At 33.8% G+C, this 124001-nt stretch overlaps 22 protein-coding genes across 24 annotated transcripts; 11 read left to right on the forward strand and 11 right to left on the reverse strand.

Annotated features, from left to right (window-relative positions):
• Positions 1-1029: 1029 nt before the first annotated feature.
• LOC106132637 (uncharacterized) lies at positions 1030-3566 on the forward strand. The gene is made up of 2 exons (XM_013332093.2): positions 1030-1110; positions 2919-3566. Exons 1-2 carry the CDS (start codon positions 1078-1080, stop codon positions 3117-3119), a joined length of 234 nt encoding a protein of 77 aa, XP_013187547.1. The 5' UTR covers positions 1030-1077; the 3' UTR covers positions 3120-3566.
• Positions 3567-3861: 295 nt separating this feature from the next.
• Positions 3862-4772, reverse strand: LOC106132632 (uncharacterized). The gene is made up of 2 exons (XM_013332087.2): positions 4501-4772; positions 3862-4414 (listed from the first exon to the last, which is right to left on the reverse strand). Exons 1-2 carry the CDS (start codon positions 4540-4542, stop codon positions 4049-4051), a joined length of 408 nt encoding a protein of 135 aa, XP_013187541.2. The 5' UTR covers positions 4543-4772; the 3' UTR covers positions 3862-4048.
• Positions 4773-12834: 8062 nt separating this feature from the next.
• LOC106132551 (uncharacterized) lies at positions 12835-21533 on the forward strand. Its single transcript, XM_060949742.1, has 5 exons — positions 12835-12987; positions 14124-14323; positions 15151-15335; positions 19722-19899; positions 21309-21533. The coding sequence occupies exons 2-5, from the start codon at positions 14128-14130 to the stop codon at positions 21491-21493; spliced, it is 744 nt and encodes a 247-aa protein (XP_060805725.1). The 5' UTR covers positions 12835-12987; positions 14124-14127; the 3' UTR covers positions 21494-21533.
• Positions 21534-23321: 1788 nt separating this feature from the next.
• On the forward strand, positions 23322-26076 carry LOC106132564 (ejaculatory bulb-specific protein 3). Its single transcript, XM_013332007.2, has 3 exons — positions 23322-23437; positions 23915-24104; positions 25472-26076. The coding sequence occupies exons 2-3, from the start codon at positions 23924-23926 to the stop codon at positions 25654-25656; spliced, it is 366 nt and encodes a 121-aa protein (XP_013187461.1). The 5' UTR covers positions 23322-23437; positions 23915-23923; the 3' UTR covers positions 25657-26076.
• Positions 26077-27126: 1050 nt separating this feature from the next.
• Positions 27127-28813, reverse strand: LOC106132624 (ejaculatory bulb-specific protein 3). Its single transcript, XM_013332080.2, has 3 exons — positions 28506-28813; positions 27726-27915; positions 27127-27423 (listed from the first exon to the last, which is right to left on the reverse strand). The coding sequence occupies exons 2-3, from the start codon at positions 27904-27906 to the stop codon at positions 27236-27238; spliced, it is 369 nt and encodes a 122-aa protein (XP_013187534.1). The 5' UTR covers positions 27907-27915; positions 28506-28813; the 3' UTR covers positions 27127-27235.
• Positions 28814-29133: 320 nt separating this feature from the next.
• LOC106132615 (ejaculatory bulb-specific protein 3) lies at positions 29134-30771 on the reverse strand. The gene is made up of 3 exons (XM_013332068.2): positions 30627-30771; positions 29900-30086; positions 29134-29351 (listed from the first exon to the last, which is right to left on the reverse strand). Exons 2-3 carry the CDS (start codon positions 30075-30077, stop codon positions 29170-29172), a joined length of 360 nt encoding a protein of 119 aa, XP_013187522.2. The 5' UTR covers positions 30078-30086; positions 30627-30771; the 3' UTR covers positions 29134-29169.
• Positions 30772-33152: 2381 nt separating this feature from the next.
• LOC106132635 (allergen Tha p 1) lies at positions 33153-33855 on the forward strand. The gene is made up of 2 exons (XM_013332091.2): positions 33153-33324; positions 33606-33855. Exons 1-2 carry the CDS (start codon positions 33165-33167, stop codon positions 33767-33769), a joined length of 324 nt encoding a protein of 107 aa, XP_013187545.2. The 5' UTR covers positions 33153-33164; the 3' UTR covers positions 33770-33855.
• A 2289-nt stretch (positions 33856-36144) lies between these two features.
• On the forward strand, positions 36145-38101 carry LOC106132620 (ejaculatory bulb-specific protein 3). Its single transcript, XM_013332073.2, has 3 exons — positions 36145-36255; positions 37104-37309; positions 37557-38101. The coding sequence occupies exons 2-3, from the start codon at positions 37123-37125 to the stop codon at positions 37736-37738; spliced, it is 369 nt and encodes a 122-aa protein (XP_013187527.1). The 5' UTR covers positions 36145-36255; positions 37104-37122; the 3' UTR covers positions 37739-38101.
• Positions 38102-38562: 461 nt separating this feature from the next.
• On the forward strand, positions 38563-42133 carry LOC106132616 (allergen Tha p 1). The gene is made up of 2 exons (XM_013332069.2): positions 38563-38746; positions 41952-42133. Exons 1-2 carry the CDS (start codon positions 38563-38565, stop codon positions 42131-42133), a joined length of 366 nt encoding a protein of 121 aa, XP_013187523.2.
• Positions 42134-42262: 129 nt separating this feature from the next.
• Positions 42263-43841, reverse strand: LOC106132550 (uncharacterized; the record flags this gene model as incomplete). Its single annotated transcript, XM_013331996.2, is given in 2 exon segments — positions 42263-42298; positions 42300-43841. Coding segments are annotated over 2 exon segments (1578 nt in total), but the record flags the coding sequence as incomplete, so codon positions are not given.
• Positions 43842-44789: 948 nt separating this feature from the next.
• On the forward strand, positions 44790-45755 carry LOC106132598 (ejaculatory bulb-specific protein 3-like). The gene is made up of 2 exons (XM_013332048.2): positions 44790-45087; positions 45411-45755. The coding sequence occupies exons 1-2, from the start codon at positions 44907-44909 to the stop codon at positions 45593-45595; spliced, it is 366 nt and encodes a 121-aa protein (XP_013187502.1). The 5' UTR covers positions 44790-44906; the 3' UTR covers positions 45596-45755.
• A 320-nt stretch (positions 45756-46075) lies between these two features.
• LOC106132610 (allergen Tha p 1) lies at positions 46076-49440 on the reverse strand. Its single transcript, XM_013332063.2, has 2 exons — positions 49319-49440; positions 46076-46581 (listed from the first exon to the last, which is right to left on the reverse strand). The coding sequence occupies exon 2, from the start codon at positions 46572-46574 to the stop codon at positions 46191-46193; it is 384 nt and encodes a 127-aa protein (XP_013187517.1). The 5' UTR covers positions 46575-46581; positions 49319-49440; the 3' UTR covers positions 46076-46190.
• A 9635-nt stretch (positions 49441-59075) lies between these two features.
• Positions 59076-65450, forward strand: LOC106132549 (allergen Tha p 1). Its single transcript, XM_013331995.2, has 3 exons — positions 59076-59150; positions 60463-60649; positions 65116-65450. The coding sequence occupies exons 1-3, from the start codon at positions 59148-59150 to the stop codon at positions 65316-65318; spliced, it is 393 nt and encodes a 130-aa protein (XP_013187449.2). The 5' UTR covers positions 59076-59147; the 3' UTR covers positions 65319-65450.
• A 3334-nt stretch (positions 65451-68784) lies between these two features.
• Positions 68785-70327, forward strand: LOC132901779 (allergen Tha p 1-like). The gene is made up of 3 exons (XM_060949677.1): positions 68785-68879; positions 69122-69303; positions 69759-70327. Exons 2-3 carry the CDS (start codon positions 69123-69125, stop codon positions 69986-69988), a joined length of 411 nt encoding a protein of 136 aa, XP_060805660.1. The 5' UTR covers positions 68785-68879; position 69122; the 3' UTR covers positions 69989-70327.
• Positions 70328-71926: 1599 nt separating this feature from the next.
• LOC106132612 (allergen Tha p 1) lies at positions 71927-73681 on the reverse strand. The gene is made up of 3 exons (XM_013332064.2): positions 73474-73681; positions 72905-73098; positions 71927-72371 (listed from the first exon to the last, which is right to left on the reverse strand). Exons 2-3 carry the CDS (start codon positions 73095-73097, stop codon positions 72181-72183), a joined length of 384 nt encoding a protein of 127 aa, XP_013187518.2. The 5' UTR covers position 73098; positions 73474-73681; the 3' UTR covers positions 71927-72180.
• A 1037-nt stretch (positions 73682-74718) lies between these two features.
• LOC106132608 (ejaculatory bulb-specific protein 3) lies at positions 74719-77180 on the reverse strand. Of its 2 annotated transcripts, none has more exons than XM_013332059.2 (3): positions 77105-77180; positions 76181-76376; positions 74719-75021 (listed from the first exon to the last, which is right to left on the reverse strand). In XM_013332059.2, the coding sequence occupies exons 2-3, from the start codon at positions 76371-76373 to the stop codon at positions 74816-74818; spliced, it is 399 nt and encodes a 132-aa protein (XP_013187513.1). In that variant the 5' UTR covers positions 76374-76376; positions 77105-77180; the 3' UTR covers positions 74719-74815. The 2 variants fall into 2 exon arrangements, with proteins under 2 accessions (XP_013187513.1, XP_013187514.2); XM_013332060.2 differs by lacking the exon at positions 77105-77180 and adding an exon at positions 76756-76809.
• A 1282-nt stretch (positions 77181-78462) lies between these two features.
• LOC106132609 (allergen Tha p 1) lies at positions 78463-80910 on the reverse strand. 2 transcript variants are annotated; one of them, XM_013332061.2, is made up of 3 exons: positions 80771-80910; positions 80184-80377; positions 78463-78869 (listed from the first exon to the last, which is right to left on the reverse strand). In XM_013332061.2, the coding sequence occupies exons 2-3, from the start codon at positions 80374-80376 to the stop codon at positions 78679-78681; spliced, it is 384 nt and encodes a 127-aa protein (XP_013187515.2). In that variant the 5' UTR covers position 80377; positions 80771-80910; the 3' UTR covers positions 78463-78678. The 2 variants fall into 2 exon arrangements, with proteins under 2 accessions (XP_013187515.2, XP_013187516.2); XM_013332062.2 differs by lacking the exon at positions 80771-80910 and adding an exon at positions 80506-80683.
• Positions 80911-83578: 2668 nt separating this feature from the next.
• Positions 83579-86217, forward strand: LOC106132607 (ejaculatory bulb-specific protein 3). Its single transcript, XM_013332058.2, has 5 exons — positions 83579-83611; positions 83995-84146; positions 84553-84772; positions 85464-85590; positions 86039-86217. Exons 3-5 carry the CDS (start codon positions 84577-84579, stop codon positions 86160-86162), a joined length of 447 nt encoding a protein of 148 aa, XP_013187512.2. The 5' UTR covers positions 83579-83611; positions 83995-84146; positions 84553-84576; the 3' UTR covers positions 86163-86217.
• A 10-nt stretch (positions 86218-86227) lies between these two features.
• LOC106132606 (uncharacterized) lies at positions 86228-88387 on the reverse strand. Its single transcript, XM_013332057.2, has 3 exons — positions 87842-88387; positions 87435-87561; positions 86228-86854 (listed from the first exon to the last, which is right to left on the reverse strand). The coding sequence occupies exons 1-3, from the start codon at positions 88128-88130 to the stop codon at positions 86698-86700; spliced, it is 573 nt and encodes a 190-aa protein (XP_013187511.2). The 5' UTR covers positions 88131-88387; the 3' UTR covers positions 86228-86697.
• A 1975-nt stretch (positions 88388-90362) lies between these two features.
• Positions 90363-94524, reverse strand: LOC106132605 (glutamyl-tRNA(Gln) amidotransferase subunit B, mitochondrial). Its single transcript, XM_013332056.2, has 6 exons — positions 94118-94524; positions 92797-93456; positions 92514-92690; positions 92076-92228; positions 91654-91826; positions 90363-91053 (listed from the first exon to the last, which is right to left on the reverse strand). The coding sequence occupies exons 2-6, from the start codon at positions 93202-93204 to the stop codon at positions 90396-90398; spliced, it is 1569 nt and encodes a 522-aa protein (XP_013187510.2). The 5' UTR covers positions 93205-93456; positions 94118-94524; the 3' UTR covers positions 90363-90395.
• A 15428-nt stretch (positions 94525-109952) lies between these two features.
• On the forward strand, positions 109953-111775 carry LOC106132722 (uncharacterized). Its single transcript, XM_013332234.2, has 3 exons — positions 109953-110369; positions 110950-111254; positions 111652-111775. The coding sequence occupies exons 1-3, from the start codon at positions 110367-110369 to the stop codon at positions 111713-111715; spliced, it is 372 nt and encodes a 123-aa protein (XP_013187688.2). The 5' UTR covers positions 109953-110366; the 3' UTR covers positions 111716-111775.
• Positions 111776-112209: 434 nt separating this feature from the next.
• On the reverse strand, positions 112210-116135 carry LOC106132547 (uncharacterized). Its single transcript, XM_060949743.1, has 2 exons — positions 115839-116135; positions 112210-113676 (listed from the first exon to the last, which is right to left on the reverse strand). The coding sequence occupies exons 1-2, from the start codon at positions 116133-116135 to the stop codon at positions 112210-112212; spliced, it is 1764 nt and encodes a 587-aa protein (XP_060805726.1).
• Between the last annotated feature and the right edge of the window lie 7866 nt (positions 116136-124001).

A 124001-nucleotide genomic window follows, 5' to 3' on the forward strand; every position in this document is an offset into this window, starting at 1 on the left:
GTTGTAAAGTGGTTCAGCTTATATTGTTCCTAGATTTTCCTTACAAAGTTGGATTGATTTGGAGCGGTTTTATTCTGGTATGTTGTGAATCACATAGCTAATGTCTTAAAAAACAATATCAGTTGAGAAAATTCTTTAAAGCGAAATTGACAAGATTAGATCGAACTAGAAGTTGTGACGACAAATTTCACAGTAACTGATTTTACCAACAGTCCTAATTCTATGTTCACAATATATTTACTGTAAAATCATGGTGGCAATATTTATTTCTGATTTGTCATACCTACCTAGGAGTTACTGCAGAGATTAGGTATGGCTACAGCCCGTATCATGCGTAGCGAATCAATAAAATAGTGTTGGCACAAGTTGAAAATATCAGCTATCAATCGGTTATAAGTTTAAACTAAAACTAAATTAATCTTATTAAGTTAGCCTTACAGTTGTTTTAGTTTTAATTTAATAGTTAGGATTAAAAGGAGATTAAACTGAATTAAATTATTATCTCTTATAATTTATCTATTTAATCTCAGTTTTTTCTAAAGATTCGAATGGTACAGAATGGCTTGTGGCATTAAGTCTACCTATTGTACATTATTTTAGGTCGATAAAATTTGTATAAATAAATATTTCATTAACATAATGCTTCTGTCATGAAGATACGAAAAAATTCGGGTGTCTTTTATCATTCAGATTTCTAGGTATGGGAAGATCATAAATACGGTACTTAGAACTTACGATATATACATTTTTCAATGTACGGACAAAGCTTTCAGTTCAATTCGAAAGGAAGTTGATACATCATACACAATATTTTTATCGTCAAAAAATCATTGTTCAATTGGTTGTTTTGGACGTCATTTGTTGATCTGTGAGTACAGCCCTCGAACTACAAAGTCTTTTGTCCTGCATTATTTTGTCTGCTCGCCTGATTACTATGACACACGTGCGTGTCAAAGCGAATTTAAAGTTCCTGTTGATCCTTTGTGTCCAGTACGAGTCCAGGCTTCGTTGAGATAACATATATTATTCTTTAAAGTAGTTACCTGGTACTGTAATTTTCGATTAAGAAGAGAAGCAATGGAGTTCAGAGTGACGATTTTTGTTTGCGCCGTAAGTACTCGTACCAATGTAACAATTCTTTCATCGAATAAATTAAGTGCTTAGACCCTACGACTAATCATTCAGATTTAGTCAGCCCTTATTTAAGAATAACATAGTATTATACCCTTTATCGTAGGGAGAGCTTCCTTGACGGCACGGCCACGTAAAATCATAGCATCATGTGGTATTTAAATCAGGTCTACCTGAAAAAGAAAATTTCGTATGAATGAATGTATGAACAATTTTCTGTCGTAATTGTGTTATATATGTATTATATACGATATCCACACTTGCGTTCGTCATATCGTGTTTGTAACATCACTTCGATTTGCTTCTCGTTTGAATTTTAAAGGACGGGGACAAAAAATCTTATTTTGTGTATTATGAGGATTTTTTTATTTATAAGGGGATAAACATGGAATAAACAAAAAAACAAAGTAAAAAGCTATACTTCTTGCAGCACGTGATTATCTTTGTTGTGATTCAGTTACTGATGCAGGATTCATACATATAAAAAGACAAACGCAATAAATTAAAAGAATTTTGTGTAAATTTATTCCCTAACATTCAAATTACAACGTCTCATTATTTCAATTCTATCATTGAGCCAAACAGCAGAATGTGGCCTAACAGTATTTTCAAGACTGTTGGCCCTGTTTACCCCGCAAGGGATATAAACGTGATTATATGTATAAATGTAAGGACTTAGGATATGCCCTCTTTCACTGTGGGTGGTAATAAGCAGTAAAAATTAAGAAAAAAGTTAACGCTGACTTCACACAAAACTTTATCCTAACCAATAACATACGGCAAAGTTGATTTATGGCAAGTTGTAGTTTCTAATAAAGGAACAATGACATACTCACATACATGGGTACACATAAACACGTCTATATCTCTTGCGGGCAAAACAGAGCCAACAATAACAAAACAATATTATTTAAATTACATATATACATTCATAAAATCACGTCGTTTTCTAGGAGGGGTAGGCAGAGACTCCATCTTTCCACTTGCCACGATCTCTGCATACTTCTTTCGCTTCATCCACATTCATAACTCTCTTCATGCAAGCTCATCGGTTTCTGGTACTTTTGCCAGTATGTCCTTAATTTCACCAAGATACGTTCGTCTAGGCCTTACCACTCCGACCTTTCCCTCCACACACTCCTTTTATATTTGTTTAGTCAACCTGCTTTCATTTATTCTCTCATCATGACCAAACCATCGTTATATACCCATTTTAAACATATTTAAATAAATAAAATTTAAATAAAATGTGGATATATCCATGTAATTTTTTGTTAATGAAGATTATCACTTGCACTTTCTATCTATCATCTTTATTTCTTCACTTTGCATTTATTATCTATAAAACAAAGTTATTGACTTACAATTATTATTAAGTACTTATAATGTATTTTCTTCGCTACCAGATCAAAATATTTTCTGAATAATTATTTGACAAAATATTTATCTTGAGACGTGTTTTGTTGAAAAATATATAACGAAAATGAAGCAAAAAGTCAATAGCAAAAGTAATGTAACATGACATTTGTTATTTCATTTTGAATTTCCTTTTCATGGCATTAAATTACTTTAAAACACATTTTTCAATAAAAGGGTTTAAAGTGATTAATCATGTATTATTTGGGCTTAGAGTTTCAAAAGATTTTCAGCTTATGATATTTTAGCATTTCAATTAACGAAATTTGATGATACATTATTCAAAATTAAATCTACAAATATACCTATTAATTGTGTTATTAATTTCCTTTAAAGCTTTTATTTTATTGTAAAAAAAAGGAATTTTGCAGTTCCTCGCCGTAGTTTCCGCTCTCCCTGATGACAGAAACTTGCGGGAAAAGCGTGACGTCATGGAGTCCATCAAGAACGCATGGGGAGAGATGGTGAGGACTCTCAGCGACGCAGGAGACGCCGTCGTCCACGTGTTCAAGCCCACGGAGAAGAGTGTCATCGACAAAATGGCTGACGGGGTCAAGGGCCTTACGCAATAGTCCGGTTATAACCACTTACCATAAATAGTCGCCAACTGGTTATACAGCTATCTCATTCCTTAAAGCATGTATTGATAAGGAGGCCAATAATTTAATAGTATTATGAACAGATTTTTTATAATGCTGAATCAGTGCGTTTAGTGTGGGTTGCATCATATTACTAAAACCATTTAAAATGTTATATGCCATGTCCACCGATACTGTATATTCTCTCACGTAACGAATAACTAAGGCTATGGTGCAATTCACACTTATTTTTGCAAAACTCGAATCGTAACAATTATGTAATTATTGTTGTTCATAATCGCCTAAATGCACAAAGCAATACCTACCTAACTAAGGTTTTTCTATATTACTTAGATATAGAGATATAGCTATTAATTAATTCTGAGCTCGGGTCGTTAGTTTGTAATTTTGCTAGAAAGTTAAACTGACAGCAATTTTATAATTGAATACACTATTTAATTCGCCAAGTAAACGGCAAAACAATCGTGTGGTCGTTTCATGACACAGCTTTTTATCTGGGGGATTAAATATTATGTCTTTAAATTAAATAATTTTAAGAAATATCATAAATATATAAGTAATTTATGTAAGTGTAAAATAAAATATGTTAACAATTATTCATTGGAAATACAGGGGAAACGGTATCTAGTAATAATATTTATACAATAAAATTTAAAATCAAAATTATTTTTTATTAATATCACAATAATATTATAACATAGTTAGTCTTATAAAATAAACATCTTTTCATACATTATTAAAAGGCTCTATTAATAATACAAAAAATATGAAAAAGTTTAATGTATAAAAAGCAAAAAACAATTAGTTCAACAATATCCAACGGGTTATTTGACATGGATTTACACGAAATATCGTGTAACAGTGTTAGTCAGTGGGTTAAAAAATGTGTAAGTATAGCAAAATTACACTTCACTGTGGTACGGCGTACTGCCATCCACTTCGTAGATATCTCCTTTATTATGTACCTCAACACTGTCGTTTAAGATCTCTATTAGGTTATCTGTTCCGACCATGCGAGGAGCGGGACTCTCGGGGTAGTCCGGCCGTTTCTCGTAATCCTCATCTTTGTGTCTGTGCCGTGACGGTAGTATGAATATACCAGCTCGTATACCTGATTTCTCCTCTTTAACTTCTTCCTTGCCTACCGTCGCCTCAGACGGAGTACATTTTGTCCGTTGCAAGTCATTTATGTCGTATTGGTAAAATTCTGACTTGTGACGTTCTCTGACGAACATACAATACGCAATCCATGCAATTACTAATGCTGCCTGCAATATCAACGTAAACAATCACAATTATTGACAACAAATTTTATATATTGCATTATTTCATTTCTGAATAAAATGTCACTTACCAAAACGACTGCACAGATGAAACCAGCGATATCAGCTGCCATTTTATGGTTGTTTTTTATTAGTTGAAAAGTATGAGACGTGCACGCAAACGAGGTTAGATTGGAACACCGCCGGCGATCGGGCCACTCGTCGCATTCAATTAGTGTCGGTTGTAACTCTTTTAGTTCGTGATGTCATCGAGACTGGAGTTCCTTCAATGAGCAGGAATGAGCCTACGACATATTTGTTGTAGATATGATTACAGCGAGACCCCGGTGTATGTGTACGAGACCATCCTTGAAACTACGTTTCACATTACGTATTTTCTTTTGCATCGAACTGCACAATGGCTCTATTGTTTGTCGAAGTACTTACATTCGTATCGTATTTTAATACGTTGGAATAAGTATAACTTAAGTTTTATCTGATAGCCACTGTAAATATGACGTACTAGCTGTGCCCGCGACTTCGTCCGCGTGGAATAGTTGTTTTGGACGTCATTGAAGCCCTCAAGGATGAATAATTTTCCCCGTTTTTTTTTTCACATTTTCCATTATTTCTTCGCTCCTAATAGTTGCAGCGTGATGATAAATAGCGTAAAGCCTTCCTCGAAAAATGGTCTATTGAACAGAATTTTTTTTTTTTCAATTCGAACCAGTAGTTCCTGAGATTAGCGCGTTCAAACAAACAAACTCTTCAGCTTTATTATATTAGTACAGATATAAAGGCTAAGATTAGGATTTTATAGGTATATAGACCGTTTATCCGTGTTTTTGTTACATTACATCTCTTGGTGAAAAGGAGGTTAACAATAATTTTTGGTCTTAAAAGGTACTTATATGTTTATATACTAAAACGCTGTTATTTCGAAATTGCAAATAGACATTTGTATTTTATTTTTATGGTCACGTTTTATAAACAAAACGGTTATATACACAGGTAAGACTTCAGTTTAGAACGACATACAAAGTTGTTTGTAGTCCACAAGTAGACTTCAATTACCCTTGCCTTGACCTCAAATTGTTTGCCGAAAGAGGTCATAATCGCACTTTACCGACCGGATATAGCGCAGTTAAGAGATGCCCGTCCAATAGTTGAGTCGGATTGGCCTACTTAACGGTCAGAGGACCCCTCGGTATGTTTAGTGGGTCTAAAGATTATGAACATTCCTATTGAACCTGTAGAACTTTATGTTATAATTTTAAATTTAGAAATGTATTACAGCTTAATACCTTGTGGAGTACATATAAAAATATGCTTATAATAAGATTCAAGACAGTCGGCGGTGGCTTACTTGCGTATTTAGTAAAGCACGGCACAGGGTTCAAATCCTACCTCAGGTTTTTTATGAGTTATGTTAGATATGTACATTATTTGTTTGAGTGCTGCTCTGCTCTTATGGTGATGGAAAACATCGTGAGGATACCTGCATATTCAGGGAACTGGATGTGTAACCGTGATCCAATAATGCGTTAGGTTTCATTTCAAAGGTTGTGGAAAACTGAATGGTTTAATAAAATGTCAGCTCATGACCAAAAAGAAGACCGGTTTACTACAAGATATTTCTTTTGAAATAAGCAGCACTCTTGTACAACAAGAATAAGATAAAAACGTGCCTCCATAAGAATATACGATAAGAATATACGCTGAACAGCGGATGATTATAAACTTATCAGGCGTGGGGCTATTTAGTTAACACGAGCTCATTTTATTATATACAATTAACATATTAACATCATTATTATTTACGGGATAGTATGATTTATGTATTTAGTATCTAGGGGTAATAGCTAATGAAAATCATATCATTACATACAATGGAATATTGTTCACATCACATTTGCGGATGAAAATTTGGCTGAGGTAGGTACTCGTAGGTAGGTATTTCCGAAGATCATCCTCTATATATAAGCTTAAATTTACACTTAAATTCCTCATTAGTGTGAAAGTACCTATAGATTGAATACAACGTTCCTAGTAATTTGCAGAGGGGTGATAGAAATAAATAAAAAAAATATTTTAAGAAATAAATGTTGAAATTCATGGTTTAGATAGGTTTTATATTTTATATCGATATCTTATTTACAAGTCATTTTCTAAACTATTTATTTGGCTCCTCCCCGGTGCGATGCTGAGTCTGAAAAATAAAGTTTGGAATTTTAAAATAATTTTATCTGACGAGTATGAAGGAATAGTTATAAATGTGGATGAAGCGAAATGATGAGCCAAGAGTATTAAAAAGACTGATTGGCCACGTTCAGCTGTTGGCGTAATGGTAGAATTAAGATTTAAATAGGGACAGGTTGCTAGCCCATCGCCTAAAAAAAGAATCTTAAATTTATAAGTCTATCCCTTAGTTACCTTTTACGACATCCATGGGAAAGAGATGGAGTAGTCCTATTCTTTTTCTATTGGTGCCTGGAACCACACGGCATCAATATATCAACACACGGTCGAAAAGTAAATTTAAAGTAAGAAAAATTCAAAGAAAATATTACCTTGGCTATGATTGACGACTTGCACTGAAAAATAAGAATAAAATAATTAGAAAACTATGTTATTTATTTTTTTTAATTTATAATAACAATAATAAAAACCTATTAGGACGTATAGGACCTATTTTCATAAGAAAAAAAATATGGTAAAGGCCACCGAAAACTTTATATACATTACTTATATGGTTTTTGTCGTAGGTATTACTCACCTCCATCAACCACTTGAACTGTAAAGTAAACAAAAAGAACATTTATTGTTAAATACAGAAAAAATTTTTAAAAAAAAACTGAATATGCAATTCTAAGTACTTGTATTTGTAGGTATTATTTTATATTTTGATACTCCTCGACTTGAGGGTTACACCATACATGCGGGCCTAAGCCAAGCATGTAAGGGGAGACGGGTCATTAAATGCTGTAGGTGGATGTCAGTGTTGAAGAACTTAAGAATTTCCGGGTTATACGACATGTGTTAAGAATAACGGCTTTTTGGATGAGAGTAAGTATGTGGGCCGGTATATCTAAAGTGTTTAGGCTATTGATAAGTGATTTGGGGATTATTCCGGTAAAAGATAATACTATGGGGACTACGAGTATAAACACAGTTTGGACTTTCCATTGTGTCTTTATCTCTATTGTAATGAATGGTTTTGTCAGTGATAATAGTGCGATCTCAATATTATTATAATTAATATTTTAGAATTTAATATAAAAGAAGGTAATAAGAAACAGATTCATAAATACCTTGATCTGTGGGGCCATGAGCAACGTTCACTGAAAACAAAAGGGCGAGTCAATAAATGTTTATAATTATTTATGATATTATAAATAACATGTGTTATAATATTATAAAACAAATTAAACAAAAATTTCCACACAATTTTCCTTAAAATGGTAAAGTGTGTTTTATCAGCAAAAGGATTTGATATTAAGCTTAGTCTTTTGTGTATAAAAAATGTGTGTTTACGTTTAATATTGCAACTAATTAACAAATACCTGGATCAACCTGCCCGTCGACAACGTTAACTGAAAACAAAGAAAAAAAAATTAACACATGATCCTATACCTAATCTTTTTAGTTTCCGATACTGAATACGAACCAAATAACGATCTATATGAAATTATAAAGAAGACTACATCAAGAGCTGTGAACTACTAAACTGATTTTGACAGACAGCCTTGGCGTGGGTTCAAGCCATCATTCTCTCTCTCGTCTGCGACTCTAGTCTGACCTCCGCCATCTTGCAGGGAAATCTACTTATTTTGGATCATGGTTACACAAACATTGTGCAGGTTTCCTTACGATGATACCCTCACCGTAAATGGTTTGCGTTCTTTTGGTAAAGAATTTAGAATAAAAAATAAATATTATTAAACATTGAAAATTAATTAAAGTAATTAATAAGTTACCTGGATCTGGCTGCCCATCCACGACATTTACTGTAAAATCATTAAAAATCATTGTTGTAGATATTGTATTAAGTACTTTTTGCGTAAGGAATATGGACAATGAAATGATTTTAATGATAACGAATAGATCAAGATACATACAACCAATTATACCTATAATTTGTTACAAGAAGCAGAATGTTATAGCCGTCCCCAATGTGAAGGCTCAAATACGTCCCAATTGGGATAATAAAATATTAAATAATAGGAAAATATTAAAATTCTTCTTCTTCTAAAACTTTCTTCTAAGTATAACAAATACTTTTCTGAAAACCACATTAAAATTAGTTCAGCGAAACGCGAGATAATCGCGGCCAAACGCGCGTACTTTCATACTAACATACATACAGGGCAAACAGAGAACTACATAGTTCTTTCAAGGAGGTCAAAAACGTACTGTGACGAAGATTCTCTTTTTATAAGTATAATCGCCAAAAAATTCTTGGTAAAACGATAAAGTTAAGATAAACATAATTTAAATATACGACAAATAAAATCGTTTATAAGATAAGGAAAATGTGAATCAAAGTTGTTCATATTTAATTAAGAAAATATAACTATAGATAATAAAAAAATCGTTTGAAGTCGAAAAGAGTAAACGTATTATGTAATAAACAATGAGGCGTAAAAGAGAGGCGAAGTAAAAAATTACAATACTCAGTTATTCTTTCTTTGGCACATGTCCCGTGGGCTATGGTAGAGGTTCTTTGTTGAACCTAAAAACGCCACTAAGTAGGCTAGTGTGAATCTTATTATTCAAATAATGATCGCAAACAATAAATATTTTTCCGAGAACATACTATGGTAGATTCTACCGAAGTAGACTTATAATGGTTTAATCAGGAAGTTGATTTATTTAGCGGACCAAATAGTAAACAATGTGAGTCGTGCAATTAAATTGTGACGTACATATGTATATTACCAGACTTATTACGAACCATTTTATTTTCGTACACTTCACTATGATTCATGATACGAAAAAATTTAACAAAAAGCTCCTTACTCTATATTAAAGTTACGTAAGTCGTGACTAAAGAAATCAAAGCTGGCATTTTGTAGTACCTACAGAGTTGTGTGAAACACCTATTGCTCTTTGGATCTCATATATGCAAATCATATGATACATAACTCATTTGTCCTTTGATGAACATTTAAATGAATTTGGATGACCCGTTTAAAGTTTTAAAACATTTATTTTTTTGCCAATAAAGCCGCTGGTATTTCATCTAGGCATTTTACTCTTTTCAGATATATCTAGCTCTTTCGATTAATTCGTTCGTATACATTTTGTCTATTATAAAAGTGCTATTTGCATTGAAATAAAATAAACCTTGAAAGTATGGCGAGGGTTTCAGTACCTTCATTAAACAGTAACTTCAGGTACATAATTAGCACAGAATTTCGTACATTAATGTTAATATTATTTTAACAAAGTACTTATTGTTTTAAAATAATCATAAAAATGACGCATATGAACAAAACAAACAATGGTATAATTAGGTATATTTTATTAGGAAAATTTAAATAATTGCTTTTAACATTACCTTGAGGCTTGGCCGCGCTGATTGTAAACAGGGCCACTAAAGCCAAAATGATCTGAAATAATTTTTATTCATATAAGCAATCTGCAGTTTACAAACTTATTTATAAAGGCTTTTTTATATTTAACATATGTTTTTTATTTATAATATAAAAATACTGACGTACTAAACTATTGAAATAATAGAAAATTTTAAAGCCAATCAAAACAGGTCTTGATTAACTTTAAATAAAAGTAATGAAAGAAAATAATTTAATATAATGAAGTCTTATATTTTTTAAGAAAGGATAACATTAGATTAGACTTAGTAATAAATATTACTACATTCTATAATAAAAAATTAGGCTGCAATTATTGATTGATACTCATGATGCTCACCATTAATTTGCTCATTATTGCGTAATGAAATATCTCACTTGCTTAACAATTAAACACTGAATGGCAAAATACAGATGAAGATTTATATACCCAGTTAATATTGACTCAGTACTCATAAACTGATGGATAACCTCTGACCATGTGGTGGCTTAATCTTAGAGAATGATTTTGAAACTCAAATAATAGTAAAGTTTAGTAGTTATAATAGTAAGGTAGATTTGTATTTGTTAAATAAAAATGTTCTATATACTATTTGTATATATACTATAATCTACGTAATATTCTGTGGAAAACTGAACAAGTACAGTGATATCAGAGTAAGGCCATGTTTGAGATTAAAATTATATGACTTACATAAATAATGTCCGTAGTGTCCATAGTTTAATTTCTTGCTATCATCCTTTCATAGACGTGCTATTTTAAACAACAAACATTTCACATTTCAGCTGTAATTTACATTAATTTTAATCAGAGTTTAAAATATGTATTAACTGATTGATGATTAATTGAACGAGCCAGGTATATATATTTTTATTTCTTAGATACCAGAAATCTACAAAGTGATTCAATCCAGAAGTCGTGAAATATTTAATATAAAATAGCATTAATAGCAGAAAAGGCAAAAGAATGATTGGAAATGGTGATGGATTAAGGTAGTTTAGTCGGACACGCACCAAACACTCAGTACATTTATATTATGTATAGGTACGATTGTTTACAAAATGAATAAGAGGAATTATTTTGAGGATCGCTTAAAATCGTACTTGAGGCCGAGCCAATCAAAAAAAATCGTATATTTTTTTATGTCCTGTGTTAGACAGGCATAAGATCGTAAATCTTTCCATGATATCGATTACTGGGTTCCCCAGTTTCTTAGCCAAAAGCTTAGATTGCATTCTCAGCTTGCTCTTTGTAATATGCTAATTAAACGGCAAGGACGCAAAACTAAACTAGGTTTAATGATAAGCCAAACTAAAATTGTCATTTTAAAAAATGTACAAGAAAATATTTTAAAATGTTAAGGGTATGCTGCTAGCAGACTCATTTCCCTCTTAGTTACTGATTTTGTAGATGTATATCAAGAAGCAGCTACATTATTGCTGCGCAACTGCGCTTGGAGGCTGCGCTCTTCAATCGGAGGTTGAGTTGTGGAGACCTCCAGAGATGTGTTTGGTGCTAGTCCGCTTTGGAGAGAGGTCTAGTTAATTTTTCATGTGGTTCCCGGCAGTTGATTAGAATAGGATCACTCCATCAATTTTTCGTAGATGTCGTAAAAAGGCGACTAACAAAAAGAAGCATCATTCATCAGTGCAGCTTTTTTAATCATCTAATATGGGCTAGTTTCTCCTGAAAAGCCTTGAAACCTGACCTTCTCATCCAGGATTATGATCAAAAGGCTCACTCCCGGTTCCTCTTCAGACGGTTAGGATGTAACCGGGATTAATGCTGGGAAGAAGATGAAGGACTAGTAAAAAATACCACTTTTTACCTAGCCTAACGTGCAGTAAACATTGATTTTAAAACTGCAAAGAGCAAAGAGGATACAATTACTACGTACTCGGGAGCACGAAACTTTTTATTTTTCGTCTTTCGAGTCGTAATTATTTCTTGATTTTTTTTATAAATAATATCTGAACGGTCATATCACATCACCTGTAGGTATAAGAACTTACTTTGCCTTGTTGTATCCTTGTCATATCAAACCAGATCCATGTCAGATACCAGATGATCACGTTCAAGGATTGTGCATAAAGCTGTCTATCAAATTACACAGGCGTTATTGATTTTATGCAGATTGCATAAACTTATCCATGGACTTTGCTTGTTAAGCAAGGTTTTGTTAGTCTAAGGTTGAATTCATCATTGCATGTTTATGAAAAAAATCTGTTTCATAAATGCAACGTTAAAAACATATTTTTGTTGGCTTACATTTTAAATGGATGGTTAAATTTATCTGAAGAACATCTTACAGGAAAAAGTTCTTTATGTTATTTTAGTCTAGAGTTTTAGTATATTTCTTGTCTCTTAGTCATAGGAGTTTATATATATATATATTTCGTTAACTTGTATGTTTCTTTTGCCTTCTTCTTAGGCGTCCATGCGTGAGTTGGCCTGTTCAAACCAATTCATAACCTGCCTTTTGCCAGATTTCTTCTGTTTCTTACTAAATTTCGCTTGCTTTTGGGTAGTATCACTACCCTCGATGGAGGCACATTTGATAATTTTTTAACTGCCGCATGAAGTCAATTGCCCATACGGCAGATCGATACTATTCCAGTTTGAACCTCGATCCAAACATCGCAGCGGGTTTTCGTTGATTTATAGTCATAATGTACCTAGACGTAAAATCCAAAAGCAAAGTTCGCTATCATACGCATATTTAAAAAAACGGGCGTTCACAGGCTGCGCCCAAAGCATCAAAGTTCAAAAGTTTCCATGCGAGTAAAAAAAGGCTTTGAGAGCCGAAACTGACGTCAGCATTCACGGACCGCCGCCGCTGCGCCTGCGGTCATCTGTTGATGGGTATCGTGGTCTAACGTAGCTATATTTACACACGAATGTTTTCCTGCTTTAAATCTGTATATAAGAATCGCAGGTGAGATAATTAGCACAGTACAAACGCCAGACGGGAACCGACTTACAACGTAAGTGAGTTTAAAATTTTGTTTAATATGGTTTATTTAGAAACTTCGGTTGTAATTTAAATAAAAAATTGAAGCACTCATTTACAAAAATATTAAATAAATATACGATTAATAAACAAAACAAAATTTGCTATTTTAGGACAAATATTTGCCTCGCGGTGTGATTTATCCAGTCATGAAAACTTATTTGTTTTAGAAATAAATTTATAATTACATTTATTTAATCATTCCATGTGTTCCCGAAGAAAACCAAATAATATAACTTGACAAACGGATAACAAAATTAATATAAAAGTGTAGCGCAACTTTTTGAGTAGCAAGCGTGAGTTATCTTAAAACCTAAAACAGTATTGAAATTAACATTTTGAATTAACCGGCTTTTTGTTTAACGTATTTGACCATGAACATATTTGTGTATATTGTTTTTTAGACATGTTTTTGCTCTAGAATAAAGATCTCGATGGGTCGTTGTTGACTTACATTCAAGTGCTTATATCATATATGTACTTACAGTGTCAATAACTGAATGGTATAAAAACATTTTGTCGAAGTCTATATAATCTTACTAACTTTAGTTGAGACACGTGTAAATTTACAAAATAATTAAAACATATTGATTTAAAATTGTCAGTAAGTTTTCAGAGCTTTAAAATACTAACCCCACGATAAAGATATATTTTCTATATTTTATAACAAAGCATACTTAAATAAATAAACATTCAATACTCAGATTATTAAGGCATACCTTTTTTATCTGGATACCACCACGGGTCGGAGTCGGCATATGTTTTTTTTTAAAGATTTCACTGGCAGAGCAAATGCAGTTTAAAAACCCCTCGAGATCTAATCTAGTTATAGAAGAAATCATAATAATATTAAAAAAATCAAGCTAATTTTAATCAAAGATAAGTTGTGTCTCCTAACGTTATACATTTTTATTTATTTCTACTAATTGATTAAGTCAAACTTTTCCTAACTTCTTTTTCATAATGCTCATTTTAAACCGGTCCTACATAAAAATCTGAGGTCATGTTAGAACATAATATTTGTCGGAGAAAAATAATATTATAAAACTTAACTTAGTCTTTTATGTTCAAGTCCCATTTATTTTTATTGTTTTACTTTTTTTTTTTCAGTAAAATGCACTGCATTGTAGTACTTTGCGCTTTGGTGGTGGCCGTGGTGGCCCGGCCTGAAGAGGAGCTGGCCTTCTACAATCCTCAGTACGACAGCTTCAATGCCCAGGAGGTAGCCGACAATATCCGACTCCTCAAGAACTATGGCAAGTGCTTCCTGGACCAGGGACCTTGCACCGCTGAAGGAACCGATTTTAAAAGTAAGTTTATTTTTTCCTTTAGAAATTAATTCGCTTTATGAAAGTAAGGTTCCTTCATACAATGAGGATAAAAATTTGAATTAAATCTTATGTCGAAATACCCTTTGAAAATATATGAAGAAGATACTCCATTCTGCTCGTAGTCTTTTATATGTTTTGACTGCAAGTATCGTTTGAACATGTTTCACTTTTAACTTCTAGACATAAGAACCTACTTCACCGAATAGTACTATTTAATGAGCTTTATCAAGTGGTTCCCGGCTCTTAGAAATAGCGCCTTGTCTTTCCCAAGGGTTCATCACAAACTATCTATCAAATCTAATGAACATAACCCACCTATCGGTTACCTACTCATTCAATAGATTAAGGATTCAGATACATTTCCGATTGTTCAGGAAATGTATTGTATATGTACGTTTTATGTCCATTATAAATTATTTTACACATATGTCGTAAAGAAGGTTTCGGTTTATCACTTTTAAATTGATGGTCATTTACATTACTAGTTGATAACTATTAACGAAGATGTGATAAATGAATTGTCTTAGGTCGCTCGGACGTAGGCCGAAATAAGTAGAACAGCCTTCCCTTATTACGTCTATATCCCTTGTGGGGAAAACAGAGCCAACAGTCTTGAAAAGCTGTATGGCTTTCTAATGGAATTGACATTAAAATATTGAAAGTTTGTTAGCCTATCGCCTACGAGAAGAGTCCCAAGTTTATAAGCCTATCCCTTAGCCGTATTTTACAACATCCATGGGAAGGAGATGGAGTATATATATGTATAAAAGTAATTTACAATAAAAATATGTTTATTTCTTTAACAGAGGTGATCCCTGACGCTTTAAGGACATCCTGCGCCCGTTGCTCTCCCAAGCAGAGGGAGCTGATCAGAACCGTCATCAAGGCCTTCCAGACGAAGCTCCCAGAGACCTGGGACGCTCTGGTCAAGAAGAACGACCCCGAACTCAAGTACAAGGCTGACTTCGACAAGTTCCTCCAAGGCACCGACTAAACTTAACTCGTCCAAAGATTTTTTTATTACATTCCATATTTAAAGATGTGTAATTTCAGTACAAATAAAACGTAAAAAGTAGACTTATTTTGGAAACGTTCATCTTATTTCAACGATTGATCAAATAATTTACCTGGAACTTATTGTAATAATTTCAATAAAAGTATCATAATAAGAATTACATTAATTCTATCCATTTTTAATAGACAACTTATCTGTAGATTATATTTATGTGTTGCTCAACATCTATTTATTAATAAAGATTTATAACAAAAATGTTGTATTTCTCAATACAGACACACGGACTCAGCCGAAGACCTGAGATAACCTTTATTCTTTGAATTCCGATTATTTATTTTGTTCTATTCTTATGTTTTAATTATAACACTACCTAATTTTTGTTTTATCTACAATTAAAACTTTATAATTATAGAATTGTAAAAGTCAATTAATGGAAAAATAAAAAACCGGTCACTTTACGAATCTCATTTTTATTATTATTGGCTAGCAATCTCAATCTATAATTGGTCCATACAGCTAAACGTGGCATTTCAGTCTTTTCGAGACTGTTTAGTTAGTCTGTCCCATAAAGGGATGTAATTTTATGTATGTATGCAATACAATAACTCTTTATTGCACCACAATTAATTACAGCAAATTCACATGTATTTAAAAACGTTGCAGCAAAAGGCGACCATATCAGTTAAAGCGATTTCTCCAGGTAACCTTTGAATTTTGAATGATGAGCAGGTGGAGCTCAGTTAACGTATAGACTATTCTGTTGTCAATATATGTTTGAATATTATAAACCCACATGTTTATACCAAAGATAAATCACATAGGTAATTAGCATGGACACTGAATCAAAGCTATAAGTGAGATGTTACTTGTGTAAAGCAAGAAAATGAATGTGGATATGTATGTGTATGGTTATAAAGAGAATAAGAACCATTTTCCATAAAACTACAATATTATTGAATGTTAGTATTGATTGTATACTTATATCTGTGTATTGTGTGTGTTTGGTTGCCGTTCCTAAGTATTAATGAGTTGATATCTAGTCAAGTTTGTGGAAAATAACGATATTTACATTTTTTGTTTGTTGTGTAAGTACACACATCATATCAAAAGCCATTAAGATAGGCAGAACAGCAGACAGAATCTCAATAGCTTTGTACTATTCAAGTAAAGTGCTCTGTGTAACTTTGAAAGTGAGTATTCATCCAATTTTATTAGTTTGCATAAACTTATCTTCTCGTTAATTAATGTTATTAGGTATTTACACGATATCCAATTATTATTATTTTATATTCAACTGTAGAGCCTTGTCGAAATGGTAACTTAAAAAATATAGGGAGTTATTTCGCCTTAAAAATCCCAGATTACTTATGTAACTAAATATTTTCAAAACAATAACAAACGCAGTGAAATAGTATTTATCATTACCATGCAATTGAGAAAAAAATAATTTGTATTTGATCGAAATCCTTATTTCTTAACTGTATTGTATATGTTTGAATGGGTACCAAATAATAACAAGGGCTTGCGTTTCCATTGTATCAATTTTCTTTTGGATACCGGCAGATACTATAACAATACAATACAATAAAAATAACTTTATTGCCCATTAAAAAAATTATAATATATATGGTAAATAGGTAATATGTTGAGCAAAGGCGGACTTATCAATAAGCAATCTCTTCTAGCCAACCTTTGGGTAGTAAAATGTAAAACTATAACCATCTTCGAATCTTAATAATCAATATTATGCTTTTTAATCTTAACACTAATAAAAGTTAAACATATTTAGATATTTAAATCATTTTAAAATACATATTGCCTTTTTCGCCACAACACGTGAATATTAGTTGTGGAACTTTGCGAATCGTTCTATATAGGAGTTAGCCATCGGCAAGTGTGTACGTACATACATAAATAAATACATTTATTACATAAATAAATACATATACAGCAATGAACTTTGTACTAGGAATGTGCGTCTTCCTTTAGTCACCTTTTTTGACATTCTTGCGTAAGAGATGGAGTGGTCTAAATACTAAAGTTGACCGTCTAAAAATCTTTCGGACAACATCAAAAGTTATGTCTTTACCTTTTGAATACCTAATACATATATAAAAATCATGGCTTCGAATATCGTATAATGTGGTAAGTAATTACCTACGTTAACTGATTATCAATTACCTCATTTTTGTTTCTCGTTTGAGTGAAGCTTTTTGTGACATTTATATTGGGATTACCCGAGAACATTACGTGGCTTGTTAAATAAGTATGCTGTTTAATAATCTTAAGTTAAACTGCGATGTGTAGGTAAAAGCATTTTTCTCATTACCTGCAATGCAACCACTGTCTACAAAACGAAATAATTTGGGAGGTAAATTGTTTACAAGTTATTACTTTTTGACGTTTCAGTATTTACAAGTTATTACTTTTTGACATTACAGTATTTCCATTCCCAAGGAAAGTTTTGTAAAAAAGGTCATGGATCTTCTATGTAATATAATTTGTAAAATAAATATCTATGTAAAATAATTGTTGACGGCCTCTGTAGCTCAGCGGTAGTACGCTTGTCTGTGACACCGGAGGTCCCGGGTTCGAATCCCGGCCAGGGCATGATGAGAAAAGAACTTTTTCTAATTGTCCTGGGTCTTGGATGTTTATCTATATAAGTATTTATTATAAAATATAGTATCGTTGAGTTAGTATCTCGTAACACAAGTTTCGAACTTACTGCGAGGCTAACTCAATCAGTGTAATTAGTAAAAAAAAAAAATGTTACTTTGGTGTCAATATTTTTTGGCAAAGCTTATAAATAAGGAGACTTTTTTGCTAAAAGTTAGTACTGCTGTGATAGAATAAATAAATTGAATGACCGGATTTAGAATCAGACAAGGAATTTTTCACTAATCTCAGCATAGCTAAAAAGCTGGTTTTAGGTTCTGAAAAAAAATATCACCAACTTCACAAAAAACAACACACGTAACATTATGTCAGAGTGTTCATTACAAGAAATTAAGATATACCTTGACCTTAATAAACGTTCAAGTTGAGTTGGTTCGCATTCGTACACAACAATTACGTAAATTACTTAATTTTTGGCGTCTTGGTTCAGAACAATGAGGTTAATAACTTAGTTGTCTGGAGGAAGCGAATCCAGCAAAAGTAGAGGGATAAAAGTTAGTCCCGTCGATGCGTTGTTATGGTTCAAACTCTTTCTTGTCATCCAATCTTTGGTATGATTGCAAGTAATGATTGTACGTACTTCAAATAATTTCAAATAATATTTGTAGGCGGTTGTGGTTTTTCCATATTTACCCATTGGTGGCGGTCGAGTCCTAATCATCGCTCCCGCTACAATTATTATTTATTTTCTTATTGGTTTGATTAAGATAATCTGTTTTTATCTCGTCATATAAAAATTATATATCTTCCTACTCTTAAAGCATGACACAGACATTTTGTGTGCAAAAAATACTGATTCATAGATTGCTAGGCACCGCAGACTAAAGTAATATGTAATGTAGTACACATATAGTTAATGTTAAAATTATGCAAAACGAAATGACTTGATGAAATAAATGGCTTAGTTTTTATAGGTATTACATATTACGTTAAACAAACACGTTTCATTCCACCAAATATATTTAGTTTTCTGTATATAATAGAATTTATGAAGATACCTAAAAACAACCTTGTCTGGCTCAGGACATTCAGTATCTATAAAAGAAGAGGTTTCAAAATTCTTGCGATTTATTCTAAGTTGCGGTAATCCAAACAACGTGTTATTGTTATTGTGTTTTAAATTTAATTATTTTCGAAGGTAAATTATGTTTTAAGATTTGGTAAATAAATAATTTTTATGAGTTGACGTCGGAGTTGTGAGTTGTTAGTCGGCCGTCAACTCGTAAAATGTAAAATATAATATTAATCCCTAAATTTAAAGAAGAAGAAGAAATAAAGATATACTTAGTCTTAAAGATATGTCTAATATACCCATACGGGGATATGATAAGGACTACAATACTAAATGGGATTTCATAATTTCTATAGAAGTGGGCGTGTGGTTCCTAGTATTTTAGAATTAAACCACTCTATATTTTTCCCATAGATATCGTCGTCGTTATATACTAGGAATTCTTCTTATAAGCGATAGGATAGCAACCTGTTTCTATTTAAATGTCAATTCCATCACTAAGCCATACATCTGAGCTTGACCTTTAAGTTTTTCCAAGACTGTTGGCTCTATCTACCCCGCAAGCAATATAGACATGACTGATATGTATGTACTAAGTAGCGCTATCGGTAGAATTGGTTTTGTTATAATACAAGAGTAAAACGGTTTTAAATGTTTCCAGATATCTCTAAATGAAGATGAAGTCCGGCTTTGTTCTGTGTTTCTTGGTGGCTCTCACGGCAGCCTACGACAGCTCGCACGATGACTTCGACATCGATGGGCTGGTGAAGAACACGGATGCTCTGAAGAAGTTCAACAATTGTTTTGTCCATGACACTGACTGTGACGATAATTCCAGTCATTTTAAAAGTTCGTATTTTTTTCTACATGAATTTAATACGCGAAGGCCACGTTAAGCTGGACGTTTTATTTTTTATTTCTGGAATAATGTGAAAGGGTATTATGTAGATCAATAATTCTCATGGCGTTTATTCTTTAATTAGATATTCTTCTTGGATATAACTTCCGACTAGGACGTTAATGGGTGATAAGCGACTCTGTGAGATTTCCGTTTATTTCTGTTATTAGTAGGAGTTATTCCTTATAGTTTATTTTAGCACAATGCTTTTTTAACGTTTTAAAGTGAAATATATTATTTTATAAAAATGTATTAAATACATTTGTGACTCAGGCTCTTTCTATATATAATACTATATGTTGCACTAACGCATGTTATAACGATGTCCGTTAGTTTCGTTTCGGCTAGGCAAGAACGACCCATTAAGTATCGTATAGTCCATTTCTCTTGGTACTAAGTTGGTACTGGTTAAAGGTAAACAATCTTAAGACCTACATCTGTTCCTACGTCTCTATCATATTATTAAAATTTCGGTGGCATTTGGTGTAGTTACTTACCATACAGATAATTATTAAAGTTTTCGCCTGATTGAAGTTGAAAATTCCCAGGATATTATAATGGCAGTTTTTTAAATATGCGACAGAATTTTAATGAACATTTTAGAGTATATAATGGTGTCAGAACTGTATCTCTTTTATGGTATGTTTTTAACACTTGGTAGGTATATACCTAGTGCTCTTACAAACCATTTACCATATTTAATCTTAGTCATAACACTTCACCTTTGTATTCCATTCTGGTATATATTTAGCTCTTCAATTATATTTTTCCTTAGTACGTGTTTTTAATGATTTAACCTGTGCATTCTAGTCATGTATTTAGGTACGACAATCTTATAAGCTGCCCGGAACATACATAGTTAACCTCTTCAATGTTTGTTTTCGATTTGAATTCAAGTACCTAAAATAAGTACTAAATGCGTATATACTAGTTATACGAGTATACATATATTTAAAGACTTCATTTGAAGCAAATCGGAACTTCTTGAGTTCATCGCCCTCTGCCGTTTTTCGGTTCAGTCCTTCGATTATGAAAGACGAGTAAAGGTTCTGGTCCTTAATCATGATCTAGAAGTAGGTTAGTAAGAATAACACAGAGAACTTGATCTCCATGTTACTGTTATGAGAGGATTTTAGCCCAGATTAGATCATAGTTGGCGGGATTGTTCTCAGAGAAAGAGGGGCGATTTTATATACGGTATGTATTTTCTGTTGATTGATCAAGTTGGAGAAAATGCTAGAGCAGCGCACTTTTCATGATTCGGCTAGTATAACCGGAGATTGGTAGAGCCGTGGATAGTGGTGGGATGTGTTATTGATTACCAAGAATTGTGATTAAATGGGAAATTTATTATTTTCAGAAGACATCCCAGAAGCATACCAGCAGGCCTGTGCTAAGTGTAACCAAGTGCAAAAACACATTTTGAAGAAATACATCCAGGCTTTGAAGGAGAAGCTGCCGGAGCAGTACCAGGAATTCAAGAATCACTACGACCCTGAAGGAAAATACACCCTGCCCTTGGAAACAGCCATTGCAACTGCCTAACTTACAGAGAAATGATTATTGTTCGCGATCTCCACATTAATAAAACAAAATTTATATTTACTGTGTACCACTGTTGAACTGAAAGGACAAAATACGTTAATAACTTGCTTGGAAAAGTTATTTGACTATATTAAGAATGACCAAACAAGAGGTTGCAGTAAACTAGGTAACTGACGAAAAAAATCTAGAATTACATCATTTTGAAAACAAACTAGAAAAACTTAAACAATAATTGGTTTTTCCGATTGTGAGAGTATGTTAAATCATATTCAATGGAAAATTACACTCACATTAAGTATCTACATGCATGGAGAACATCGATACAAACTTTTATTATGTAAACATTTATTTTTTGAATAAATACCTATAAACTGAATCTGTTTTTGGAATATCTTATAGACATGTGGCTCTTTCGTGTATTGGAACACTCTGATTATAAATAATACTTTTTATTAAATATGAGTTAACTGCATGACTGACTGGTTAAACATGCCAACAGACTTAAACAGCCCAAGCAGAGACAGTTTATGCATGAAGGTTTCCTGCACTAAAAAGATGTACCGGAATTCCTTTGGGGGGAGAAATTAATGTATACCCCACTCAAATATTTAAATATGGGTGTTGTAAAAGGGCCGAATAATGCATCTTTTAAGCTTAAACACAGAAGTCCAATAGCATAACAAGGTTGATTTTTATTTCCCTACCCTAATTCATTCTTATGTAAGTCGATATTGTATAGTACTTTAAGTTGCTATAATAAAGAAAAATACAATTTATTACGAAGGGTCCAGCAGATCATGTCATTATTGGCCATACCACCTTATGTAGGTATGCTACCTCCCTGCTCGCGCGGTTTATTTTACATTCACATGGTGATTTTTGTTAATTTGTCAAATAATTAATGAAAAATAGGAGAAAAAAAATAGGAACCTATTTAATAGTTTCATAGAACCGTTACATCCATCAGATGGTCGACCATATAAATATTTCTAAATAATCTTGCAGTATGTAAAAACTTACGTGCAGATTAAAGGCAGCCAGCAGAAATTGCTAATGAGAATACGTTAAAATAAGTGAGAGTAAAGAACATAGGGATAATATCAAATAATGGTTTCTTCAACCAAACAAAGTTTCATAAACAAGAGAAGATTTAAAACATGTTTTTATAATTAAAATAATGAAAACATTATCAGCTATCAAAATTATTACTTGGACAACCATCAATAAATATATCCTTTGAAGTTTAAAAACTTTTTACAATAAGTCAAAATTTAAGAAAGAACCCTTACCCTTTGAAGGATTATACGAGTATATTCAAATCTTCAGTGTGTACAAGCTTTAACAAAAACAGTGAAAATATAGTTATGATTGAAAATCTTTTATCGGGTTTTATTACCCCGTCAAAAGAAGTTCAATTGCTTCAATAACAAATATATTTTGGATATGTACAATAAGCCAACAAACTGAAAAAAATATGTTATGTTCCATACCAATAAAATAGGAAGGGAGAAATTATAAATTTTAATCGCTATCCTTATATCTGTCAAGATTCGTGAACAAAAGAGCGTTAGTGAAAATTATATCAACTCTAGCTATTTTTGATAACATTAATTAAATCAGTGCTACTTCCTGAAAAACACCCATTTTCCTTATTCAGGTAAGTTTTGTGTATAAAATTGTTTAAGTTTCCTGTTAAAATGCAGCAATATGTGATATGATTTGCTTCTCGGCATTTTATCAATAATGCACAAAGAGTGCCAACATTTGGTTGGTCTGTTGCGACAACAGATCATAATTTAATGAAGTGAAGGCTTAATTTGGAATGTTTTTGTACAACAGTTGATCTGTGAGTTTACGAAGGTAGTGGGTTCAGCGCTGTCAATATAAACCACTGTCGCTTTCGGCCATTGCTAGTTCTTTGGGCCCATTTATAGAGAGTAAAAGGTGGGTGAACGAACTGCATTTGACTGCAATCTGTGTCAAATATTTGTGTCTATTGAGAGACGATTCGAGTGAATATCTGTGTCTTATTTGGAGTGTTTAAAAAAATAGTTTAAATTTGCAACGTCTGTGACGTTAAAGGTTCAAATTAAAGTTTGCTATGGAATTTTGTTACTTGCTTAAGTAGTTGATCAAGATCATAATACATTTCATGTTAGTGTCAATTGCTTTGAGTTATGGTTGATAGTAGACACATCTTTAAAATTACTTATAATGTTAAAGATAACTACTTATACATTAAAGTAACCAAATAAATTAAATTTGTATTTAATTGTCAATTGAATTTATATGCCCGATTTATATTCTGATCACACTTTAACCGACCATGAGGCTTGCTTCAGAGATTATGTTATACGATAGTCATACTTTGTAGCAATCTGTGAGTGAACCGATAGAATAAATTTATATTTATTTTTACAGAATATCAATATGAAGGGCTTCATAATAATAGCTTGCCTTATCGCGGCTGCGTTTGCGGCTGATAAATATAACGCAAAATACGACAATTTTGATGTAGACACCTTGATCTCAAACGACAGACTACTAAAAGCATATATCAATTGCTTCTTGGACAAAGGAAGGTGTACACCAGAAGGCGCTGACTTCAAAAGTAAGTACAAATTATTTAAATTAGTATATCACTTTAGTTCTTTTAATATAATTAGCTGGAATTCCAAGAAATACGGATAGATTGATGGACCGTCAATACGTTGAAATTCTGTAATATTCTTCTTAGACAAACAATAACCTAAACAAACAATTTTTATAAACATGAATTTAAGCTATGACGCATTTTTTTGTTACTGAATGATTTATTCAGTTTCTTTTTAGAGTTTAATTTCATAAGAAAGTTAATATTTTTCCGTTAACTTTGTCGAGTTTTAACTAAATTAGGTAGGTTGGTTGGTAGGTTGATTTAAAAAAATTACCACGTAGGAAATAATTTCCCTATAATAAACTTGGTTAATTCTAAGTGTAAGTAGATATTTTTAACTTAAGTAAACGTGACGTCAGTTGCATCAATAAACTTGTTTGCGATTTACATGTTAACACTTCATGATATTTTCCCCATCATGCTTTTAACGCCATTCAAGGACAACTATTCATTGAAACGATTGGTGACATGACAAAGTCTATTTAGGTACAACAAGGATATTAAGACGTCATATTTATGTGAATTTTTACTTGTGCACCTAAAGAGTGTTTAGCTCCTTATATATACTAACTGTTGAAGGCGACTTCGTTCAGTGAAAAAATTGTGTTCTATTCTACTACACTGACAATTGCAATTCGAAAATGCTGACCACTGTATTGCCACTTTTAAAGTTAGACCAAGCCTAAAATATCTGGGAAACAGCATTCAAATCGGAGTAATAGTCTTAACATATAGACATAAAAACGGACAGAAAGTAATTCTATGCGATATCTTTCATAAGTGCAGACAACGGTCAGTTACAATTTTATTATATTATATTTATTTATTACATTATTACATGAACATAGGTAATTGTATGGATTTCACAAAGCAGGATAATATAAATCGTCCTTTAAAAGGCAGTTTATAAAAGGGGACGAGGTCAAGGCTTATTTGGAAGGCAAAGTTCGAGCAATTTATGAACTTGTTCTACTACTTTTGTGTTGGTCTTTCGGCAGGCAGTTTCAATACTGTTTTCCTTACTTGCTTAGTTAATATTGGCCAATTTTTCAAGGACAGTACATAAAACATTTATTGGTCATAAAATAAATAAATTTCACTTGTTGTTTTAGGAGAACTCGACTACTCATAAATTTCATGAATATTACGACTGGACATAAATTTTCCTCCATTTCTTCTATTCAGAGCAATTAAACATTACATTTTCATATTAAAATAATGACAATATTTTTCAATCACATATATAAACTTTAAGTTGCCTTGCCTTTTATATTCTTTTCATAAAATTGATGAATAAACAATTTAAAAAAAATATTTTACAGAAACTCTACCAGAGGCCGTTGAAACCGTGTGCGGGAAATGTTCAGAAAAACAAAAGAACAATATCAGGAAAGTGATCAGAGCCATCCAACAGAAACACCCGAAGCAGTGGGAAGAATTGGTGAAGAAAAATGACCCCACCGGCCAGCATCGTGATACCTTTGACAAATTCATCCAAGGAAGCTAATTCTCACTTAGTTTTAAATATAATCCCAGTAAGATAAGTTGATATTTCAAATCAATCATCAAGACTACAAAATTAACATAACTGAAAACTCTACACTTGTCTAACCAGTTAACGAGTTACAAAATTATAAATCAGTTTTGCTAATTTCCATTTTAGAACCACCGGTCTCATTAAAGTTGACTAGAAATGAATTATAATTAGACTTAAGTTTTTACAACGCTCTTTTTAATGTATTATACATGTGATTTTGCTCTCTTTATCCAAGGTCAGAAGTTACATTGGCTTCTCCGATAGCTTTATAAATCAAGTGATCATGGTTATTTATTAAACAATCATTTGTTAGATTTAACATTGGGTTACATTTTTGTTGAGTGTTATTTATTTTAAATGGCACTATGTCGACTGATATATTGTAATAAATGTTTTTACTACAATAAAATGTTTTATTTTCAATTGCCCAACAATTTCAGGAAATTTATTTCCGTATTCGTACATCTTTAAAATATTTTAGAGATAAAAATTTTGATTTTGCATTGCAAATTATCATCGTATTAGAAATATGTAAGTCTCTCTATTTTTAGCTTAGGTCCATTGTATATTTCTACTTTGTTCCCTGTCTATAGGTAGACTGAGCCTGTTCGATTACCTTTGTAATAATATGTGCACAGTGGAGGTGGCTGGTGGTGTTGCATTACATCCATGTTTTTGTGTCAGGCCGGGCGTGCGTTGCGCCAGCCCTCGTCGTTAGCCGCTGAGCGCCTGCGCTTGACGTAACCCAGGAATTGTGCAATGGCGTCACATAATCTTGACGGCGCAAGCGCAATCGTTCCGCATCATATGCCACCGTCTTTATGTCATGGATTTCTTCGCCCTTTTAGGTGACAATTTCTTCATTGTTAGAATACTGAATGTAATCTTTATATTTTGTAAACAATAAATGACAGACATTTTGTATGCAATAATTAGGTATAAAAATAAAGATAGCAAATGTATTTATAAAACCTCTAATGAATATCCTTTAAAGCAGTTAGAAAACGTAAACATTTAATAACATATTGATCAGCCATCCCTAATTAGTTTGGTCAGGATATGAAAAAGGGCCCTCTGACTGCTGCAGAGCTAAATATTGATTTTCTTTTTAAAATGGTTGCGTTACACAAGTTTATTAATTTAGGTATGTTAACACACTGCCTGTTTAATAAAAGAACTTAAGTAGTTTTGAAGCAGAATCGCTAAGAACTTGATAAGAAAAGATGGTGAAAAAGAGTGAGGAGAGACTTCATGTATCTACTGCTCTTTGATTGTAATTTACTACTGCTACTCAATACCTTCATATAAGACCTTCTCTGTCGATATGCTATATGTTATTACTAAGGCGCGAATGTTTTTACAAAGACAGTAACTGCCATGTCATACAAGTTTATATTAAAATGTAATAAAACAACGAAATTTAATTTGCTATTCATGTAATTAAAATTATCTTAACTTTAGGTAATGCTCCACATAGACTATGAAATCAGTAAGCCGATTGGATTGCCGTTTTTGGTGAATTATCACATAAAACTGGGTGAACATAGATTTAATCGGATGCTACCAAGAAAGCTGTAAATGCTGCTTCATACTGACCATTGGGATCATATTTTGATTTAAATACTTTGAAGTCATCAGGTTTCTTTTCAGCTAGAGCTTTCACCGTCTTCCTCACATGGCTTCTCTGAACTGGCGTGCATTTGGAACATGAAGTAGATATAACTTCAGGAAGAATTTCTGAAAGAAAGCAGGTATTGTAGGAAATATGTTCATCTATCTTTATAAAAATACGATCAATGAAGAAAAGACAATGTTGAATTTTTAAAAGCCATCCTACGTTCCAATTGTACCTATCTCTAACGGGTCTCAGTGTAGTGGTATTAGTTTTTTTTAATAATTAAACGTAAAATAACTATAGGTACCACCGAGACCCTATCGCCATACTATTGGCACATTTCAGAATTACCCGCTGTATACCACGCGAGTTATAAATTTTTACTAAGTATTTAAATATATAACTCTTGCTGAGTATAACGTACTTTTAAACTCTTCGGAATGCTCCAAATCACAAGGTCCTTTCTCGAGCATACAGTTGATGTATCCACTGAAAAGACTGTCATCGCCGATGATTTTATCGACATCTACTTTATCGAACTTCTCATCGTAGCACATCACTAGTGGGATAGCTAGAGCTACAAACGCTACAGATATGGCCTTCATGCTGTTTTCCTGGAATACGTAAAAGTGATTTAAGGTTCAAATAGTACCGCAGTATGTAAAAGGTACTCTTTTCTGAGATACCTTTGTGCATAAGGTTCATTGCCAACCGATGTTCTTTCTGTGCGAAAAATCTGAGGAAACCTGCATATGTGGATAGATTCGGTTTCCCTGCAAATCTTGCGGAGGTCACACAGTAGACGCTTCATGCAAAAACTTACCCAAATCAGAGCTCCTGTCTAAAGAGGTGACGCAACCGGTACTAACGCCAGATGGATGATTTTGTAAAATTATATGATAAGCAATCCAGCATCAACCATGAATAACGCTAGTTAGTAACATTGCTAACAAAGTTTAATAGGACGACGTTTGCTTCACTTACTACTTGACATTCCTACTTCTGGATCTTACTTTACCCAGGAGGAGAACACCAATTTAATCAAATTGAACAAATTAAACCCTTTAATTAAAGAACTATAATATAATCAAATTGACTATAAAATAAACTTCCTCAAACCACAAGGTCTGGCCCTCATGTTTTATTTTTCATTTTCATGAAAAATAGAAAAGCTTTTAAATTAAATATAAATTTGTTTTCTTACCGTTTTTTGTAGGTACCTCTTGATAAACCTGAATGAATGTTTATGGTGATTTTACAAAATTTTGGCAACATTTATATACTAAAAATCATGGGAAATTCACAATTACCATAATTTTCAAACAGTAGAGCCAAAATTGTTACGACCGTGATCATTAAAATATCATTAAGCCATTTAAACTAAATTGTCATTACGCTTAGAAACATTGGTATTAAAATAAGCGATGATACCATTGTACCAACTATTTTTATACAACTATAAAAATAGATGGTACTATATGCAGACAATAATATTTATATTATATGCTTGAATATAAATTAATTCAAATTTAATAAAATATAAGTAAGAATGTTGTGGATACCTCAAGAAACATGTTCGAAATTATCTATGCTAATATAAAATAATTACAAAAACGACTGATCTAAACGGACGATTTTGATTATTTCGCACAGACACTTGAAGGTTTTTCTAACTCGGCTATCCGTCTTTATAATTTTCACGAAAGCGTTGCCCTGCGCTAGTCATTTATGAATCTTGCTTTAAAATATATATCTACCAAATTTCATAGTAATTGAAAGGTTGTTTTTGCGTAACTTTGAAACAAAGAGATAGACTCAATTTATATTTTCACAGTACAGAATTTATATTCTTTATTATAATGGTACAATTAATTAGAAATTGCTCTTTCCAATTTATTAAAGTAAACATTATTTGGATCGTATTTGTGTCGAAATGCCACATAGTCTTCAGGCAGCTGTTTCTTTAACTCCTCTAAATATCTTCTTAGGATATGTTTCTGCGTAGGAGTGCATTTTTCACAAGACAACTGTACTATCTCTGGAATTGCTCCTGAAAATAAAAATATCCATGACTACTATTATTTACGTAATTGACCTTGATGATTTAGTTTAGTTTTAGATCAATGTCAAATCAGCAATGTCATAAATTAGTTGCCATCATGATTATTTCACATGGATGGGACGTCATTGAAATTTGAATTAATGCGATTCTTAGGGGAATCTAAACTTTACGAAGTTATGAAATTATGTCAATAGGTTCAATTTGTAAGGTGGGCTGGGTGTAACATCCCGTAATATTCATCGTCGTTTAATCACTAAAATGTATTGAAGGTCAAAAGGTCTCATATCAAAAAAATGTCTGTCTAAAATAAACTTAAAAATAAATAAATTAAGCAGTTAAGAAAGGGTGTGTTGTTAGTAAAACGCCAGCCGACGCGTAGCGCACTCCTTCAATCATTCGGCTCTTATAACCGAGAGGTTAGTAGAGACAAGGGCGGTGGTGGGAAATCCCCAGGGTGGACACAACTGAGACTAAGTCTAGGAGGATAATCATGAAAATTTTAACTATTATTTATTGTCAAAAAGGATGAAACTTACTTTTAAGAGTAGCTGTCATCTTGTCACAAGGGTTCCTGTCCAAATAGCAACCGGCTGACTGTCTCATGTACTCTGGAATTTGGACCAAGCGGTTGATGTCTATGTTGTCATGTTTTGTACTATACTTCCTAGCACCTACGACCGCCAGTGCTGCTAGTATTATCAGAAAACTTCTCATGTTCGACACCTGAAAAAGATGACGTTGATGAATTTTCTTTTGGTCTCATTAGTAAGTGGAAACGCGTTCGTAGTCACCGGGCAACTGAGGACAACTTCAACACACTAATTAGAGAAAGAAAGATCTTAAGCTTATCTACCATAATTTTTTTAACAAACATACTCATACATAAAACAAAGTCCGCTCTTTCCCGGAGGTGTAGGCAGAGGCAACATCTTTCCACTTTCGCTTTATCCACATTCATAACTCTTCATGCTCTGCGGTTTCGGGCACTTTTGACCTGACAATGACTGGGGACTATCTACCTATTTTAAAAAATGGGCGGGGACTGTCTGCCCATTTTTTGCTGAAGAAAAAAAAAGCTGGCCCGAGATTGGTGTTTGGCTTGTAATTTTGTAAATCAAATAGATTTTTCAGAAGCATAAAGGAAGTTACTTTTTACTCAGTAATTACTTAACGAAATACATTCTTGTTTGACGTCAAGTGTATTCTTTTAAATGAGCAAAAGCCGTGGAACTGGAGTGGGTATTTAAAATTACAATAACATACCTTTATCCTGTCGTATTGGATTTACTAGTTGTACTGAAACAAATACTAAATATCCAGGCTCAAACAATTGCTTTTTATATATCTTTCCTCGCCCAGTCATATATATGGCTTATTAGTCACTTTAGGCACAAAATGAGTGTGTAATTCTTAGTATTGAAATGGGAGAGGACGTCATTATGCCAAACAAATATGACATGCTAAAACATTTGGTTTGTGCTCCTAACGAAAACATTTTTTTATTAAACTTTAAGATAAATTATTATTAATTTCTGTTAAAGTTTTCATGTCTTAAAGTAAAAATCGACTTTAAATAACACTTAATAGCTAAAAATAATTGAAATTATAGAACTACATATATGTCGTACCTAGGCGATTAGGACGGTACCTAATCAACCTACATCAAGAGGTAGTGTAAGTATATATAAAAAGTAGTCTATATTTCTACAAAAAAGTACATAGTGTTAAATCTATCAATGATAAACACCTAAAGGTAAGTATATTGTTTTGTTATTATTTTCTTTTCATGTACTTTATATTCATGTTTTTTAATGTAGACAATGTGCTATCGCGCACGATTAAGATTTAAGAGATCTATATTTGTAAATTGACGTCCGATGAAAATGCTGCAGTGTAGTTTGTTCCGCCGCTTCTTCTACACATGGGCTTTGGAAGCGGTAGTAGTAATAATTAGATTTAAGTTATGTGACGTCAATAGTGATACCTTGTATCCAATTTTGAAAATAAATCTATTGTAGATATTCTATTCTATTTATATTCGAGCGGGCACCGGTTCTGTTCCAAAAACTATAATTTCTCTAAAGTTGATAAAAATTTGTAAAATAGCTGTCAAAGACAGAGTAAAAAGCAAAAAACAAAAAGTTACGCCGATAAACAATACAAGAAATAATTATAATTCACATTTAGGTGTAAGTACCAAAGTACGTACAAAACATAACATTGTGGTGTGTTCTTTGGTTTATAATAATTCATATTATGCTATGCCATCTAATTTATTTAAATGAGTGTGCATCTATTCCCTTAGTCGTCTAGTTCGCCTAGTACGACATGGAAAAGATAATGATTAGTCCTATTCTAAATCTATCTGTTTTTGAATTCTGTCAATTGCGGGAAGAGAAAAGGTACGTTGATGTCGTTATATGACTATTAATAGTTTCCACATACATAGGAAACTATAGCTTTGAGTCTTTATTTGCATGCAATAATCGTAATTACTAGTAATGAGATTACAGGATTTTCCGCAAATTAACTTTGTTTAAGACTTGGCTAGTTACTATCCGAGAGCAATTAAAATAATGGTGCCTACTTAGAAATATATATTTACTGTATGGTTTCCGGCAGACGAACAAAAATCTGTATAAAATTTTAACACGTTGTGCCGTGTGATACCCGGCACTTCCGAATGGGAACACTCCATCTCTTTCTCATGGATGTCGTAAAAGGTGACTTAATAAATAGGCACATTCATCTAGTGCAGCTTTTACCGGGTTCCTATAATGGCGGTTATAGGTTACGAAGCAAACAGAGAAGCTTCGAGTAAAAACCTGTAAATCTAACTTACCCAATCCAGGATCTTGGTAAAACGGTTCACCCTGGCTCTTCAGAGATGTTAAAATGTTACTGGGATTAAAACCAGAAGGAAGAAAATGTTTATTCAAAACAGTTAGAAGAGAATCCAATCTTTCTGAATTCGAAAGGAGTACACTAAACCGACAAGTTTGCATGAAAAGATTGATGAACGTAGTGGAGTTAAGTAAGTTGTTGAAAATAATTTAAATGACTTCCTATTCTACTCCCACTATTTATAAATGCGAAAGTTTGTAATAATGTGAGTGTTTTTTAATTAACCTATAATTTATAATTGAACAGAAAATATTTTAAAACTCATATTCAAAAACACGTTAATCAATTTTGATATTGAGCAATTATTGACGTATTTCAAAATATGAAAGTACAATACACATTGGTGTGATGGAAAATAAAGTCAATTGCAACATTTCAAGTTCAGATTTTCCTCTAGTTGAGAAACAAGTACTTATTAAAGTGTTTAGTTCCCAACAGGCTATATAAGAAAGACTTAGTTTGCCATTATTAGGTATTGTTTGTTGGTTGGTTAGCTTCACTGCAGGTAGGAAAAGTGATTTTATGATACAGTTTTTTTTTTTCTCCAACATTGCAAGTAATTTTAATTTCAGTTATAATTAACACTAGTTAATTAGTTAGTAAAAAACATTTTCATAACGAAAAAACATGTTTAATGTTCGCTTGATTCGTTCGATTTTAATCTCAGTCACAGCAGTAGTTAAAATTGAAAATGTTCATACAAATTTTCAATTAAGAACTACATAAGTGGATGAAGCGAAGGAAGTATGCAGAAGTCGTGGCAAGTGGAAAGAGGTAGTCTCTACCTACCCCTCCGAGAAAGAGGCGTAATTTTATGTATGTATGTAACTACAGAAGTGAGGCGAATATAATACTGTATTATGAAGTTATAATTTGTTTTTGTCAGAATCACTCAAAATGCGTGTCTTCATAATTTTGGCCATCTTAATCGCCGTGACTGCATCAGCAGAGGAGGAAAAGGATTATACGGCATTCTTCAAGGACGAAACAAAGCTCAAGACTTCTATGGACTGCCTGCTAGATAAGGCACCTTGTGGGGAACTTCAAGGGTTGAAAGGTAGGTGACCTTTTTTTCCTAGACGTAGGTTTACCAGCTTTTCTTAGTAAGGGCTATACGCTTATAGCATTAAGATATACTTTTACCATTTGTCTCTCTGCTCTGTAAATGTTGTCTCATAGTTTATATTTCTTTGGTATTAATTAACTCCGATCAAATTGATCAGGTTAATAGTAACCTCAACCGAAAAGCTTTCTTTTGTGGTAATATTTAAACTCTGCTTACTCGTCCGGAAAAGAGACCTGATGTATATATACCCGTTTTATTCATCTTACCTACAGATAAGTTCCCGACACTAGTGAAGGATGACTGCGGCGCTTGCTCACCGGAACAGAAGACCAGGTATGATGTGGTGAAGAAGATTCTCCAGGACAACTACCCCGAGTATTACAAAGCTTTGCAAGACAAATACCAGACGGAAAATCCGCCAACAACCTCAAAATAAAAACCATATTGTCAAAAAAATTTACTAGTTTTATATTTAATTGTCTTTAAGTCTTTTCAAGACTTCTCGTTGTCTATCATCTCAACCATGTGAGGGATAAAGACTATATTATGTATTTTTGCTAATAAAGATAATGTGCGACTTTATAGTGTGTTATGTTCGTTATTTTGTATCCACAAAATAAGGCAATAGATCCTAGATGGTGTCATATATTAAATATATCATAGCATAAATGGTCATCCTCTTGACATGAATTCCGTTTTCGTCCTCCTTATATCCCCGATTTTGAATCGTGTAAGTAAGGTTTTACACGAAGCGACTCCCGTCTACCCTCCGCAACCTTTGTAGGGAACCTAACCCATATTGTATAATGGTGTTCCTTGGTTATAATTTTCCTCTCGATGTTTTCCCTCATCAACACTATCATTTCAGCCGTAGGACGTCCACTGCTAAACATAGCCCCCCCAATGACTCACACCTCGCTTTGATGGAGACGACCTGCATCAACAAATGTTTTCCCACACCTCAAACTAATATACATTACTCAGAGAAGGTAATTCATCTGTTACTGGTCATTGGACCGGACATGTAGTTCGTGGATGTCGTGGCAGCTTTTGAACCACCTGTGTGTGCATTTTATTTTTTTATTCGATCATGTTAACCGTTCGGCCTTTTGAACGCGTGGATTAGTGTTATTATATTATATGATGAATTTTGCCATGTGACTCCCGGCACCAACATAAAATAGAATAAGTCCACTCTATCTCTTCCCCAAGGATGTCGTAAAAGGCGCCTAAGGGATATGTTAATAAATTTGAATTCTTCTTTAACAGGCTAACAACCTGTCACTATTAGAATCTCAATTCTATCATTAAGCCTAACAGCTGAACGTGACCTTTCAGTCTTTCGAGACTGCTGCCACTGCCTACCGCGCAAGCAATATGATGAATCTTACAAATTGTAGATTATTTGTAGCAAGTAAGTAGTAGGTGAAATGGTGTTTTATTCATCAAGCGCCTACTTAAAAGTATATCTAGGTCTCGGTACGGTTTGCGAACGGTAAATGCACAGTCGTTTGTTTTATTTTGACGTAGACACCTAAGAGTACGGGTCAAAATTTTCATAGAAAGTAGCTTCGTTTTCATTCGAATTTCAATTAAATTTAAGCCAAAAAAAATTGGCTATCATAATAGCCAAAACTTTGCTTTTTTTCTTAATTTACATGGAATGTTCTTAAGTTGTGAGAAGTTTCAATAAATATTATCGGCGGGTTGGCTTCGAGAAAACCTTATCCAATATGGGGTAAGTGTCCCCATAGGTTGGGGAGGGCAGACGAAAGTCACTTCGTCTAAAATTATGATTTTCCCGATCTAGGATGATGGCATACCCGGGCTCCTCTCCGGGGAGGTACTAACGCCAGGACGTAGAAAAGAGAAATTATGGTATTTTTTATTTACCATATATTATTGCAATGGTATAAGATTATGCGCACAAATAAATCACTTGTTGATTGTTACATTTATATTGATTTGTATTAATATTAATCACTGACGTTAATAGCATATCTAATTAGGTACATATTTCTCTTATAATTGTAAATTAAAACTTCTAAGAATGTAACTAGTGAACTTAGTGGAAATAAACTACTCCACTTTTCAATAACACCATAATGTTTTATCAAAATCCGTCTTTTAAAAATATTTAAGAATCAAACCTAGGCGGTTTTTATACTCAAATTGGGTAAATATGAACAAAAAACTGAATAGATTAAATAATGGACCTGCTGGACGTCGTAAACACAAAATAACGAATGATAGAGACAGTAGCCACGTACGTGTTAGTTTAAATATAATTTACACGAGTTTGTATCTTGTCTAGGGTTTGCTTTTGTGCCGATTGGTGAAGTCTTAAAACGCCACGAAAATAGAATACTTCAAAAATAGATTTTACCACAAATATTTTTAATTAGTATTATATTTTTGGTAAAATCTTACATAAACATTTGCCTACCCTGGTTTATAAGGCTTCTGTTTAACGTTTTCAGAATGAATACATTTATAGGAATGTAAGTTTGTTTGTTTGCAATATTCATATTGCACAGAAATTTACAGAGTTACTAGAAATTTGTAAGTAATTAATTATTTGTCTTTAATGGGGTGTTCGACGTGTACTTAAAGATTTCTCCGAAAGAAAAAATTTAGAAAATAGCAAATAAATAAGAAATTAGGTGATAAATTGATGAAATTAGGTGGCAACAATATGATGGTGGTGATAGTTGTTTTCTTTGTCGGTATAAATATTTATTTTAAAGTGCACCTCATCTGTGAATTTGATAATTGCCACCGCAGCTTTCTTCAAATCCGCTGCATGTTAGTATGCGTCCCGTTACGTCGACCTCGGCTGAGGTTCGACGGGTTTTGTTCGCACCCCACTGTGAGACCATACCGACGGCGGCCGCCGACCCCGAAGGACTTAACTTTCTCCACGTGAGTAAACACCTTTATCAGATTTAAGAAAGCAGGAAAAACAATGCAGTTATTGCGCGTAAAATTAGTTTTTTAATGTTGTTAGACGTTTTGTTAATAAGGTGTACTGATTTTTTTTTAAGGTGGTAAGGAATTATTTAATTAACTAAGTTACTACCATTAGAAAGCAGGAGAAAAACAACGCAGTTATTGTAAGATATTCTTTTTTGTTGCATTGTTTTGCGTGTTTGTGGTGGTTAGTTTTAGATTTAAAGAAAGTGTCTGATTTTAATTGCTGATGTATAATATTACGAAACTATCCAAAATAGTTTGTTAATTCCTTAAAGTGATATGAATCGTACCAGTCAGTCGACATCAGCACCATACAATAAATAATCATTAATAGTGATAAAATTTGTAAAAAATATAGTTCTTATTTTATGTCATGACCTATATAGAACTTAAGTGCATATTTATTGCAGTAACAACTTCCTGCCTAGCTAGAAGGAAGTGCGAGTAAAAAATACCAAGGCTATTTAAACGATCTAGACTAGCTTGTAATTTAGTGTACTTTGATAGTAAATAGACCGTAGTTTAGGTATATATTAAAATTTTCGTCAACGTTCTGATATAATATTCATTTCTGTATCATGGCTCGCGAAGTAAAATATCGATTTGTATGGACCAGTGGATGTTATAAAAGATAAAACAAGTTAATTTAAAGCATGAGCCTGTATTTATTTTTATAGAGTTTAAATTATATCTACTAGAGTTTTTAAAGTCAATTAATAACCTCATACTCGTATGTATATTCCTTCAATCGAAACGTCATACAAATCTTTAATACCTTTTTATATGATCTTTTCCAGATACCAGGAGAGCATAAACATGAAGTGTATATTGCTTTGTCTGTGCGTGCTGACGGTGGTGGTGTCATGCTGGAGCCAGCATTACAACAACCGGTATGAGAACTTCAACGCTGATGCGGTCATCCAAAACGACAGGATCCTCCTTGCCTACTACAAGTGTGTCATGGATAAAGGACCTTGTACGAAGGACGGGAAGAATTTCAAACGTAAGTTTATTGATTCTATCACCCTACATTTTTCTCTCCGCAACGACTGTCTGTCTGGTGCTTTCAGTTTAACGTCAATGTACCGTATCATTTACTCGAATGGTTTTACTGACAATTGAATGGGATTTCCGAAGTGGCAAAAATTGACTAGGAATGCCCTTAATAGATTGAACAAAGAGAACATAAAGTTCATTCACAATAATCAATTTTTTTTATTATTGAGTCATTCATTTTCATCATATTTCAGGTGCATTACCCGAAACCCTGACAACAGCGTGTGGACGTTGTTCTTCACTGCAAAAGGTGGTCGTGAGGAAACTGCTTCTCGGCATTAGAGATAAAAGCGAACTCCGATTTATAGAGCTCCTGGACAAATACGACCCAGACCGCTCTAATAGGGACGCGCTTTACAACTTCTTAGGTGTATAAAAATACTTTATAATGGAAGCCCTAAAAAATAAGAGATCCAGCTGCGTGTTTGGAATACATTATTGTGTGAAAGTTGAATGAAAGGGAATAAATACTCAACGAAGTTGTGCTGTAGGGTCCATGAGAGTTATTTATTTTATGCAAACTTACAATCCTCTCAATACTTGTTTAAAGATAAAAAAATATATTCGAACATCTCGAAAAAGGGAATAATAAGTGAAAAACTGCGTTTGTTTTTCCTATAACCTTACTAAATAATGCCTAATTCTGATGGACTCAATGTAAGTCTTATTTATTATTTGAAAGTACATAATGTTTACTGATTCAATTGAACTTGTTAATTCATGCATTTATAATGTTATTATATTTGGATGTTTATCTATATACGTTATTATAAAATATAGTATCGTTGAGTTAGTATCTCGTAACACAAGTTTCGAACTTACATCGAGGCTAACTCAATCTGTGTAATTTGTCCCGTATATATATTTATATATTTATTTAAATAATTGCGAGTTACGAGTATGTACTTACTAATAAAATGTTATAAGTGACTGAACTTGTAGTTTATTATATAACCAACTGTCGTTGGAATACTTAATTTGTGGTCAGTTTAATAAATGCATAGATACCTTGATCTACGAAGTAATTATCTTTTATAATACAGCCATGCGTTGATTCTAAGTGACATATTTGCAAAATTATCTTCTTTACCAAGAAATGTTGCGAGCCTTGGTTCTTCCATATAAATATTAGATCGCTACAGTTCCTTATCATTATTAGCTAGAGTTTTATCATAGAAACATAACATATTCTTACAAAAAATGAAATTGGTAGCAGTAGTGATTCTAAGCGCAGTGGGAGTTGTTTTGGCTGATGAAAAGTACCGAGACTTAGACGACAAATTAGACTTGTCTGAAGTTCTCAGCAACGACCGATTGTTACAATCCTACGCTAAATGTTTGTTAAATAAGGGACCTTGTACACCTGAAGTTAAACAAATTAAAGGTATTTATACATTTAATTAATTAGGTTAACCAAATACACACAGGTGAACAATATAATAATTCTTACTCGTATTTATACATGAAAACTTACCGTAATGTTTTTCACATAAAAATATCTCTAATGAAAACATATTCATTTATTACTAAAGAACAATTTGATAAAATCCAGTTTTAACCTTTTTTTTGTTGATTTTCTTTTAGAGCACGATTAAATGTCTCGTAACAAACATATTCGTTAGGGTGATATTTTTTAGCTGCGTTCCAAATAGTATTGAATTCCTCATCCGTAAAACGATCACCAGCAGCTTCAAAAACCCTTTTAACAACATGGGGCTCACGTTGAGCATACATGTCTCGATGACTCACCCCTACATTAGTAAAAAGACTAGGAGATAGACAAGCCCTCGCGTCCGTTTCATGGGGCAAATATGTTCTGTCAGCTTTGCAACATCCACTAGGTGTTACTGGGTAGTCCGTATCAAAATATCTTCCCGATGGTAATCCTGCTCTGCCTTTTATGTCAATTTCTTGACCGGGTTTAACCATTTCGCTATACGTTGTATGAAAATCGACACATTCGTTAGGAATGTCGTGTACTTTTGGTAGAACTGGGGGAACTTGTGTAAAATTAAGAACCAAAACAAACGTTTTATATTCAATTTTACTTCCATCAAATGCATTCCAAGCGGATAGTAATGGTTCTATCAATGTTGTATCAAAACGTATATATTTGGTGGCACAGTAATCATAAACAATTTTTTTTGCTAACCAACCAGTACCTTCATTATCATAATACTTTAATTTAAGGTACAGATTGTTGAAAAAGCTACCACTAAAGCGTTTACTTAAACATTTTCTTAAAGTATTAAGGTGTGCAAGACACTTCTTAAAAAACAAGCGGTCTGGATTCAACTCACACAATGCTAAGCATTGGGCTACAGTGTCCTTTAGATGAACTTTTGTAGATATACCAAAAACAAATCCTTCAGGTACGCATTTAAGATTGTCATTTGGAGCCGAAGTTGTTCCCAATTTGTCTTGTTTAGCTTGTAAATAATCTTTTTGAGTTGTATTCATCGGTTTGGCCCAACAAGTCCCAAGTGTTATTCTATCATCTGTTAAACAACATTTTACAGCTCGACCCCTTATATCACTCTTTGTTTTCTGACCAAATACAGTATTAGGATTGTATGAAGATTTACAATAGTTTCGATCTGTTTGGTAAGCGGCAGCCTTAGAACGGGGTAACTCACCTGAAATAGGATTTCTTGGCATCACCACGTCATATACCGTTCCGTGAAATGGGGTTTTCATTCCTGCTGTAGTGCCATAAAGGTCATAACCACCTGGTAAGTTAGGGAAAGGATCACGGCATCTTCCAAGCGGTTTTTTCCAATAGGAGTCATAGCAAGATTCTTTCATATCCTCTGCGAGTATTTGAAATTTAGTCTTTTTCGGAGGATTAATCAAATACGAACCTTCACTAAAACTTCCAGCATTTCTCATGTCACGAGGTTGAGGATGCCTCAATGGTGGTAATGATGTAGCCTTTGGAAGAGGATTGACGGCATCTCCAATTAGTGCATCAACTTCTTCTTGTAAGAGGTAATGTTCTAAATTACTTTTAACGCTGCGCTCTGGTTGCAAACTACTCGTAGGAAGTCCGGCAGCACATACATTCTTATCCCTCTCTATAAACATCCCTACATTACCCTTCCCCCCACTTGTTCTTTTGGAGCAATAAATCGACATTTTGATTCTTATTCTAATAAGTTGTTCAAGTAAACACTTTTTCCTCGTTTAAAATGTCTGTTACGAACGTTTCACATTTGACAGTTATTATTATTTTTTTAGACTATAAGCGTAATTTTAAGGAGTACCAGTACTTCCTTTAGGTATTCAAATATTGTAAGAAAATGTTTATTACTCAATTGCCTTTTTGTAGTCGAGAATCAGAACTATAGGGCATTTCTTTGGGTACCAAAATAAATAAAAACAATTATATTACATTTTTATAAAAAAACACCATTTATACATGTATTCACATCTATATCCCTTGCGGGGTAAACAGGATCAACAGGCTTGACGACTAATTGGCCACGTTAAGCTGTTTGGCTTAATGGTAGAATTGATATTCAAATAGTTACAGTTTGCTAGCCCATCGCCTAAAAGAAAAATCCCAAGTTTATAAGCCTATCTCTTAGTCGCCTTAACGATGTCCATCGAAAAGAGATAGAGTAGTCCTATTCATTTTTCTATTGGTGCCGGGAAACACATGGCACATTGTTAAAAATATACTATAATAATATTAATTCAAAAAAATATTAATATTAATATAATAATTACTAATTTAATTTATGAGAAAAAAAAAACGAGAGAAAAATCTTTATTTTACAAATAACTTTTTAAATAAAATTCAAAGTTTATTTCAGTACCCTAAAAATGGATGAAATACTTACATATAACACCCTCATGTCATCGTGGTAAACTCCGAAATTTTGAATAAATTTTACATGCTATCCGTTATCTCGGTATATATCTATCCACTATATGCAGGCTCCGCCTTTCGTTAAACCAAAATTCCCAGTAATGTTTCCGTGTAGGGTTTCATGCCAAGTATTAGTCTGCGTTTAATCCTGAACCAAAAAATGTAAGATATCGATAAGATATCGTACCTTCCTGTTTATTAAAGATAAAGACTCAGTGCCTATATCAGAAAGGTTTACAGAGAATAAAATTCTGAGGAAGACCCAAGTTATATCTATGATTCCCAGGAGTGGAAAAGTAAAATAATTATGCGTAATTACTGCCTTAAATTTTTGTGACCCAAGTACATCTAAATTAGGGAAACTGATCCAATCTGAATCATAATTTCCCTTTTAGTTTCAATTTAATAGGTTAAAGTTTCTCCAGGCTGTATTACTTTATTGCAGCAATAAAGTTTATGAACATCATTCAGAGGACTGTGGTGTCATGATCACAACGAGACTCTAAACTTTGTATTTCCAGGTCATGAGGCGAATACTTTATCCATTCGTACATTCTTATGTATCTCTCCCTTTTTATCATAATAATGTGTCTATAAGCGACAAAGACGAATTATATGAATGTTTCTATTACATCAAACAAAGACACAGTCTATTGGACTAACCAAAACCAATTTTAGATATTTCGCTTCAAGACTAATTTTGATTATTTAATTTCAGACAAAATACCTGAAGTATTGGAAACACACTGTGCTAAATGTACAGATAAACAAAAAGAAGCTGGCAAAAAATTGGCTCAAGAAGTTAAAAAAAGGCATCCAAAAATTTGGGCTGAACTTGTTGCCTTGTATGACCCTGAGGGTAAATATCAAAAGGCTTTCCAGCAATTTTTGAACAATTAAATAATTGGTTATAGTTATGAGTAAAATAAAAGATATTTAATTGAATATAATTTCATTAAATTAATTTACAAAGATTTAAAACTATAATAGAAATTAAAAATAAATACATAAAATAAAATGTTTTGAAATAACAGATTTAATTGTCTTCTTCGAGTCCTTTTTCTTTTCCCTCTAAAGCACGGCGAAATGTTTCGTAGCAAACCCAGCCCTGTGAATGAAGTTTTTCAGCTTCCTTCCAGATGGCATTGAAACTTTCGTCAGTGAAAGTTTCTCCACTTGCTTCAAAAACTCTCCTTACAATTTCTGGATCACGTTTTGCATACATGTGACGATGGTTTACAGTAAGCAATGTCATCACACTAGGGCATAAACAAGATTTCATGTCCGATTCATGTGGTAAGCAAGCTTGATCAGCCTTAGAGTATTTAATCGGTGTTACTGGGTAATCTAAATCAAAGTATCTACCTGACGGAATACCTGCCATTGGGCTGTTATCAGGTTCTTTGTCTGGTTTCACCATTTCAGAATAGGTTGTTCGAAAATCAAGACAATCTTGTGGTACGTCTGTTACTTTAGGCATCTCGGGAAGTGGTTCTTTAAAATTTAAAATATGCACAAAAGTTTTATATTTGATTTTTGTTCCATCAAAAGCTTGCCACATAGACAATAATGGCTCTATCAATGAGGGATCAAATCGGATTAATTTGGTTCCACAATAATCATACACGATTTGTCTAGGAAGCCAGCCCGATTTGTCATGATCAAAATATTTTAAATTTAAATAAAATCCACGATAAAATGTGGGCAAGAAACGTGTTGATAAACATTTACGCAGTGTGTTAAGATGTTTTAAACATTTTAAAAAGATCTGACGATCTGGGTTGATATCACAAGTGGTGAGACACTCTGGTAGATTATCTGGAGGTTTTAACTTGCCAAAACTATAGCCTTTCGGTACACAACTTATATTATCGTAAGGCGCTAATTGTTTCCCAATTCTAGGTTGATTAGTGTTCTGAAAATTTGACTGTATAGTGTTAATAATCACTCTGCTTGCGGTTCCAATTTTAACTCTATCGTCTGTGAGGCAACATTTTACTAAAATGCCTCTGTTGTCAACATTACATCTATGACCGTAAGTAACATGAGGTTTAAATGGTGGTTCACAATATTTGTAGTCTAGTTGTACACCTGGTTTTTTAGACTCAGGAGTTTTATCTGGATATGGTTCCTTGGGCATAACAATGTCATATAGGCGGCCATGAAAAGGCGTTTTCATTCCGAAAGTAGTATTAATATCGAATCCTTCCGGCAACATAGGTACTGCGTCAGGCAAGGTCCCGAGAGGCTTTTTCCAATAAGATGAGTAAGCTGTAGATTTAAAATCATCGACAAGCGTTTGGAATTTAGACTTAGAAGGTGGATTTACTAGCTCGGGTACTTCACCAAACATGCCAGCAAAACGCTTGTCCACTGGCATGGGGCGACGAAGTGGAGGCAGTGGCCGCGGTTTTTTGCTTGGGATAATTGCATCACTAATCAAGGCATCCGTTTCATCCTTCAGAAGATAATGCTGCAGAGAATCTTGTACACGTTCATCAGGCTGCTGGGTAGGTAAACCCGCAGCACAGATATTCGGACTTCTTTCGTAGAACATACCCATATTTCCCTTTCCACCACATGTTTTTCTTTGGCAATCAACCGGCATTGTTGATTAAGATACGTTTGTATTTTATCTGAAATATTTCTAAAAATGTAGGTTAAAAAATATTATGATGTACTTTTGACGTATTTCATAGTAAGTAATTAATGACAGTTAACAAATGATGACGAGTGGTAGAGGAAAGTTTTATCTATTTAACTAAAAAGTTTCGTAACAAAATAAAAAGAGATATTTAAAACTATATAGTATATAATACAGTTATGATAAGATCTCGAGCCCCAAAGCCGATGAAGGAGAGAAAGGAAAACCTGCAAATCAAAAGGGGCAACTGCAAACTGCGAGTGTGATAGAATTTATATTTCTTGGATTTATCTAACTTCTTTAAAATCTCATACAATATAATGCCACGCGTAATTAAAAGAACAAAGCCATGTATTATCAAAATAATAAGGGATAGCTATAACTTAAGTTATTTTTTAATATCATAGGAGAAGAACAAAATTTGTTTTGAATCAATTTACAGACTGAAATCTCTTCTTTGTCCGAATAATGATGAAAGAGTTCGTGAATGATGGATCATTTTAATTCAATTTTAGGTTTGTTGTCATGTTGAAGCAAATTATAATCCTTGGTCTGGTGAAAATATTTACCTACTGTTTACATCTCAACAAAAAAGAAAAAATATTCATTTATTTGCCAACAAGCGTAGGTATATTAGTCTCAAAATTAGGAACAGAGCCTACGATACTAATACAAATTAAGGAAAGGAAGTCGTATTTAGAGGTAAATTCTGCGGAAATATAGATTTATGAATCAGGCACATATTCAACAGTCTTTAATGAGGACATTAGAATTACAACCACAGACTTCTGATAGTAATTGGTAGGTTGTCGTATTTGCTTAACATGCATTTATGGACAATGACAACCTCCTTTATATAAACCAAAGGAAATCTACTGAGACTTGCAGTAATAACTTCACAATCTTAAGAAACTTTGTTTATGTGTATAAGAAAATTATGATAATATGAATTAAATGAAGAATCGTTAGTGTAAAAATTTCATTGATGTGTTAGAAATACCTATATTCACAAGGATTTATACTTTTAAAATGATGTCAAAGACTATCTTTATTATAACTATGACCAGTTTGGTTTCCAGTGATTTCTACAGTTCCCGTTACGATGATTTCGATGTCCAACCTCTGTTAGAGAATGATAGGATACTACTTAGCTACACTAAGTGTTTCCTGGATCAAGGACCGTGCACACCTGAAGCTAAGGATTTTAAAAGTATGTTATTCTGTTTATTAGAAAGAAAGATTATGATAAGCCTATAGAAAGATTATGATAGGCCCTGCTGAAATCAGTTGTCCAATAATGCACTTCTTATGGCTATAATGAAAAATATTAAATTAACGATTAGTGCAGCAATTATTAAAAGAACATTTCCTATATCCTCTAATTATTAAATTCAGCTACCTACTAATTTTTTTTATCAATATCATTACAAATATTAGTTATACTTGAAAATAAATAGTATGGCTATTAGACTTATTTGTAAGTAAGTATGATTACACAATAGTTTACTTGAGTATTGTTCGTTGTATTTGCAGAAGTGATTCCTGAGGCGCTTGAGACATCTTGCGGTAAATGTACACCGAAACAAAAAGAACTAATAAAAAAAGTGATAAGAGCAGTGATGGATAGTCATCCCGAAGCTTGGGACCAACTAGTTGACAAGTATGACAAAGAAAAGAAATACAGAGATAATTTCAATAAGTTTCTGGAAGAGCAATAAGGAATGTAAAGGATACATTGTGACAACATTGTGAATAAATAGAATTTCCTAAATATATGTCACGTTTGAAAGAAAAGGTTAACAAAAAATAAACTTATTATTTATCTCTTAATAAACTATTTTAGCTTTACAAATAAGATAGATGTGTGACACTTAGTTATAGCACCATTACAGTTTATAAAATTTCATTAAAAGCAATTTGAAAATTGAATTTTCTTTTCTCACAATTCAATTGTTTTTTAAACAATATGCTAGTAGTAAATTTAAAAAAAAATCTCAAATGTATGCAAGATTGAAACCAAAGAAATTAATTGAATTGTTACAAAATTTATTTGGAGTCACTGAAAATAAGGGTATATATTGTATAGTATTGAGTTATTGATTGTTTATACATTAAACCTGATTTATTTATTAATAGTTTCTATAGATTAAACAAATTTTATTAAGCTTTATTACTTAATGCGTTTGAAAAAAAAACCGTTGTAAGTTTAATCACATTTATTTTGTTAAAAATACCAATATCACCATCAGCTTTTTTATCACAACATAACTCCATAACTTCTACAGACAGAAGATTGCAGTGTTTTATTTTTGTTTAATTATTTTCCTTCACGGCATCAATCTTGTCCTTGTACCTCTGCTGGTAAATGTTTTCTGGGTCATACTTGGTAGCCAGCTCTTTCCAAAGGTCAGGGCGTTTGTTGACCAAAAACCTTATAACTTTGTCTGAGCTGGTCTTCTGTTTAGCAGTGCATTTAGAGCATTCATTTTCTAATGCATCAGGAAGAGTTTCCTTCAAAGTCTTTCCGTCAGGAGTGCAACGGCCTCTTTCCATCAAGCAGTCTACGTATCCTTTGAGAAGTCTTTGCGATTCTAAGATTTCATCGACGTTGATATTGTCCCATTTGTCGGTGTAAGTAGACTTTCCCCACGCAAGCGCAATGACCACCATCAACGGGACTAGAACTAGAAACTTCATGTTGGATCTGCAATAAAATAAAATAAATTAATTAACGTAGGAGAACAGAATAGAACCTCAGAGCAAAAGCTTTCTTTGCCAGTTTATATTAGGTTTTCATTTTGTATTTTATTCAGTAACATGATTAATAGATTACTTTAAGTTTTTAAATTGTTAAAATTACTTTAAGTTACTGTATGTACACTATTAAATTAAAGGCTTACTTTCATGAATACTGTTTATAAGATAAATAATCAATTATTTTACTTAAAGATGAGAGGAGAGAAAACATATTTAGGGAGATATATCATCATTATGCGAAATTATCAAATATTATATTCATCATAGCATCTGTCCATATTCGCACAAAACAGGTATGGCTTTAGAAAGATATAATAATGCATCGATACAAGTAAAATTATTTACCTTTTCAAAATTATACTTTATAGTATTTAAGATTAAAAGTTATAGTAAGATATTCCTAGAAAGTATTGTTTTCCTTATAAAATCATAAGGTAAATCAGATGACTAGCTGTGGCGTATGACCTTATGAGCAAAATATAAATTATATTTGATTTATAGGCATAATCATCGAAGAAGTAGGTGCAGTAATTATAGAACTACGCAACAATGGTTGAGAACTAAGTACTAGCCGTGATCAGGTACCAACATGTAGGAATATTTTAATTAGACGACAACTACCTATTGTTTATTGTTGAGGCTAACTGATAATGGCATTGTAGCCCATTCGTTTTCATAGGCCTTACAATAATGTGATGATTGAACGGGAAGTTACTTAAATGTAAGTTAAATGGGAAGAACTGAAGGAATTTTCTGACGGTGTTTTTATGTGATTATTTAATGTGTGTTTGATGCAATTAGGAAGAAATTTCTACATGCATGCATAGTAATTTAAAGTCAAGCCAAGAGACTTTAAGAGATTATGCCAGTTGCACAATCACTATAAACGTGTACCTACTTTTGATTCATCGACATTCGTCGATCTTTTTTTGCTTATTAATATCATATAATGAAAACGATAAGACAAGTAACATTGTTTTTGGTAAATGATAAAAGATTTAGGCATGTTCAATGTGCTGTTGACAAAAATAGGTAAATTCAATGCGATTGACGCGCGTTCGGTGCGTCCGGGTTCCAACATAAAGCATTTTCGTGTTTCATTTCTATGAAACTAAATGTGCTATTTATGTCATATGGTTATACATGGAAACATCTTTTTATCTACCTTTTTAATCTACGTAGATATGTATCTCAATTTTGGTCTACAAAATTGGTTATAAGAAGTAATAATTAATTCCCTAACTGAATTAATCTTCTATATTTAAGTAAATGCTAGAGTTTGTTCGTGACTTCGGTCGCACACAGTCACAAGACGCCAATATCACGTAAAAATGCCTACTTTCTTCAGGGATTAAAGTTGTTACTCTCAATTAGTATAGTTAGGAAATAAAATTCTTCTCAGTTTCCAACCCGCAAAGGTACATTGAATATTTTATAATTGATTGTCTAGATAGTTATTAAATACTCGTTTAACTGATCTCTAGGTCTACTAGGTGTGACCTATGAATACCTATGTTTTGACACGAATGATGCAAGATGTGTCATATACCTACTGTATTTACATGTACATGATTTTAACTCTCTAAGACAGGTCAAGAATATAGTAGTACATATGTTTTAAAGTATAAGCATATTTTTGAGTATGCTGATATTTTAATATAGACAAAAGACTGAAAAAACAAATAAAGAAGTTAGTGTTTTAGAGATATTTTTTCTATTTATCGTGATGTTTACTATTCAAATTTGTGGGATATACTACACATGGGACATAGGTATTTTGCATTTTAAACCATGATGATGCGTATACATAAAACATTTCTGTTTACAATATTGATTTATTTATTAGAACAGAAATTTAATTAATAACTACTTTATTTAAAAGAAGAGTCGTATTTGATGATATTTCAATTAAATTAAAAGATCTCACTCAACTCTCAACTCAACTCTCACTCAAATTAAGAGACTCAATCAACAATCAACAGATCCAATAGATCCAAGACTTGAGATACAAGTTTTATAGACTCGAATGGTATGAATTTTTATAGTTGGAAAAGAGTGCTTAGAGAGCGAGAGATATTTTTCTAAGGACTGTAAGGCCTGGCGTAATTTCATTTAAAATTATGAGAAATCCTTCATTAAGGCTGAGACAGCAATGTCAGTGATGTGAATATTGATTAAACTTGCAATTTTGATACTTTTTTAGCGAAATTAAGCAAAATGTTTATTTAAGTATTACAGTTTTGAGTTATATTTTATTTACATAATTGGGACGATAATAACTTAATTATATAAATTTAGGAATCGTGTTACCATGCAAAAAAATATTGATTGACACTTTGACCTTTGACACTTAAAACCGATGTCAGTTTATTGTACCTATTAAAATCAAATTTGTAAAATATAGAGAAGGAGCGAATATTTGTATCACCAATTTCTATTATTTTCACTTTTTCTATCAATATAATTTCGAAGTTAAATTAAGATATTTATAATTCGATTATATGATCGAATGGCAAAGGTCCACTGTCACGTATTATTGCACTGCTCAATCATAACAAATATTCACTTCCCGAAACAATGGTGTTTGATAAACTCACTACTAACACCAAATTTGCGTCAACGTCCTCGTAATTATATATGATCGACATTTTGGTTATTAGCTCGCGGGTGTGCGGTTGTCTTACCTGTATTTAGATACTCCTTGTTCGACCCTTCGTTAAGCTGTGGCGGCTGCTTCGCTACCATGGGACATTTATACCGCGATCTTAAGCTGGAGTTAAGCAATTTGACGTCACAGAAACAAAACAATGATTCAGAAACCAATGGTGTAAATAAACGGAAGATTTCATTATATTTTTCGGAAGGTCAACAGATAACAGTATCCTGATTATTTCCTAATCGCCTGAGTTTTCCCTGTAGTTTCAGGTATTTTGTCATCTATTTTTCAAGATTATAATAGATTATGATTAATTGTTGTGACTTGGGCTTATATTATCTATTCATTTTGTAACTTATTATTTTTTAATGAAACCAACCAAAATTGATTCGGATTGACACATGAGGGTTCTGTATATGCCGACTGTTTTCTGATGATTGTTCATGATATTAAACCATTCTACATACTCATTATTCTGTTTGTGGTACGTTGTTATAGCAAGCTTCGGCTGTACAGGATACTCGTACGCTATTCTTCTCCAGTTCATTCTCATCCAATGCTGTATGTAAGCCTCTAGAAACGTAACGTAACGTAACGTTCCTAGGTCCTTCTTCTCATTCTTCTCTATTAAGCAATCCTAACTATATAACTTACGTCTTTTAGATTTTACATGGTTTTATGACCATCCATTATGAGATTCATTTATTGCACCGTCAGTTCATAGTCACAGCATATAAAAAGAGCAGTGAACCATACAAGACAAGAACCCTAAAATTCATTGGTACAACGTTCATTCTAGGTCTGAACTTTATAATTATATTTCTAGGAAGTGGTCTACATCACGTTGACATTTGCTCCTTACGCCCACTTAGCATTTGTACCCACAATTACTGGTCTATAATTGTCTATGATCCTAGTGTGAACCCACACCTTGTGTGCTGAGATTAACATAAACCAGAAAGCGTCCATCGTAAGGTAGACTCACATACATATCACGTTTAATCATGTAATACATACATATAATCACGTCTTTATCCCCTACGGGATAGACAGAGAGAACAGTCTCGCAAAGACTTAAAGGCCACATTTAGCTTAATAATGTCTTAATGATGTAACTGTGATCCAAACAGTGACAGTTGCTAGTCAATCGCCTTAAAGAGGAACCCCAAATTTATTAGCCTATCCCTTACTCTTCTTTTACAATATCCATGGAAAAACCAGGATGTGGTCCTATTTTAGAAGTTGGGAACCACACGGCATATAAACAGGAAGCCACCATTAATTGGGTGGTAATGATGAAATTGAGATTTAAAGACAGGATACATGCTCATCTGCTGACAAGCGGATCCTAATTTAAGGGCCTTTCCCTTCATTGACTTTTACAATCTGCGTGGGTAAAGAAGCAGCGGCATTCACTTTGTTTTTGTTCAAATCTAGACCATAACGGAATCTTGTCAGCTGTGGTACCAAAATACAGAAAGAACTCTATAGACGCTGCTCAAAATTTTTTTTTATCGAAAGTGTCAAATACTAGGGTCAACTTATATGCCGCTGTTGTACTTACCACATGAGTGAGCTAACCAGACGGAAACAAGGTACTCACGTGTTTGCAAACGCATTTCATTTTTAGGAAAATAAAATATTGTGCCGCAGTTTTGCTGTAATAGGTATATGAAAAAATACTAAATTAATGCCTTCTTCTATTAGTTAGAGGCGACTAAAGGATTAAAGGAGTTGACAACTTTGGTAAGCTTATTCATGTATATGAAATGTTACTGAGATAATTTGATCATTTGTCCTATTGTAACCCAATTTTATTATTTGATGGGGGAGAATTTCATTTAAAAATATCTTTCATTTACGTACTAAATATTAATCTATTTTATTATTTCTTTCATCACAATAAATAATGGCTTAATTAAGAAAAATGCCCGGAAGACTATATTTCCTCATGAACTGAGTCACAATGATAATTCGTAATTAAAACCTTCCTATAGCCTCTTTATGGCGGAGAAAAATTTTGAAAACCGATGTTTATTGTGAATGAAATTACAAATACATTCTTTTGTTATATCCTGTCCGATGCACTGTATTTGTAAGCTAGTGTAGGCTCTTCTTAGATTTCTTGCTAGACAGTTAATAAAGTTACCCCTACTAGAATATGCATAAAATCAATTTTAGATGAATTTTTTTCGTGACTCACTCAGTGGCAAAAATAAGCCGAGATACGGAGTTATCCTTTAAATTTGCTTAATATTGGAGGTAATGAATAAGTTTCAGTTTTTTTAATGTGAAGCTTTTTGAGGTTTCCTATCTATTTAAACTTTTCTGTAAGTTCTCTATACCTTCTTCGGATCGGATAGTTTGTGTAAAAAATTAAACTCTAACAGCTGCACTTTCAAATCCAAAGCTAGTAGGCCGATTCCAAATTCAGTTTTATTATGCCTATATCTACTCTGATACATTATCTAAATTTCGTCAAAATCGGTCCAGTCCATCCTTAAACAAAATTACATAAGTAAGAATCATTTATATTTATAATTAGTATGAGAGTATGGATTAGCTACAATTTGACCTATTTAGCCAGTGTTCCTCCTAAAGATCTAGTCTATACACGCTTTTTTTATTTAACGTCATTTGTGTATGATAAACAAACAATTTGATCACGTGCCGGCAAAGAATTACTTTACAGCATAATTAGCTAGACTTGCGACACAAAGCTGGACCAGTATATAAGGAAACAAATTGCTGGTAAGACTTTACTAAATGCGAGTCACTTAAGGCTGTCAGACGAATCATAAACTCTACGCTAGGTTTTACAGGGTCATTTTGGAATAAACTTGAACACTGACAAAACAGAACTGGGAACCATATACAAAATGGACACGCTTATTCTACTCGTATTCACTAAGATTGGACACAACTTTTTAATCTAACTCTAGTCACGCCTCTAGGAACCCTATTTAATAGAGACATCTTTCTAAGACAGGTAGAAAAATAAAGATAGCTAACCGATGCTCTTATGCTGAAGGAAAATATCATGAGGAAGCCTGCACCATCAAGCAACTGGTGGTGTAACTATGATCCCATATGGGTTAGGTTTTCCTGCAATGGTTGCACAGTTCAGATGAGCGTCGTTTCGTAAAAACCTGACTACCTACCCCGATCGAAAATCATGGAAACATTGTGTTTTGTCACTTGTCTTGTGTAGGTAGGTAGGAACACAGAATATACAAAGTAGGTACCACGTTGGAAATCCTTTGAATTACCATCTCTATAATGCATAATTCGGTTCCCACTTAAGTACAATTGACCTTTTTTATTGATACTGAATGTGAATGCTTATTTAACAAAACAACTCAAGTTTACAGAAGTAGAAAAGCCAGTAGTTTTTGGATATTAAAGATACCTTAGCTTCGTTTACTACTATCAAATTTTCTGTATTAATCGAATAATGACAAAACGTCTTATCAGAATAAAAATAATTTAAAAAAAATACTCGATCAAATTACGCAGATTGAGCTTGCCTCAGAGTAAGTTCCGAGACTTGTAGCGATATTCAAAAATAGGTAGGTATAATTTGTACTTAATCAATAGGTAAGTTACATGATAAAGGTACAAAGATTGTGAGACCCAGTCCTATTTATTACAAAAAGTTTGTTTTTCATAATAAATGACCGACATTGAAGCGCAGGAGATAAAGAAATATTGCGAATAAAAAGTAGTTTATTTGGAAAACTTGGACCTCTTTTTCGGGTACAAATGTAAAAATCAATTTAGTTGTATATTAGTACGACTCATGGTAATTATATGATAAAAAGAATAAAAAAAATTAAAAGCTTGGATACCTGTAAATTTTAGTTATTGTTTGTGGAAAAGGAAAAGGTGCTATTCGCTCAGGGACCCTAAGTGGTTATGAGCTACAACATCTCAGTATCACGTCGGATATGGCACCTCCAAACTAGAGACACACATTTTATAATCTTCTAAAACGCCACCTGGTATCATGACCAGACACTAACTGTGTTTTTAATAGCTAGTGATTTCAATTGCAGCAGATCAGTAAAAAGTGCATCTAACTTTTGTAGATGGCAATTTGTTATGTCGCATCTTAATGTCGAACGCATCCATAGGTACTTACGATAAAATCGTAACTTACCTTTGTCTGTACTTAAAGTTTTGGACGAAAAATATCTATAAGACCAACAGAAAAGTTAGATTTTATGTTTGTTTGTGTGTTTGTTTTTTTTTTTTCAAGGAACAAATATGCCGAATGTCAACTTTCTACCGAAGTTTTCAAAAACTTATAATAGAATAGAAGCCGAATTCCAGCAATTTTATTTTAAGTATTTTAAGTAATAATTTTATTTTACACACAATTTAACACCTTTAGACTGGCGGCCTATTTGGCGGAATATTCCTCTGTATAACAGGTGTTAGGTTCGATCCTATAAGTCAGGTAATCCTGGAAAAGATTATTTTCTTATTAGCCTGTGTCTTGACTATTTAGCTTAAATAAGCATTCGTAAAGAATATAGAATCTTTTTTATTATTACCTAGCAGTTATTGAGCCACCCCTTAAATAATTAGAATATTGTTATTTTGGGGCTCGCTCATTCTTTGTGATTTGTCCGGTATAAAGTTTTTTTAATTTATGGTAAATTCTAGAAGTCTAGTGTTACATATTGATGTTGGAAATGGACAATTACACCATAATGAGTCGTGTAAGATGATATGCTCATTTAGCACTATAAAACTATGACACTAGCCTTCATCTAGATTGTTATCTGGGTAAGCGGTATGTTAGCCATAGAGGTAAACTGAGTAACGTAACATGGTAAGTAATAATTAACTTTAACTAGGCTTTTAAACTTGGGATTCTTCTTTAAGGCGATGGGTTAGCAACCTGTCACTATTTTAATCTCAATTTTATTATTAAGCCAAACAGACGAAGGTAGCCTTTCAGTCTTTTCAAGATTGTTGGCTCTGTCTACCCCGCGAGTGAAAAAAACGTGAAAAAAACGTAACAAGAAATATAGGGTTTGGGATTTTTATATTTATTTAAGTTTATTGAATATAGTAATATTAAGAACTCTACACGAAATGTAATGCTAAACATTCTCTACAATTTCACCTTTAAGATACAGCATTTTCCTCTAGGATACAACGATAACTGGATTCGAGTCTGTGTTATATAGTTCCCGGCACTTTCAAATACCACTCCATTTCTTTAGCATGGATATCGTAAAAGGCGACTAAGGGAATAGGCACATTCATCTATGCAAGCTTAGATGCTGGTCTAATAGCGAAGAGAAAACAGTTGCTTCTTTTTTCATGCAGATTTTGTATGAGGATTCTTCTTTATGACGATAGGCATGCAACCTGCCTCTATCTGAATCTCAATTACATCATAAAGCCATTCAGCTGAACGTGGTATTTTTGTCTTTTCGAGACTGGTTTGGTTTAAAGAACTTTATTTCCTCATAAAGAATTAACAATTCACTTACTGAGAAACTAACAATGTACATCATAATTATAGCAAGACAGCGAGCGTATATAAAACAAAAATTAAAATAAGGAACTATGTAGGGTAGGAGTCACAAAAATCTGCGTCGACTGCTAGTTGCGCGTCGGGCAACCACGGATCTAAAGTTCACAGAGCGCAATCTAGATGTGGCATAATAGTATCAATGGTATTATAGTATATTATTAGACTGACACCTTATCTGGATAGATAAAAGGATTTTTATATTAAAACTAGCGACCCGCCCCGGCTTTGTACGGGTGCAAAATTATAAAAGTTATTATACATAAAAACCTTCCTCTTGAATCACTCTACCTATTACAAAAAACCGCATCAAAATCCGTTGCGTAATTTTAAAGATTTAAGCATACAGACAAACAGACTAAAATAGCGACTTTGTTTTATACTATGTAGTGATGATTGAGTTAGCATCAAAATTTGTTACTAGAAATTATGAAATTAATTTCGTAATCTGGTATTGATGTCAGAATATTTTAATTGCAAAATGAAACAAACAAATGATAAATCTTTGTCTATTATACAAACATCGGCTAACCCACGCTTATGACTGCAACTGTCAATAATTTGTTACAAAACAATTGCATAATAAGCAATACCTAGGTTACTAGAGAAACCTAATTTATCTAACGAAACTGAACTTGGTTCAAAGTTCAAAACCCACTACAGCTTTTTGGCTAGGGTTGCTTACTCTACAATTGCTCTAATATAATGCTACTCCCAGAAGAAAAATAAAAAGTAAAAAAAACTGCCAGCTCATCTTCGATGTAAGTAAAGTCTCCCGGATTTTTCGTCTTTTCAGTTAGCACTTTAATATTAATAGAAAAGAGAAGGCAAAAGAGGCGACGCCCGAAAAGTCCTTCATCGAAAGAGAACAATGAAATGAGGTTTGCGTGATGTGATTTCAGATCCACACAGTTGTCAACTCCACTCTTTTCGGAGTAACGTTACCATATTATTGACTTCTATGCATAAAGGTGCTCTGTAGTTATGAGATAGACTTGACCTTAAGCAAGCACAGGCTTCTTTTATTATAAGCGTTCTATGTGATCAAATCCCTAGAAAATATTTGCCATACGAGTATATTCGTCTAAGTTCAAATAGGGATCTCATAGTGGATTTTAGTACTAAACGCTGCAACAGTGTTCTTTATCATCCTGGCTTTAAAGTCCTAGTTCTGTCCTCACCAATCTAGAGAGGAGTCTCAGATTCGTCTAGGACCTGGATTAGGCAATCAGGTTTTTACTCGGAGCGTTATTAACCCATATGACTCATAAATTATATGGTAAAACATCTAATTGCCTGTATGTATCCGCCACGACTCGTTCACCCACTAGTTTCACCCATTGGTCGGTCCAGGGGGAATAACTGTTGCAACTGTACTATATGAATGAGGAGGCGAAAAATATACATATATAGATAATGTTTTATTAGTCCTGACGACATTTTCCTTCGTAAGAAAGGTCAAACATTCAAACATGTTCTTTAGAGTGAGTTAGTAATTTTTTGTTTATTAAATATAGTATTTATTAAAAACTTAACGTAAAAAAATAAACAAGAAACAGCTTATTATCAACAACATGCTCCGTCAAATGCCCAACTCACTAGCAACACATTAAAGACATTTTATTGCACCAAAAAGAAAAACACTTAATGAAAGTAAACAGTACAAAAGGCGGCTTTATTCCAAATGTAATTTGATTACAATGTATGGAATGAAAGAATGGAATTTCAAATGTAATCTGATTACATTTGGATTGAGAAATAAAAACAAAATAATATAGATTCCTATTTTCCAAGTGAGTGATTGAGGAATGGACGGTTAGCTGTCATAATAACCGTGAGTTATTGTTAAGCCTAGCATAGAGACATGAAGGCTACGTTGACATACATGACAGGATTCGTGATAATGATATACCTTTATGAACTCCGCTAAAGTCACAAGGTCTTGTATTCGATTCCCAGTCAGGTGAAAATAAAAGACAGCATTTATAGCAACCTACATGATGAATTTCAGATCTTTGGATCTAACGGTTTAGGCTGCGGGTTTTTTATGAGTCATTCAGTCAATACATATTCTATACAATATATTCCCTAAATTTTCATACTGATGTTAATTTTTTGGAAAAAAATAGCCTTAGCCCTAAAGCTTTGTAAGCGTTGAATCTAATATACTATATAAACTGGTTTGATGGACCAAAATTTACTTAAAACCGTGATGTGGGAAAGCCTAGACGAACTTACCTTGTTCAAATAAGGGACTTCCTGGCGAAAGATCAGGTCAAGAGTACCCGAAACCTTCGAGCTTGTATGAAGACAGTTATGATTTGGATGAGCGAAAGAAGTCTGAAGGCATGATTATGTCGTCTCTACCTACCCCTTAGGAAAAGAGTTGTCATTTTATGAATATTTTTCTGTAAAATATCCATGCACGTCACGGTGTTATGTAGCCATTCATATGCATGGCTGTTATTTAGCAATTACAAACATACGCTTGGATTAAATTTAATTGTATGGATATGGATTAGTATGGATGATAAAATCGACGCCTAACGTGGCAATCACGTGCGTCAATAAATCTTTTTCCATTACAGCTAAGGGAAATTTCCAAGAAATGGTTGGCTAATTAAAAAGTTTATTTTCAATGTGTTAAATTTACAACTATGGGAGCTATGCTTTTATCGGATTTCAGTCCATGTTTCTTGAGAAAAGTTGTCAATTTTTTATGCTGTTTCAATACTGTGTGGATTGTAATCCCAATGTCTGATACATACTGTATAAGAATTAAATATTATTAAGCCATCCTGGAAGTGAGTCTTTAAGTCTTGTCATATCTCATATCATATACTTACTATTTTATACTTATAACAATCAGTTCTGTCAAGAAGACAATAAGGACATAAATATATATACTTTATATTATTGATTTTGAATCCTTGAATAGAATAATATATTTTTTATTTATATGTTACAAAATAAACACAATCTTGTGTATTTAAGATAAGGATCTTATTAAATTTACTGTGCCAATAACTTATTGATCATTGATAGGGGATTATCTTCTCTCTCTAACTTTCTCCCTCATCTAATTCTCATCTCTGTCTCTCTCTCTGCTTGTTGTAACGTGCATATATACGAGTAACAGATGAGCCACAAATCAATAGCGCGCAATCTATCAATTCTCATTCTATACAACATATGTAGGTAGTATTATGTAATATTTATATTATATGTAAGTATTTATAAAGTCAAACGGTTTAATTTCTTCTTTATTTTGAATCATAAGTATATAATTACTCCCCAAATATTCCCCAATTATATACCTCCTTCAAAAATTCTTAAAAATATTTAAGAATCGTCTCGTAAATGGTGATTCCTCTAGGTACATCATTTGATATCAATTCACAACTTTTTTAATTAGGCTGGTAAAGTGTGCAATGAAACTGTTGTAGTTCACGTGATTGTGTATAAAAAAACAGTCTGCTAAATCTTGTTACTACATTAGCAGTTCTATGTAATGTAGCCTTCCTTCACTTTTTCAACCTTCGTTCTCTTCGTAATTCTCTAACCAAAACATTAACATTCCAAGAAACTGAAATATATTAAAAATGCATAAGCTCCAAGGAGGTGATCTTGAGAAACGGAAGAATTGCCTCCGTATTTCCCCTTTACTACATATGTTCGCATGTACAGGATGATATTGTTCAGGGTAAAATTTTTCATGTAAAGATAGTTTGGGGTAGCTTAACCTTTGGTTTGAGATATGGTAGGTACATGAACCGTCTAAGCCGCGTAGAAGTACCATTAGTTTCTTGCTTGGTGTAGTAGCTAGGATTATTACAATTTTATACCGATAAGAGATAATGATAACTCACCTTAAGTTTTGAACTAATAATCATACCGATTGATTTACCATTTTGAGAAAACAAAAACAAGGCATTAATTTGCCTTGAGGTAGTTAAATGACTGACATATCTCTTTATCCTTGCAGTCCTTTAAGAATCAACTCGAAAGGTTAACGATTTACATTCGTAAGGTTTGTAGTTAAATATTGTGAACATCAATCACGGAAATTACCATCAAAATGGAATAATTCTGCCGAACAAAGGCATCATAAACAATAATTTGACCCAATTTCCATTCAACACACACCCTATATAGGAATCTTGCGGTTTTTATGCATCGTACGCAAATGAAATAATGAAGTAACGAGGGACAAATTAGATGTTTTAACCACGATTCACACTGGTATATATACGAGTATATCACCTGCCAGCTTAAGTAACTGACGACTACCAGCCATTATCGGACCGCAATGGTAGGTCATCTCAGGTGTGAATCTTGTGTGTGTTTACAAACATTAATAATATTTTTTTTAATTAGTGTGATATTTTGGAAAGGATTTTCTATGTTAATTCGACATTCTAATTAATGTGCAGGAAGTGTTTAACCCTAAAGAGTTATTTTAATCAATTTTTTTTAGATTTTATAAATGTAAATAGAAATTGATAACCTATTAACCCTACTCACAACCCTTTCGCTGTTAAAAGACATAAAGTATTAATTTTACGTACTATTGGTTAAAATAGTTAATTTGCTTTTAATAGTTTCGAGATTTTCGTGCACAGTAAACAATATAGGACTTATATATAAGGTAAATTATATAGTTTGAATAGTTATACACTATTACTATTCAAACTTTATAATTTACTGAATAGTTATAGTGTATAACTATTCAAACTTTATAATTTTCCTTATTAATTGGGAATTAAAAAAAATATAAATAAAATAAGACTGCATTGCATGCATTTTCATATAAGTGTCAGATTAATCTTAGTCTCGGATAATTGTGAAGTTAATTTATTGCAGTAAATTTTCACAATTAATAGGAAACCATTTATTTATGTTAATTATTACATTTTTGTTTCTGCATTATTATTATTGTTAACTATATTAGTACATACATATACATTAATCACGCCTTATTCAGAAGAAATTATATATTTCCAATGGTTATACCATGAACTCTCTATACATATATTAGGCACTTTTTTCGCTTCATCTACAATCGTCATTTTCTTCATGCGAACTCGCTGGCTTAGGGCAATCTTGATCAATTTTAGAAGTATGAAACACCAGTCAGTTATTTATATAAATTACCACTAATTTCTCTGGTTCGAATAAAAAAATGAGTATTAAGCCAAGCTCAGAATAATGTGACAAACGTGACTCACCAACGTGTATGGCATATCCAACATTACACAGCTATTAGATGATAGTCTATTTCTGAAGTACAATTGGATACAAACATTTTTGTAAACAATGTGCGGTGGGCTAAGGCCACCTCGCCTTGATTGATATATAGGAGATGTCCCTGGTATCCGGCCAAGTAAGGCCAAGCCACCCAATACCCAAGATAATTAGTAAACTTATGTAATTGTTTACAGCAATTTCTTTCAGAGGGCTGATTCACAAACTTATATCATCATACCTACATTTTTTCTTACTGAGCTGTTTACCTCAAAAGAAGCCAAACAATATGCTCTGTCAACGACTACCAGTTGACGATGGGAAGAGCAACCGAATTACCTATGTTCCAAAAATGTTCAATGACTTTCTTATTTTTTCAGATGAGGAAGAGTCTAGTATTTCTGTGTTGCGTGGTGGCCGCGCTGGCGCGCCCTAGCGACAAATATACTGATAAGTATGACAACATCAACATCCAAGAGATCTTGGAAAACAAGAGACTGTTGGAAGCTTACGTCAACTGCGTTTTGGACAAGGGCAAGTGCACGCCGGAAGGAAAGGAACTAAAAGGTAAGTGTCTAAAGATTGTAATCTTTCACATCCCAGGATAAACTTTCATAGAACGTCATGTTACTTTCATTTGTTAAGCGCATGTAGCGGAAGCGATGATTCGGGCTCGACCGCCACCAAAGGGAAGATCTTCCGCCAGGCTAGGTGTTATGCCTGGGGAACCGCGGCTCCGACGATGTTGTGTCGGAGGTTGTATATATAGCTCCAATCCATGAAATCTTTGCTTGCGCGATTTAGGTTTTTCGCTGTTTATGATTGATAGCGTCGCGTGATTCAATTTTTTATATTTATGACTTGTGGCGTATAGATTTCGCCACACGCACATTAGGTTTCGATAAATAAAAAGTGTCAACAGACTACGGACACTTAGTCACACCCTCTTCTTCAACAAAATTAAACGAATATTTAATATAATTACAATTTATAAAAAGTAAACCATTTAGATAGATATTTATTTATCTTCAAGTACCCGCAATTTATAATGTTTTTTAATAGTAATTTATAGCCGTTAGAATTTTTATTGTTATTGTTGATCTAAATATAAACCGATGTTATAAAACAATCACATGGAGGAAATGATTTATTATTTTCCGGCTAAATTACACGATGAGCATAGTAATGATACAGATAACCTTAAATGTTTGTTCCGTATGAATTTAGTTTGCTTTGTTATTTTATTTTGTTATTATATTAATTAGGCTTACTGGAAGAGATCGCGTTGTACGATAAGTAAATAAGTAGCCGGTTTTTTATTTATTTGATTTAAATGCGCTTTATTTTAATGTCTTATTTTTTACTTTACAATATTAATTAAATTCAAAAATTCATTCAAAGTAAATTAATTTTAGTGTCTCACTTTCTTGTCATATTTGCGTGTCCTCAATGACACTGTTATGTTGCATAGCTCAGATTTGGCTATCTAGTAGTCTATGGACAATAGACATGAACATAATAATATGGACAACATACATACATACATACATAAAATCACGCCTCTTTCCCGGAGGGGTAGGCAGAGACTACCTCTTTCCACTTGCCACGATCTCTGCATACTTCTTTCGCTTCGTCCACATTCATAACTCTCTTCATACAAGCTCGGCGGTTTCGGGTACTTTTGACCTGACCCTTTACCAGGGCGTCCTTAATTTGATCAATATACGTTCGTCTAGGTCTTCCCACTCCGACCTTTCCCTCCACACTCTCCTTGTATATCTGCTTAGTCAACCTGCTTTCATTCATCCTCTCCACATGACCGAACCATCTTAACATACCCTTTTCTATTCCTGTAACTACATCTTCTTTCACATCACAACATTCCCTTATCACGCTGTTCCTTATCCTGTCACTCAATTTCACACCCATCATACTCCTTAACGCTCTCATTTCCACTGCATTTATTCTGCTTTCATGCTTCTTTTGCCATACCCAACTTTCACTCCCATACATTAATGTCGGGACCAACACGCCCCTGTGCACAGCCAGTCGAGCCTTTTTGGATAGTTTCTGACTGCTCATAAAGGCATGCAAAGCTCCATTCACCATGTTCCCCGCGTTCACTCTCCTTTCAATATCACTATCATACTTGCCATCTGATGTAAACTTTGATCCTAGATATACAAACTCTTTCACTTGCTCCACTTTTTCTCCTCCAATCAAAATATTACATGCTGTCATTTCTTTCTCCATTTCAAAAACCAGTGTTTTAGTTTTACTTACGTTCACTTTCATTCCTTTCTCTTTTAAAGCTTCATGCATACAGTTTACCATCTCCTGTAACTCCTCCGCTGATGACGCCAGTATAACCTGATCGTCGGCATAGAGCAGACATTTGACGAGTAACTCATTCATCCTTAATCCACTTTTAGACTCTTTCAAATCTGTCAAACAGCTATCCATAAATAGGTTGAACAGCCACGGTGACGCAACACATCCTTGCCTAACGCCTTTCTCAATCTTAAACCACTCAGTGTGCGCTCCGTTTATCCTGACACAAGCACTCGAATCCTCATATAAGGATTTCAGTGCTCGTATTAAGAGACTGCTCACCCCATGCATAGAAAGTGCTGACCACAATTCATTCCTCTCAACTCTGTCATAGGCCTTTTCCAGATCTACGAATGTGCAATAGACTTTTTGACTCTTGGCCAAAAACTTTTCGGCTATGCACCGCAAGGAAAAGACCTGATCAGTACATCCCATTCCCTTTCGAAATCCCGCTTGAGCATCCCATATTTTGTCATCAGTTTCATTCCTGACTCTATTAATCAATACCTTAGCATACAATTTGCCGACGACGCTAAGCAGGCTTATACCACGATAATTTTTGCAGTCCAGCTGTGACCCTTTTCCTTTGTAAAGTGGCACGATAACAGCCTTACACCAATCTTTTGGTACTCGGCCGCTTCTCCAACACAAATTGAAAAGGCAGTACAACTGACTAGCTACTACGCCTTTTCCTGCTTTAAGCATCTCGACCGACACTCTATCACACCCAGCAGCCTTTCCCGCTTTCATACTCTTAAGTGCTTCCACAATTTCGAACATTTCAATTTCGCCTTCCATCTCATTCTCTTTTTCTTCGCTATAGCAGAAATCTTTCTTATTTCCTTCCTTTTTTTCAAATAAACTTTCAAAATAGTCCTTCCATATCTTTAGTACACATTCTTCTCCTTGCACAACGCTACCATCCTGGCATCTGATCCTAGTCAGCTCTCTGGTTATAGTATTTCCTCGGGCTGACCTTACGGATTTCCAGAATACTTTCGAATAGATTTGACTGAAAGTCTTCTGATAGCCTTTTATCAAAATCCTCTTTATACTCCTCTTTCTTTCTAATCACAGCTTTCTTAACCAAATCTTTCATTTTCTTATATCCCTTACGTGCTTCATTCACATCTTCATCTATAACCTCTTGCATTCTTAAGTTAGCTTTTGCTGCTAACAAATCCAGCCATGCTTTCTTCTTTAATCGCACAAGTTCTTGCACATCTTTACTCATCCACGCATTTTTGTGATTTTTTCCTTTCCTTCTTCTACTTACACCACACACTTCAACAGCTACTTTCACAATTCTTTCTTTAAATTCCTTCCATCCATCTTCAATATCGCTCATTTCATCTAAATCTTCAAATTCATCCTTCAGTCTATTAATATACTTCTTACCTACATCCATATCTTGCAAATTTTCTACTTTTACTCTTTCCAAAGCGCTGGTTTGCTCCCTTACCCTGTGCCGCCAGCGATTGAAGATACCCCTTATCCGGGATATCACCAGTAAATGGTCCGAGTCAATGCCAGCACCGCGATATGCACGGGTATCCAGCACTTTGTTCTTCAATCTTTCATCTACAATCACAAAGTCTATCATACTTTTTAAAATACCTTCCACTCTTGTGTAGGTGTGGATCTCTTTATGTTGAAACATTGAGTTCGACACAAAAAGATCCCACTCTAGACAAATTTCTAATACACTTCTTCCATTATCATTCACCTTTTCGTCACCAAACGCACCAAGCACCTTTTCATATCCATCACGCTTTACACCCACCCATCCATTAAAATCACCTAACATAATAATCTTCTCATTTGGCTTGGTAACTTTCAATACTTCTCTTACACTATTCCAGAACTCCTCGTTTTCGCTTTTTGCTGATGTTGTACCCCTCGAACCCACATCCCAAGGTGCATAAACACCTAGAACGAAGATCCGAGTGATTCCAACTTTCAGCCTAATCCATAGAAGACGAGGGCTGACACACTCATACTCATTCACGCACTCAGCCATTCGTGCAGAAAGAATTAGACCGACCCCTTGACAGCCTCGGCTGGTACTGGAAATTCCAGACCAATACGCCGTGTAAGGGCCGTGCTGCGTCGCGTCGCATCCTTTCCGCTTCGTTCATTCACGCACAACACATCCAAACGTCTTTCATCCATCATCTGGCATACTTCCTCAATCTTATCCTTCATTCCTCCTCTTACATTCATCGTCGCAAAGCGGCTTTCAGCAGACCGCATACCGCTCCCGCCGGGAACGAGACGTGATGGGGTGCGGACACCATCGCCGCCATTTATATGCTTTTTAAGGTTCATAATGCGATTCCCACGAGACGCTAGGGAAAAATTTTGTCCGCCCCAGCAGAGCCCCGCATGCCAGGGTAAGGCTAGCCATTACCTGGGGGTCGCCCAACCCCATGGCGGAAGTGGCACGCTCGAGACTAGGCTCGCCCCTAGCCATGCATCCATCGGCGCGGCAGACCTTAGATTGGCAGGGATTTAATATGGACAATAAGATTCCAATTTTTAAATTTAATAATTTATTCAAATTAATAGAATTCATGAAATGAAGAAAGAACTTGAATAAAATTTGCCGTATTTCTGATTCAAAAATAAAGCTAAATCATTTTAAGCTTTTCGTTCCCACAAGAATTAATCCATCAAATTGATTAATTTAATACCAATTACAGAACATCTCCAAGAGGCTATAGAGACAGGCTGTGAGAAATGTACCGAAGCTCAAGAGAAGGGTGCCTACACTACCATAGAGTATCTGATTAAAAATGAACCAGAAGTCTGGCGCAAACTGACCGACAGGTTTGACCCTGAGGGCAAATACAGGAAGAAGTATGAAGACCGCGCAAGGGCCAAGGGCATCGTGATTCCTGAGTAAACTGTTTGACTACATCGCCTTATCTTCAATAAACAGAACATCAGAATCAATACATTTTTCCTTGTGTCGTTTTGTTATCTTATATATTCTGTTGTTTTTTCACTTTTATTATATTAAAGGGATTTTTATTAATTTTGTTTTTGTTATTTTTATTATTGTAATAACTCGGTACCTAGGCTCTGTTTGGTCTATGTTCGCCATTGCTTAGACTAATGTTCGCTATTAAACTCAATTTAGATAAGGTTTTGAATGATGCTGTTTGACATCCATTACCAGAAGAACCTGACAAATCTATGATTGGACAGCTTACAGGTTAGTAAAAATCATGTCCAAATGTCAATCTGCCACCAGCGCTTTTAAAAATGTACCTAAGTAATGTTTTTAAATTAAAACCCAAAAATCAAATGGTTAAACTGATGACAAAATATGGGATGCTCAAGCGGGATTTCGAAAGGGAATGGGATGTACTGATCAGGTCTTTTCTTTGCGGTGCATAGCCGAAAAGTTTTTGGCCAAGAGTCAAAAAGTCTATTGCACATTCGTGGATTTGGAAAAGGCCTATGACAGAGTTGAGAGGAATGAATTGTGGTCAGCACTTTCTATGCATGGGGTGAGCAGTCTCTTGATACGAGCACTGAAATCCTTATATGAGGATTCGAGTGCTTGTGTCAGGATAAACGGAGCGCACACTGAGTGGTTTAAGATTGAGAAAGGTGTTAGGCAGGGATGTGTTGCGTCACCGTGGCTGTTCAACCTATTTATGGATAGTTGTTTCGACAGATTTGAAAGAGTCTGAAAGTGGATTAAGGATGAATGAATTACTCGTCAAATGTCTGCTCTATGCCGACGATCAGGTTATACTGGCGTCATCAGCGGAGGAGTTACAGGAGATGGTAAACTGTATGCATGAAGCTTTAAAAGAGAAAGGAATGAAAGTGAACGTAAGTAAAACTAAAACACTGGTTTTTGAAATGGAGAAAGAAATGACAGCATGTAATATTTTGATTGGAGGAGAAAAAGTTGAGCAAGTGAAAAAGTTTGTATATCTAGGATCAAAGTTTACATCAGATGGCAAGTGTGATAGTGATATTGAAAGGAGAGTGAACGCGGGGAACATGGTGAATGGAGCTTTGCATGCCTTTATGAGCAGTCAGAAACTATCCAAAAAGGCTCGACTGGCTGTGCACAGGGGCGTGTTGGTCCCGACATTAATGTATGGGAGTGAAAGTTGGGTATGGCAAAAGAAGCACGAAAGCAGAATAAATGCAGTGGAAATGAGAGCGTTAAGGAGTATGTTGGGTGTGAAATTGAGTGACCGGATAAGGAACAGCGTGATAAGGGAATGTTGTGATGTGAAAGAAGATGTAGTTACAGGAATAGAAAAGGGTATGTTGAGATGGTTCGGTCATGTGGAGAGGATGAATGAAAACAGGTTGACTAAGCAGATATACAAGGAGAGTGTGGAGGGAAAGGTCGGGGTGGGAAGACCTAGACGAACATATCTTGATCAAATTAAGGACGTCCTGGTGAAGGGTCAGGTCAAAAGTGCCCGAAACCGCCGAGCTTGCATGAAGAGAGTTATGAATGTGGATGAAGCAAAGGAGGAAGTATGCAGGGATCGTGGCAAGTGGAAAGAGGTAGTCTCTGCCTACCCCTCCGGGAAAGAGGCGTGAGTTTATGTATGTATGTATGTATGTTAAAAGAGGTGTACCTATTGCTGTGACATATAAACAGGGATAAGGCAGCAAAGAAGAAATTAAAACACAATCAAGAAGGAGTAAATATTGTTGAATATCTAACACAGCGCACACGGCTTATATTATCTCGTTTGCGCCTGCCAAATGTTTATTTTATATTTAGTGGCTACGCTAGACGTAAAATTGATAGGTTACTTCAGGCGTTAATTTCACAGATGATACTAGAACTTTTAACTGAAAATTTAACTCGAAACCAAATAAGAGACAATAAATATTCGGCAGTTTGCTGCAAAATGAGATATTAGTATGCAGAGCTTATAGGGATTATAATCGTCTCGTAACTACATAGTGCACGATAGTTGTCAATGGTCAGATGTGGGGAATATAGATGAAGAATAGGGAGAGCCGTCTATAAAGAGAAGGCTTTAGAGATTCTTCTTCTGAGGAAGTGACAGTAAATGAGAGAAGATGAAACATATACCATGTCAACGTTCGTTAATTATCCCAGAGATCTCCACCATTTGGGTTTAACTTATGTGCATGTGCCGGGTACACATTTGAGTAATTGAAAAATAAAACAGTTACATCAATCGACAAGGAGTAATTATATTATTGTTAGAACGTAAATTACAGACAAATCGTCGTAGTATCTTGTATGGGAAACCGCAAAAACCCATGAATACAATCGAGGTGTAGTAACAATTGCAATAAATACGAGTCATCATCATTTAAAAGTACCTACCTATATGGCGGTTATGTTGGTAGGAGTTCATTTTGCTAACAATATATACTAGAAACTCATAAATATGAATGCGCCAGCTTATCAAAATTATGACATTGTGATAGGTTAGAGGCGTTGTGATTTATTGGTAAATGATATTGGAATAAACGCAATCAGTTCTTCTGATGATTTTTCATAGCCTAATTAGTAAACAGGCTGGCCTGTTGGCCTGCAAAATTAGCAGAGTACATAACATACATATATACATCTCGCATAAATATTAGTAAGTAAATAAAATAATAATGAATAAATAATCTATAATATTCGTCTTAATAACGTAAAAGTTTAATCTGATTTGTATCATAGGCTATGATTTTTTGTGGCATAGATTAACATAAATACTCATATTTTTTTATTTATTATGTGAGTATAATGTATCAATATTATAAAATTAATATCAACCTCATGATCAGTTACACGACCGGATTAATCATAACCAATTAATAACAGGAGTGAAGTTTGTTCGATTCATACAAAGTAAGTCGCAATCATCATTTTTTTTTCCTTTAAGATTGATTAGGTTTTAATTATAGTAGAATCATTTTTATTTCACACCTCTTATTTACATGATATTAGCATTTTCCACTTCGCTCTTAAATAATAAATATATTTTTGTTTTACAATTTACTTAAATGAATTATGTTTTAAAATATTCACACCTAACTTATAATGCAAATTGCACCTTAATAACAAAATTCAAATGACAGCAAAAGAACAATCGAGTGCATATTTAGTTTTCGAAAATGTACTGAAATATTTATAACGGAGCTCTTTTCATTTATTCATAGTTTCTTATGAATGTGAATATTATAATGTTTTATCGATTTTTATACATATAAATTATGCTATCTACTAACATTATTTCATTTATTATTATTATTTTTAAATTCATCATTCGTTCCTATCTTAGTTCTAAGTGGAAATTCCCTCTTAGGCAAGGTGTTTGCTCCTGAGCAGCGAAACAATGGCCAGTCATTAAAGTTGCCGCAATCAAGTGATGTTCCGCTGAAACTAACAGATATAAAATGATATCGATTTCTCAGGTTCCTCATTGTTCTCTAATTTGTCGAGAATAGTGGTAAAGTAAGTTATTTACTAGAACTTAAGTGTTATGAATCGTACTAGAATCTCTTTTTCAATTTTTGTTACATATTTTTCAAATATAAAATTTTCTTAAAAACCAAAGAATAAAATAATTGTAAAAAATTGAAGCTAATGTACTTACTCATAATATTTTCTAACAGGTCAAACATGAAACTGATATTAAAACTAGATTTAGGATTTAAATCAAATAATCATGAGCTAATTGTTTTTTTATGTTGCAGCATGAAATTATTAATTCTATTCCTCGCCTTGGTTGGATTCTGCGCATGCGACGACATATACACTGACAGATACGATGATATAAACGTAGATGAAATCATAGGGAACCGCCGCCTCCTCCTACCATATATCAAGTGCATACTCGATAAGGGAAGATGTACGCCTGAAGGAAAGGAACTGAAAGGTAAATCGTAATATAATGATATCTGTCATAGATAAAAAAAAAATCATTTTTATGTAAATAGGTAAACAAAAATAATTTAAGGACATCTCAGGAAAGATTTCTGTTTGTAGAAACTTTTATATTTCATTATGTAGAATGTTATTGTTTTCGACACATTCCAAAAAAGTCTGCAACCAAGAAACACTAAAATGAGATATTACTTCCAATTAAACTGTCGGTTAATAGCTTGTTTTTAAATCAAATATTTGAAAATAAAGTATGTGTACATTAATGAGGAAACGAGCACACTTTAGAAACATTTATTTACTTACACAATTTTTCATTGTAATATAGTTATCACCTGTCTTTTGTTTTTGTTTTGTACATTTGAAAACTAAATTTATATTTAAAAACTTTATCCATATTATTATAGAACATAAAGTACACACAATAATTTTAAGTATTTTTTTTTTCAGTACATATAAAAGACGCTATGCAAACGGCTTGCGCCAAATGTACTCCTCTGCAAAAACAGAAGGCTAGACAAGTTGTGAAACATATAAGGACAAACGAAGAAGAGTATTGGAAGCAAATGATCTCCAAGTACGACCCAGAAGGCCAATATCAGAGCATCTATGAGCCTTTCTTAGCAGCCGAAGATCAGCCAGACCAACCTACAACCGATGACGCATCTACATCGTCATAGATGTAAAATACGTGTAAAAACATAATGCGAACTTGAGACTGTAAATTCTCGTATTCGTTAAAATTAAAACAATAATTTTAACTTTTTGTTTACCGATTCATGTTCTGAAAACACATGTATTGAATATTGAAATTAATCTAAAACTAATCGTTCGCAAACTAAGACCTCGCGATCACTAAATTTTTTTATAAATTAGGAATGTTTCAAAAATTACTGAACCGATTTTCATGCCCTACGTTAATTCTATTGACAGATTCTACACCCATTTAACATTTCATCAAAATCTGACTAACGGTTTAAAAATTATCGTATTATATTAAAAAAGTAATGTTTCTTACGTGTAAGGGAATAATATTTCCAAAAAAGTCAATAAACTATTTTAGAGATGGGATATGTGCCAGTTTAAATATTATTTAAAATTGATCTTGTATCACTTTATGAAACAACTAGTATATGATGCATATAAAAGATGAGTAAAGACTACCTTTTTTACTTCTGAAAATAAATCGTCTTAAGAAGAAATAAATAATTTATAATTTCATTTTTCTCCCTATCTTTATTAGGAGTAACTTTAGGGTTACTATTTTTCTTTCATTTCTCAAGTCGTTGGCTAGTGTAATGTCTAGTTATATTGATCGATAATTCTTTTCCTTTACGTTATACATAATGTTCTTCAGGAGTGATTCTTGGATGTCATCCCACTTACAACAAATATAAGTACCTACGCATGCGTACATATGCATAAATCGGATTATTAACAAAACTGTGACCGAGACAGCTGTAAAAAAAGCTCATTAGGACTTTTTAAAATATACCTAATATACAATAATCTCGTCTTTACTCCTATACGTGTTATACACATCCAACAGTATCTGAAAGACTGAAAGGCCACGTTTAGCTTTATTTTTTAATAGCTTAATTCTACGAGTATTGAGATTCAAATAGGGAATGGTTGCTAGCCCATCGCCAAAAAAAATTCAAGTTTAAAAGCCTACCCTTGATTGGATTTTACAATCTGTACGATAAGAGAAGCACCTTGCACACATTGTTATTTTTTTCCCAGACGACAGCATGTAAGCTTGATCAAAATGACTATGCGCCTATTTTTTAGTCGCGTTTCACGACATCCATGGGAATTTGATGGAGTGGTCCTTTTCTACAGTTCAGGGAGCAACACGAAATATATATCAATTTTGTCAAAATTGTTTTACGTATCTATTGAAAATAACGCGTTGATGTCTTTAAAATGTACATATATCTAGCCGACTACTTATAGAAATATCAACATGCTTACTAATCGAGACACGACTTATTTATGTACTTATGGAACGGCCATTTTCATTAATTTAGATTAATTATGAATTTGGTCCTTCGTTAACTTAGTGCTAGGTACTATTTATGCAATACGAGTCTTTATTTAAAAGACATCAACGAGTAGGACTGTGCCTTATTCGAAATTACTTATCATAAACAAAATATATCACATGTACACCTACATCTAAACGTCGCCTTTCAGTAATTTATTCTTACTCTTACTCTACTGTTGGCTCTGTCTATCCCGTATGGGATAAAGACTTGTTTGTGCGTGTATGACGGAATATGTACGCGCAGATCACGATTTTTTACTGAACTAACACCTGTGAATTTACGTCAATAAGAAATTAAGGATAGAAAAATGCACGTTTGTTTTTTTTTTACTATAACACGTAAGAGTAAAAATAAATTAGTAAAGGTTGCCTTTTGATTGATTGATTATTTTCTATTTTGATTTTAACAACTGTTGAAATCATTCTGCATAGTGCAGTAAGATTTTAAATCAACTACTTTGCTCTTTATTTTTTATGTTCTTTTTTATTTTTAATATGTGCATCAAGTGACAATCAAATCAATTGAATGTCGTATAAGCATTATATTTCAAAAATAAATAAAAACCAGACATAAATATCACAAAAATTTATTAAATTTTCAGTCATTGTATCTTATCTATAAATCCTTTTATACATCAACAAGTTACATTTAAGCAACATTGCCGCATTTTATAACGCATTGTTATTTTCCATCTTATTAGTCCCTTTAGTAAGTAGTTAATTATTTGAATATCCTTTGAATTGAATATGATCAAAATGTCATATTTTCATTATTGTAAGCATAAAATTAGGAACATGTCTTATAATTCTTTGTATGACCATTAATTAATGCCTGACTTTTCTCAGTTCTGTCTCATACTTCTTCGTGTATTTGTGGTCCCTGTCATACTTCAGGGTGAGTTGGTTCCAGTATTCAGGCTCGTTGTTGATGAGGTGACCGATGACCCTTCTGGTCCCTTCTTGCTGGGCTTTGGTGCATTTAGCGCAGCCGTTCTCGAGGGCGTCTCTAATGTGAGCTGTGGAATAGTTTGACATTATTAATAAACTTTACGCTTTGTTGCGTAAGTTTATTAGGATTTTAATAAATAATGTATAATTAATATGACAAAAGGGTTTATATAAACAAACATTATTGTATTAATAAAAAGAATACGGTTAAACCGAGAACCTAAGTTACAGATTTTGAATAGATCAAGCAACCATTATGCAGTTTGATAAACATATGAGGCAGGTGACATACAATAAAACTACAAACCATTTCACAGCCTGCAATGATTGCCTTATAGTAGATTCTAGGTTTAAAGATTCATTTCTAGGTTTAAAGACACAGCTGAGAAAGCAACCCGCAAATACACTGGGATGAAAGAGATTGATAACTTCTTGATTAAATATGGAACTAGTATTTTGTAACTAACAAATTTGGGATTTTGCTTTTAGGCGATGAGCTAGCAACCTATCATTATCCCAATTTAAACATGGCCTGAAAGGAGACTTTGTGAGACCGTAAGACGTGATTTTATGTACCTATGTAGTATTTTGTTTCACTTACATTTTAGCTCCTTGCCATCCGGAGTACATTTAGCCTGGTCTAATGCGCACTTAACGTAAGGAATAAGAAGCCTCCTATTGGACAGGATCTCATCCAAATTAACGTTGTCAAATCTGTCTGTGTACTGCTCACCAGGGCGAGCCACTACGGCGGCTACCACCGCAAATAAACAAATAACTATCAAGGATTTCATTCTGAAAACAAATACCATATTATATCAACAAAAAAGGTTAAAGTACTTTTAAAGTGTTACAAAATTACTAAATCGGTCCTGTTAAATGAATAGTCAATTTTTAGACATGTTAAAAAAGGAGTTCTACCAAAACACAAGACTTTTTGAATTAATAATGAAGTATCAATTAAAACAAGAAAACACAAGAAAGAAAATAATAAAAATTGAATTTTTGCAAAACTATTTTACATACTTTTTCAAAAATAAATAAAACTGTTTTGTATTTTTTTTTAAAGAGGCTTAATACCTAACATTTAAAAATCCAATAATTATTAAATATTTCTTAGAAAACTTAGTTATCCTATAAAATAACTACAATATAAATACGAAAACTTACGTTTATCTTAAAAAGTAACAACTTCAGTCTGATATTCCGTGACCACAGTCCAGCTGATGCGTGTATGCTCATGGGATTATGAGTCGCTTAACTTTTATACTGACTAGGACGTTGGCTCTATCTCGAGATCAACAACCATGGACGGGTTTCTGCTTCTCGGAACGGTAAAACGTTTGACACACAGCGTTTAAACGACAGCAATAGGAAATGCCTAGTACTCCGCAGGAAAAATGTGAAAACCTTCAAATTATATCATGTTTAAACTTGTGTTTGTTTAAGCAGCCTTAGGTTAAGGAAAGAATGTAAAAATTGTGAAACATAAATTTGTAATATTTATTTTTGATGTATTTTTTTATGATAAAAGCAAGCTAATTGTTACCAAATAAATAATTGTATGAAGTTTTAAATTAAAATCAAACTTCCTCAAAACATTTATTTTAATCCACTATAGTATTATCCTCTTTTCTTTCATAAAAATAAAACAACATTTAAAAAATGCACTCGCAATTTTGAATTTTTAAACCTTTTTACCAATCTTACTATTTTCAATATTTCCACTTCAGTGCAAAAGATAATGCTAATAGACAAACAAAAAAAAATCTAGCTGGTTGTGTGCTTAACGCTTTATTTACACATTTATGGAACTCCCATAGTATTTTGCATGCGTCATCGTCGTCTATCAAAGTAGTTAACATAATCAAATGTATCTATATCTATTTACATATACCACATAAATATGTATAATATATACATGTATAACTTTGTAACTAACCTACTTTAATGTTGCTAGGCGCAATGTAAGCATCTCTTAAAGCTTGAACCGATACGAGTGCGCAGGCGATTTTTGATAGCGGCATTCTTTAATGTCTTATTTAGAAATAAGATTTGGACTATTTGTACTCAAACATGATGATGACTAAAATAGAAATCGTATGGAATTAAGAGAACTGAAATAAAAAAATCTACCTAAGTGCTGTAGAAAGGAAAAGAGCTAAGTATCATAAAATAAAACTTTGTCAATACTTAACAGTGTTTTATTGCCTTTATTCAAAAATACGAAATTCCGTTACACAATTAGATTTGTTTTCTTTGTCATGTAATAAGTTAGTCAAAATTAAACTGAGTAGACTATCACAAACAGCAAAAATTTAATTAAAGGCAAACAACTAGTCTCACTTTAATCGAAGTCCACAATCTATTACATACTCGCTTAGGTATTTATTATTACAATATAAATACAAAATATATACTCGTAAAAATACTCTTTATTGCGGAAACAAAAGTTATAAAGATGTTACAGTCAGTTTAGTGTCACTGTGGCCTTATGATTAGGTATATTTTTTTATTCATCGAAGAATTCTTTATCGTCTTTATTAACAGCTTCTTCATACTTCGGCCAGTACTTCGCTATAGGGTCGTACTTAGCTTTCAGTTGTTCCCAGTAGTCCTTTTCGTTTATAATAATATGTTTGAGTACACGCCTTGTGTTTCTTTTTTGTTTTTTCGTACATTTTGCACATTCTGTCTCCATAGCATCTACAATATGACCTGTAATATAATAAGAGTACTATGAATAAACATTATATAACGTTTATCTTACATATTAGATAGTGTGAAATTATGAACAAGGAAAAGTGAGAAATTTGTATTCAATAAGCCTTTCCGAGCAGGACTTCATGTAGTATTTTCATTATCAGGTAAAACTAGAATTGATTTTAGATAAAAAATTTAACGAGAATACTTAGATCTAAGCCCGCCTTTTTACTGTACTACTGTTGTTAATTTTTTAATGTACTCCTTTAGTGATTAATAAAGCATTTACTTAGTGCATTCGAAATTCCATTTTAAGGGTAATTCATCTGACAGGTTGCCGACTTTATAAAAACTTGACATTTTTGGAGCATGTAGTATTAGTTATATTTATTTATTTTTTATTATTAATAGAGCCCATATTTGGTAATTGCCGTAAATGCAGCCCAAAATGCGCTTTAATAACATCCACAAAATACTCGTAAGAGTAACTAAGTGATACCAATTTAAGCTTATTGCCATGTTATTGCGGACGAAATTAAAGGGAAATTGCAGAATAACACGTTTATCAATTATGCATAATTTAAATACAATATAAAAATGCAAGACACTGACGTATAAGTACTTTGCTCGGTAGATTCCACAAGTAGATACAAACGGAAAACAATAACCGGCTCCATTAAACTTGAACTCGTGTCAGTCAAGGTTGCAGTGTATGCGACAGAAACCTTCTGGCTACAATTTTTTTACTTTTTTTCAGAATCTCGTATAATCTTAAATGGGTATGAAGGTAGTAAACGTTATTAGCCTCACTTCTCACGTCACGATTTTGGGTTAGACGCTGAATAATAATTGCAAGTACGACTTAGAACTACGTGCCTAACAGGACTTTTTGAAAATGAAACTGAACTCACCTTATTTTTAAATAGACATAACTTAATTAAACTTATAAAAAAAAAGATTATCTGGACTTAAGACATTCCTTGAAAATATGAAAATAAGCAATTCCACAAGTGTAGAGAGGACCATAGTAGCGGAAAATGTGACCGTGAACGATAAATATATCATGTCTTTATCCATTACGGGGTAGACAGAACCAACATTAAAAAAAACGAATCTCTTTCGGTGAACTATAATCTGATTGATAAACTATATACTTAATCAAAAGTAAACGTACTTTTCATTTCTCTGCCATCCGCCGAACACTTGCCTAGGTCTAGAGCACACTTAACATAGGGGATTAAAAGCCGCCGGTTCGACAGGATCTCATCCAGGTCAATGTTGTCATACTTGTCCGTGTAGTATTCCTTAGGAACGCCCAGCGCGGCGGCCACAAGGGAAAATAAACACACTATTATCAGAGTCCTCATTTTCTGGAAAGAAAATTAAGTAACTTTATAGTACCATGTTTATTACATTGCTTTATTAGACTCACTATTATCAGTTCTCTCCGTACTGTCGAATACCTATATAGAAGAAGATGGGGCAGGTAACTGAAGTAACTATCTATTTACAACTGCTTTAATAATAATGATGTGATTAAGTCGAGAAACATACATTAATTAACTTCATTTTCAACGGTCTTGTCGAAGAAAAACAGGGCTATAGAGTAAAAGTTCAAAAAAAATTCTCGCTTACCTAATACAACTTCATATTATATACCTACAATATGAAACCACACATTCAAGCAACCAGATGTGTAACCAAACTACGATCCTATGTGAATTTGGTTCCCGTTGAAACCTGACTTACCCAATCCAGGACTAAGGCCAGGAGGATGATGATCGGCATCCTTGCAAATGCGTTTATCACGAAATAGAATAAAATCCAAACGATAGGTATTTAGAAACAATATTTTTAATCAAACTCCTAGTCTTTAAAATTTGCAATGACAGAAATCTGAACAATACATCTATCACATCTATTAGCCATTACCATTAAACAGAACAAAACATCTTAAAAAGATTCATTTTGATTTTTATGTTTGCAAAAAACAATAATCTTTAAATGGTCTTAATTATATTCCACTTTCTGCGAAACTGGTGTATTTTTAACACTTTCCATTTATATCATTGTACAAAATTCTAATGTAAGTAATTACCTGATTGTGTTTCTCGAAAATGATAACTAACCTCTTTTGTTACGTACTTACCCCTTTTATTACATTCATACTAAATGAACTCTGACTCGGCGACGAGGTGATGTGAGTCCAAAAAAATATGCTAAATCACTTCATAATTATGTGCATAATGTGACTAATACAGAATTTCTAAATTTTCTGGTATTTTTGTGAACACATATAGGTATTGTGTATTCAGGTTTCATTAAAGTTTTAGATGATCTAAAGATGGACAAATTTAGAAGGCTATGTAGAATAAAAATTTGTATAACTTCCTTGTTATCTTGGAAGTGAAGAAAACAACATAGCAGCTGGCTTTCTTGCCAAAGGAAAGGCTTATAAACTTGGGATTATTCATTTAGCAATATAACAATATAACACAAATCTCAATTCTACCATTAAATGTCATTAGCGATAACTTATTAGACTGGTTTTTTCTTTGTAAAGGAAAAATATATTTGTATGTTACCTACTTTTCTGTTAGCCAATCCTGGCAACAGTCTCATTCAAAATCACATGCTGCAGGCATAGCGTTTCCTTTCTTACGAATGACTGCTTATATATTTACGATTTCTAATGGTGCAGGTCTTTCGGCTTCATAATCAGTATGATCACCTCAACTGCCAAAACATTTCACTATTTATTATCGATATTTTTATTTTAAGGCAAACATAAGTAATTCACACTAATACTTTATGAAAATCTGAAAAGACATGATAAAATCAGCACCGACTATCATACTCGTATTTATACTATGTATTTTTGTGATATGTGTGATATTACTTATGTATTTTTTATTGATATAAATGAAATTCTCTGGGAGAATTTTTAAGGTGAAATAAATGAAACCATAATTTTATGTAACTTTATTTTAAATGAAAAATTTATTTAAACTAAATTAGATCACAACCATAAAATATTGCAAAATATTTGATACTTAGTTTTAACTCTATTCACCTACAAGGAGCTAAGTGTTAAAAATGCGCATGTATAAAAATACGAAGTATCTATACTATAAAATGTAGTTGTTTTTAGGACAATTGATTTAGATAAGTCCTTAGAAATATAAAACACAATAATACTACAAACATACACGAAAGTCTTACTTTTTATTTTACAATAATTCATTTATTTGAAGAAATTACAGAAAATACGATACTTAGTTTGTGATGTGTACTTTAAACATCTAAAAAGAAATTTTAAAAAAATTATACCCTAATTTATTTATTGTATTTTAATAAATTGGATTAAGCTAAGTAAAAAATTAATGTAAAAGAAAATCTCTCTGCATCACAAGTTTGAATGAATTGAATGCAAAAAAAAGAACCAAGAGCTGTCACTATTGTTGGCTGCACATCTAATTTTTGAGATGATAACATTGTAGGTGTGGTCGGTATTGTTTTTTTTTTATTGAATCCATCCATATAAATATTTTTTATTATTATTGTACTGAGTTACAAGCATATTTGAAACGAGAAAGTTCGGGATTTATAACGATATATTCACTAAAAATATCACCGCATCTATCTCGTTCCAAATCTAAACTGTATCAGTCTTTACGCCTGCGCAGCCGCAAGTTCCTGCTCGTGCCTCCTGGAGTACTTCCCGTTGGGATCGTACTTGGCCTTCAGTTTGTCCCAGTAGCCCGCCTCGTGCTTGATCAGGTGGGCGATGACTCTTCGAGAACCTTCCCGCTGGTTGTCGGTACATTTGGCGCAGTCATTCTCCAAGGCTTCCCTGATGTGCGCTGGAAATAAAATTAAATTTTTTCTTCTAAGTTATTTACTTTTTGGTGTTTATTCTTTCTTAAGTTTTAGTTCAAAACTCAGAATAAAGAAAAAAATGAAATAAGTTTTGGAACACCGACATATCTCTTTCATCTCCGATATTTTGAAAAAAAGATCATAACGGACAAACCAATTTTTGATATATGTACATGTCACATATTCCCAAATTTATTTTATATCCGCATTGAATTCTGTAAAAATTTACTCCAATTGAAAATAATGACAAACTACGTCAAGAATGTATATAGTATTTTTCAAGCTGTCTGTAGTAAAACGAAAATACTATAAAAAATGCAATCCTTCCTCGTTTTCCGTTGCGTAAAATTTAAATTTAATTTGCAAAATATTTATTCTACAACATCTTCAGGTAATGGCAAGCAAATGCAAATCGATAAGAACAACAGTGCGATTAATAGGTAATTTTGAATTATTTATTAGACCCCGTAATGACAGCTATTGTTCAAGGCTAAGGCAGCTGACACACATACAACTGACGACATTGCAAATGACGCGCTGCAGCCGCAAATGCATATATTTAGAGGACTCGAGGCCACGTGACAACTAAAATGAAAATCTTCCTTAGTTCATTGGAAGTACTACGTAAACTAGTTACTGACATACATATTTAATGTTACCCTTCTTCTTACTTAATCGTTAGCCCCGGTACTGGATGCACTTTAGAGAATTCACCTAAGTAAGACTTTGGTGTAAGTAGTACAGGTTGTTTCAAGGATCACTTCTAACCTCTGCAATCTTGCAGACAAACTAAAGCCCATATAGATGATTATTTCCAATCACCTGAATACTTAAACCCTAGACTACCGATTCGTTCATGTCTGTTTCCATGCGGGTAAATTTTGTACAAAACAAAAACCAGCTGCCTATTTGACACCTAACTGGAATGATTTATTTGACCTAAACTACATTATGTTTCCCAATTTAAAATAGTGTCAATATTTTGGATCGACCAATCAAAATGTTTATAGATCACTTGGCTAAGTCAAACTTATTTATTTATGGTTTAAAATGTACAATGTACAACAAATAGATCAAAGCTGAAAACTATATACGGAAGTGGCGAAACGAATGGAAAAAATTATAAAAATCACACGAAAGTGGAAACAGCACAATTTATAAAGTAACGCTGCTATGTTTTAAACTATAAAAGAGATATGTACATAGTCGTTTGCTATTTCAAGTAAAACAATTGGTTTCCGATATCGGGTGCCGGAAAAGCTGTAACTCAGGGAAAATAGAGCAGAAATTTTACTTACATTTAAGTTCCCTACCGTCAGGAGTGCATTTGCCCTCTCCCAACACGCACTGAATGTACGGGATCAGCAGTCTCCGGTTGTTGAGGATCTCATTGAGGTCCATATTGTCGTAGCGGTCAGTGTAGTGGGACTGCGGACGAGCGAGGGCCGCCGCAACCAGGGCAAACAGACAAAGTGCTATACAGGCCTTCATTCTGAAAACATTAAAACCTTTTTCAAAAATACATAAGAGAAAAAACAAAACAAAACAAAACCAAGAAGGTCTGGAACTGTGTTGTTACAAGAATGCTGAAGTATTAGTGGAATTAATTTAGAACCTTACATTAATTAGGTAGTAATATTTTCAGTCACTTTCAGATAAGACATAGATAAACAAAACACTTTTCATTATATCGGTCCACACAAAAGATTAAATTTTACTTTAGGTCGACCACCTTGTAATTAATATTAACTATCTAGGTAGATATATAAAACAGTTACTTTTTAACTATTAAAATAGATAAAAAAACAAACACTTCGAATAAAACAAAATGAAATTCATGCTTATACCACTTCAGCACGGATATGTAACCTCACTAACAACGTACCTCAAAGTTTATTATGTCACACCAACACTAGTCAGTCACACTTGGTTGCTAATAATGCACTGGTCAGAGATCGTCCACTTTTATACTAAAATAGTACATTACATTTTGTCAGTTAAGAACTCGTTTGATTTAACTCGGTTTCGTAGAATTGGATGCAATTAAGCGTCATTAATTTACAGTGGATATGCTGAGTGGGCAATACTTCGATACAATCGTGATATTATTCCATTGTGAATCACGTAGGAATTATACGTCAGAAAAACTCAGCTCCCTGAGCACCTTTCAAAAAAATCACCCAACTATATACCTAGGTACCCATCATGTTTATTTTGTGTTTTTAATTGACATTCCACTTGATAACTAACAAATGCAAATCTCCAAATCTTTGAATAGCTCGTTTAATACAAATGTAATTAAAAAGGGTCACTATGCATATAAATGTTTGAAGAGTTTCCAAGACTGTCTGAAATTCCAAACATCAGGTCCTGACTTCGATAAATATTCACTACGTTAAGTGTATTTTTATATAGTTTCAAACAAAAAAATATCAGCACAATATGCTGGTGATGACTTTACCAGGACTTACACCAGGATGATAATGAAATAAACTGTGAAATCGAAAAGAGAACCACCTCCTATTTCGCAGTCGGCTTAAAATCGACCGAATATATTAAATTACAAGAGTATGTACGCGTGAAACTGAATATTCTTTCCCGCGGGAATTTCGGGAAATCCTGTCTTAGTGCACCCCTAGACAACTTACAGAAACTACATGCCAGTTTCGGATGTGCATTGGCAGTAAATCAGTCAATGTCCTCTTTAAAAAATATATTTATTTTCTGATTTAGGTTATTTTTATTATGTCCACCGCACAGTAAAATACTGCTACCCCATATTTCCTTCCTTGTTAACTCACAAGACATAAAAATAACAAACAGCTTGTGCAATAAATTCAACACCGACTTAGTTCTATGCTTTTTCTGCATAGCATGTAAAAACTGACATGGTGTCCCATGTGGCTCCTTTGAGCCTTTGATAATGAAGTCGAGAGATAAGAGAGAGTATAAATTCAACCAATCCAAGTTTATCAGTCTTTTCCGTAATTGACTTGTACTTACTTAAAATATGAATTTTCTTCGATTTCAGACCAAATAAAAATATTATTGTCGTTTATCTCCTGTCTCGTCATAACATTATTCGATCAATCTTGATTTAAATATTGACATTAAATTTGATAGTTCTTAGTTTCTAACATAGCATATTCAAATAAAAACACAATAAAATATCATTGAACATGATTCAGTTCAGCTCCACTTCATACAGTTTGTATATCTTCAGAGTTTCTCAAGTTTTTAATTTACACTTAAAGTTAAATCAAACCTAGAAACTAATCTTTAAATCTATACCACAATAAAGACTTATATTAATCGCTCATTACCAAAATGATTAACAATATTCCGTTACGAAACAGTTTGATCATTACATTTATATCACCTAAGGAATAGTTAATGGGAGTAAATTTCCACATTGCGTTGATTTTCCCCTCATTTGCTTATCGTTGTTATAGTCTTAAATAAATTGCTTATTGTCGGTACGTCAGAATAGGATCCATATCATATAACTTATTTTTGTACCATACAGTCACAACCCGTCTTCGTCTCTAACTGGGTAGACAGAGCCAATTGTCACAAGATTCGACTCAAAGGCCAAGATAATAAGATTAAAATAAATGTCTTCGTAATATAAATGCTATTGAGCGATACTGACAGGTCGCTACCCCATTACCTACAAGAAGAATTCCATAATATAAACCTTTCTCTTGATTTACTTTTACGAGTTCAATACTCATTTCGGATATCAATTCATTAAAAGATTTTGCGATCAGTTTACTCAAAACTAGGTTCCTTATCAAATAAAGAAACCTTACAAGACTCCATTTTATTTTTATTTTTTCACGTATTTCATCACTAAATGTTGGCAATATCTGGCCGGCTACTAAGAAGATAATTGTTCTTAGCAGTTGCATGGAGATTCCATCTTAATTATTTTGATAACTGTGTTTAATTAGAGTATGCGATCTTTAAGCGATGTAGTAACAGATATATAATTTTTTTTTCATTGTACTATTAGTTAGTTTGGAAAAAGCAGTGATTGAGTGATTGAGGTGCCAACATTTATAAAGTGGCTGGAATAGGGTTAGACATCGGAGCAGTAAAGATTGACATACCTACTTCCTGCACCAACGCCACATAAATATGACGTAAATACGTAAAAAAGCTGAATATTGCTGTCTTTCTTGTGGGGATCGTGACAAGTGGAAAGATGTAGCCTCTGCCTACCCCATCGGGAAAGAGGCGTGATTTTATGTATGTATGTATGTATGTATATAGGATCAAAAACATGTTTATAAGACGACAGTAGCGATTCTCCGTATTGTAATGACATCAATACCTGATAACCATGATTACATATTATATTCAAGCAGTAGTTGTAATGTTTACAATGAATTAGAGTTTGCCTGTGAATTGTTAGATATTATTAAAAAAGCGGATGATGACTAAAATATAGGTACCTACTTTTAGAAAAGGCAATTTGAGTAATTTTTGTGTAGAAAATGACTGCATGTTATATGTATATTGATTGGAGGAGAAAAAGTTGAGCAAGTGAAAGAGTTTGTATATCTAGGATCAAAGTTTACATCAGATGGCAAGTGTGATAGTGATATTGAATGAACGTATGTATCTTGATCGAATTAAAGGTGTCCTGACAAGTCAGGTCAAGAGTTTCCGAAACCGCCGAGCTTCAATGAAGAGATTTATGAATGTAGATGAAGCAAAAGAAGTATGCAGAAATCGTAGGAAGTGAAAAGATGTAGTCTCTGCCTACCCCTCCGGGAAATGGCGTGATTTTATGTATGTATGTAGTGCATCTTTCGTTTTGTATGTAAAAACTAAAAAGTGGCAAATTTTAACAAACAGGCTACTTTTGTCGGTTCAGGATCGAACATAATGCAAATGTATGATAGCAAACAATATATGATAAAATACATGAATATTTCTATAACATCCTTAATATCGATTGATGGATAAATATGAGATTATGATTTTCATCCTCGAGCCCATCATACATATCATCTTTTACCTAAGCAGGAAGCTGTAACTGATACGTCTAAACTTTATTACTCTAAGTGGAATACGATTATGTGATTTAAAATAATCTTTCAGTGATTTTCTTTTATTTCTTGAACATATATAAGTACCTAGGACAGGAAGAAATAATCTCACTTTTTTTAACAACGTCGATGGTATCTGTTTGCTGCGTCTAGTGATCGTGATATTTGATCATACATCTTTTCATTGATTTGAGGACTGAAATTGTAAGTGCCGACTTTATTGATCAAAGCATACTTTATATATACTGAAATTTTTAAAAGTGTTACAAAAGAGTACAATTCTTGCTTTTGTGGCCATCCCCATTCTAATGTCTTGTTTATTCCATTACTTCGATCGCCTTTAACTGAGGCAATTAAGATCATTTAGTATTTTGCCTATTCTATTTCACAATAGGTAATTTTATCATCGACAATGTCAAGATATTTCGAAACGCTCTATTATGATGTTCTCTATTTTATTCAAAACGTACGTAAACGTACGTACGTACATACAAAGGTAACGTTTATTTGAAAATGAGATATTTACATTCAATAATACGATTTCCTAGCAAAACTGTTGGGCAATAACGTAGAGGTGTAAATATTGTATGCAGGTGTATTTTTGTTGTAGATATTTTACTTTGTCTCCGTTATCATGAAGCTATATCTCCTGACTATCCTCTTAATTCGTTGTTTGTTCAATATCGGTGTATGTGAGGAACCCACTTACACCACGAAGTACGATGGTATAGACCTGGACGAAATATTGGCAAGTGACCGCCTCTTGGCGGGGTATGTCAACTGCCTTCTTGATCTTGGGCCTTGCACTCCAGATGGCAAAGAATTAAAAAGTAAGTATCTACCTAATATTTTTTTTATATAAACTAGCGACCTGCCCCGGCTTCGCACGGGTGCAAAATTCGGAAAAAATCTATTATATAATATATGTATAATAGATGTTATTATACATAAAAACCTTCCTCTTGAATCTCTCTACCTGTTACAAAAAACCGCATCAAAATCCGATGCGTAATTTTAAAGATTTAAGCATACAGACAAACAGACTAAAATAGCGACTTTGTTTTATACTATGTAGTGATTGATATACATAATAATAGAACAATTATTCACAAGGTAAAAACTAAGTAAATTATAAAGACCAAGCATTTCTTTGGAAGGTGTTAACTAGTATCTAGACTAGATCGACTGATAAATTTTGTCGGTATAAGTAATATGTAAGTTTAAATATATGCAACATGCTTAGCAATTCACTTTTCAAACAGCTTTGCTCTTAACTTCTGGATAAACCATCTCGACTCGACAGACATTAAACGATCTAATTGTATAAAAGAAAACTAACTTTCAAATGCTCCGCCTTTGTTAAAAAGTAAGCATACTCTACACACTCTCATATGTAATATTTTAAGATGATTGATGTAGAGGTTTAGGTCTTTGAAGATGTAGCAAACAAGCATAATCTTCTCCTTCTTACGAGCAGTAGCGAAACGTTTGCCAAAATCAGCACTTTTCTTTTACTTCTAGACAATCTGCCGGATGCTATACAGAGTGACTGTCACAAATGTTCAAGGAAGCAACGAGAAGGGTCTGAAAGAGTTATGGAATTCATCATAGACAACAAACCAGACGATTGGACTAAACTTGAGAAGAAGTGAGTAAAAAATTTTTAGTTACTTAATTTTTTTCTGCATGATCAGTTTCAGTTTTATGTCTAAAGATGAATTAAGTTTTACTTACTTATTTTAATTCAAAGATATTTACAAAGATAGATCATAAGTTTGTATTTATTTTCTTCCATTTGGTTTCTGGCAGTGTCGTATCAAAGAGCAACTAACTCAGGCATCTAAAATTTCCAAGCAGATTGTAAAAAGGCAGGCCGACCTTAAATTTGTTAAAACTCTACGCCAACAATGCTTTTTTCCAATGCTGAGTTTCAAATGTAAGTTCTTATTAGGCGCCTTGCCAAAGGTGGATGCCTTAGTAAAAACTTCTAGCCTAACTTCATTATAATTCTTCTAGCTATTCTCCCTAACTAGCCCTCTTCGAGTTATTTCTCACAATAAAAAAAAAAAACTATTTTTTTTAATTATTTTAAACAGATATAATTCAGATGGCAGTTACAAAGAAAAATATATGAATAAGAAAAAGTCACTATCTGAAGGAAAATCGGACAGCAAAAGTGAGGAGGATGAAAAACAAAATTCAAAAGAAAACTCACAATGATTAAAATACGACCGATGTTATTATGACCGATGAATATCTGATTATATATTAAATTAATTATTAATTATACGAAGTTGCTGGCAAAAATAACTGTTTCTTTTCATCATTTTCTCTAATTACTTAACATAGACGATAGATAGACATAGGAAACAATAATTTCCTCATTTTGCATTTCTTGGGACATCTCTCGCTCTCTCATTTTTACGTGATCCCAGTTACACCCTCCTTCATATTGCTTCGTGGCCTTGGGTCCGCTTATTGCTTCTCTAGTTAGGTACCTACATAAATAAATGCACTAAACTCACCTTATAGAATTCAACTTCAAATAATTATGAGGAAAGTCCTAAACACTTAATCTACTTTAAAAATTTAAAACGTGAAATAAAACCTCGAACCAATAATTCAACTGAAATTTATTTAATCTTATGTATTAACTTACTATTAATATTACTTACTTACTATTAATGAAGGGTTATTCAATTGTTGTAAGTAAACACTATAAATTACACCAAGGGAAGGTTATACTTAAGTAACATCATAACGTTTTGCCAACATACCTTTTAACTCTGACCTTAACACCAGGAAAAATATATCGATCTTTAGAACCTGGTACATCTTCAGGCGTCCCTATAGCTTTTATTTTGGGCATTTTTTCTTTTGATGATTTTTTAGACTTGCCGATTAGAGTAGATCTACAAATTTATAACATGGGAATAAGTGTGATAACAATATACAATTATACATGCACGAAAGTACAAAAAAGACAGAAAATGCAGATTTAAAAGCAGCCTAAAAACTGATTATTTTAAACAAGATTGCGTATCCCATAAAATATAGAGGGTGTCTGGTAAATCGCGTTATATATTAATTTGAGGACAGTAAATCATGAACATGCTTAACATTATAAAATATAAAACCAACAAAATATTAAATGGTAAAAAATCAAGTGCTCAAAGCCTCAAAATGTTTGGACACCATACGCTCGCTACGCGCACCCAGCAAGACGGCAGACATCCTGTACATAGTAGAACCCCTGATAGATATTAGGGGAAGAACGAAATTGGCAAATACCGATTAAAGTCGAGAGTAAAATGTCGAAAATTAGACTCAAGAGATATATATACATAATAGTTTAGGTAGGATGCAGCTGGAAATAAGCAAAAATTAGAAAAGATGCAGCCCTCTTCTTGTTCTTCCCTCTTTTTTGTACATCCACGGATAGATAGAATAGATTATCCAATCAACTTTTGCACCTTATCCAACCCTCCGTACCTCGTTAGAAACAGCTTCCATGCTATGGGATCGTGAGCCATTACAGAGGCTATCACTTTTCCAGCCTTTTCTTTTTCATCAATTGTACAATGTTTACAGTCTTCTTTTACTGCTTGAATTATCACCGCTGTCAAAAATGATATTCAGTGAAATAAACACCATCAAACAGCTGTTCACAAATATATTTCATACTACTTAAATGCTAACAAACACTTTTTTTAGTTAGAACTTTTAAATAAACACTGTGAGCATAATTCACATAACAACGACAAACTACATTGTGATGTCTTTCAGGAAATATGATATTTACATATACAACAACTTCAGCATATAAGTAATCAAATAATAAATATTATGGTAATTTATTATGACAATATTGAAATGCATAGTTTAAACGAGTTAGTTACCTTTTATTTGCCCCATATCTTTAGAACAATATCTGTCAACAGACATCAGACATTTCACATCTTCCGGATGGAGCGGCGGTAACGCTTCATTTAAATCAACCTTATTTTTCAAAACATCAACCTTTTCTAATTCATTAACAACATCATTGATCACTGTTAAATCTTCGTCACCATAAACGATTTTATATCCCGTACTTTTGACTCCTTCGCTTAACTTGGTTATGGTAAATGGCATATCTGCCAATGTACCTATTAAAAGTGAGGAGAGGACGTATATTTTTGACCACATGATGTTGGTCTCGTGTCACTTTTGGTTCTGGGCTGCAGTCTTGTCCAATGGCATATAATTGGTGATGCGATAACATGCAATTGTGCGTGGACAAAGTAGTAACAATTGTGTTGATATGTTAGGGTGACGACATAATAAGGGCTGGCAAAGGTACAGTAATTACAGCAACGTTAAGGTAGTTATTTAAGATCGTCAACAAATGATACAGAATTTTTTAGAACTTACATACATATGTACTTAGGTATGTTTAAATTATAAATAAATCTATATGTATAGTCACGTCTATGTCCCTTGCGGGGTAGACAGAGCCGACAGCGTTGAAAGACTGAAAGGCCACGTTCAGCTGTTTCGCTTAATGTTATAAGACAGGGACTAGCCCATCGCCTAAATGAAAAACCTCCATCCTCCAACCACCAATATATATTTTTTTAATGAAAACGTATTTAATCCATAAAATGCCTTGAACTAATTTTAAGAGTCGGCCCATATATACAAAGATCATTTGGTTGGTTTATGAAAAGGGCTCAGATATCTCCTACGCCCACTGTTTTATGTTTGTATTTGATTATTTATTGAAAGTACCTGCTTTAACAAATTTTAATTAGGTACCTACACAATGACAACTAAATCTTACTTGAGGGTGGATCTGTAGTTCAAAAACACTCAAATACACGTAAATACGTACGTGCAGGGAGGGCGTGAGGGCAAGCAGGATAATGTCTAAGGTGGTATACCGAAGCTGCCGCAATACCCGTCCATTAAATTTCAATCCAACGTGGGTTACCTCATAGCCTATTCACTCACGCCTCGAAAATCCCTAAGTTTTAAGTATCGGGGAACAGCTGGGACGAGATTCCATATTTTAGCGAACCGCAAGGTGCGTTGGGTCGATCACAATAACTATGGATGAAATCCTATAAGTACCTTTATGACAATGTGATGAGTTTGTAGTTTAAAAACACACAAAGACTTTATTATTAGTAGAAAGTCAAGTTTTGGACACCCCTATTTTGTTGTCTTGTTGACGATATTCGGAGCGCGTGGAGTTGACAACAACCTTCTGCTACTGCGCATATCAATTATGTCGCTGATTCTGAATGTTGACATTTATCGCTCTCACAAACATTTTAGTTCTAGGACATTACGCCAAGTTCAACAAATAATGTATTATGTGTACAAAAAGTATTGATACCACACACTGCAATCTTCTTGTTTTACCTGGCTAATGTCATAGTTATACTCCTAACCTCTTAGAGGAGCCCCGGATGCGCTCTTTGACCATGGGCCAGGATTTGGTTCATTAGTCAGGTTTTTACACGAAGCTTCTTTCGTTCCATCTGACTGATTTGCACCTTACCCAGTATAGGCTATGAACCACCAGTATCCTAAATGTGCTGATTTCCTCATAATGATTTCCCTAATCCACTGCATTCATATACCTACTTTCTTATAACACCACCTTAAAATTCAACATTGGAGGTCAGGGGCACCAGCAAGTTCATTCATAAACGGTCACATGTTCCTGCTCTCTATGAAGTTACTGTGAGAATTTTGGGAAATCCTCTTTAAGTGCACCTCTGACAATTTTTAAATCGTTAGAGTCAAATGTCAGTCAGCGTCCTCCTGAAAGATATTTTCTTTCGCCACTTTACATCCATAAGTGACGTTATATCCTTAGCGTAAGGTCTAGAATAAGTTATTTATGTTATAACAGATTAATGTGCAATAAAGGGTATCCTCTCTACATCATCACAATCTCAGCCGCAATCAGTCCACTGCTTAACCTCAAGCTACTTTGGCCTCAAGAACCGTTATTGCCCGGTCAAAAGGTCCATAATTTTTTTTTAAACCAACAAGGTTCATATTGTCCCTATTTATAAGCAGAACCTGTAATTCAATTGATGTACTTTATGATATGCAATAAAGATTTTTGAATTGAAAAACTTTACGCTTTTAACATTCAGTTAATTGGTACTATAAATTCTGTACCTAAGCTGTCTATATGACCTTTATTAACTGCCTTGAGAGTTCAAAATAAACAGAATACTTATTACTTACTAATTTTAACTTCAAGACGTGGTAAGGCGTAGAAAGCTGAATTCTAACATTTATAAACTTAGAGGCAAAGCGGAGTAAGAGTATTTCTCAAAATTAATTGCGTATGTATTTAAAAATAGTCGTTTTAAATGCTGCTGACATTTTAATAGCGGAGGTGGCAAAAAAACTAACACGAAAAGTTCCAACATATATTTAGCTTATTCTAAATCACTTTTTTAACAACTCTTCCATAACTTTAGACGCTATTGACATATCCAATTTCGTCTGAGAATTCTTTACCAATATACCCAAAAACGCCTTAAACACCTTTGTTTTCCCTTCCTTATACTGTTTAACTAATTTGGGATTTTCTTCAATGACTCGCTCACACAATTTGGTTATTTCTGATTCATCTGTTACCATAGACCAGCCTTTTTCTTTTATAATATTTGAAGGTGACAAATCAGAGTCCGAAGCTTCGACTAATTCTTCTAGAACTTTCCGAGCAATTTCAAGATTAAGGATTTTTTGGAGAAGTAAATCAACCAACTCTTTTAACTGCTGGTGTGTTATCGGGCAGTCTTCCACATCTAATCTCTTCTTGTTAAGAACAGTGAGGAGATCGTTGAGCAAAAAGTTGGCAATTTTCGTTGGGTTTCTTTTTTCTGTGGTTAAATCACGGAAATAGTCTAAGAGTATAGGTTCATTGACAAGTTGAATGGCTGCTTCAGGTCGAAGCTGGAATTGCTGGATGAGGTTCCTTCGAGAATCTTCTGGGAGCTCGGGGATTTTGTCTCGAAGGAGAGGGACACTAATGACGTCACGATAATCCTCTCTTGAGGACAGATTCACCCGTAACGGCGGAAGATTTGGTTCTGGCATATATCTGAAAATAAAAAGATTTTTTAAATTGTGGCGACATCACTAATGTTTGGCGCGCTCAGCCAAGAGCAGCGAAGGATCTAAATAGCGCAAACAAAGATTTCATGAATTTGAGCATAAATACAACCCAACGTCTGAACGTCGTCGGAGCCGCGGTTCCCCAGGCATAACACCTAGCCTGGCGGTAGATCTTCCCTTTGGTGGCGGTATCGCTCACGCTACAACTACTAATAATTACACGAATGCATATGATAAAGTGAAATTTCATTTCCTTTCACTGATATTGACTTAGTGACATAAAGGTGCTTTCTCTTCATACGTTATCTTATATAATCTTGTTTAATTAGATAAGATATGAAATTGCGTCGTACCTAAGGAGTAAAAAACAAGATTTAAGGTTTTTTTACAACAACAAAGAGTACTGTTTTGTTTACCCCCGCTCTTCCATAAGTACATCTAGCGCACATGTCTCGCTCAACGACAATGACAGACAGCGTCTCACGGGCAGGTCTGATACACGCGAACCCACTCTTTAACAGCCATCTCTGCTATTCTAATTCATAAATCTAAAGTAGATATATTAGATATATCAATAGTGTCCCACCTGTAGTCCTGCACCACCTCTTTGTCCCGCATAGCGACAGTGACCCTGTTAGCGGCGTCCCAAGCGCGGGTCTGATTGACCACGCGCCCTCCACTCTCCAGAACGCCGCGTTGTCGCTCGATCTCATGCTTAATAGCACCCGCCACGCCGCGAACAGATCCGATGTTTTTTATCTGTAAAAAAAAAACATATTTCATTTTTGTAAGTTTACAAAAGAGATATCAGGTAGACAGTAGAAGTCATATTGTTAAAAATCGCATCTAACAGAACTTTTTCCAAATGATAAAATTAAAATTTTAACCTACGCCAAGTCAATTTTATAAAATGTAATAGAAACCTTTTTACGCTTCTATGATGTCGTCAAAATAACTGTGTAATCAAAATCCAAATAAAAGGACATAGTAAGGTTGACAAATAGTTACCTCTGTGCGAGTGGAGAGCGGAGAGCCGGGGCGACGGAGCGACACGTTCGCGTCGACCCGCAGCGCGCCCTCCTCCATGCGCCCTGAGCACGCGCCCAGCCGTTGTACGATGAGCACCAACTCTTTGACCAGAGCTGCCGCCTCTTCCCCATCCTGAAATTTTTTTTTTATATATTTAACCTTGTATAAAGGTAAAGAGAACAACACTTTCAAATACTGAATAGTTATTTGTAAGTTATCAAGGTAAGTTTTTAAATACAAATAACTTATGTGGTATAGAAGTTGTAAAAGGTAGAGTTAAATGTTCTGGCTTTTGATGTCATATTGTGGCCATTATTTAAAAACTTTTACAAGTTACAAACAATGGTTGGTTATCAATCAAGATTGGTAATTAAATTAAAATATTGTTGAAAAACCAGAAGATGAGTAACTAATTACCTCCAAGTCAGGTTCGAACACAAGTTCGATAAGCGGTGCCCCTGCACGGTTGAGGTCCACTAGACTTCTCTTCAGCTCTGCATCGTGGAGTGATTTCCCACTGTCCTGTTCTAGTTGAATTTGCTTGATCTTCGAACTTTTCTTGTATGGTTTCTTATGTATTCCAGGGGTGAACACCTGGTGACAAAAATAATAATACAAATTATATAATTAATTAAATAGATTGACTGGGATTTGTGACATTGATTTATTCATCAAAAGTAAACAAATTATCAAAATATACCTCAAAATTAATAACGCCATCACTCGCTAAAGGTGCTCTCTGTTGTGTAATCTGATATCCAGCCGGAAGATCAGCATAAAAGTAATGTTTCCTATCAAAACTCGAAACTTCGTTCACTTTACACGAAAGAGCTAATGCAGTTATAATGCCCAACTCCACACATCTTCTATTTAACACCGGCAAAGTTCCAGGTATAGCCGCATCAAACAAAGCCACAAAGTTATTCACTACACCGCCAAAAGTGTTCTCGGCACCAGAAAATAACTTGGAATTAGTATTCAACTGTGCATGAACTTCTAATCCAACAACACTCTCCCATTTCTTGTTGGCGACTGTATTAAGATTTCTTTTATATACAAAATGTTTACATCTATAATTTATTGAACGATATGCTATAATTAATCTCATTTTAAGTTTATTTCGAATTTTTCATCACATCTGCCGATCACAACACAATGCTAGATCAGCTGTTTATCTAACAATTAATTGACAATGACTTTGAATGTGACAAGTGACACTTGTTATTTTTTTCTTCAACACACGCGAACTAGCTATACCGCTTAAGTTAAAATTTCAGATTTGATTTTATTTTGTGTGTGAGTTTAATTACAAGTATAAATCATTTGTATTTTCTTTTCGTACGCATATGGGTCCTGTAACCTGAAATATATTTTATTTATTTCAAAAGTATGTAAGATATATCTTGCTCATTCGATTAGCACTTTAGCCCTTAGAACAACACGGGATTCTGACTCGGAAGACCCGCAAATTATAGTCATTAATCCATTACAAATAATATGTTACCGAGTAGTTTGCAAACCTATTCATGATATGTATTATTGTATTATTACAAGCAAAATTACTAACTACAAGAAAATATACTGGCAGACATATGTGTGTTTTAACTTTATTAATTTTATATATTCGTTAAGAAACCAAACAACAGCCCACGGAGATGTTTAAAAGTGGATTGAGTAGGACGGACTTTGTACCTAATAGGTAGATTATTATAAGATAGCCGTATGTGTGCGTGCGACACGTAAACTTACAATCAGCAAAAAATTACCCTAAATACTAACAGATGGCGCTATGTTTCATATTTTTAGTTTACAAACACAAATAGTGCCGAAAAAAAATCGTTAATAATCCAAAAATAAGATCTAGGAAACCTGGGCCTAGCAAATATGTTATATTAAGTTAAAAACTAAGTAGGTACTTAATTTGTAGCTCTTTTGTAAAATTAATACAAATTTACAGCTAGTAGGTAACTATTAATTATTACTTATAACAAGTAGGTACATAATTATTAAAAATCACTTACCTAATTAATTGAAAATTTCTGCTTGTGCGGCTCCAAATTCTAGTTCGTTATGGTATATTTTCACGAAAATAATAAATTAACCTTATCTTATTGCATTGATTATAGTGACTAACTTATTATTACCAAACTAAACAAAAAAAAATTAAAGTAATATCACATTTTTACTTAATTAAATCATTACATCTAAGAAGGTATAAAAATAATAACTTTTATACTATCATCCCTGTAACGACTTCGAAAAGAAATGAGAAAAGGTAAAGTACGATGAAGGCTAGAGTTGCTTCAGCAATGGAATACATTTCTAAATTTCTTTTTTGAGAAAAGAGCAAAATGCTTTCCAGTTTCGCGGTTGCGCGACGCGTACGTTCTATGGGAGAGTTTCGCGGCGTATGACCAAATGAAAACAAAATATACGTAAAGCCTTGCCAAAGCCAACCTAACCGAGTGTAAATGAACATCAAATCTAGTATCACCTCAATGAGTATACGACCTCTGTATATTAGTTGCATATAATCGAAATCGTTGGAAGGCGCGGTGCAACATCAGCAAGGTACACACACACCCACTAATATTAATTAGTTGTAGATGAGAATGTACATTTGTGCAGAAACAAATTGACGTCATATCGTAACCTGTTTTTGAAACAAAAAACACACATAGGGACTTCTGAACTTTACCTTATTTATACCTATAGAGATGCCTAGTGAAGGTTTATTGGCAAAAATCAAGCAAAAGGTAGGTACATTTTCAAAGGTTAAGAAATATGGTAGGTTTAGTAGACGATTATGGCTCTCCTGTGCCGACTGCCACAATGATGGGGTTAACCTATGTAGGGTAGTAACAAAAGGGATACCTACACGAACGATGACAAAGCATTTTTTATATCATATTTTTTCTATTCTTTTGGTTATCATCAAATTTAAAGAGAAAACTTAAGTAAGACATTTGCCTTGTCAACGTTTAAAAATAAACCTGCAAGTTTGACCCTTTCAAAAAGATCCCTAGGTCAGCGGAAAGTAGGTAGGTACAACGAAATTTATTTCTGTAGGTGGGTGCGAATTTTATTTCCGGAAAACATGGGCAGGAAGTGAATATGGATTTGCAGATAATATTATCGTGACATTATCAGTTTAACTTCCGATATGTTTATTTTTAGGTATACTTACTTATATTTAAAATGGATACTTACTTAGTTTCGAACTACTTACTTGGATAAACATATTTATTAAGAACAACAGGCGATACGCCACTTAAATTTTAACAATTCATTCTGATAGTGAAAAATGTAAAATTTGAAAAATGTATGACAAAGATGGTAAGATTTTTTGTTCCGAATCTTCACACCTTACTTAAACTTTAAAATAACCATAATGATGTAAATTTAAATCAATCATCCTTGTATATTCATTCCACGTTATTTGTGTCATTTGAATTATTCCTACCTACCTATATCATATCTAACCTATAATTTAATTCAACGATCACATTGGTAAACTCCGTTAAAGGCAAAGTCCACTGAGGTGACCGTTTGGCATGAACACGATCCAATCGAGTGGAAATAATAATTATTCATTCGCAAAAGTTAATATTGACAATTATTATTTGCATATTTTTTAATCACCTACCAATTATTGTTGTAAGGTAGGTAGGTAAGTTACCTACATGTTTTAAACAGGTATGTTAAATAATCGGTAAGTATATTTTCTAATGTCGCAAACGCATAATAGAAGCATTATGTCACTAATAGGTACCGTGATACTCACCTATTTGATGCAGCTTTGCTTAAAAAACCGTCAATAATTAGTTTAGTGACTGATATATATACCTACTAGCTGTCCCGGCAAACGTTGTTTTGCCATTTAAATAATTTTTAAGTAATCAACCCTTAACACTTAGGGGTATGAACAATAGATGTTAGCCGATTCTCAGACCTACTGAATATGCATGCAAAATTTGGTTAAAATCGGTTAAGCCGTTTCGGAGGAGTACGGAAACGGGGCTTCAATAGTCTTGTCACTATAACTATCTATGTATAAAGCAAAATCTTTAAATCTATACGACGGATACCTACAAGAGGAAGATTTATATGTATAAGTGCTACCCATGCGAAGCCAGGGCGGGTCGCTTGTATAAAATAAACAATGGTCATAAGATCTTTTGTTATTTGATCAATAATTCAGTCACGGCATGAAACATACATTATACTTAAACATGAGCGTGGCATGTCAATGCAAACATTTAAAGTAATTTAGTCCGGTTGGAGCTACTTGTTTATTCCGTTTTATGTAGATATGCAAATAATTACGTTTTATTTACCTACATACATACATATTCTAGCACGTCTATTTCCCTTATGAGGTAGACAGAGCCAACAGTCTCGAAAAGACCGAAAGGCCAGGTTCAGCAGTATGACATTGAGATTCGAATAAGTACATACTTAGTGATAGGCTAGCCCATCGCCTAAAAGATGAATCCCAAGTTTATTAGTATTTATATTATTATCTTAGAACTAACCTAGGTACTTATTTATGTTAAATCTTTAATTATATTTTATATCTTTAATAATTATAACATGTCTATAACAAAGGACACTGTCTGTTTGACAAATCAACGCATAGCCCAAAACGCTGGGTAGGAATTTATAGTGAAATTTGGCATGTCAATAGGTTTCATGAGTGCTTAAGAGGTGCACTAAGAGATTATTTTCATATATGCGGGTGGAGCTGCGGGCATACTCTAGTCAGTATCAAAATGTTAATTATATGTATAGCATGGTTTAAAATAGCGAAAAGATTTTAATAGATGGTTTTTGTATTGACGTCAAATCATTGGAAAAAAGTTGAAATGTGCGTCATAAAAACATCGCTGCGGTGGCAATACTTACTTTTCTGATTTTTGGCTCAAGTTTGTTTGTCCACTTAGCACCTGTAATTTGATGATATTTTTATCACTTCCTGCGTCTTTCACGACCTCTTTGGCTCAGTGGCAACATTTTTTTCTTTCAAAATAAGGTCGCGCTTTCGACTCCGATCAATCACATCACGATGGAAATCAATCAGATGCTGGGACATGTCTTATTTGCCACCAAAAGTTATTTGTTATCTATATTTTAGGAATAAAAAAAAGAAATTCGTTATGGGCCTATCACAAAGGTTCATCAAAGATATTTATGCGCCATTATCAATTAAAAATATTATTTTGAAAATGTACATAATACACGCTTTATAAAGCAAATATTGTAAGTAGTTATAAGACACATATGACGCACTTTGAATATTTTAATACATAAGTAGTTTAAATTGTTACAGTTGTTTATCTACGCAATTTTTAAAATTTTCCTTTTCCGGATCGGCTCAACGTGGGCTCACTTTATCATAATGATAAATAGGTAAATCATATTGTGACGCAATATGACACACCGGGTTTTCCTTATGTATCGCATCGCACGCATATAAAATCCTTCCATTTTCTTTGAGATCCTAAGTTGCAAGGAAACTGTTCCCGCCTACATTCCCACATTTTTTGATTGGTCTGCGGTCTTGGATGTTTATGTTTCAGGATTATTAGTAGGTATCTAACGCAATGCATACCATAGACAACTTGTAAGCCGTAGTTTTGTTTTGACAAAAAACAATAACTGACGACACCCAACTTACTATATAAATGAATTATTTGGAACTTAGGGACCTATTACGTTTTGACAAAAGTCGTTGACCAAAAGATATTAGTTATTTTTACAAAAAAAGTACTTATTGTTGAGTCAGTATACCATAAAATAAAACAAGTGTAAAATTAACTTCGGGGCTAACTCAATCTGTGTAATTTGTTTCTTATTTTAGGTACTAAATTAATTTATTTTCATATTCTGAGTTCATTATAATAAGTGCTACAAATCGAACAAACGCTAAGTACGTACGTTACTTTTAAAATTAAAAAAAAGTAATTCAGATAAAATAAAAGGTTCTTTTTAGTACTTGTACTTACGTTTAACTTAGGTACCTATAGACGTAATACCTAATTACCTATGAAGGCAATAATGTACGTACGTTAACATCAAATAACTCAGTATAGTTACTTAATTCTGTAATTGTATTGTAATTAATGTTAATTCGTTTCTTTGTTCAACGTCAGGCTCATTAAACATTTTCGTCGGTAGGTAGGTACTTGTATAAAGTAAATTATAATAATGAATACGTACTTACTTATAAATTTATTTTTGCCGAAAATGGTTTATATTAAGATAAAGGTTTAGCAGATAACCCACCTCACTAGCTAGGACCGCTAGTTACGCCCACGTAAAAAAAATTGCCAAAAAAGTGACTGTAATTTTCCAAAAAGTTACTTTTTTTAATTACTAATGTTTAGTTTACTTATGTACTCAGCTTTTAACGAAGTACTGAGTCGGTAGTTGGAAAATCCAAAAACCGTATTTCGTGAATTCTTAGTTTTAAATTTCAATTAATTACACAGGAGTACCTATTGTAAAGGTGCTAATGTCTTATTTGAATGGACTTATAACTAGTCATCCTCGGAACTAAGATAGATATTCTTATATTTGGGATATAAAATCCAAACAAATATTATTTACAAATAAGGATATATTCTTGTTTGCGACAAAACTGACACTCAAAAATCTCTCAGCAGATTAAGAGCAGCATAAGCTAAGATTTTTTCTCTCTAAGAATGATTCTGGATTCCGGTAAATAATTCCAGTAAACATGAGTGAGCAAAAATTTTACCAAAAGTCAGTGTTTTAGGCATACCGGCACACCTACACAATTTATAAGAGATTAATGTTATCTGCGTCACACCCACGAACACACGTCTTTATTGATAAGTTAATTTACCTACCTTATCGCGGTACAAAGGTTTTCAGATTGGCTCCTTCTGTATCAGTAATTCCTGCTTTATCTGAGATATTGTATTCATTATCTAATGTTATTTAAGTTGTTTCTTTATGATGAAATAATTGTGGATATTACTCAAGCATATCTAATCATCATCATCATCGTGGCTTTAGTCTCGGGTGCATCCTCTCCTTTCTGAAGATGAGATGCGCTTACCTTATATATCATTAGACTCACCTTACCTTTACGGTAAGTCAGATTTTTACACGAAGCGGCTCCAGTCTTACCTTTGAAACCTTTACAGATTACAGATCACCCTTACCCGTATTGGATTTATTTATTCCACATCCAGTTGCCTGAATGTACAGGTTAGCAATCAAACAAATATAGACCAACTAAAAAAAGAGTAATTGTACATGTCCGAAGGAATTTGGACCTATGTTCACGCTTTCTTTATGGGCCCTTACCCGTTCGCATTTTCTTATGCTCTGTTTATTTTAAAATCGTATCGTAAGTGGCTCCCCAACGCTTTTTTATGCGGTGGTGGTTAAAGTTATATATAGGTATTCATCATCCTCCTGGCGCTTGTCTGAAATGAACCTTGGAAAATAAGCCGGCGTCCCCTTTGACCACTATCAAGGAGTGGGTTAATCAGGTCACGATGGGTCTTTTGCGGAGCAACTATGACTATATATTAATTCTATATATTATTAATGGTACAGTGTGGTTCCCGGCACCAATAGAAAAAAGAATAAGGCCACTCCATATCTTTACTATGGATATCGTAAGGGATAGGTTTTTATACTTGGGATTCTTCTTTTAGGCGATAGGCTAGCAACCTGTCCCTATTTGAATTTAAATTCAAATAGGGACAAATATTATATTAACTAGCTGTGCCCGCGACTTCGTCCGCGTGGAATCTATACATATAATAAATCTGTAGAAGGGTCAATTCTGTACATTGAAAATATTAAAAAAATAAATAGCAGGGGATGTTACTGGATCGATACCAAACCCAAATATGTGATTAAAAAATTTTTTGTCTGTCTGTCTGTATGTTCAGGCATCACGTGAAAACTAACGGTTCGATTTCGATGAAACTTGGTATAATTATACCTTATTATCCTGGGCATAAAATAGGATACTTTTTATCCTGGAAAAATACGTAGAAAAAAAATAAATCTTAATTTTTCAGTTTTATCCATAGACGTTGTTCTGTAGAACCGCGAACACACGTTGCGTTACCCGCAGTGGATTAAGCGCCGTAACCTGTAGCGCCGAAAGTCGGCTTTGGCATGAACCGTTTGCGGCAAACGCGGGCTGTCATTCTTATTGGAATTAATAATATTGTATGCGTGTAATATAAAAACCCATGGGTGGAATAACTGTTCTTTTTTGTGGCGACTTCAGACAAATTCTGCCGGTGATACCACGAGGAACACGAGCTGATGAAATCAGAGCTTGCCTCGAGTAAAAGGTCGAGTCTATGGCAACATATTATATCCATGCATTTAACAACAATTTTCAAATTTAATATTAAAAACTGGCGAGGGATCTTATCCAAGTGATGAAGGAAAAGTAGCTTTAAATGATTAGTTGTAGCTGTTTCGTCCCTGCACGAACTAATTCAAATTCAAAATTTTTATTCATTACTATAGGATACTTCATAACGCTTAATAATTGTCAAAACGTATGGTTTAACAACATCGTCGGTTGACGTCAAATAAATTACTTAAAACTAAGTTTACTGCCGCTTCCAAGGCGTCAGTGCAGAAGAAGCGGTAACAAACTGCACTGCAGCATTTTACATACATTGTTCAGATTTATATATTTATATGAGATTTTAATATTAAAAAATATATATATATACAAACATACATACACAAAATCACGCCTCTTTCCCGGAGGGGTAGGCAGAGACTACCTCTTTCCACTTGCCACGATCTCTGCATACTTCCTTCGCTTCATCCACATTCATAACTCTCTTCATGCAAGCTCGGCAGTTTCTATATATACAAATGTATATATATATTTTATGGATTGCCAATTTTAAAAAGATTTATGTACACAGTGTACTGAATTTTGATTTAAGTTCAAATCAAACTACAATCATTATGAGGTTCCTGTGCCAAGCTCAAGCCAGATGTTTTTATCATTAAGGTAATCATCAGTCCTATAATAAGCTTTCTCACAAATTACTATCTAATATTAATATAATATAGATATTAAGCAAAACAGCTGAGCGTGGCCTTTAAGTCTTTTGATGAATGCAGGCTCTGTCGACCCCGCAGTTGATATAGACGTGATTACATGTTATGTTATGTATGTATTAATGAGAAAGTAAGTGCGTGTTGATTGTCACCACTTCACACTGTATCTTCTTGACCTATCTTTATAAACCGGACATAGGAACTTACACTGAAAAGGACAGATTACATTTTATCCCGATGAAAGGGCTTTGCTCCCACACAGTATCGCAAATCGGCCCTGTTATAACAAAATCTATTGAAACAAGAAATCGTCATTGGCTCGTTGCACCTTGACTGTTATATTCAGAGTGCGTTTTTTTAATTGCTGGCAAAGGATCCATCGGCAATGACCTGTTTCGTTGGAAAAGCAGATGAATAACAATGATTGTTATTTTCGAATCAATGATAATCGCTTGATTCAATTTCAAAAACTATACCTAATTAAAATTTTGAATTCGAAAGAAAATGAATTTAGGAAATTTTAAAAATAAAATTCCCGAATTTAGGTAGGTATATAATATAACAATAACATTGTTTTGTTATCGTCCTTTTGTAACCTTCCTGATACCTTATCAGAAGGTAGACACACCGACAGTCTAGACATGATAAAACGTAAGTAGGTATGCGACCACAAAGGATGTAGATAGAGTTAAGAAGGTAGATAAGACAATTCCCCGAATTAAGTAAATATTACCTACGCATTATGTGACCGTGATATTTTCTTCATTTGATGACCGATTAGGAAAAAATTGCAGTATTATTTTTATTATCATCTCTCATCCCGGTTGTACCCTCACTGAAAAGACGTCAAAATGGAGTGATTATCTTTTGAGGAACGGGATCCGATATTAAAAAGCACGTTAAACGAAGGGGTTCAGTCGTATTTAGACCATGAAGTGTGACCGCGAAATATTTACCTGCGTTTGAATACGGACTGTATAAACAGGATACCACCACGCATGTTGCGAAGTGCCTGATGATTCCCCCAGCTTGTGGTATGCTGATACGAAGAACTCTAATAGCTTACCAGCCTTCGAGCTACAACTACACATTAAGTGTTGATTTAGACCCCTTAAAAGCCTTTATTTGAAGTGATGACTGCGCAGTGTCCAATTTTTCTGTCTTCCCTTTTGCCAAGAGGAACGGATAATTCAGATGATTACATGAAACGACTCCGTCTGACCCCTGTAGGAGCTTGGTTTTTATAAGTTACTTTATATTAGTTACTCACTGAATTAATAGTTCTCCCTGTTCCTCCTCGAATGTTCTCATTAAGGGGAAAATTCGTAAAGATACCTACTCACAGTAGTTAAACCTCCAATTGCAGTGACATGAAGGCGAAAAGAGCAGGACAAACAAAAAATAATCATTCGAAGGACAGTGGGATCAGTAAAATTACGTTAAGGTCGATGCTCCACAGAAAAGAGATGTTATTGTATGGACCCATCCTAAAATACTGGGAATCACTGAGTAAGTATATTAGCCTCCAATTGAGTTAAAACTAAATTGTTATATAAAATAGATGATTATCCTACTTTTTGTGCGGAATCCAATCTAAGAAAAATATATTGCAAAATTATTCGTTACGAAACCGGTCTAAATCGTTGGTTGCTGTTCCACAAGGTCGGTCAAAGTCCAATTTTGGTTTGCATTTCGTAGAGTCGAACCGGTATGTTTGTCCCACAATCAAAACATGACTTGGTTTCTCTTTACATCTACGGACTGTTCAAGCTACTGAATTTATTTTATATTTTGCTTAAGTACCTCTGAGTCACTAAATGCATTTAATGAAAAATCGCAGTAAGTACATCGCATCTTAATTGTGGATAGACACCAAGCGTTCAATCACTGCCATTCAACTACTCGACTACACGCCGTTAGTTAACGTTATACGCTTTTACAAATAGATACCTACCTGTAAACAAAGTGAATAAAGATAAGTTGGTCAGACATCATGTTGATCGATTAAATATGCTTTTTGACGTATCTATTTGCATATAAAAACATGGTTATATGAGTTAACCTTCGTTTCTCATCTTTGTCAAATACCTACTTACTTAAAAGTTGTTTGAATAACATCCGGATATTATTTTTATCTCGTTATAAATATCCGAATATATTTTTTGTTTTTATTTTTTTGTAGCAATCAAAGAAATTAAACCTTAGCAATACTGAATGCTGTTACTTATAATTTATTAGTCTAAAAGATTAACGTGTTAAAGGCAAATTGTTTGAAATATCTACATTCTTAGCAATGCAATACCTATCCACGAAAATATATTTTCCATCCAAACAATACAATAGGTGTGAACATCACTGGAATTATGAGGTGTTTTTTTCTTTCTCGCAGAAAAAATACCTATCTGAATTAGAGCGAATTTTTCCCAAAAACTAAGTACCTACAACCAGATTTAAGAGTTATGAGCAACCAGCAGTACAACAAATAACCTAAGAGTACCTTACACGAGGTACGCACTTCCGTAGTGTCTATATCGTTTCGCTTTATGATATAACAGAACCTACTCATCTACTTTTAAGTGGTGAAACGAGGCCCTTCTGTGCCGTGTGAGGTTGTTCAAGTGTAGCTTTCTTTACGCTTACCGTGAGGTTTCTATTCTGCGCAATACGAGTATTAGTAGAAAGGCTGCAATCTGCTGCAGATAAATTAGGTATGCTTAATATAACTTGCGACTCGCCCCGGCTTCGTACAGGTAGCATTTATACAAATAAACCTTCCTCTAGCAATTTAAAAAACTGGATCAAAATTCGTCGTGTAGTTTTGAAAATCTAAGCATACCTAATAGACAGTAGGTACCTACTACGCAGAGATGTCACATTTTACGACAGGGAAATCTGCATGTTTAGTAAAAATATATCATCTGGTGGTTAAAGGTGAATTTTATTAACTTCATGCTTTTAGGTCTTTATGGAGAATAAAAAAGGAGAGAGGATTATGAATGAAGGATTCAACTCAATAAGACAAAGAGAATTGCAATAGTATTTCAATTCATTTCCGTGATAAAATCAAAATTATTCGGAACGGAAAGAGCTATGAGTGAGCATGCGCCCTCGTGCCCATAACAAAGTAAATAACGCATAATTCTGTTTAATTACATGTAAATTCAAATAACTTCATTATTGTAAATTGCATTGTTACATTAAGGGTGCCTGCATATCGAGTTTTAAATAAAAGTCGATCATTTTATAATTCTCCAAAAAATATACGAGTGAGTAGTGTGAGTACATATGGGCTAAGTAGGGACTAAGTATCTAATAAAATAACAAATGTAGCACAAGTTGAACGTTTATCTTTTATTTGTCTAAAATAATATGAATAGATTTAAAATAACTACCTAATTATAATGCTGCCCTTGAACTTCTTTTTGTGAAACTTTTTGAAAAATCTCTCATAAAAACCGTGTAACAAAGATGCATACCGAATACCTACCCACCTATTATAATATTATATATTGTGTTCAAAGACTGTAAAGTACTTTGGAGACGTGACACTACGTAAATTGCTATTCTTGCTGTTTTTTTTATTCAGTAATTTAAATAGGCATTATATGTAAATCAGGTTAATGTTATATACATTTGAATTTTAAATGTACCTACACGTGATTAAAATTTTCTGTATTAAATTCTTTCTATTTCATTAAGAAAATCCAAATCTCATCAAAATTATAAGTACCTACCTACCTAGTTATTGCAAAAACGACGTCTTGGTGCTGATGGTTTATTTCTTTTAAAAAACAAACAAATGAAATCTTTATCTAAGCCCAGACTAGATATGGGTTCTTTACTGCAATTACTTCATAATATACTTAATTCGATTTTAATGGCATGTGGTTTCTGGCACTTAAGAATCAGACTTCATCTCTTTGCCATGAATGTCGTAAAAGGCGTCTAAGGAACAGACTAATAAAATTGGTATTCTTTTTTAGGCAATCGTCTAGCAATCTCAATTCCTTCTTTAAGCCATACAGCTGAATGTGCTCTTAAGTCCTAATGACACTGTTGGTCTGTCAACCCCGTAAGTGATGGAGACGTGAATAATTATGTACATATTTTCCGTTCTTTTTGTTTAAAAAATAAATGTTACATATAAGTACGATACCTAGATTTTTGAAGAGCTCCGACTAGATCTCTGCTTTACCTCAAGTTTGTACTTGTCTTCTGACTGAAATGACCTAATAATGGCTGACGTAGCCGATCCATGTTCAGAAAACTAAGCAAATAATCATAAAATTAAGACCTAACCCTTATCTTATATGATATATTAAAATACACACACACACACATGGTCATGTCTATATCCCTTGCGGGGTAGACAGAGCCAACAGTCTTGAAAAGACTGAATGGCCACGTTCAGCTATTTGGCTCAATGATAGAATTGAGATTGAAATAGTGACAGGTTGCTAACTCATCGCCTAAAAAAGAATCCCAAGTTTGTAAGCCTATCCCTTAGTCGCCTTTTACGACATCCATGGGAAATAGATGGAGTGGTCCTATTCTTTTTTGTATTGGTGCCGGGAACCACACAGCTGAAAATACTTAGAACTATATTAAAATACTTAGAACTGAATCGATGGTTTCCAACAAATCCTTAGGATACCGTTGGATGCTGTAGTGTAGACGTTGACACCATAAAAATATACTTTTTGGGATACGGCATTCACCATAAATAGAGTAATTGTGATACTTGTGAGTGACTCTATAGGCTCACCCTAACATAAAAAAGTACGCAACATTATTTGTTCTAAAGTGGCAAAATAATAAGTGCGAACTAAAGTGGGAAAACCCAATATTGCATTATGTCAAGCGAAGGTGCTACGGTCGGTTGTTGACCTTTGCTTGTTCTAGAAGGTTCACTATGCTGTTGCCGGCCGCCAATGAAGGGTTACGTACTGGTATACTGAACAAATATTAAACGTATTTAAGATTCAGTATTCAGTAAGGGGTTTTCTAAGTAAAAATGGTTTTCTTCATATTTACTGTATATAATAATATAATAAGATAATTAATGGTTACAAATAAAGGCCAAAAAAAATTGCAGATGAAATCAGGACCGGAGGAACTGAGTTTAATCAACTTTCTATTATAGGTACTGCAACTTTTAACACGAAACTTTGGGAACATAACATATTATCCACTAAAATTGCAAACCCGACGCGAAATTCGACAATTATAACGAAATTGTTACAAAATTTTAATGTTTATGTAACACGCGGCACGCATATAGAATGCAGTCCAAGGACGCAAGTCCGAGTGGTCTCCCAGAGCCGGCAAAATGCCATGCTGCAGCTGCAAAATAAGGAGAATACAAAATTTAGTCTTGAACGAAGATAAAGTGCTATTACGCACGTGTAGGTGGTCCTATACGTGTGAATTTAGCAAATCGCTAGGGAAATCCCAAGGTAACTATAGTTTTTACTGGGACGAAAACGACCGGGATGAATAGTAAAAGTAAAAGTGAGTAAAAAAATACAAATAAGTACCTACCTTAATTAAATAAATTTTCGAAAAATTAGGTTTATAGTTTTTTCCGGAATGTAGTTATACATCTGGTTATAATTAAAGTAAAATGCTTTCATCTTATGATTGTGACGCGTTGTAATTTAAATTTTAACAATACAAGAAAATTTATGACCAGATTTTTTTTTCATTCATTCCATATGGATTTGCCCACTCCACGTAAATACACAATTGAGTGACCCTCCTGTGTTCTCCATATTTTATTCTTCTAACGAGATTTCATAGATATTAGTGAGAGTAAATGTTAACACAGATGAACAGGCACACCCATTGCGAATATGCTGTGGTTTTGTATGACTGATACTCGTAGTTATTTATTGTAATGATACAGCTGCACTGATTCAACAAGATAATCAAAAGATGATATCATAGGAACTAAGAACAATAAGGAATTAAATAAATACCCAGTTATGTACCAACTTTTTATAATAATGCGTAAATAAAAGTTGACTGTTTTTAATCTCTTGAGGTACGTAGCTAGTGTTATGAATTGAACAGAAAGACCGATTTAAAATCCCCTAAAATGACCTAAAATTCCTAAAACCATAGAAATCTATTCCGATGATTATACTAAGGAATCGGCCAAGTACAAGTCGGTCTTGCACATGCAGGGCTTCATATCCTTAGTCATCAGCTAAGCGTTTTTAAAGTGCAAATCATCTGAACAGAGATCTTTGATAGTTTTGTAAAATTTTCTCTTCTTTGTTCTTGAAATGAAAATAGGGTTAAATAGACGCATCTCCCATAAATGGCGATTCATATGTATGTAGGAAGTATGAGGAGTCTTTTACAAAGAATTTATCGCCGTCGGCCAACCGACCAACCAACCCGCCAATTGAAAACGCCTTTGAAACTTTTTGTGATTTTTTCCCTTGCATTGCCAACGTATGAGCAGATATCAGTTCGAAGAAAGTGAACACTATTTAAAAAACATAAAATAATAAATTAACAGTTTTGTTAATCAAGGAAAGAACGGCAAATTTTGCTTAAAACAATAACCGCACGGTGTTTGTTCTAACATAATATGCAGTTTCCGTAGATAACGAGTTAGAACATTAGCTCCTACGTTTAGGTCAAGCAACTGCATATTCATGCAAATAAATGTTAATAGCTGTTGGTTTTCCGCAGATTGTATAGTATCAGCCTATTTGTAATGACTTAACAACTAACGCAATAAAAATGCAATTGCAGTACCTCGCTTTGCTTATTCTCAAGAGTTCTCGAATTACCTGGATACAGTTTACACAAATTCTAGAAAAATCGAGAATTATCGAATTGTGCAGTAACGTAGTTAGGTACTGATCAAATGTCAAATTTCAACAACATCCGTTCAGCAGTGTTACTCATACGTATACCTAACCATTTTAACATCTGAACAAAATAAAAAGAAATAAATTGGCAGTGCATCCCAGACAACTAAAATATATATATTTGGTTTCTGTTGTATCACTGTAACTAAAACTGAAACTCCCATTCTATAATACATAGGTAGCAATACCTAACCGAATCAAAATCTATGAAAACGTTCGAGTCAAATGTCTAATAGAAGATAACGGAATGCATCATGATTGCACCACCATCTTGATAAGGTAGGTAACTAGGATCGATACACACGTACTGTCATAGAATTCGGTATAATGTAAGGCAATAGATATGCCTAACAAATACAAAAACAGCGATGTGTGGCGGCTTGAATTGCATGCAATTTTGCACGCGTTGTGAACCTGTCAAATGAACCTTAGAATTTAAATAGAAGATCAAAAAAACTTAACGGTGTCCCGATGTTACAACGGCCATAATCACATCCGCTGCGACGTCACATTCCCCTGGTTACCGCTTCTATAGTCTTATATTATTTCGATTTCTATGCGTACTGTAGGCTTATTTGAAGTGCGTGTACCTATTCCGTGTCACGGTCAAGTCCTCGAACAGTTAAACATCTATTGTATATTGAATTTAATAGGCAGAACAAGACACTACACTGACCTTTTCATTGGCCTTAAATTGGACCTATACAAAACTGATATCAAGATGTTGTTACCAACACACAGTCAAAATCACAGTCCTAGGGATTTTACATATCTACAAATCATAAAAATTGCTTCTAGCAAAAAATTCGACACTTAGATCGGTAAGTTAGTAATAAATATTATTAATATATAATGGGAAAGTGGGGGTGTTGTGTCTACTTCACGTAAATGACTAAGATAAGGACACCCATTTTTATATGACGAGGGTCGGATCGGCTAAAAGGTAGTTAATAATAAATTTTGAATTATGGTGCTAACCGTTCCTCTTACGGTGAGGGTAAACATCGAAAGGTAACCTACACATTCAGGCACCTGAATGTGTTACCATGATCCAATACGAGTTAGTAGGTTCTCCTGCAAAGCTTGCGGAGGTCAGATGGGATGGGAGCTGCTTTGTTTAGAAACCTGACTAACTTAATCCTGGATTATGGTCTTAAATACGCACTCCGGGCGCCTCTCCAGAGTGGTGAGGATTACCTGGACTAACGCCAGGAAAAAGAAAAGCCAACAGGAAGCGAACACCAGCCAAGTCAAAATATTCCTGCAGAAAGTGGATGTAGCGCCATCTAACTTATCGTCATTATACTACGCAATAAAACTATAGTAAACTTTATTCGCACCACAGGTGGTTTAGGTTTGTTCACCATTTGTTAATCAGTGGTATAAAAGGTAGATGGCTAAAACAATGTTGAATATATACTGTCGGCATGATCCCTGGTTGCGTCCTTAATCCTCATCTCTCTGGAAAGGAAGGGTGTCCATCACCCTCCATAGCAAGAGGACAGGAAATTCTTAGGTGGATAATTAGCAAATGGACAGAGTATATTCATGAGGAACAAGTTTTTGTTGATCAATGAAATAACGGCAGAGCATTGAAAATCTCATCACTCTGTAAAGGAGTCAGGGGTTTATAATCCTAGATTGATAGGTCAGGTTTTTATTCGGAGTGACTCTCAACATATGTACCTTAGACCTCCGCAAACATCGCAGGCAAAGCACATCGTTACATATCTGCCTATCTAATATTGCTTGGCGGAATTTCACAATATGCTGCGTCACCGTAAACTCATCGGACCTAAGCATTCAACCAAATGAAACAATAAAGAAAAGAGTCATTGTTAGGTAAGCAACTCTTTTTTTAGTTGGATACCTTCATCCATTCGTCCACCGACACTTATATTTTAAGAAAGGTATCATCTGTCGCATCTGTTTATTTTCCCCTGAAAATCGGTTTGAGTACAATGACTTCTTCTATGAACCGGATACGTTGCTCAATTCCGATGTTTTTGTTTTGGTCGAAGGAACCTCATAAAAATGGAAATATATGCAGATATATATAGCCAAAAAACCCAATGGGTTCGATACATTAAAAATATCCGCAGATCCGTTATCAATGACGTTATCACCCATGGCTGCCTTGTCGCATACCTAACTGTTGCATTTAAATAAAAGATTAATGAAATAGCATTAGAACAGGATGGTGATTTTGTCTCTTTTCTTTCACATCCTTTTTGGGATATATATTCGGCCCCATGGATTATAATCAAGTAGTATTGCGTTTCACGCCAACGGAATTCAAATAAACAATATGGTAAGATTTTATTTTGTTTTCAATTGGTACGATTTTTTGTAATAGGTATTTAGTTAAGTAGTGTGGCTCCCGGCACTAATGAAAAAGAATAATGATCGTGCCGTATTGGTATTTTCAAAAATGTTGGCTCTGTCTACCCCGCAAGGGATAAAGACGTGCTTAGATTTATGTATGTATGTAATTAATATATGTAGGTACATATTTTGTTCATTTTCTGAAACCTGAAAATGAAATTAAATTTATTTTACTTAATTTAATATTGACCAAAATTAAATAGTAACGTTACATTCCATTAGCCTGGTAGATACCAATCATTGTTCCAACCTAATTACTCTTTTCGCATTAGCTAAGCGAGAATTATTATATTACTGAAAACAAAAACTATGATAACTTTGATTATTAGGTTTTTATTGTATTACATCATAGCAAACCTACTTCATCTTCACCATATGGCGAGATGCAATGCAATGGTCGCGATGTTATTGTATTTTACTATACGTTACAATACACCCAAACATAATGCTGCTTTATTGATAACTGCATTGCATTATCTTACATTTATTTTTTAAATTTTGCTCAGATCTTCAAATTTATAACCATCCTGGCGATCGCCGCCGCTTGCAACGCCATTCCTCTTAAAGAAGTGTTGAAGCCCGAAAATGAGCCAATCAACGTCAATCCGCTACCAGAGAACACCCCAATAAAACCAGAAAATGCTGTACAAGCAGATGAAAAGGCTCCTTTACCAGCCGGTGCTGATGATAAAACCACAGGATCCAAATCTGACGAAACAGATTTAAAAACAGACAATACTTTTTGGTGGGGCAGCTCCTACAGATATCCAGCCCGCTCCAGATACTATTATAACTACCAATACGTACCAAGGTTTGTAGACTTTTTTTTATTACGTAACTTGTGATAAGAATTGCTTTAAAACACGATTAATATTGTATCAAAACTGGTTGTTATTCTTAGACCCAATAAGCTACCATTTATATTGTCCACATAATTTTGTAGAAATCCGAAGTAAGGTCATAATTATATTGAAAGTTTTTTATTATGTTTAGTAGACCTTAGTAGATTCGAAAATTAGATTGAGCTCAGATTTTACGTTTGATATTGTGTCATTACAATATTTATCAGCCTCTCTTCATCTCATTATTTAAATTAGTCTTACAAAGAAACATTTTCAATTAAATACGAAAAATCCCGTATACCGTACCTTTGAATTACATTTTTTTTTAATAATATTAACTTTTCACGTTTTTATTTTGCCTTGCAGGACATTCGAGTACACCTACTATACTGCGCCCCGCACTTATTCCTACTGGACTCCATATTGGTAAACGAGGATCAAGCAAAAGACAAATATTATAAGAACGACAACCTACATAATAAAAAGTAAATACATTTTATTGTTTAAATTTTGATATACCACCTAATCTCGAATAATAAAAAATCAACATCCATCTCCAACCAACACCACCAGTTTACCATCATTATATACGTATCACTAATTTTCTTAGTATTATGGTTAGATCCTTTCGCTGAAATCTAAACTAGGTTCTTATAGCTACACGTTGATGAAAGTAAAATGGGAAAGTGAATCAGCAATCACTTTTGATGATTCTTTTTATTTGGAAGGATAACCTTTTAAAAGGACAAAGAATAAGAAAAACATAATAACTTACATTATTAAATTTTTTTATTGTGATACATATCATTTTAAATTTAGTTATTAAAAAGTGAATTCGTTTTACAGATGAATTTTAATAAATAGATATACCTATGTAGATAATAACTTAACAGATAAAAATTAACGGCGATAAATTTATCTGCATTACGATGGTGGTTTAATTTCAGTTGCTTGATACAAAGAATTTATTGCAATATCAGATGACACAAATGCCATCGATTTAGCTAGAGTGGCCAAAGACAGTGTGTCCATAATTACTCTATTAGCTACATGATTGAGGTTGGCTCCATAAGATTGCGCTGTGTATTTCAATGCCAACTTTATAACTCTTTCGCAGGCGAGAGACTTTGATGATGCAACTTTAGCTTCTTTACCAGCTTGTTGGGCGGCTGTTTTAGCCAAATTCATCATCAGATCTTGATGAGAAGTCATGCCATTTTTGGCAAATGCTACAGACATTTTAACTTCGATGGAAGCAGTCAAAGCACGCCTCAGTGCCACAACACTTGCTGCAGTCAGGTAAGCTACATCCCCGGCATAAAGTATAGCTTTCTTAGCTTTGACCTCCAGTCGTTCTAATTTGGCCTTAGCTTTTTTGCTATTGATTAATTCTTCGTCACCATCGACTTGATCCAATTCTAATTCTGCCACTATATCCGATCTTAATGGAGACTTATAATCTTTAGGATCTAACCAGTCATCCATTAATTCGGGCGCATTTACCTCTTGATTTTCAAGTGTTTTTGTTTTGGTAACTACGTAATGAGTGCCATTTATTGCATTTTGTATCAAAATACCGTCTGTTTCATTAACATTAGTATTATTTTGTTCTAAATCTAATGCAGTTTGATTCAAAAATCCTTTTGTGACAGTTGGCATTGCCAATTGTGTATTCAATAAAATTAGAGGCTTTTTTTCGTTTCTCGAAAAAACGGTATACGGAGTCAATTTATTCTTGGTTGGTATCAATGTGCTGTTTGTATAAGCATTATTTTTCGTATCAGTTTTATTTAATATCACATTATAAATGGAAGGCATTGGTGCTTTATCCGGAACAGGTGTAGTAATATTTCTTATGAATTTATCATTGGTAGTGGCTCGTTTCTTTCTTAGGGATAAATCAACTGATTGCTTTTTAGACAATGCTGAAGGATAAGTGATGTCTTTTAGAGCGGCTACTATTGATATCTCAGCAGCTATTTGAGCTAAACCATATACAAGCCTATGTAATTCTGGTTCGGTTGATATTTTTGTAATGCTTAATATATGTCCAGATAAAGTTCTCGACAAATAATCTAAAATTCGTCTTGTTTCTATTGCTGTAATTCCTTTACTTTTATCTGGTGCTTCAAGTGCATCTCTAGTTATTCTTGTGATTTTGTCTTGAACGTCTAGTTTTGATAAAATTGCACTAACGAGATCCTTTGAGATCTGATACAAGTTTTCTTCCATTTTAGGATTTTGTGTTACATTTTTTGTCGCTTTAAGAATGGAGTTATCTAGCTGTTTTAAAACCTTGTGCGGTGAATTCAATAAATAACCTTCTCCTCCAAATTTAACAGCCATTTGCTCTTTTATATCATGGACTGGAGAAATGCCGGCTGATATGAACTGAAAATAATAAAAATTGTATTATAAGTTGTAACCATTAGTATGTGTATTTGGATGTAGAGCTAATGATAGTACTTACATGGGTTAGTCCAAAAAATAAAATAAATTTATAAACAAACATGTCGATAGCCTTTGTCGACAAGAACAGAAATAAAGAATGGGCCTGTCAGACCTGAAAACAATTTCTACATAACGAACTGCAATTAATTTCAGCTAACAGCCAATTAGAGTGTAGGTTAGGTACTAGGTTTCACTAAGTAGTTCGCAGATAAAAATATTTAAACCGCTTTGTTTTTATCTTGGTAGAAATCTTTAGATTTGTTTTTAGATTTACTTTTAAATATTTTTCAATAAAATAAAAAAAAACTAATGTCAATAATTTGTTTAATTCACAGTCATAATTGATGAATCCTTAACAGGTATATTGTACAATACTGTGTTGTTCAATAGACTATTTCGTTGTAAGTCACCATAAACTTTAAATATCTTTTTAATCAAACATCCCTCTTAACTAACATAATCAAATTGATTTTTTTTATAAAACTGTACTACATTACACACGCATTTTAGGTACCTACACTACTAGCTGTAGGGAGTAAGATGTCCAATTACAATTGTTCGGTTTGAATACCGGAACAATAATGGCATGTATATTAAGCATTGTAAGTATCTAAAATTATTCAACAATGCCAATTTTAATTGTAAAACAATACATTTTTGCCATCCCTTACAAATAGAGCAGCCACCCATTTAAGATATTAAATTTTTAAGATTTTAATTTTTTTAAGACTGTAAATTTATATCTAATATTTTTATCTTTGTGTCATTCTTCTTAAACTAAAGTTATTTAGAAAATTTGAATAAACCATCAAAGTCAGCTTAGAGGAAAAAAAAGTGAATGTATAGATCATAGGCCATTGGTCCTTACTCAAGTACCGGCGAAATTATATTTTACTGCATATATATACTCACGAAAAAAGCTATCCAGCAAAAGCATTATACATGGTAATTCTTCTTTTACTATGCTGAATTCTTCTGTAGACAAACAAAGGTCGGTAGACCATATCTTCTGCTGTTAGTAGAGACTCAATTCTATCATTTTTTAGTTCTCTAACATCTCTGTTCTCCAAATCCTTTATTTGAGCAGTATTTTGAATTATTACTAATTCCGGAACAGTTAAATTTGATTCTTTATTTTCTACATTTTGATTTAATTTGTCGATATTTTTTGATGAAGTGCAAATATTAACATTTACTGATACTATAAACAGGAGTATCGTTATCGAGTTCATATTTTCTAATGAATAACCTTCAAGGTTCCAGTTTTTATAATATGATCTTAGTTAACTGACTTGATAATTAGTGGTAATACTGTTAACATTACAGTGACATTTCATTATCGTTTCATTGCTACCTTTCCTTTTGATAATCATATAAATTATACCTCAATAATAAAGGCTTTATCCCTATATTTTAATTATATAAACTGCCTATGACATATTCGGTATAATTCCATTTATAATAATCGGAATAGTATCCTCATTTAACATTTTTTCCCCTTTAAATATATGTATCTTCATGTCAATACACAAATACATAGTAGGTATATAAAGCCAACAATCTCGAAAAGTCTGGGTAGATAGTACTGGAAAAGTAGATAGTACTGGAAAAGTACTTACCTACATACCTACCAATTCTTTTAATAATCTTTTTTTATTATTATGCACAGATCAGAAATTCCCTTAATTAATTTTAAAGTAACGCAAACGCAAGTAAATTCCATTTTCGTAACTTTCGGTTGGTTATCAAAGATGAACGTGGACTGTACTTATAAAAGAAATTACCAAATCTCTCAGTAGATTAAATTCGATGGGTATTTCAAATAAGTATCGGATTATTTATCGCTATTGAATGTTACCTAAAAAAGGGTACCTTTGATAAAGTAAAACAAAAGGCATTTTTACAAACAATTTATTTTTAAAATTAATAGTGATGCACAATGGGTGCAGACTTATTCTGTTCCAATAAGAACTAAATAAAATAAATTTAATAAAGAGCTTATACGGTTAAAATTTTCTTACATTCACGTTTTCTTTAATCATTGAAGTTGCAAGATCAGGTACAATTAAGTTTATTTTTCAACCGAGGAATGCGGGGAGCACCTTGATGCGACCACGGCCTTCCAAATTAGATGCTTCAAACGGTGATGCACCTGCGTCGTTGCTTGCTGGCAGAAGATCGTTTTCTTGAGCGGCATTACGGCGAACTCTGGCTGGTTCAAGCTTAGCAGCGGCAGCATTGCCTTCCACAGCACCAGATGTTAAGCCATCCTTTGCTGTAAGTGACGGTGTTGGATCTTCTTTTGGTGGGATGTGCTGGATCACAGCGCCGTCCAGGGGTGCGCACACGCAAACGGCTAGCAGCGCCAACGACGCGGCGGCTAATAGTGCTGAACGCATTTTCCAAAGATCCAATTTTTGTAAATCACACTGCTCAAACTATACTTCTTTACTACCACATCTCGCTTATATGTAAAACAATGATTACATAAATCATCAAAGTAATTGAAACTGTACATTGAATAATGGTCATTATTTATTGTTGAAGTCCTATTGAATATTGACGCACGATTTTCCAACATCTCTGAAAACATATTTATGATTGTTTTCTCACGAGCCTTGACTGGCGGGGTGCTAATACGATACCAAATGCGTCTGATAAGGTTGATAAGAATAAAGAGCAACAAAACCAATTAGCGCATAGTCACAAGACATAACAGAGCCTTTTACAGAATCATAACTAACATTGACTACCGGGAATCAAATATTGTGAAACACCTGCAATGAACTAAGAACAATTTGACAAGTAAACGCCGAGTAACGAAAAGATCTTAAATTATAATAATATCAGGCCACTCTAGCCTGAGCCCAAACAGGACCTTAGGCCAGCGGAGAGTGTGTAGAGGCTGAAGGTGTTACTGCGTCCTTAAAATAATAAAAACTTTTGGAATATAAATTATATGTAGGTATTTCCGTGCTGCTATGAACTATAAAACTGTAACAGATGCCTTTCGTCCACAATTTTACAATTCAAGACTGAATTATTTAGGTTTTTTTGACGTTCAATCATAAATTCGAATGTGGGATCGTCAAACTATCAAATAATAAGAGCCTGGAAAGATGTATTCTTTGCCTACCCTTCTGGAAAACAGGCGTGATTTTATGTATATACCTAATAATTTATAAAAACATTTATATTTCACCTCCTAACTTTACGTTAGTATTTGATGTGACTTCCTCCCTGGGTCTAGGGCACCTTAGACCATGAACTGAAAATGAGTTCAGTCAGTCCTTAGATTAGTTTTCAAACATTATTTTGTCAGTAACGTTACTCAGAAAAATCTAATTGAAACAATTTACAGATAAGAACCTTGAAACTGGAATGGTATAAGTGTCGGACCATTAACACTCTCAATCCTCAACAGTAATCCAGGTATCTTGATAATAAAGATACTCAGCTCTTTTGCGAATGAAATCCCGGACGTTAAATAGTTCACAAGATAAATAAACAATGTCTCATGAATGAGTGTTCTAGAGTATTACGCACGCTCCTCGGAAAATCTTATATTTACTCAGATTACCAATGCAAACTTAAATATATTTTTCAGCATAATGCACAACAAAACACATTCATGGTCATTATGTTATTGTAAGTATTTGTTGGTCCCATTAGCAAGATACGGTCACAATGCGTCAGTAATTCCGATTCTGGATGTGTCAGTTAGCACAATTACCCTTTCGGGCTGCTATAAATACTGTCCGTTTAAGGAGACACAACCAACACATTCGGAAGACACTGAACTGAGAACAAGCTTTCGGGAGCATTCCAATTTCTGCGGAGAAGTTTCTTGAAGCCCACCGAGACCATGGCTTCGTTATCGAGTGTCCTTCTCTCGCTTACCATCCTCGGAATCGCGATCGCCTCCCCTGTTCCAGAAGAGGCGGCGACCACCACAGATTTAAACCAAGACGTGGCTCTACTGGAAGTCATCGAAGTCATTGAAGAAGTTCCAGTATTGGTACCAGTGGTAGAAACTACTACAGATACTGATGAAAGCGCTCACAAAGTTGCAAAGAGATCGCTTTTGCGTGGCGATAATCCCAGCAACGATCTACTTGCAGATCTGGATGGCCTAAATTACGAGAATGGATTGTCGGGAGTCGCAGGACGTAGGATTAAATTCTTGCCCACATGGCTAGGTTAATCGAAGTAGGCAGGTTTAGTTGTAATATTGTTGTTATTGAATTTATTAAGCATGTAAGTATGATCGTGTATTTTATATTGAAATGAAATTTACTTTAAGTACCTACTTGTAAATGTTTCATAATTATATGTAATATATACATAAACATTAAATCTTTTTTAAAGTATTTTATTTATATTTATTTTAAGGATAATGGTTTTCGGTTATTTTTTTAAAGGTAACCTTTAAATTGTTTCTGTTGTGTCTGTTAGTAGCTTTTTCTACCTTCACGCCATGGATGTACTTCTCTTACTATTTTTTTATCCATATAATCAGATTCAAGTGTTTTCTTCATATAGCCAACAAAAGTCATTCAAAAATTACGAATATATTTATAATAGTTAAATACATACATACATATAGTCACGTCTCTAACCCTTGCGGGGTAAACACTAGACAGAGTCAACTAGAAAAGACTCAAAGGCCACGTGCAGCTGTGTGGCTTTATGTTGGATTTGAGATTTAAATAATGATAGGTTGCCATCTCCTACAAGAGGCATCCAAAGTTCAAGCTCAAGGATAATATAAAAAATTAAGAAATATATTTTTTTTATTACGTTAAAAATAAATAAACGAAAATATTTATTGATATTTAAATTGATTTAAAATTAGTAAGCAGAATCAAGAAGTGAACCTAAAGCCATCTGACATGTTACAAATAATACGACAAAAACCAAAACATAGCTACTTTAATTAAATTTTACAACCACGAAATGAACTTACTTTGAAGCCTCAGGCTGAAAGTAATAAGTGACACAAAACTAATCACAAAATTATTTGTGACTAGCGACCCGCCCCGGCTTCGCACGGATGCACAGCCGATTCTAAATATATCTCTTTTAGAACTAACTAAAGGACCGCCCGCAAAGCGGCTAACTAAGTCTTGCTCCCGGCAAAAGTGTCACTTCTGCCTGCAGTCCCGGGCCGTGCAGCAGAAATCGTAATATTTTAATTTCACCACAACTTCAAAACCAAACGTCAAATTTTAATCATTCAAAGACCAAATATCATCTACATAAACTGTACTTATTGATGAAATTTATTTTGATAAGGATTAATAGCATGAGTAAAAAAACGCGTTTAAATGTAGACCAAAAATAATTCAAGATTTTTAAATAAAAATGTGGTTGTTGTGCCTCACTCGACATAGATAGGTATAGTGTGTCGCGGACTTTTTTTTAGATATTTATAAGATCTACAATTAATTAAAACATTTTATGGTTCTTTCTTTTGTAGTTTAGGCATCGTACGCAAAATAAGTAACTTTTTGGTTGATTTTTTTCAGTTTGTGTCCGAAAAATCCAAATATATTACGGAACCCTATTTTTTTCCAAAATAAAATATTATACTATGTTACTCGTGGATAATGTAGCTTTCGAATGGTGAAAGAAATTTTAAAATCGGTCCAGTAGTTTTTGAGCCTATTCATTACAACCAAACAAACAAACAAACAAAGTTTTCCTCTTTATAATATTAGTGTAGATAAATCATTTCAAATTGTAGAAATTATCGTTATGCCCAGTTTTTTTAACGGGAATTTTTTATTTGACAGAATTTCTTCATATATCTTACATATATACATGAAAAATAGGTATGTCTTTTTGGTTGCAAAACTTGCGAAAAATCGGTTAAATTTCTGAAGTTTTCGGTAATAATAAAAAACACAGTATTGCTATTTTATCATACACTTTACTCATTTGATATCAAATCAACATACATACATAAAATCACCCGGAGGGGTAGGCAGAGACTACATGTTTCCACTTGCCATGATCTCTGCATACTTCATATTCATAACTCTTTTGATGCATCAAATCAAGGGAGTAAATATATTGTTTTCTTTTGATTCGTCGGCATCTCCGCTGTCTCTTTCCTGTTTACTTTCAATAATTTTAATTTTTGTTTCCTCTACTTCAATAACTGCTTCCACATTATTATGTTCTTCTGCATAAAGGTATTCGTAGGTAATGTGATCCGGGTTGTAATCCATATAATCATTTCCACTCCATATTTTTATATTCATTTTCAATATTTCTGGATTCAGAAACAGGCCATCTAGGCGCCTACAATTGGAGAGTTTGAGTAAGATTACCAGAATAAGCAAGAGATAGAAATTGGCCATTTTTGTTTAATTTTTCACAGAGACTACAATCGTATGAAATCAATCGGAGATTTTATACTGCAGCTAAACTGGCTGTGTAAATTACTTGTGTCCATAATCCGTATATCTATTTATAGGTGTAGAGTGATTGGAATAGCGGAAAAACAATTATGTAGGTCGCTGGATTTTTGGTAGAGTGAATATTGTGAAAGGAAGAAGCGGGAAGCGGGAATGTAAACGCACAACACGTACCTTAATTTCTTGTATTTTGGTTTCTTGGGCCCTGGCCAGGGTTCTTCTTGTTTCAAAGATGCGCACTTTTTCTATTTTTATTATATGAGCGGAGCGGTCAATTTGCGGCCATATTTTTTCTTCAATCACTAGTTTTCAAATTTGAATTGAAATGTTCTATGGCTTCATTCGTAAGCCGTCGAGTGTTGTCGAGCTCCGAAGAAACCACATATGCTGTCACTATCGTATTGTGCGGAATGAAAAGGGATAGGAACAGTAAAATAAAGCGGCGCGTTCATCCTCCGGCGCCTTGAGAAACATCGCTTTCTCAAAAGAAAAATAAAAGGAAATCACTCATAGAGTAGCGTAAATAGTAGTGGATTTTAATATTAACTAAAGCGGAAAAAATAATATAATAACATTCATAAAATAAGAAATTATTAAGAAAATGCGGTATTGTTATTGCGACGGCAATGGACTTAATTTAACGATTGGTCTTTTAAGAAAACCATTTTGAGTTTTAACTAAAGCTACTCTCACAGTACCGTCTGCACCTGGATAAGTCTTTTCAATGATTCCCATTGGCCATCGTAATGGGGGAACATTATCTTCATGTATCAACACTACAGTACCAATTTTGACGTTCGTTACATCTTTCAACCATTTCTGACGAACCTGTAAATTATTCAAGTACTCTAAATGCCATCTTTTCCAATATGAGCGAATCATTTGATCGAGTAGCGATTTACGTGTAACTAGCGGCGTAGAAGAAACAGGTGCGAGTGGCAAGTACTGTAGTGGAGAAGCCATAATAAAGTGCGCGGGAGTTAAAGGCTCAAGATGCGGTTCTTCCTGTAGTACGCAGAGTGGTCGTGAATTCATTATTGCTTCAATCTGTGTTAATACTGTTAAAAGCTCTTCATATGTAAGTAGTTGATTGCCAATAATGCGGTACAAATGAGTCTTCAAACTTTTTATATTTGACTCCCAAATTCCTCCAAAATGCGGAGCGCGAGGAGGAGACATATGCCATTCTATGCGGCGATTTACAAGCTCGCTCGAGAGTAAATCATTATAATCTGAAGAAAGTAAAAAATTATAAAGCTCATTCAAATGAGACTTAGCGCCAACGAAATTAGTTCCATTATCGGAATATAGATGAGAAACTGGACCCCTACGGGATATAAATCTCTTAAACGCAGAAAGAAATGTAATAGAAGATAAATCTGAGGCAAGTTCAATATGAACTGCTTTCGTCACTAAACAAATAAATAGGCAAATGTATGCCTTTTGACTTCGCTGACCACGACGTCTACAAATAGTGATGTTAATAGGCCCAGCGTAATCCACGCCAGTATGAACGAAAGCTTTTGTCTCTTGAACACGAAATGCGGGTAAATTCGCCATCTTAGGAGTTGGATGCGAAGGAGAATTTTTAAAACAAAAATTACAATTATGTACTCGTTGCCGTATAACAGATCGAGATGATATTATCCAATATTTTTGGCGAATCAAAGAGCTAAGAAGAGCGGCACCAGTATGACAATGTACGCGGTGAAAATAGTCTATAATCAAGTAAGTAACATTATCATGTTTAGGAAGTAAAATAGGATGTTTCGCTTCGAACGGTAAGTTTGAATTAGCTAATCGACCTCCTATTCTGATTAATTTATCTTCCGATATAAATAAGTCTAATTTATTAAGCGGGGCAGAAGGTATATTACCCTTTTTCAAATCATTTATGACATGTGTAAAATGAGCGATTTGAACTGATCGAAGCAAATAGTTTTCAGCGGTAATTATATGAGAGGTCTCTAACCTTTTAGAGCGGGGCAATAATCTTACAAAGCGTAAAATATATACAATTATTCTTAATAGTTTATTCCATGAAGAAACTTTGCACGATAGAGAGCAAAAAGGAGACAGTTCTACACCACGAGAAGCGGTTGCTACAAGCGTTTTACTGTTAAATTCTGGCAAGTCTTCACATTTTTCAGGCTGAAAAGATTCTATTGGCCACTGAGGTACAGGCGTAATTAACCATTCAGGACCGTTCCACCATAATTTGTGCGTGAGTAATTGTTCAGGTAATAAACCTCTCGACAGACAGTCTGCGGGATTCTGAACTCCGGCGACGTGGAAGAAGTTTTTAGGCTCTAGATTCTCGTGACATTTGGCAACACGATTGCTGACAAAAATATTCCACCGATGTGGAGATGAATGAATCCACGAAAGAGCTATTTTTGAGTCTGAAAAAGCATAAACATTATCTATAGGTGTGCGCGCTGAATAAGTATCGTAGACCAATTTGGTTAGCTTGGACATTATGACGGCAGCACAGAGCTCCAAGCGGGCAAGTGAAATTACTTTGACTGGCGCAACCTTTGACTTTGCACAAACCAAGCGGACACATATGTTACCAGTAGGATCGATAACATGTAAGAAAACAACACAGCCATACGCTTTCATACTAGCGTCAGCGAAAGCAACTATATTAACCCTAGAATCCTGAGCTACAGCCAGATGGCGCGGAATTTTTAAATTAGCTAGAAGTGGCAATTGTTCTCTAAATTTAATAAACATAGCGGATATATTTGCCGGAGGTGCTTCATCCCATCCAACCTTCTGAAGCCAAAGTTCTTTAATTAGAAGTTTAGCATAAACAATTACAGGCGCGGTAAAACCTAACACGTCCCATAAGCGGGCGATTGAAGAAAGTATAGAACGTTTGGTACAAGAGCGATCATCGTTATTTATTTTAAAAACAAATGTGTCACTCTCCGGCTGCCATTCCAGCCCTAATATTTTAAGAGAAGCGGATTTATCAAATTCTACTTGTTGTGAAAGTCTTAGCGGTAGCGAAATATTATCAAGTACCATTTTAGAGTTACTCGACCATTTAACTAAATCAAAACCACCTGATTTAAACATTTTAATCAACTGTGTGGAAGCATCGACAGCATCTGATTCATTTAAAATTGAACTAGCTAAATCATCCATATAGAGCTCCTTTTCAGCTATAGCTGCTGCAACAGGAAAATTAGAACGTTCATCATTACAAAGTTGACGTACTGTGCGCATTGCAACAAATGGGCTGGACCTAAGTCCGAACGTCACTCTGTTGAACTTGAACATACGAATCGGTTCAGAAGGGTCAAATCGAAAGAGTATTTTTTGATATTTTTGATGTTCCTCAGTTACAAGTATCTGAAGATACATCTGCCTTATATCTGCAGTTAAAGCTACTGGAAATAAACGAAAATTAAGTAATAATAAAAATAAATCAGCTTGAAGATTAGGTCCAGTGTGTAAAATATCATTGAGAGATACACCATTATGACATTGAGCACTCGCGTCCAAAACAACCCTGACCTTAGTAGTCTGTTTGTCCAATCTGACAACTGGGTGGTGAGGAATTATATACCCTCCATCAGACTCGTCCGATGGTAACACTGGATCTAAGTATTTGTTATTTATGTAATCCATGATAGCGGCGTTATAGCTCACACGTAAATCTGTGTCGCTAAGTCTGCGTTCCAGTGCCAATAAACGGCGATGAGCAACAGTGTACGAGTTCCCTAAGCTACTGGGATCCTTAGCAAATGGTAACACGGTGCAATAGCGACCAGATGAGTCGCGAGAGACTGTAGAAGCGTAAATTTGTTCACATTCTTCATCAGTACGACTAAG

This window comes from Amyelois transitella, chromosome 19 (assembly GCF_032362555.1).
Source record: "Amyelois transitella isolate CPQ chromosome 19, ilAmyTran1.1, whole genome shotgun sequence".
Classification (NCBI taxonomy): Eukaryota; Metazoa; Arthropoda; class Insecta; order Lepidoptera; family Pyralidae; genus Amyelois; species Amyelois transitella.

What these genes read in the sequence shown, in the direction of transcription:
- LOC106132608 (XM_013332060.2), bottom strand. Translation starts at nt 76,794, where the DNA reads ATGCCGATCATCATCCTCCTGGCCTTAGTCCTGGATTGG. An exon ending in TGGCCTTAGTCCTGGATTGG is followed by an intron (nt 76,377 to 76,755) that starts GTAAGTCAGGTT and finishes TTTTCTTTCCAG; the next exon opens with AAAATGAGGACTCTGATAAT. An exon ending in GGATGGCAGAGAAATGAAAA is followed by an intron (nt 75,022 to 76,180) that starts GTACGTTTACTT and finishes ATTATATTACAG; the next exon opens with GTCATATTGTAGATGCTATG.
- LOC106132722 (XM_013332234.2), top strand. An exon ending in AACTACCAATACGTACCAAG is followed by an intron (nt 111,255 to 111,651) that starts GTTTGTAGACTT and finishes TTTGCCTTGCAG; the next exon opens with GACATTCGAGTACACCTACT.
- LOC106132637 (XM_013332093.2), top strand. Translation starts at nt 1,078, where the DNA reads ATGGAGTTCAGAGTGACGATTTTTGTTTGCGCC. An exon ending in TGACGATTTTTGTTTGCGCC is followed by an intron (nt 1,111 to 2,918) that starts GTAAGTACTCGT and finishes GGAATTTTGCAG; the next exon opens with TTCCTCGCCGTAGTTTCCGC.
- LOC106132610 (XM_013332063.2), bottom strand. Translation starts at nt 46,574, where the DNA reads ATGAAGTTTCTAGTTCTAGTCCCGTTGATGGTGGTCATTGCGCTTGCG.
- LOC106132632 (XM_013332087.2), bottom strand. Translation starts at nt 4,542, where the DNA reads ATGGCAGCTGATATCGCTGGTTTCATCTGTGCAGTCGTTTTG. An exon ending in TCATCTGTGCAGTCGTTTTG is followed by an intron (nt 4,415 to 4,500) that starts GTAAGTGACATT and finishes TTGATATTGCAG; the next exon opens with GCAGCATTAGTAATTGCATG.
- LOC106132549 (XM_013331995.2), top strand. An exon ending in GGAAGGAAAGGAACTAAAAG is followed by an intron (nt 60,650 to 65,115) that starts GTAAGTGTCTAA and finishes TACCAATTACAG; the next exon opens with AACATCTCCAAGAGGCTATA.
- LOC106132635 (XM_013332091.2), top strand. Translation starts at nt 33,165, where the DNA reads ATGCGTGTCTTCATAATTTTGGCCATCTTAATCGCCGTGACTGCATCA. An exon ending in GGAACTTCAAGGGTTGAAAG is followed by an intron (nt 33,325 to 33,605) that starts GTAGGTGACCTT and finishes TCTTACCTACAG; the next exon opens with ATAAGTTCCCGACACTAGTG.
- LOC106132624 (XM_013332080.2), bottom strand. Translation starts at nt 27,906, where the DNA reads ATGAAGGCCATATCTGTAGCGTTTGTAGCTCTAGCTATCCCACTAGTG. An exon ending in GCATTCCGAAGAGTTTAAAA is followed by an intron (nt 27,424 to 27,725) that starts GTACGTTATACT and finishes GCTTTCTTTCAG; the next exon opens with AAATTCTTCCTGAAGTTATA.
- LOC106132615 (XM_013332068.2), bottom strand. Translation starts at nt 30,077, where the DNA reads ATGAGAAGTTTTCTGATAATACTAGCAGCACTGGCGGTCGTAGGTGCT. An exon ending in GATGACAGCTACTCTTAAAA is followed by an intron (nt 29,352 to 29,899) that starts GTAAGTTTCATC and finishes TTTTATTTTCAG; the next exon opens with GAGCAATTCCAGAGATAGTA.
- LOC106132605 (XM_013332056.2), bottom strand. Translation starts at nt 93,204, where the DNA reads ATGAGATTAATTATAGCATATCGTTCAATAAATTATAGATGTAAACAT. An exon ending in TGTTCGAACCTGACTTGGAG is followed by an intron (nt 92,229 to 92,513) that starts GTAATTAGTTAC and finishes AAAAAATTTCAG; the next exon opens with GATGGGGAAGAGGCGGCAGC. An exon ending in GAGGTGGTGCAGGACTACAG is followed by an intron (nt 91,054 to 91,653) that starts GTGGGACACTAT and finishes TTTTATTTTCAG; the next exon opens with ATATATGCCAGAACCAAATC.
- LOC106132598 (XM_013332048.2), top strand. Translation starts at nt 44,907, where the DNA reads ATGATGTCAAAGACTATCTTTATTATAACTATGACCAGTTTGGTTTCC. An exon ending in TGAAGCTAAGGATTTTAAAA is followed by an intron (nt 45,088 to 45,410) that starts GTATGTTATTCT and finishes TTGTATTTGCAG; the next exon opens with AAGTGATTCCTGAGGCGCTT.
- LOC132901779 (XM_060949677.1), top strand. Translation starts at nt 69,123, where the DNA reads ATGAAATTATTAATTCTATTCCTCGCCTTGGTTGGATTCTGCGCATGC. An exon ending in TGAAGGAAAGGAACTGAAAG is followed by an intron (nt 69,304 to 69,758) that starts GTAAATCGTAAT and finishes TTTTTTTTTCAG; the next exon opens with TACATATAAAAGACGCTATG.
- LOC106132547 (XM_060949743.1), bottom strand. Translation starts at nt 116,135, where the DNA reads ATGCGTTCAGCACTATTAGCCGCCGCGTCGTTGGCGCTGCTAGCCGTT. An exon ending in AAGGCCGTGGTCGCATCAAG is followed by an intron (nt 113,677 to 115,838) that starts GTGCTCCCCGCA and finishes TATTATTTTCAG; the next exon opens with TTCATATCAGCCGGCATTTC.
- LOC106132551 (XM_060949742.1), top strand. Translation starts at nt 14,128, where the DNA reads ATGCACTGCATTGTAGTACTTTGCGCTTTGGTGGTGGCCGTGGTGGCC. An exon ending in TGAAGGAACCGATTTTAAAA is followed by an intron (nt 14,324 to 15,150) that starts GTAAGTTTATTT and finishes TTTCTTTAACAG; the next exon opens with AGGTGATCCCTGACGCTTTA. An exon ending in AGTTCCTCCAAGGCACCGAC is followed by an intron (nt 15,336 to 19,721) that starts TAAACTTAACTC and finishes AGATATCTCTAA; the next exon opens with ATGAAGATGAAGTCCGGCTT.
- LOC106132612 (XM_013332064.2), bottom strand. Translation starts at nt 73,097, where the DNA reads ATGAAATCCTTGATAGTTATTTGTTTATTTGCGGTGGTAGCCGCCGTA. An exon ending in GGATGGCAAGGAGCTAAAAT is followed by an intron (nt 72,372 to 72,904) that starts GTAAGTGAAACA and finishes ACTATTCCACAG; the next exon opens with CTCACATTAGAGACGCCCTC.
- LOC106132620 (XM_013332073.2), top strand. Translation starts at nt 37,123, where the DNA reads ATGAAGTGTATATTGCTTTGTCTGTGCGTGCTGACGGTGGTGGTGTCA. An exon ending in GGACGGGAAGAATTTCAAAC is followed by an intron (nt 37,310 to 37,556) that starts GTAAGTTTATTG and finishes ATCATATTTCAG; the next exon opens with GTGCATTACCCGAAACCCTG.
- LOC106132564 (XM_013332007.2), top strand. Translation starts at nt 23,924, where the DNA reads ATGAAGGGCTTCATAATAATAGCTTGCCTTATCGCGGCTGCGTTTGCG. An exon ending in AGAAGGCGCTGACTTCAAAA is followed by an intron (nt 24,105 to 25,471) that starts GTAAGTACAAAT and finishes AATATTTTACAG; the next exon opens with AAACTCTACCAGAGGCCGTT.
- LOC106132607 (XM_013332058.2), top strand. Translation starts at nt 84,577, where the DNA reads ATGAAGCTATATCTCCTGACTATCCTCTTAATTCGTTGTTTGTTCAAT. An exon ending in AGATGGCAAAGAATTAAAAA is followed by an intron (nt 84,773 to 85,463) that starts GTAAGTATCTAC and finishes TTTTACTTCTAG; the next exon opens with ACAATCTGCCGGATGCTATA. An exon ending in TGGACTAAACTTGAGAAGAA is followed by an intron (nt 85,591 to 86,038) that starts GTGAGTAAAAAA and finishes TATTTTAAACAG; the next exon opens with ATATAATTCAGATGGCAGTT.
- LOC106132616 (XM_013332069.2), top strand. Translation starts at nt 38,563, where the DNA reads ATGAAATTGGTAGCAGTAGTGATTCTAAGCGCAGTGGGAGTTGTTTTG. An exon ending in TGAAGTTAAACAAATTAAAG is followed by an intron (nt 38,747 to 41,951) that starts GTATTTATACAT and finishes ATTTAATTTCAG; the next exon opens with ACAAAATACCTGAAGTATTG.
- LOC106132606 (XM_013332057.2), bottom strand. Translation starts at nt 88,130, where the DNA reads ATGTGGTCAAAAATATACGTCCTCTCCTCACTTTTAATAGGTACATTG. An exon ending in AGATATGGGGCAAATAAAAG is followed by an intron (nt 87,562 to 87,841) that starts GTAACTAACTCG and finishes CATTTTTGACAG; the next exon opens with CGGTGATAATTCAAGCAGTA. An exon ending in TGGAAGCTGTTTCTAACGAG is followed by an intron (nt 86,855 to 87,434) that starts GTACGGAGGGTT and finishes ATAAATTTGTAG; the next exon opens with ATCTACTCTAATCGGCAAGT.
- LOC106132609 (XM_013332061.2), bottom strand. Translation starts at nt 80,376, where the DNA reads ATGAAGGCCTGTATAGCACTTTGTCTGTTTGCCCTGGTTGCGGCGGCC. An exon ending in TGACGGTAGGGAACTTAAAT is followed by an intron (nt 78,870 to 80,183) that starts GTAAGTAAAATT and finishes TTTTATTTCCAG; the next exon opens with CGCACATCAGGGAAGCCTTG.